At 40.1% G+C, this 140,406-nt stretch overlaps 4 protein-coding genes, 37 non-coding genes and 2 pseudogenes across 41 annotated transcripts; 6 read left to right on the top strand and 37 right to left on the bottom strand.

Annotated features, from left to right (window-relative positions):
- The first annotated feature begins 1,550 nt into the window (after positions 1-1,550).
- Positions 1,551-17,573, top strand: LOC143726051 (uncharacterized). The gene is made up of 12 exons (XM_077219037.1): positions 1,551-1,650; positions 3,208-3,321; positions 6,834-7,721; positions 8,703-8,797; positions 8,986-9,027; positions 9,275-9,626; positions 9,729-9,875; positions 10,161-10,277; positions 14,174-14,301; positions 14,480-14,524; positions 15,530-15,640; positions 17,514-17,573. The coding sequence occupies exons 1-12, from the start codon at positions 1,551-1,553 to the stop codon at positions 17,571-17,573; spliced, it is 2,199 nt and encodes a 732-aa protein (XP_077075152.1).
- A 13,665-nt stretch (positions 17,574-31,238) lies between these two features.
- LOC143726228 (5S ribosomal RNA) lies at positions 31,239-31,357 on the bottom strand. The gene has a single exon (XR_013198481.1). It is a non-coding gene; the product is annotated as a 5S ribosomal RNA (ribosomal RNA).
- Positions 31,358-32,145: 788 nt separating this feature from the next.
- On the bottom strand, positions 32,146-32,264 carry LOC143726227 (5S ribosomal RNA). Its single transcript, XR_013198479.1, has one exon. It is a non-coding gene; the product is annotated as a 5S ribosomal RNA (ribosomal RNA).
- Positions 32,265-32,436: 172 nt separating this feature from the next.
- Positions 32,437-32,555, bottom strand: LOC143726162 (5S ribosomal RNA). The gene has a single exon (XR_013198417.1). It is a non-coding gene; the product is annotated as a 5S ribosomal RNA (ribosomal RNA).
- Positions 32,556-32,915: 360 nt separating this feature from the next.
- Positions 32,916-33,034, bottom strand: LOC143726337 (5S ribosomal RNA). Its single transcript, XR_013198586.1, has one exon. It is a non-coding gene; the product is annotated as a 5S ribosomal RNA (ribosomal RNA).
- Positions 33,035-33,617: 583 nt separating this feature from the next.
- On the bottom strand, positions 33,618-33,736 carry LOC143726226 (5S ribosomal RNA). The gene has a single exon (XR_013198478.1). It is a non-coding gene; the product is annotated as a 5S ribosomal RNA (ribosomal RNA).
- A 788-nt stretch (positions 33,737-34,524) lies between these two features.
- LOC143726225 (5S ribosomal RNA) lies at positions 34,525-34,643 on the bottom strand. Its single transcript, XR_013198477.1, has one exon. It is a non-coding gene; the product is annotated as a 5S ribosomal RNA (ribosomal RNA).
- A 184-nt stretch (positions 34,644-34,827) lies between these two features.
- Positions 34,828-34,946, bottom strand: LOC143726161 (5S ribosomal RNA). Its single transcript, XR_013198416.1, has one exon. It is a non-coding gene; the product is annotated as a 5S ribosomal RNA (ribosomal RNA).
- Positions 34,947-35,306: 360 nt separating this feature from the next.
- On the bottom strand, positions 35,307-35,425 carry LOC143726336 (5S ribosomal RNA). Its single transcript, XR_013198585.1, has one exon. It is a non-coding gene; the product is annotated as a 5S ribosomal RNA (ribosomal RNA).
- Positions 35,426-35,793: 368 nt separating this feature from the next.
- On the bottom strand, positions 35,794-35,912 carry LOC143726438 (5S ribosomal RNA). The gene has a single exon (XR_013198685.1). It is a non-coding gene; the product is annotated as a 5S ribosomal RNA (ribosomal RNA).
- A 584-nt stretch (positions 35,913-36,496) lies between these two features.
- Positions 36,497-36,615, bottom strand: LOC143726224 (5S ribosomal RNA). Its single transcript, XR_013198476.1, has one exon. It is a non-coding gene; the product is annotated as a 5S ribosomal RNA (ribosomal RNA).
- Positions 36,616-36,787: 172 nt separating this feature from the next.
- Positions 36,788-36,906, bottom strand: LOC143726229 (5S ribosomal RNA). The gene has a single exon (XR_013198482.1). It is a non-coding gene; the product is annotated as a 5S ribosomal RNA (ribosomal RNA).
- A 362-nt stretch (positions 36,907-37,268) lies between these two features.
- On the bottom strand, positions 37,269-37,387 carry LOC143726284 (5S ribosomal RNA). Its single transcript, XR_013198536.1, has one exon. It is a non-coding gene; the product is annotated as a 5S ribosomal RNA (ribosomal RNA).
- Positions 37,388-37,756: 369 nt separating this feature from the next.
- Positions 37,757-37,875, bottom strand: LOC143726294 (5S ribosomal RNA). Its single transcript, XR_013198545.1, has one exon. It is a non-coding gene; the product is annotated as a 5S ribosomal RNA (ribosomal RNA).
- Positions 37,876-38,242: 367 nt separating this feature from the next.
- Positions 38,243-38,361, bottom strand: LOC143726283 (5S ribosomal RNA). Its single transcript, XR_013198535.1, has one exon. It is a non-coding gene; the product is annotated as a 5S ribosomal RNA (ribosomal RNA).
- A 579-nt stretch (positions 38,362-38,940) lies between these two features.
- LOC143726326 (5S ribosomal RNA) lies at positions 38,941-39,059 on the bottom strand. The gene has a single exon (XR_013198575.1). It is a non-coding gene; the product is annotated as a 5S ribosomal RNA (ribosomal RNA).
- A 172-nt stretch (positions 39,060-39,231) lies between these two features.
- On the bottom strand, positions 39,232-39,350 carry LOC143726317 (5S ribosomal RNA). The gene has a single exon (XR_013198567.1). It is a non-coding gene; the product is annotated as a 5S ribosomal RNA (ribosomal RNA).
- A 374-nt stretch (positions 39,351-39,724) lies between these two features.
- Positions 39,725-39,843, bottom strand: LOC143726325 (5S ribosomal RNA). The gene has a single exon (XR_013198574.1). It is a non-coding gene; the product is annotated as a 5S ribosomal RNA (ribosomal RNA).
- A 172-nt stretch (positions 39,844-40,015) lies between these two features.
- Positions 40,016-40,134, bottom strand: LOC143726296 (5S ribosomal RNA). Its single transcript, XR_013198547.1, has one exon. It is a non-coding gene; the product is annotated as a 5S ribosomal RNA (ribosomal RNA).
- Positions 40,135-46,527: 6,393 nt separating this feature from the next.
- LOC143726221 (5S ribosomal RNA) lies at positions 46,528-46,646 on the bottom strand. Its single transcript, XR_013198474.1, has one exon. It is a non-coding gene; the product is annotated as a 5S ribosomal RNA (ribosomal RNA).
- A 172-nt stretch (positions 46,647-46,818) lies between these two features.
- On the bottom strand, positions 46,819-46,937 carry LOC143726368 (5S ribosomal RNA). Its single transcript, XR_013198617.1, has one exon. It is a non-coding gene; the product is annotated as a 5S ribosomal RNA (ribosomal RNA).
- A 165-nt stretch (positions 46,938-47,102) lies between these two features.
- LOC143726160 (5S ribosomal RNA) lies at positions 47,103-47,221 on the bottom strand. The gene has a single exon (XR_013198415.1). It is a non-coding gene; the product is annotated as a 5S ribosomal RNA (ribosomal RNA).
- A 6,043-nt stretch (positions 47,222-53,264) lies between these two features.
- Positions 53,265-53,383, bottom strand: LOC143726159 (5S ribosomal RNA). Its single transcript, XR_013198414.1, has one exon. It is a non-coding gene; the product is annotated as a 5S ribosomal RNA (ribosomal RNA).
- A 772-nt stretch (positions 53,384-54,155) lies between these two features.
- On the bottom strand, positions 54,156-54,274 carry LOC143726158 (5S ribosomal RNA). The gene has a single exon (XR_013198413.1). It is a non-coding gene; the product is annotated as a 5S ribosomal RNA (ribosomal RNA).
- Positions 54,275-54,455: 181 nt separating this feature from the next.
- On the bottom strand, positions 54,456-54,574 carry LOC143726409 (5S ribosomal RNA). Its single transcript, XR_013198658.1, has one exon. It is a non-coding gene; the product is annotated as a 5S ribosomal RNA (ribosomal RNA).
- Positions 54,575-54,937: 363 nt separating this feature from the next.
- On the bottom strand, positions 54,938-55,056 carry LOC143726157 (5S ribosomal RNA). Its single transcript, XR_013198412.1, has one exon. It is a non-coding gene; the product is annotated as a 5S ribosomal RNA (ribosomal RNA).
- A 170-nt stretch (positions 55,057-55,226) lies between these two features.
- On the bottom strand, positions 55,227-55,345 carry LOC143726288 (5S ribosomal RNA). The gene has a single exon (XR_013198539.1). It is a non-coding gene; the product is annotated as a 5S ribosomal RNA (ribosomal RNA).
- Positions 55,346-61,852: 6,507 nt separating this feature from the next.
- Positions 61,853-61,971, bottom strand: LOC143726233 (5S ribosomal RNA). The gene has a single exon (XR_013198486.1). It is a non-coding gene; the product is annotated as a 5S ribosomal RNA (ribosomal RNA).
- Positions 61,972-68,353: 6,382 nt separating this feature from the next.
- Positions 68,354-68,472, bottom strand: LOC143726450 (5S ribosomal RNA). The gene has a single exon (XR_013198697.1). It is a non-coding gene; the product is annotated as a 5S ribosomal RNA (ribosomal RNA).
- A 6,079-nt stretch (positions 68,473-74,551) lies between these two features.
- LOC143726342 (5S ribosomal RNA) lies at positions 74,552-74,670 on the bottom strand. Its single transcript, XR_013198591.1, has one exon. It is a non-coding gene; the product is annotated as a 5S ribosomal RNA (ribosomal RNA).
- Positions 74,671-75,284: 614 nt separating this feature from the next.
- On the bottom strand, positions 75,285-75,357 carry trnar-acg (transfer RNA arginine (anticodon ACG)). The gene has a single exon. It is a non-coding gene; the product is annotated as a tRNA-Arg (tRNA).
- Positions 75,358-77,945: 2,588 nt separating this feature from the next.
- On the bottom strand, positions 77,946-78,017 carry trnae-uuc (transfer RNA glutamic acid (anticodon UUC)). Its single transcript has one exon. It is a non-coding gene; the product is annotated as a tRNA-Glu (tRNA).
- Positions 78,018-78,418: 401 nt separating this feature from the next.
- Positions 78,419-78,491, bottom strand: trnar-acg (transfer RNA arginine (anticodon ACG)). Its single transcript has one exon. It is a non-coding gene; the product is annotated as a tRNA-Arg (tRNA).
- A 3,146-nt stretch (positions 78,492-81,637) lies between these two features.
- trnae-cuc (transfer RNA glutamic acid (anticodon CUC)) lies at positions 81,638-81,709 on the top strand. The gene has a single exon. It is a non-coding gene; the product is annotated as a tRNA-Glu (tRNA).
- A 115-nt stretch (positions 81,710-81,824) lies between these two features.
- trnay-gua (transfer RNA tyrosine (anticodon GUA)) lies at positions 81,825-81,911 on the bottom strand. Its single transcript is given in 2 exon segments — positions 81,825-81,860; positions 81,875-81,911. It is a non-coding gene; the product is annotated as a tRNA-Tyr (tRNA).
- A 450-nt stretch (positions 81,912-82,361) lies between these two features.
- On the bottom strand, positions 82,362-82,477 carry LOC143726454 (5S ribosomal RNA; annotated as a pseudogene).
- A 517-nt stretch (positions 82,478-82,994) lies between these two features.
- On the bottom strand, positions 82,995-85,177 carry LOC143726080 (E3 SUMO-protein ligase ZBED1-like). Its single transcript, XM_077219067.1, has 4 exons — positions 84,608-85,177; positions 83,976-84,447; positions 83,650-83,776; positions 82,995-83,519 (listed from the first exon to the last, which is right to left on the bottom strand). The coding sequence occupies exons 1-4, from the start codon at positions 84,952-84,954 to the stop codon at positions 83,143-83,145; spliced, it is 1,323 nt and encodes a 440-aa protein (XP_077075182.1). The 5' UTR covers positions 84,955-85,177; the 3' UTR covers positions 82,995-83,142.
- Positions 85,178-110,461: 25,284 nt separating this feature from the next.
- On the top strand, positions 110,462-110,584 carry LOC143726458 (5S ribosomal RNA; annotated as a pseudogene).
- Positions 110,585-113,151: 2,567 nt separating this feature from the next.
- On the bottom strand, positions 113,152-114,168 carry LOC143725706 (uncharacterized). Its single transcript, XM_077218338.1, has 2 exons — positions 113,704-114,168; positions 113,152-113,518 (listed from the first exon to the last, which is right to left on the bottom strand). Exons 1-2 carry the CDS (start codon positions 114,129-114,131, stop codon positions 113,320-113,322), a joined length of 627 nt encoding a protein of 208 aa, XP_077074453.1. The 5' UTR covers positions 114,132-114,168; the 3' UTR covers positions 113,152-113,319.
- Positions 114,169-114,828: 660 nt separating this feature from the next.
- On the bottom strand, positions 114,829-116,903 carry LOC143726049 (uncharacterized). The gene is made up of 6 exons (XM_077219034.1): positions 116,820-116,903; positions 116,476-116,588; positions 115,968-116,289; positions 115,644-115,787; positions 115,390-115,554; positions 114,829-115,111 (listed from the first exon to the last, which is right to left on the bottom strand). The coding sequence occupies exons 1-5, from the start codon at positions 116,901-116,903 to the stop codon at positions 115,483-115,485; spliced, it is 735 nt and encodes a 244-aa protein (XP_077075149.1). The 3' UTR covers positions 114,829-115,111; positions 115,390-115,482.
- Positions 116,904-120,696: 3,793 nt separating this feature from the next.
- Positions 120,697-120,815, top strand: LOC143726156 (5S ribosomal RNA). Its single transcript, XR_013198411.1, has one exon. It is a non-coding gene; the product is annotated as a 5S ribosomal RNA (ribosomal RNA).
- A 61-nt stretch (positions 120,816-120,876) lies between these two features.
- Positions 120,877-120,995, top strand: LOC143726220 (5S ribosomal RNA). Its single transcript, XR_013198473.1, has one exon. It is a non-coding gene; the product is annotated as a 5S ribosomal RNA (ribosomal RNA).
- Positions 120,996-121,170: 175 nt separating this feature from the next.
- Positions 121,171-121,289, top strand: LOC143726445 (5S ribosomal RNA). The gene has a single exon (XR_013198692.1). It is a non-coding gene; the product is annotated as a 5S ribosomal RNA (ribosomal RNA).
- Positions 121,290-140,406: the final 19,117 nt, after the last annotated feature.

Here is a 140,406-nt window from a genome sequence, read left to right as displayed (position 1 = left end):
TCATGTCAACTCTTAAATGACATCACTGCAGAAATAATGTCATTCAGAGCATGCCCCCTACAGCTAGACAGCATGAGACTATGTTACAGTTACAGATGTAGACTAACATTAGTTAAATAAAAATACGTGTTTGTAATGTTAAGAGAGAAAAACTCAACTGCAAATAAAAAATCCAATTACTGTGTGCACCAGTGGAGTTTTGCTGGCATCCAATGGGGAAAATCTGTTACTGCACCCAAACAAAATACTACCACTCATTTTTTGAGATACCAATCTCACATTTGGAACACAACTTATTTAGATTTATGGCTTTGATTTTCTAGCCGTTTTAGGGTTATACTCGTTTCATTAAATATATATTTTATATAAAATAATGTTCATAAACTTAAACCTATATAACTTTTTTTTTTAATTTACTTAATTTTTTTTACTTTAGCAATAATCTGCCACGGGTCTTCTTTAAAATGAGACCAAACATAAGTCTGTGCTCCCAAGTAGTTTTTTGACACGGACATTTTTGTCCTCTATGTACCCATGTGTAACTTTTTTTTAATTGATACACAAGGGTTAAGTTGTTCAGTTAGAAATGCATTTATCACACAAATGCATTTATCCATTAACGGTATACATAGTTGACTAGCGTTAACTTACTAAACACATTATGAACAATCTTACCTGCAGGTGGGTGTGTCACGTAGTCGTGATCCATCCTTACTGCCTTAGCCACCATGGTGCTATCTTCACCTTCACAGCATAGCTGGACAGACTGACGTTTGAAGGTTCTGTCATATACTGACTCCCTTCTCAAAGGAGCAGTATAATTGTTCCAAGGGAATAGGCTCGGGACAACACCACTCTTCAGGCGACGAACGACGCAGCCACCAACGTAATCATCCGGAGCGAAGTGCCGGCTGCAGACATAGGTGCTACCTCTTTTTATATCAAAACTGTTCCCTTCCTCTCTTCGGATCGCCTGTATCCATTTGGGTTTCAGGTTTGGATCCACAAGGAAAAGAATGAAATGAAAGGTAGGGCTGTTTTTGGGTGGAAGACGAACAGCCTGGAACACAACAGAAACTGCGACTCTTCGACTCTGCCATTTTTCGTATCTGCCGCTACGATAACAGGAAGTTCTAATACACTTCATTGACGTATTTCCGGTCAAAAAATGCGGAAGTGCGTAAAAGGTCTATTATGCGTGCTCGACCGCTAGCAGAGCAGCAGCCGTGACGTCACAGACAGCGCGAGTTCCATGTGACATCACAGACCGCGTTCAATAGCCGTTATCAGACTCAAGATTCACTAACGGACAGAGTGTTACAAACGCAGTTCACCGCTTTAAACAACAGGCACACAGTGTCTACACAGCTCGTTGAGATTCAGAATCTGACAGAATACGGTGTCATTCAATATATATTATACAATATAAATTGAGTTACTTTGACGGAATCTTCAGCTCAGCTCACAGTAGTTCAGTCACTAACGGACGAAGTTTGCAAACGCAGTTCACCGCTATAAACAACAGGCAGAGACAGTGTCAATCCGACATCATGTTGTTCGCAAACTTCCCACTGGATCTGGAGAGCTTGTTCGAGGTGTTCGCTGGGAGACAGCTGAACACAACTGTGGCTTGTGTGGACCACACAACAGGTAACGTTACTGAGTTATACACATCAGAACTGACACACACATAGACATAAATGGCAGGACTTGTGTGTGGCACAGCATTAGTCCTGTCACCCGTCCCGGTTTGTCCAGGATTGTCCTGGGAAATGTGCCTCTCCCGGGACACTGAATGTCCCGGTTTTCGAAAGGCTATGTGAATTTGTCCCGGTTTTCGAAAGTCTTCGTGAATATGTATGTTCAAACAGCGCGCGTGCACGCCAGAGAGGGAGAGAGCGAGAGACCTTGACAACTCTCCCTTTTTATAACTCTATTTTTACTTAAATAATACAAGCAAAATTATACTTGCAAGGATATGTACACAGAGGACATATTTAGCAGAGTGTGTTATTGTGCATGTTTAGGACTGCTGTGGACAGCTGACTCCTGAAGTGTGTGATATTCTTCATACTCTGTGTGTTGGTCAGTTCACAGCAGTGACAGAAATCAGTTTTCCCCAATACGTTTCAATTGATTTTTTACATTTTATGGACAGTTTTACCTTTATAAATGTAAACCTAATTTTAAGCATGCACCACCTTTTGTATGAATTTCATTCATTTAAACAAATTAAATTATAATAATAAGACACAAATAGGACTTTTACCAATAAATTTGCATCAACAAAATCTTTGCAATGGAGAGGAAACTCAGAATCTGCATCTGAAGTGGCATTTAAATGCATTTACACAGACTGTTTAATGACAAATGAAGAACCTGCAGTTATGCATAAATAATGTTTTGATGTTTTAAACATAAAACGTTGAATATTGATATTTGAAATGATGTAAAACATGAAAAGGTACTTTAAATGTAAGATTAAAACCGCCGGTATGAGGCAGCAAGTCACTGTTAATGAGTGAGTCATTGAGATTTAAACTGATTCTTCAAAAAGCTGATTCATTCAGTGAGGAAACGCCTCGCTGTGTTTCTCAGAGACTAATACAGCGCTGTGGCTTCGGTTTCAACTGCTTTAGTTGGCGAAATAGAGCTAAGACAGGCAATATGGTGTCTTAAATGTACTTCACTTAATATTAACTTCTTGTTTATTAAACTTGTATAAAATCAAAATCACATTTTGTTATCATGCTAATATCCGGGGAAAACTGCACTCTTTGTGTGATATTATATTAGATGAACTAGCCTATATTAAATGATATAAACCGACTACATCACGTAGTGTACACTCTATGGGTGTGTGAGGGATATACTTTGGTATTAAACAAGCTGGGTAAATTTTGCTTCACTTTGCTCAGAAACTTACAGAAAACCGCATCACTGGATGCACTGTATCCCAACATGCCGAATCTCTCATACCATCGATATTAACGATACAACGATATTACTGTGAATGGAAATCGGTGCACATTATATGACCTTGAAAGGTTTAACAAAAAAAGAAATACTAGTCTCATGCATTCTTCATTTCAGGACAAAGAGATGGAGAAAGTATTGGTTTGAGTCTGTAACCAACAAAGGGATATAACTCTAATATAATGAGCTCAACGTGATCATATTCTCTGATGATTTCTCCTGTGTTTTCAGGCTCTTCTCTGGATCTGATCATCCCTCTGGTTCTGGTTCTGGATCCTCTGTGTCTGGTCAACACTGGAATATTGTTATGGATTCTCTGTAAGAGCGGTCAAGGTCAGTCTCAAGGTAAAACTCCTTAAATACTTTACATGGAGAAACTCTCCATTTATACCGAGTTTAAAACCAGTAAATTTCTTTGACCTGTTTCCCTCTTTCTGGCACCACCTATAGGCTGCAATGAGACATGAGCAAAATAGATACTTGATGTGTATTTATTTATGCATTTATTTATTTATTTATTTATTATATCGGCAGCTTTGACATTCCATAGTGGAAAACATGTTGATTTAAGTGAAGAATATGTCGTTTTACATACTTGCTGTTATATACGGTTCAAAAAGGACAAACTTGTTGAACATTCAGTTCTACACAAACGCAACTGATGCGCACACACAAGACTAGATTGTTAATTAGATGGTTAGCATAAATGTACAATGTGAAACCGGTTTGATTTTGTAGTGCCAAACATTTTTAAATCACTGAATAAGAGACAGACATGTGCCAATTGTCTTTAGAGATTATTTATTCCCTTGCAAGGAAAGGTCAGCGGCGATCATACAGTCACACAGAGAAGGAGGGCATCCTTTCTTCCTTATAGTTCACTCCCTCTATGCCATCATGAACAACATGTCCCATAACTAACACATTGTTGATCTACTAGCCTTGAGTAAAGGCCCTTTCTCTCAGTCATACATTAGTCACACATTTCTTATTGTCCAGTCACGATTTCTAACATTCTATGAGCATCCATATTTTGTATTACAAACTTGAAAAGTATTAATTTTAGGTACATTTAGAGCAAATAAAAAATGTGCGATTAATCGCGAGTTAACTCATGACAATCATGCGATTAATCAAGATAAAAAATGTAATCGATTGACAGCCCTATTATTTATATTACACTTAGTGTAGTATTCAAGGTTAAAATGGAGAAAAGAGTTTTAAATTAGGTAAATTAGAGTCATTTTGTGGCCAGAAAAATAATTTCCATTTGTAATGCCATTGTTTACCCACTAGGAGCCTGTGTGGCATTAGTCTCGTTGCTCAAAAGAGTATTGCAGGTCATAACTGCTTATTTTTAGGTTTTGCATTTGAATAAATATTCAGACATGATCAAACACTAGATTTTTCAAATGATACATTTAAAAAAATTAATAATTTGTATCCTATTATATTTTAATGATACTCGTATAAGCACACAAAAGTGAATATTAATGAATGCAAGAAAATACTGAATTTAACCCAAGAAAAGTCATAAATAGTGCTAAAAAAGCAAACTGCATTCAACAAAACATGTTTTCCTTATATATGTTCCCCCCACCCAAAAAAAATAATCTCACTCCAACCTATACTTAAAAGTGGGCAACCCTGCATATAGTGTCCTATTATTGTAATTGGATTTATTGATCAGATTTAAGAATTTGAAATGAATGATGAAGCATGCATTTAATAAAGTTACAGGGGAAATGCCCTTTATAAAGGTAGAGAAGTGTATTCTGATAAGAGTGTTTTCCAACAGTGACAATGTTAGTGTGAAGCGTGTAAAGCCTCTGCTATCATCAGTAAATGATGGCCGTTTTACCACCTCCGCCTTCTTTTGAGCCAGGAAAAACCCTGCATGGCCTAACTACTCCTCTATGGCCTTTTATTAGGAGAACATTACTTAAGACGTTTCAAGATGAGGACCCGCCGAGACCACCTGTCATCATAACGTCGTAATATACATCATATACATAATTCACCTGTTGTATGGCTAAAAGTACCCAATTTTTCATATCAACATAAAAATAGTTTTGACTGCAAATGTCACGTCCATAATGCTGGATTTGTCCACCAACACCAATGCTGTATGTTTGACTTTAGTTATAAGTCGTAGTGTTCACAGCGGCTTCGAGATGTTGCTCGACTCCACCTCTGCTATTGTGCAGCCCTTCAGCATGGAGGATCGAGTAACACAGCAAGCCGCTTGCCAGCTTTATTTAAAGGCAAGAAGCTGCAGCAGAAAAGAGAAAAAAGAATATAAAAAATATGCAGAAAATAATTTAAATTAGATAAATAACAGAATTGATGTTTTTGGGTTAACTTACTCATATTGCTCCAACAGTGTCACTTACAAACCTTCTTAAAATAAATTAAAGTAAAAGTAAATGTAAATTTGATAAATAAAAAAATAACAGACGCATGGTAATATCTGTGAAAAATATTTTTGAGTAAATGGATATGAAGTTATTTAATGAGCTTCCTCAGTTCAGCTGTGTTCCCTTTCTTCAGGAGTGCTGAGCTCGTGGAGCTTCTCCTCTGTTGTAGAGGGTTTTGTTGTTGCTGCTGAAATCACAGATCAGATTCTTTCATCCATATTTGTTTACCATTGAGGCTGAGCTAGTTTCAGACAATTTTAGTGCTCCATGTACTAAGTGACGTCACCGATTAACAGCACATATGTTAATGTTGAATAATACATACGTTTATGTTAAATAAATGAGCTCACTTCCAAGCAAAAACCTTTACAAAACTATTAAAAACATCTAATCTACACATAAGATGTGATTAAAAGCCCAAACCTTCATAAACAAAAGCTCAAGCTATATAGTTAGCCGGCCTCTTCTGAAAACGGTTGAGATGCTAATGGATTTTTTCGAAGACAATAAACTATTTCTATAAAGTTAATATTCAACAGAAGCATGTCAATTACAAGCAAGAGAAGCGTCAAGGACATTTGTGTGTATCATTTGTGTGATTTAAGAGACTAAACTCACCTGAAAGCAGTGAAAACACCACGAGAGAGGGAGTTTTTCTACTTGTCAGTCGTTTCCATGGCAACTCTTGCGCCGCGCCAGTGTTTGAAGGCGTTTCAGACGTTCACGCGCATTAAAACACGTCAAGTCACGCACGCAGCATTTACAAACATAAAAAAACTAAAATTAGAACATTACAAGAATAAAAATCTCAATAATATTAAATCATGTAGGCTATTTAAAACTCATTTTGAAGTTCTATAAGCCCTTCATAGGTGCAAGATCCTGCACGTGATAGTGGGACAGTTGTGGCATCTTTATAATTTAATGTGCCTAATGCGCCATTTCTCAACCACAATCGGCCCAGCTCTACACAGCCAAAACCTAGCCAAATCTGGCAACCATTACTGGGCCAGAGCTGCCGAGTGAGCCGGACACTCAGCCGAGTGAGCCGACGCTCAGCCGCGAACGTATCCGCTGGATACCTGGGGCGGGACACGATTACTGGGGGACGTCTAAAAATCAACATGTATCTACTGTACCTAATACGCATCCAAATTGAATCAAGATCGGAATAAAACCACAAGAGCTAACAAGCTAATAAACCATTAAATTGAAATTGTAAAATTTGTATCAAGCAATAATAAAAGTAGTAGCCTATACCAATTATTGCACCATGCTGTGTCACTAAACTTAAAAAAGTATGTTTAGTTAGGCTACCAAATATTTTGACAATCACAATAGCTTACACTTATTGTTTGAGAGTCTCTAGTTATTACCACTCTGATTCATGTCCGTTTCAGCCTGATGTTTCTGATCATGTTAGTTTGAACTTTTCCTTAGGCAACATGCAGAAAGTAAACATCGTGCATGCAACGTTACCTGAGGGAATGGATAGCAGCAGCAGCGACGTGTTCGTGAACCCATACGAGTATTTACCTGAGGGAATGGATATCAGCAGCAGCGACGTGTTCGTGAACCTATACGATTATTTACCTGAGGGAATGGATAGCAGCAGCAGCGACGTGTTCGTGGACTCATACGAGTATTTACCTGAGGGAATGGATATCAGCAGCAGCGACGTGTTCGTGGACTCATACGATTATTTACCTGAGGGAATGGATAGCAGCAGCAGCGACGTGTTCGTGGACTCATACGAGTATTTACCTGAGGGAATGGATATCAGCATCAGCGACGTGTTCGTGGACTCATACGAGTATTTACCTGAGGGAATGGATATCAGCAGCAGCGACATGTTCGTGAACCCATACGATTATTTACCTGAGGGAATGGATAGCAGCAGCAGCGACGTGTTCGTGGACTCATACGAGTATTTACCTGAGGGAATGGATATCAGCAGCAGCGACGTGTTCGTGGACTCATACGAGTATTTACCTGAGGGAATGGATATCAGCAGCAGCGACGTGTTCGTGAACCCATACGATTATTTACCTGAGGGAATGGATAGCAGCAGCAGCGACGTGTTCGTGGACTCATACGAGTATTTACCTGAGGGTATGGATAGCAGCAGTGCTCAACCATCGACCAGCGCTGCTGTGTTATCGCAGGAGCATCCTCAAACTCGGGGACAGGAGCCGACTCCAGCCACAGATGCGCTTGAGACCGAGCCAATGGTGGATTACGCTCAACCATCGACCAGCGCTGCTGTGTTATCTGAGAGAAACCCCAGCAGCAGCCCAACAGATGGACCTGTGAAGATTAACCCAACAGGTAACTGTCTGAGGACATTAATACAAATCAAAACTCACATGTAGTGGTCGACCGATATATCGCCCGATATTTGGCATTTTAAAACATCGGCCGATAAGGTTTTCTGATTGGCCGATGTGTTGGAAGCGGGACTTTTATTTTGACGGGCGGCGCTGAGAACACAAGCGCGTGAGAAGAAAACGGCAGCGCCTGATCACACACTCACATTCTCCGTCTTCATTAGTTTACAATCTCTGTCAGTCATACCTTATACTTTTAGACAGAACTGGTAAACAAAGAAAGTACTTTCTCATCTGCCGTCAACATTCAGCAAATCCACATCTACATCATTTAATCAAATCTCTGAATATCAAATACACATTTAATTTCACAATTCAGTGATATATGCAATTTCGGATCCAGCTGTGATATCTTGTGAAGTGTGCATTTGTAGCCGATATAAACGTGTTCCTGCGAGTGACGGTCGGGCCGTGTGGAGCGAGTGAATGTGAACAGAAGATCAGCTTCACGGGAAACGCCATCTAAAAACTTGAAATCCTTCATTGTAAAATATGCTGTGCTATATCCAGTTGCCCACTGTGTCATATTCATATACTTTTCACTGTGTGCTGTATGTAAAATTAGCATTACCTTGCCTTTATTTGAAGAAATATGATTACCAGTGCGCACAAAATGACCAGATTACTGAGTGCCCTGTTACAGTGTTTACTTCCTTTTTATTCACATACTCATATATTTTTAAACAATTACTTTATTTGTGAAAAATACTATAATAGGATTGCAGATTCAAGAAGTTGCCATCTCAAGTATAAGGAATATGAACTTAAATGCAAAACCTCAATGCTAATTATTCACATGTGTCAATTTCAGCCTGTTTACTGATTTTATTAGTGATCTTCACACCGGTTGGTTCCTCGCCTGTTCTTCACAGGTGTGTTTAGTCATAAGCAGTTCAGTCTCATGCTTTTGTGTGTTTTTCAGGATCCTTTGACTCTTTTTATGAACTGGGAAAGAAACTGGCATCAAAATCCCATGGCATCGTCCATGAAGGAATTCGAAAATCAGATGACAAACAAGTATGTTGCTCTTTCTGGATACACCAAACTTTCTGCCTCTTGTTTCCTTCTGTCTTTCGAGTCCTGACATAAAAATCAGTGTTTACAGTTTTGATCAAAACATGTTTTAAAAAGATTGTAGATTGTCATCTAAACAACTAAAATGTATCAGTTCACTTACGCTTGCACATATTTTCTTTATTTTTTAGGTGATCATCAAATTTGTTAAGAAGCGCCGGTTTGATTTCCACGTAAGTTGACACGATTTTATTCTTGAAAAATTACTATTAAGAACTATTTATTAAATTCTTATTCGGTAATTGATAATTCTGCATGTAGACAGCATAAGATAAAACTGAAATAGACAATCAAAGCCTTGAAGCATCAGTTGTATTGTACATGTACAGTTGGTTGTTTTCTTCTTGAATGTCACTCACTCTTTAGTGAGGAGGTTTGAGGTTAGGAGTCAACTAACCTTTTGTCAATCTCTTCTTTTAGATTGGCCATTCCGAACCTTTGTGTCGAGAGGCAGCTATAATGCGGATAATGAAACACAGCGACCATGTCGTGAAGTTATACGACTGGTTTGACATGGAAGATGACAACATCTTAGTTATGGAGCATCCAGGTACCAGCATCACCTTGTGGGATTTCATCAGAGAAAACGGAGGTCGTCTGACTGAAGCGGTGGCAAAAGACATCATGCAGGAACTCATCGCTGCGTTTCGGCTCTGCAGTGAACGGGGTGTTTATTATAAAGACATAAGCCTGAGAAAAGTACTCATCGACCCTGACACCATGCAGATCAAGATAACCGGCTTTTACAGAGCACTGACCATCATCGAAAGACGTGAGTTTGCTTTCTGAGCACAAATTACTGATTTATTATCCACAGGATATGGAAATAAGGGCGTTTTAAAGTTTTTTAACACTGAAAACGTATTGCTTACAGAAACAGCCAAATTGAAGTCAGTAGCAGAGAGGAGAATTCAGGCTTTAATGGCAACAAATGAAGGCTTATACAGAGTGCTGAAGGGGATGGTCGAAGCAAAATCTCTGAAACTCTGGTTTGGTTGGAAAAATGCACCCTTGTCCAAAGGTGAGACCAAAAACAAGAACGAAATGGAAATAGCATTGCTTGAAAACATGTCAAGCTCTTACACAAGTGACAGTAAAGTTACCTTGATGACAAATAAGCAAAGTGTAAAACACAGCGGACTGACAGTGAAGTTTAGCACTGAATAAATGTTCATGGGCATCCAGAGAATGCCATAGTAACAGCAACAAATGCAGTGTATTTGATATTAACATTACCTTACTTACACAAACGACATATCTCAAAATCAAACCGGACTAATCAGCTCTCTTCTGAAAACTTTTCCAGAATGCCAGGATCTACTTCGGAAACTTCGTGACAGAGAGTCAGAGATCACCTTACAGAACATGTTGGATCATGACTGGTTTAAGAAAACACCAGGCACAGATGCACTCGAGTCAGACGGTGAGTCTCTAGTTATTACCACTCTGATTCATGTCCGCTTCGGCCTGATGTTTCTGATGCTGTTTTAAATTTTTCCTTAGACAACATGCAGTTTTGATCAGTTAGATTAGTTGATTAAGTTAGTTTTGATTGATTCACTTCCGTCAGAACGATCATTAGTTATTGACTTTAGGGGCCGCTCAGACTAAATCGTTTTAACAGGAAACTCTTAGTTCTCTCTACGCAAACTTTAAACGCGAACCTGTGATAGACGCTGATGGCGTTCACATGCGCATTAAGAATTACATACCTGCAAACTAGTCGCTTTTCGGCAAAAATCGCCATTTTGAATGGGAAAATGTCATCCGCGTGAATCGTGTAGATCCGAAGAGTTTTTATTTGGGGGGGGGGGGGGGGGGGGAGGGGGGGGGGGGGTGTTGGCTGGTGTTGGTGTTTTCAGTAAATGCGTTTACTGAAAAATTGTTTATTAATTTCCCATAAACGTGAGTTTCAAAAACCAACTGCGGTCTTCTTCACAAAGAAGTCTTCTTCACTTGGTCATTTGGCCAATCACAGTCAAGATAACGGCAGCGTCGTCTTTGAAAAGCCCCTGGCTGCAGCTTTCCCATGGTTTGAGAAATTCTCTGGTGCTACTTTGGACAGACATTAGTTTTGAGTTAAGTGTTGTTATCTGCCAACAATATAATTGTTTTCTCTAACTTCGTTGTTAGTTAACATGTTTAACACTAACGTTATAATGGAAAGTAAGCTTGTCGGCTAGTCAGCTAACCTCAGATCAGCAAATTGTGTTGTTAGCCTAACGTTACAATGTTAGTTTAATGTGAAGGATTTTGGCAAGGCTATCTCCTCCACTGCATTACAGTGTCAATTTCGTTTGATGAATAATTTTCGTCATTATTTTCATCAAAGACATTTTTCACAGACGAAAACGAGACGATAACTAAATTATAAAAACTAGTTTTGAATGACAAAAAATATGACGCAAATCTATTGACATTTTCGTCAACGAATAAAAACTAGACGAAACTGTTAGATAGTGACGATTTTGGAAGCGTTCCAGTCAGAACTGATGACCTGCGTTTGTGGTAGATGCGCACATTTGTGCTTTAATGTGCTGATCTACCCAGCAGGACACGAGTTGGTCTCATCTTTCTGCGCGCACACACCCGACCCGAAGCGTGCAGCCATAGACACTTATACAGCACGCGAGGACTGAATTGAGCTCTGTTTCGTTTACGACAAATGCATAAAATGTGTCACCTTTTTCAGACCTTCTGAGTTTGCAGGTATGGAATTAAGTCTATAGTTATGTGCGTTTGAATATATGTGCGCAGGTTTGTAATTCCCTATAACCAAGCCTTAAAAAACTACTTGTCTGGCCTTAAAATCTTGATACTGAATTTCATAACTTAGGGGTAGTTACCCGAACCGAATTTCCCACAAGGCTTTATCTGTAGAGTGGTATAGGGATCCTCCATAGGGAGAGGCTAGTTGGCACTTCAGCACTGCATTGTCATCGGGTCCAGGCGCTGGTCCTTCGTCAGATCTGGAAACGGCCTGGATCCGGCAGGCTGCGGGAAAACCTCGGGATAAACAAAGACACTAATATTAGCGTAGACGCCATCCTTCTTATGATGTAACGAGTACATCAGGATTTAAAGGGGTGGTTAACTGCTTTTTTTCTTTGCATGACTGTGTTTATGGGGTGCAATATAACATGTCTTAGTGTTTTTTTTTTTTTTTAAGTCTTATTTTTCATAAATTTCACATTTATTGTAAGCCGCTTTCTCCTCTGTCATTTGAACGACCGGTTGATTCCTGATTCTATGAAACCACTCCCTCAGAAACAGGCAATGGGCTCAGATTGGTTAGTTGGGCCGGTGTGTTGTAATTGGCTAAACTGCGTAGCGCACGTTGTCCGGAAACTTCACGCCCATTACCTTTACAGGCGAAAGCTGCATGTGCTCCGGTCAAATGTAAATAATGGTGTTAATACTGCGTATCAGCTTGAGCCAGAATCAGACCCAGAAAGCGGCAATGAAGAGAGTCAAGCAGAACCTCCCCAAACACGGCTCTTAAAAAACGTTTCTGAATGGTACATTTGTGTATTATTATTATTATTCTATTCTACTATTATTATTATATAAGAATTTCGATATGCTGTTACTTGAAAATGCTACTGCTGCTTGTTAGCTTTAGAGATACGGTTTTCTCCTGATTTAAATGTTTAATATAACTGAATAAATGACTGAGTAATACCGTTTTTTAAAGTTATTGTTTTGTCGATATAATGAACAACCGTTTATCTATTCACAAAACTTAGTTTACTCAGTGTATCGTTTTCTTTAGGTGTACATGTGGCAACTGTGTTAAAATGCCAACAGAACGTGAACACATCTGATAACAGCAGCTGAAGTTTGCTGTTGCGATTGCATATAATTTTTTGAACTTTATACACGTTTGTCTTATACACACAAAATAGCAAAGAACTAACTAGCTACAAACAGCGTTGGCATTGGTTTACGTTCTTGATCAAATCGAAAAATTACGTTATAAAGTATACATGGAAAATACATTTACAAAATTAGTACATAATTACAAATTCAGGTACAAAATGTTTGTACATGTTTGTCATAGACACACGAAATAGCATAACTAAGTGGCTACTAAAGCCAGTGCTGGAATTTGTTTACGTCCTTGATAAAAACTAAAGCATTACGTCTAAAATTATATATGCAAATACATTTAAAATTATTAAGTCTTACTTACTGGTTGTGGCCCAACACCTGCTGCCTCTGGTTTTAAAGTTGGAACTGCTTCATGTTTTAGTAACAGTTTGTTGTTGAATCCGACATTGAATTTGTGGAGATTCTGGAAGCTGTCTTCTGTAAAATGCGCAGCACAGAGAGCTAAATTACGATTGTACAACATAATTTGTAGCCATTGTTGACGAACAACAGCGTCCGTAGGAATCCCGAACACAGAAGACCTGACAGCTGGGTGAAAATAACACACTTTCGATGGCATGGCTACTGCTCTCCACTATAACTCTTCCTCTTCCACAAAGCCGCAGAAATATGGCCATGCCCCCTTTTTTGAATATTGCGGAGGAATATCAGTGCCAGTTCTGTTACATTCACATCAAATGTTAAGGCAGAGGTAGAGTTACACTCACGGGACACTGCCATTCACAAAAGTTCATTATTTGCATGTGATTGAAAGCCTTGCCGGCTAAACATTTCATTCACATACACCCGAAGCTCACAGGCACTAAAAGCCTGTCAAACAGCGCCTTGATACTGGACTAAGTTATCTTTCTAACATGAACTTCAGTGCTAAACCTGCTAATTATTCACGTGGACATCTGGACAGTTTTACATTAATCATTCAGCTGTAATCTGTGCTAATAAATGTTTCTAATCAATATTCTTTGCTTTCTGAAAAACACACTAAAGGGAGGGAAGGCCGTCCTCGTTTGGCTGCTGTAAAGCGTGGCTTCCAGTCCTTTATAAGGAAAGTGTGTCCCTGTGTGCCTGAGCCTTCGCAGGAGCGTCCACAAACTCGCGGACAGGAGCCGAGGCCAGCCGAGCCCACAGACCGTGAGTCTCCAGTCATCATGCAGTGCTGTAGTCTAGAGTAAACTGAGATTTCTGCACCCCTAGTTCTAGAGACAATCCAATATAGCAACAAGCCGCTGCTGCTATAGTTACATTAATGAGAACATATATGCTACTTTTGCTTACAGTAGAGGCATCACGTACCCCTGGATTCATGTCCATTTCAATCTGTTGTTCTGGTTTTGTTTGTAATCTCCACTCTTATACTGGCTCCTGATCTGCACTGGTGTGTTCAGTCTCATGCTGTATGTTAACACTTTTTTGCTGTGTGTTTTTCAGTGACCTTAATGTTTCCTCATGAACCGACACTGCCATGTGAATACTTTCGGTGTCTTTTTGAAGTGGGAAAGAAAGTGGGATATGATGATCGTGTCCATGAAGGAATTAGAAGATCGGACGGCCAGAAAGTATGTTGCTCTTTCTCCAAAAACAAATGTTTTGTCTCTTGTTTCCTTCTGTGAACTTTGAGTCTTGCCATAAACATCAGTGTTGACAGTTTTGATCAAAAAGTGTTTAAAAAATATAGACTGTAGATAATCATGTGCAAGTTTAACTTACGTTTGAAAAAATTGTCTTATTTTTTAGGTTGACATCAAATTTGTTGAGAGATGCAGACTTTGGGAAACATCGGTAAGTTGACAAGACTTTATTCTTCATGAAATTCTCTAGAAAGAATTGGTTTGTTAAATTCGGTAATATAGATAGTATGAGATATCACTGAATTACACAGCCAAAGCCTAGAAGCATCGGTTGTAGAGTTCATGTAAAGTTGTTTTTTTTCATTAGCTGGGTTTCCATCCAAACGTGAAGCAAATCTTTTTCAAATGAGCATCATTAAATGTGAGCAAATGTTTGACTATTCCTTTTAACTCTAATGAAAATAGAGTCAAAGTCAGTTAGAATTATCAAATGTAACAATGTATTAAGTCAGGTATATGTATCATGCCAATTACATAATCAATCCAAAGATAATCGATACAAAACATCAAATGCTCTGGAATAAAGAGAAGAGATCCAAACCCAGCATTTTAAAAGATACATGAGTCTGAGAGTCTCGGACACTCTCAGCCTCACGGCTGATCTGAAGTACAGAAAGGCCCAGAATCCCTCACTGCGGTCCATTAAATAGCCAGAACCTCTTTCACATGGAAACAATGGTAATTTGCATTCACACCTTTTGGGGGTAGGATCATCTTCCTTTGTGTGCCAGTTATCTCTAAACTCTTAAAAACCATATTACCTTTTGTTTTACTTATTTGGAAATGAGACATTTGTTCCCGTCACACTGAGACATTGATTCGAATGATACTGTGATGTGCTTACAATGGTTTTATTTTGAATAGTTCAATATAAATCAAATTCATTTGGCAAATGCGTTTCCATCTCCCAATATTTGCATTAATCCTTTTTCGCACAAGTCAAAAACCACCTCAAGTGAGTGTGTGTGAACTTTTTTACGACTTAAGGGATTTTTTCCTCATTTGCCGTTTTCATCACGTTTCTGATGCGAGACTTTAAAATGTGCATAAAAACAGGGAGATGGAAACATGGCTAATGCTTTCATCTTTCATTTCCCTCACTCTTTAATTAGGAAATATGAATTTAGCCAATGTTTTGTCAATCTCTTTTCTTTAGCCTGAGTTTGTCAAGGAGGGCACTACATTGCTGAAACTGCAAAAGCCTCCAACTTGTGACCATTTCATACGGCTATATGAGCGTTTCTTCTTGAAAGACCAAACCGTCCTGGTAATGGAACATCTTCCTGCCTATGTGACCTTGAGGGAGTTCATCAGAGGAAACGGAGGGTGCCTGACTGACGAGACAGCGAACCGCATCATGAGCCAAATCTATGTTGCACTGCTTCACTGCGTGGATAATGATCTTTTTTACCCATTACTCAAGAGATTTATACTGATCAACCCAAAAACCCTGCATATAAAATATGCACATGTTGCCGAAAAAGAAATCAATAGTGAGTTGACTTTTTGAACACAGATCACTGATGACTGGTGATGTTTTACTAAACACTGGAAATGTATTGCTTGCAGGAATTCTTAAAGAAACTGAAAAAGAAACTGAAGAAGAAACGTTTGGGGAATTGGCCTACGAATTCGCCGCTTTATGGTTTATGGACATCAACAACAACAAAGACCCATTCTGGGGTAAGATCCATAACAAGAACAAAGTGGAACTAATGAATGTTAGCAGTGATTAAATGTTCATGTCATAGTAACAGCAACAAATGCTTTGTATGTCATGGTAACATTCACCTTACGTGTACACGCCTATTACAGAAAGGCCAAACGTGATTAATCCGCTCTCTTCACAGTCATTTCCCCAGAACTTCTGCCTGATGCAAAATACTACTTGACTACAGAGAACATGGCAGATCATCCCTTGTTTGCAGATTTGGATGGAGAATGAAGAAGAGAGAAGCCAAAAAAGTAAGAAAAATACATTTTTTTGTTTTGTTTAATCAAGTCAGGTCTTTAAATCAAAAAGACATTATTTGAGAGGGAACAGACTCGGACCTGCCAACTTGTTCGCATTTTGACCTCAAAGTACGCTGGTACGATTTGTCACTCTAAACTACGCAAAAGCCTGTTGCACGCGCTGTCCTCAAATCAAGCAACAGCAGAAGAAGAAGAAGAGTTCGGCCGATCACAGCGCTGGCTCATTCCCCAAATAGCAAGCCAGGATGATTGACAGATGCGTAAGGCTTATGATAGAAAAGAGACAGCGACACAGAATCCCACTCGATTCCCCCTTTTACTCCCGCCGTGTGACGGGTTTCTTCAGTCGTCTCGGTGCGTCCGGCTCCTCACGCTAAACAGGCTGGGGAGATGTTGAAATGTTGAGTTGAGTTAACTTAATCGCTATGGCTTTATGATAGTGCTCTGACTTGTGGATGACTGACAACTGCGAGTCTGGAGAAACAAGCATTTATTTATTCATTCTCAGTGTTGAGAAATGTAGCATGAAGAATGTGTAATGTTCTTGTGTTAAAAATAACTAAAGTACCTAATTATGTTACGTATTCATTCAGTATGAAAACTAGCGTGTTAATTACTTATGGATTTAAAAGTACTGTTGTCTCAGTGCTGCGCGAGCTCTCTCACAAACGCAACACAGAGAGAAGACAGGCTACTATATATGGCGTTATTTTCCTGTCAAAGGTCGAGAGCGCATTATTGTACCGTGAATCTCTCTCCTCGCGCGCGGAATGTACTGTGCCGAGCGCGAATCTCTCTGCTCGCGCGCGGGAACATTGGGCGCGCTCTCAGATACACTGCTCTTGTAAGAATTTTCTCTGGGCTCGCTCAGAGAATATGCCTGCACTTAAAACGTGTTCAGTGCAATCGCGAATCTCTCCTCTTCGCTTAAAGAATATGGAGGACCAACCCTGCAGAAATTAAAAATGAATAAAATAATAGAAATTAATAAATAAACAAATAAATATATTTGTTTATATTTTTTCAAAATTATATTATATTTTTTCCCCCAAAACATTTTTTAATAGATGAAATTACTGTCACACAACAGCCAGTTCTTCAGTCGAGCAGTTTTAATGATTCTTAATATTTTAAACAATATTTAATTGTGTTACTGTGGCGAGCAGGAAGAGGCGGAGATGAGCACCAGTCTCGAGTGTGTCACGGAGGAGCTACGGGAGCATTAAAGCAGGAGCGACGACAGTGAAGAACAGGAGAGGACCAGGCCTGGACATTCACATTACACTGAATCATTTAGCAGACGCTATGGTGGACACCCAGCTGAATGGAGAGGTTGTGATGAAGTGCTGGGTTGTCGGGGGAGCGGAGGAGTCTCCACCGGGGGCCGGAGCTGCTGCCGTCCGCTTGATGGGGAGGAGCAGTGAATGAGGAGCCCGGAGAAGCCGTCGCTGTCCCGCAGGAGTGTCGAGCGTCACAGGCGAGGAGCGTGTGTGTGAGAGCAGGTCAGTCCAGCAATCATCACAGTTTATGCAAACACAGTAGTGAGATACAGGTTACAAACGCAGTCTATAGACACAGTAGTGAGATACAGTTTACAAACGCAGTCTATAGACACAGTAGTGAGATACAGGTTAGAAACGCAGTCTATAGACACAGTAGTGAGATACAGTTTACAAACGCAGTCTATAGACACAGTAGTGAGATACAGTTTACAAACGCAGTCTATAGACACAGTAGTGAGATACAGTTTACAAACGCAGTCTATAGACACAGTAGTGAGATACAGTTTACAAACGCAGTCTATAGACACAGTAGTGAGATACAGGTTACAAACGCAGTCTATAGACACAGTAGTGAGATACAGTTTACAAACGCAGTCTATAGACACAGTAGTGAGATACAGGTTACAAACGCAGTCTATAGACACAGTAGTGAGATACAGGTTACAAACGCAGTCTATAGACACAGTAGTGAGATACAGGTTACAAACGCAGTCTATAGACACAGTAGTGAGATACAGTTTACAAACGCAGTCTATAGACACAGTAGTGAGATACAGTTTACAAACGCAGTCTATAGACACAGTAGTGAGATACAAGTTACAAACGCAGTCTATAGACACAGTAGTGAGATACAGGTTACAAACGCAGTCTATAGACACAGTAGTGAGATACAGTTTACAAACGCAGTCTATAGACACAGTAGTGAGATACAAGTTACAAACGCAGTCTATAGACACAGTAGTGAGATACAGGTTACAAACGCAGTCTATAGACACAGTAGTGAGATACAGGTTACAAACGCAGTCTATAGACACAGTAGTGAGATACAGTTTACAAACGCAGTCTATCCAGTTGTTAAGTCGTGACGTAACCACTCTCCAATACTACTGTTTCCGGGTCCAAAGGCCGGGTCCTCTCTACCTACTTTCGACTTTCCCTTGTGTTTTTAACCATGCCGCAGTGCTGTGTCCCGTGTTGTTTAAACAGATCAGAGTTAGTCTTGGTTCTGGCTGACCACGGGCACTTGACTTCAATTGCGCTATTTATAATAATACTTATGTAGCTAATGTTAACCCGGGGCTGTCAGATCATACTACTAAATTGACTAGCCTAATTTCACTAACGTTAACCCTCTAAAACCTGGCTGTCACATATTTACCTTCTCATCTTCGTATACTTTTTTTATGTGGACTAGCGGAGCGCTTGGACCCGGAAGACGCTAAACGTCACGCGTGACGTCAGACTTAACAACCGGATAGACACAGTAGTGAGATACAGTTTACAAACGCAGTCTGTAGACACAGTAGTGAGATACAGTTTACAAACGCAGTCTATAGACATAGTAGTGAGATACAGGTTACAAACGCAGTCTATAGACACAGTAGTGAGATACAGTTTACAAACGCAGTCTATAGACACAGTAGTGAGATACAGTTTACAAACGCAGTCTATAGACACAGTAGTGAGATACAGGTTACAAACGCAGTCTATAGACACAGTAGTGAGATACAGGTTACAAACGCAGTCTATAGACACAGTAGTGAGATACAGGTTACAAACGCAGTCTATAGACACAGTAGTGAGATACAAGTTACAAACGCAGTCTATAGACACAGTAGTGAGATACAGTTTACAAACGCAGTCTATAGACACAGTAGTGAGATACAGGTTACAAACACAGTCTATAGACACAGTAGTGAGATACAGTTTACAAACGCAGTCCATAGACACAGTAGTGAGATACAGGTTACAAACGAAGTCTATAGACACAGTAGTGAGATACAGGTTACAAACACAGTCTATAGATACAGTAGTAAGATACAGGTTACAAACGCAGTCTATAGACACAGTAGTGAGATACAGGTTACAAACACAGTCTATAGATACAGTAGTAAGATACAGGTTACAAACGCAGTCTATAGACACAGTAGTGAGATACAGGTTACAAACACAGTCTATAGATACAGTAGTAAGATACAGGTTACAAACGCAGTCTATAGACACAGTAGTGAGATACAGGTTACAAACGCAGTCTATAGACAGTAGTGAGATACAGGTTACAAACGCAGTCTCGAGATTCACACAATAGGCAACATGGAGCCATTGTTGGATTACGCTCAGCCCAGCTGTAACCCAACAGATGCTGTCTGAGGACAATAATACAAGCCAAAACTCACATGTATGCAGAAATAACAGTGGGATACGATTACTGGGGGACTTCACACTCAACTCAAGCTTGCTAACAGTATGAATGAGAACGTAAGAATGCAGATTTGTCATTTTAACTGAAATTAGACTGGTGTTGCTTAAGACATTGTCGGTCAGTGTTTCTGTAAAAAAAAAAAAGAAGAACACTGATAGGATAGCGATTTTAGGACAAGTGGAAAAGAAAATTAGTTGTCCCACTGGACAAGTTAAATTTCAAACAAAATAAAATGGCATGTTACTTCACGTTATGCGTCACTCATTACGTCGATTTTACAGATTTCATTTTACCGATTTGAAACAAACACATTTTTTCCCCCCACAATCAGTCGAACCAGCGTCCAGCTCAGAATGCTTTGATTGGCCAATCAGGAGTTTAAACATTTTTACCTGACTCAAGAACAGTGGTGGAGATTGATGTTTCTTCAGGCTCCGCAGCCCGGCCAAGCGCAAGGAAAAGCTCCAAAAACAAGTCAACTTACACCAACAGCACCATACGAATTAAAACGGGAACGAAAATTTGTAACCAAATGGAAAGATGAATTCGACTGGGATATTTATGAAGACGGAGTTATGCTCTGTGGCGTCTGTCGGGGGCAACCCAACCTGGCTGACAAGCTAAGTGACGTTAGCTAGCTAGCCGTGTACTGTAAACAACCATTAACAGTTGTATTAGGGCTGCACGACATTGGTAAAAAATGATACAGTATATGTAACGTTAAGGGATAATGTAGAGCTTCGCTTCGCGTCGGGGTCATAATCAGCCTGAAGGGGTTGTATTCGCAATAACAAGCGCCTCGCTCTACATTATCCCGCTTATTACATGGCTACCTACCAAATAAATCAATAATTTTACACAAAATATTGATTTAAAAAGGAGTTTATTGATTTAAAAACGATTGTATTGCTTCCGCTAAAGAAAATAGTCCGTTCCGTCTCTACGGTTAGAATCCATGGCAACACTCTGTTTTTCATGGCAACGGTGTGTTAAGTTAGCAGCGGTCTGTTATCAAGAAATAACAGACCACATTCTACATTAGAATTCAACCAAGCCATGTAATAATGCATTATAAAAACAATTTCACCAGATGACTTGAATAGCTCTATTTGGAAAGAATGAATCATTCTAGAATGACTGGGGTGGTTTTGTCATGGAGTAAATCCGCATATAAACTAATATTAATAGAATGTTAAATAATCAGTTAACTAGACTTTAATAAATGGAACCTTATTGTAAAGTGTTTCCGATTCCGATGTCTCTTGAGTTCAGTGTTGGACAGATCAGTTGTTTTAACCATTCATTAAAGTGAGTCGGTTTAAAGGAGTCATTAACGTTAGTTCGTGAATCAGACGTTAACGGACCACGGCACACGTTTTGTGATTATACAGGCAGTTTAGGACATCGCACAAGATTTGTGTCAACACGGAAAACATTTCATCACTGGATAGATTTTTTTTGTTTATTGAAACTGTGGTTTATGTCATCTGAATGTGTGAAACGCTTTTCAGAAGATAAGGCAACGTTATTTTAGCACAATTGACAACCAGTGGTAGTTCAGAAAAAAAAAAACTTCGGTCTTCCGACCTTTTGCCATCGTGTATTCTCCAAGATATTCAGTCAACTCAATTCATTAATATGCGCGAGGGAGGGAGAGAGAGCAAGACAGTTTGAAGACGGTGAGAGTGCACGCGCGCGACCGGGGCTTTCACTCTCTCTGCTCGTTATCTCAGTTAAACAAGCGCAGCAGTCAGTCATCTACACTCATCTACATCACTCACCGGTCAAATAAGGCGATGGCGGGACAAAAATACGGGTTAGAAAGGCTGACAGAAAACAGTGCGCAAGTTCCAGTTTTCTTGCGCTTGATGTTTAAACTGACAGGACTTGCAAATTGATTACCCGGACAAGAGACTTTTGTGCATGGACAAGTGAAACATAAATTTACTTGTCCGAAGTGCCTTAAAAAGTTAATGCCGAGCCCTGGATAATAATACTACTACGAATTCTGCTACTAATAAGAATATAAACCGCACTAAGCATTGATGAGCTGCCGGGTTCGTGAATATTAATCACTGCATTCGCTCAAACTGATTTGCTGAAATCAAAACGATGAGATTGCCGTTTGCGCATTAGTTTCTTGCTCATAAAGGCTTAATAGTTGAAATGAACTACATTATTTTTACAGGACAGTACAAATAATATCGTTCACATGTAGCACATCAATGGACTACTTGCACAACTACTTCCGCGTTCTAGTTAGTGCATATCGGGAGTTCAGCGCACCTCCACACATGCAGATTATTATCAGTTTAATTGCTGCCATTGATTAAAACAGTGAATAATGATCTCTGTGTTAATTATCTTGAGCCTGCTGAAATGTTCCTACAAATATATTTTCTTTCCAACTGTGCATTCTGAATAATAAATTTATTCAGTTTAAAAAATTTAAATTAAAAAAATATAAATTTGAAAAATATTTATCCACTAAGCTGCGGCAGTCCTATATGCTCGTCTTGTCATGAACAGTTTTTTTCTATTTCTGACATGTCATACCTGTTGGGTTTACATTTTTAAATGAAATTGAGTATTAAAAGGATTGCTTGTGTGCGCTGGTGTTTAATCCAGTCTTTTAAAATGGGGTGCCGAGGTGCCTGTAACCATGTTAAATAGGCTAGGCTATTTAATCAATAACGCACACAGCGTAGAGGAGAATGACACTTAACTACTTGGAATATTATTGCATTTTGAGCATAAACATGTAAATAGTGAAAAGATTGACATTGAAAAATGACACAGAATGGTTAAAATATTTAATCCCAATAAACAAATATTGGTGGTTCGCACTGATGTTATTCCTCTGTTCTCACACACTTCAGCGTCGCGGTCGCTAGTTTAGACGAACACTGACATCTCATTGATCACAGTACATTGAAAGTAAACATAACCAGAAATAAGTGAGGCGTACTATATCATTCAAATATTATAAAGTTGTTGTTGTAATTTGTGTCCAGGTGCAGGTCCACCATCTGATCTGGATACGGCCGGGATCCGGCTGACTTCAGCAACAGGGAAGGGACTGCTTGACACTTCAGGACTGCTGTGTTGTCATGTCCAGGCGCAAGATCTTCATCAGATCTGGATCCGGCGGACTGCGGCAAACCGCGGATAATCAGAGAGAGTAGTATTAGCGTAGACGCCATCCTTCTTACGATGTAACGAGTAGATCAGGATTTATGGGGAGTGTTCCCGGTTCCGGCTGACCTAAACTATGCAGCCTAACATTGAATTATACACACACACACTCATTCATTCAATCTCTCACACACACACACACACACACACACACACACACACACACACACACACACACACACACACACACACACACACACACACACACAGTCACACTCAATCTCACAGACACACACTCACTCAATATCTCTCACTCACACATACACACACACACTATATCACTCTCTCTCTCACACACACACACACACACTCAATCTCTCTCACACACACTCCCTCACTCTCTCTCTCACACACACACACTCAATCTCTCTCAAACACACACACACACGCACACACTCACTCACTCAGTTCACGAACAGGCGAACACGCGCACGCACACATCATTTTTAAAGTAAAATTGAAAATTGAGGAGGCAGTGCATGTAATGCGTCGAGATATCGAATTGAACTGAATCGATGACATGATAATTGTAATCGAACCGAGCAGTGAGACCAGTGTAGGTTCACACCCCTAATACTCTGCTGTGTCAGCGAGTTAATAATAATTAACAAACAAATTTATTAAAAAAAGTTATAAGTTCAAAAAGTTAATACAAACAAACAAATTTGTACTTTTTCCCTCACCCAATGAGAATCGATTAGAGAATCGATAAGGAATCGAATCGTTAAGCAATATCAATAATGGAATCGGAATCGTTAAATTCTTATCAATTCCCATCCCTAGTAGCTTCGTATATCTTTCCGTTTTGAATCATTATTTACTATCATTCTCTGTTGTTTATATTGCTAAAATATAACTTACTCAACATCACATATTAACCCGACATCACTAGCTTCAATCTAAATCGTTACTAGTACAACACGCTAGTAATTCGCTAGCCTGTTGGCGTGCCATCCTTGCGCTCTTTATTTGTTTATTTATTTATTTATTTATTTCGCTCATGCCTTTTACAAATCCATCAAAACTGTGGTAAGTAGAATCAGTCAACAAACACGGTAAGTCATGTCTTCTTCTCCTCTTATTGTCACTTGCACTTCATGTAACATGTATAGTATAGCCTTCTCCGTCTGCATAGGATTTACATGTGATAAATGCAGGGAGATAGTCAGGCTGACGGAGAAGATTTCAGAACTAGATACACGCATCCAAACTTAATTGAGGATTGTAAGAGTGCAAGGGCTTTAGATACTGCTTTGGATGTGATTAGCTTAGAGAACACTGTACATTGTTCGGTTCCGGCTGAAGTAGAGCCAGTGCAGCAGGGCAATTAGGTGACGGTGAGCCGCTGTAGTTGCGTGACAAAACACCGCTCTTCCGTTCCGATTACAACATCAAACAGATTCTCCCCTCTCAGTGAAACACCCACTGAGAATCCTGTTGAAAGTGCCCTAGTTATTGGCGATTCTATTACACGGAACGTGAAAATAGAGACACCAGCCACCATAGTCACATGTTTGCCGGGAGCCAGAGCGCTTGACATCAAAGCAAATTTAAAAGTGCTGACTAATGCTAAACGTAAATTCTCTAAGATTATTATTCACGTCGGCACTGATGATGTTCGACTTCGTCAGTCGGAGTAGGGGTGGGCGATATAGCCTCAAAATTCTATCACGATATTTCAAGAATATTTGCGATAATGATATTTATGACGATATAGACATTTTTGTTGTTGTTGAAAATTTTCTTATTATGTTTATCTCGCCTAAATGTTTGCTTACGCATTGCGTTTTTACAATGTGGTAATTTTGTTGTTAAGAGTTTACACAACACAAGGAAGCTTGATTTCAATCTTTGAATTAAATGTTAAATGTGTGTAGGTCTAACACCAGTATTCAGAAATACTACAGAAACATAATAAAGTAATCAAATGTAAAATAGCACATAGTCTTTTAGTTCTGTTTCCTGATTAAATTAAATACATAGGCTAATAATTCTCATTCATTACAATTAAAGCTATCTTTTGTTGTTTTGACGACAGCATTAATGACAGACGCATAGCCTATGGCTGCTGTCACTTTTACAGCTAGTGCACGGATCCATTGCTGTTTTCATTATACTGTCTGTCACACTGTCACATGCGTTTTATACATAACCGACTGTGTTTATGAGTATACTTACCAAGACCGGAAGTTTTACACAATTTTGCGTTTTTCCCCCCATTAAAGCGATATAATCCGCGAAAAATAACTTTAGTTTCTCGCGAGCTGTACTCTATGTATGCACGCAGTGCAACTCTCTCAGAGAGTGTGCGAGTAGCTTACAGGATAGTTTAAAACCGCTTGAATGTTTAAACTGATAAGAATTAAGAAGACTTGAAAATTATAAACTTTAGTTACGATGCACTGATGGCCCGATTGTGCAAGAGACCATTCAGTCATGTCCCGACTCATAAACGCGCGCGAGAGAAGACGCGCGTCGGCAGCCCCGCTGAACACTCAAGCTGTTTGTGAAATTGCTAAATCGTCATCGGAGGCTGACAGGCTGCTCTCGCGCTCAGACAGGTGTTGTTGTTGTGCGTGCTAGGGAACGTAAATGCGCCATACGTCATCGCGTCACTATATCATTGATATCGCGATATGACACTTTTTTATCATGTAAAAATGTATACCGGTATTATCGTGGACGGTATGATATGGCACACCCCTAAGTCGGAGATCACTAAAATTAATGTTAAAGAAGTGTGTGAACTCGCAAGTACGATGTCAGGCACTGTAATTTGCTCTGGCCCCCTTCCTGTTCGCAGGAGTGATGAGATGGTTAGCAGATTGTCATCACTCAATGGCTGGCTGTCTAAGTGGTGTCCGCAAAATAATATAGAATTCATAGACAATTGGAAAAGTTTTTGGGCAGACCTGACCTGTTGAAAAGAGATGGTATTCATCCCTCCTGGGATGGTGCTGCTCTTCTGTCTAGTAATATGGCACATAGTCTTGGAGCTCAAACATGACAATCTGGGGCTCAGGTCAGGAAGCAGACAAACTGGCTAAACCGACCGTCTGCTAGCGGCCTCGCGTCACCAAGGTCAGATAAATCCCATCACATAGAGGCTCTTTCACCAAGATATCATCATATAGAGACTGTGTCTGTTCCCCGAATTAGGAAATACAAAAAACGTTCAAACCCATCTAAGGTTAAAAATTTAATTGATGTTCAACAAATAAAAAACAGATTTAATACAAATGAACAAATGATAAAGCTTGGGTTGCTGAATATCCGATCCCTTACTTCAAAAACACTTATTGTTAATGATATGATTACAGACTATAACCTAGATGTGCTTTGTTTGACAGAAACCAAACAATAACATTACTTTAAATGAGTGCACCCCCCAAGATTACGGTTATAAACATGAACCTCGTCTGAAAGGCAAAGGGGGAGGTGTTGCTGTAATTTATAGTAATACTTTCAAAATTAGTCTAGTTTCAAATATAATTCTTTAGAAGTGTTGGTGCTTCATGTAAAAATATATAATGTAAATGATAAAACCCGTTTGAGATTGTGGTGGCTACTGTATACAGGCCACCAGGGCACCATACAGACTTTATCAAATAATTTGCTGACTTTCTATCAGAGTTAGTACTGGCTGGAGATAAAGTCCTAATTGTTGGTGATTTTAATATACATGTAGATAATGAAAAAGATGCATTGGGATTGGCATTTAAAGACATTCTTAACTCTATTGGAGTTAGACAACACGTGTCAGGACCTACTCATTGTCATAATCATACTTTAGATCTAATATTATCACATGGAATAGATGTTGATGCTGTTGAAATTCTGCAGCAGAGCGATGACATCTCAGATCACTATCTAGTCTTGTGTAAACTTCATTTAGCCAAGGCTGCAAAGCCGACTCCGTGTTACAAATATGTTAGACCTATCACTTCTGCCACTAAAGATTGCTTTATCAATAATCTTCCTGATCAGTTTCATCATCTCAGCATCCCAGATAGCTTAGAAGAACTCGATATTGCGACAGAAACTTTTAACTCTCTCTTTTCCAGCACTTTAGACACAGTTGCTCCGTTGCGCTTAAAGAAGATTAAAGAAAATAGTCCAACGCCGTGGTACAACGAGCACACTCAGGCCCTTAAGAGAGCAGCCAGAAAAATAGAGCGAAACTGGAAGAAAACTAAACTAGAGGTATTTCGGATTTCATTGAAAGAGAGCTCGATTGTATAGAGAGAGGCCTTAAAAACTGCTAGATCTGCTTATTTTTCAACCCTATTAGAAGAAAATAAACAAAACCCTAGGTATTTATGCTAAACAGTGACTAAATATAGAAAATAAAGCTCATTAAAGCTTCATTTTTGTCATTAGGATACATACCAAAAACTTTTAAGCTGGCTATGATTAAACCGCTTGTTATAGAAACGCAACTTGATCCTACAGATTTAGTCAATTACAGACCGACCTCGAATCTACCTTTTCTGACAAAGTTGTGAAAAAACTGCCTTTTCTTGTATCTATGTTCCTTTTTAGTGCTTAGTGCTGCATTTGACACTATCGACCACATTCTTTTAAATATACTCGAACATTATGTTGGCATTAGTGGAATTGCACTAGCATGGTTTAAATCATACTTATCTGACCGTTATCAGTTTGTAGCAGTAAATGAAGAGATGTCTTATCGGTCACAAGTTCAGTATGGCGTACCACAAGGCTCAGTACTAGGACCGTTGATGTTCACTCTGTACATGCTACCATTAGGAGATATTATTAGGAAGCATGGCATTAGTTTTCACTGTTATGCCGACGATACCCAGCTCTATATTTCTTCAAGCCCTGACAAAACTTACCAATTCACCAAATTAACGGAATGCATGGCTGATATAAAAAATTGGATGACTAGTATTTTCCTACTTCTAAATTCTGAAAAAACAGAGATTCTAATTATTGGACAAAAAACTTCTTCACGTAATAACCTAGAACATCTCTTTGGCTTAACATACACATAACACACTATAGACTTCTATAATTCAATGTTAGGCTGCATGGTTTAGATCAGCCGGAACCGGGAACACTCCCCATATTTCCTGATGTACTCGTTACATCATAAGAAGGATGGCGTCTACGCTAATACTAGTCTCTCTGTTTATCTGAGGTTTGCCGCAGTCTGATGAAGGACCTTCGCCTGGAGATGACGACAACGCAGTCCTGAAGTGTCAACCAGTCCCTTCCCTGTTACTGAAGTCAGACGGATCCCGGCCGTATCCAGATCAGATGGTGGAACTGCACCTGGACCCGTCCATGACGTATCCTTCATCAGCCCTGTGAAGGCCTCATCGACACGACAGCCATCGGCACTGATCCTCAACAATCTCGTCTCCATACCGGCGGGATGACTCCGACTTCCAACCAGATGAACTGCATAATATAATGTTCTGATCCAATCTGACCTCTGACCTGTAATGCTGCCTGGATCATAAACAGACACTGTTTGCTCGTTGGCCAGAGGAGAACTGGCCCCCCGACTGAGCCTGGGTTCTCCCAAGGTTTTTTTCTCCATCCTGTCACTGATGGAGTTTTGGTTCCTTGCCACTGTCGCCTTGGCTTTTGGCTTGCTTAGTTGGGAACATTTAATATTCAACAATATTATTGATCCGCCTCACTTAAGGTGGACGATGATGTAGTTTTCTTCTAGAAATAAACTTTGTTGTATTATTTTCACGTTATCATTGTGAAGCTGCATTGATACAATCTATATTGTAATTAAAGCTGCAAGCAGCCTTACGGGGCCAAGCCCTTATGGTTGTTTGGCTTGTTTGGATACATGATTTATTAAGTTGGCTTGTGAGTTACTGAACTTACTGAAATACTATTTAAACTTCTTCTTTTTCTTCTTAACATAAAATGGCTGACTCTAACTCCTCCTTGAGCTTTAACTCTACATACTCCAAACTCGGCTCAGACACTCAGACTGTTCTGACTCGAGTACCCTCCACCTCCTCCACCTCCTCCATCTTCTTTCTCCATTCTTCTTCCCTCCTCCATCAGTCTTGGTCCTTGACTTTTCTTGCTACCACCCCGTCGACCTTCACCATCACCTTTGATTGTCCCTCCATCACCCTCTTCAGCCACCTGCTCCGCTGAGATTTTCACATTTCCCGCTCCCGAACTTGTCTCTTTACCTGGGCCTGATTCTTCTCCCCTCCTTCCTTTCTCTCTCTCTATCCGCACTTGCTCTGTGCCAACATCATCTCGACGGCTCTCTTTCCTAGTGGCATCCTGTTCTGCTGCTGCTTCTCTTTCAATCCAGGCGTCTTCTATTCCCCCTTTCCCAACCGTTGAAGCCCTCTCCTCCTCCTCCTCCTCCTCCTCCTCTTCCTCTTCCTCCTCACCATACAGATCCGATGAACACCCCGCACTTTCCTCTTCATCCATCTCCTCCGGAGTTTTACACACACACAATGCAGTCCTCATCGCACACACGCTGCAGTTTCCCTCGTTGCATTCTCGCACATAATGTCCCTGCTTGCCGCACTTGAAACATTTAAAGCTTGGACAGTCTCTCACGATGTGTCCAGGCTGAATACACAAGCGGCACACCTTCACTTGCCTGTCGTGGATGACCCGAAAATGCTCTGTTCCTCCCATCGTCTCGAACTTTGTTGAGTATGGCAGAGATTTGACAGTGTCTGTTAACCTAACTTTTAGGAATCTTGTTCCGTCTGCAATGTCAGTCTCTGGCCACATTCTCCTTTTAATTGTTGAAACCGCTGTTACTCCCCATTCAGTCAATTTTCTCAATATCTCCTCATCTTGAATATACATAGGAAGGTTTAGGAAAGAAACCACCATCTCAGTATTGCTTACTTCTTTGGCCATGATTCGACTGTTCTTTTTCCTTAGTCCATCCAGTATTTTTTCTTTTCCCTTCTCCTCATTCATTGTCAGTTCATATTCTCTTGGAGTTTTATATCTACATCCAATTACCTCTCCACATTCATCTCTCACCTTCTTCAATAATTCCATCATAGTGATTCTGTCTTCTCCCTCAATCTCTACCAATACTGTTAAGCTCCTCTCATAAGTACGTCTTCTTGGAACATCTTTAACGCCATTCTGTCTCATAATCCGCTTGTCCAGTCCGTTTTCCATCTCCATGTTATCCTTCCTTGTTATTCAGTCTCTCAAAAAATAAATAAATAACACCTCAAACAGCAAAAGCTGTTTGGGGAGTAATAAACCAACAACAAAAAAAACACTTTTTTATCTTGTGTAATATAAAAAACAAAATATCAACTTCTCGTTGAACAAACAAACCTCCACTTGTTCTCTCCACTATTGCCAAGTCACTTCCTGGGACGTACCAACTCAAAGACGTGCCCAAGGTGGTATGGCCGTAAGCGAAAACTGCTGCCAAAATTGGGCTATTTAAAAGGTTAGACCATTAGTGAAGAAAACTAAGAAGAACTTTTGAAAAAACTCAAACTCTTTCATGCTTTCTGAAGAATCTCAGAGACTTTTTAAGGCTTTTTGAAGAAGCTCAGGGACTCTTTTTTTTTTCTTAAAAAAGCTTACAACACCTAGTATTCCCATGCGGCCTCCCATCCAAGTACTAACCAGGACTTATTTAAAAGGTTAGACCATTAGTGAAGAAAACTAAGAAGAACTTTTGAAAAAACTCAAACTCTTTCATGCTTTCTGAAGAATCTCAGAGACTTTTTAAGGCTTTTTGAAGAAGCTCAGGGACTCTTTTTTTTTTTTTTCTTAGAAAAGCTTACAACACCTAGTATTTCCATGCGGCCTCCCATCCAAGTACTAACCATGCCTTATTTAAAAGGTTAGACCATTAGTGAATAAAACTAAGAAGAATTTTTGAAAAAACTCAAACTCTTTCATGCTTTCTGAAGAATCTCAGAGACTGTTTAAGGCTTTTTGAAGCTCAAGCACTCTTTTTTATTTTTTTTATTTTTTTTTTAAAAAAAAGCTCACAGCACCTGGTATTCCCAGGCGGTCTCCCATCCAAGTACTAACCAGGCCCGACCCTGCTTAGCTTCCGAGATCAGACGAGATCGGGCGTGCCCAAGGTGGTATGGCCGTAAGCGAAAACTGCTGCCAAAATTGGGCTATTTAAAAGGTTAGACCATTAGTGAAGAAAACTGAGAAGAACTTTTGAAAAAACTCAAACTCTTTCATGCTTTCTGAAGAATCTCAGAGACTTTTTAAGGCTTTTTGAAGAAGCTCAGTGACTCTTTTTTTTTTTTTCTTAAAAAAGCTTACAGCACCTAGTATTCCCATGCGGCCTCCCATCCAAGTACTAACCAGGCCTTATTTAAAAGGTTAGACCATTAGTGAAGAAAACTAAGAAGAACTTTTGAAAAAACTCAAACTCTTTCATGCTTTCTGAAGAATCTCAGAGACTTTTTAAGGCTTTTTGAAGAAGCTCAGGGACTCTTTTTTTTTTTCTTTCTTAGAAAAGCTTACAACACCTAGTATTCCCATGCGGCCTCCCATCCAAGTACTAACCATGCCTTATTTAAAAGGTTAAACCATTAGTGAATAAAACTAAGAAGAATTTTTGAAAAAACTCAAACTCTTTCATGCTTTCTGAAGAATCTCAGAGACTTTTTAAGGCTTTTTGAAGAAGCTCAGGGACTCTTTTTTTTTTTTTTTCTTAGAAAAGCTTACAACACCTAGTATTCCCATGCGGCCTCCCATCCAAGTACTAACCATGCCTTATTTAAAAGGTTAGACCATTAGTGAATAAAACTAAGAAGAATTTTTGAAAAAACTCAAACTCTTTCATGCTTTCTGAAGAATCTCAGAGACTGTTTAAGGCTTTTTGAAGCTCAAGCACTCTTTTTTATTTTTTTTATTTTTTAAAAAAAAAAAAGCTCACAGCACCTGGTATTCCCAGGCGGTCTCCCATCCAAGTACTAACCAGGCCCGACCCTGCTTAGCTTCCGAGATCAGACGAGATCGGGCGTGCCCAAGGTGGTATGGCCGTAAGCGAAAACTGCTGCCAAAATTGGGCTATTTAAAAGGTTAGACCATTAGTGAAGAAAACTGAGAAGAACTTTTGAAAAAACTCAAACTCTTTCATGCTTTCTGAAGAATCTCAGAGACTTTTTAAGGCTTTTTGAAGCTCAGGGACTCTTTTTTATTTTATTTTATTTTTTAAAAAGCTTACAGCACCTGGTATTCCCAGGCGGTCTCCCATCCAAGTACTAACCAGGCCCGACCCTGCTTAGCTTCCGAGATCAGACGAGATCGGGCGTGCCCAAGGTGGTATGGCCGTAAGCGAAAACTGCTGCCAAAATTGGGCTATTTAAAAGGTTAGACCATTAGTGAAGAAAACTAAGAAGAAGTTTTGAAAAAACTCAAACTCTTACATGCTTTCTGAAGAATCTCAGAGACTTTTTAAGGATTTTTGAAGAAGCTCAGGGTCTCTTTTTTTTTTCTTAAAAAAGCTTACAACACCTAGTATTCCCATGCGGCCTCCCATCCAAGTACTAACCAGGCCTTATTTAAAAGGTTAGACCATTAGTGAAGAAAACTAAGAAGAACTTTTGAAAAAACTCAACCTCTTTCATGCTTTCTGAAGAATCTCAGAGACTTTTTAAGGCTTTTTGAAGCTCAGGCACTCTTTTTTTTTTTTTAAAAGCTTACAGCACCTGGTATTCCCAGGCGGTCTCCCATCCAAGTACTAACCAAGCCCGACCCTGCTTAGCTTCCGAGATCATACGAGATCGGGCGTGCCCAAGGTGGTATGGCTGTAAGCGAAAACTGCTACCAAAATTGGGCTATTTAAAAGGTTAGACCATTAGTGAAGAAAACTAAGAAGAACTTTTGAAAAAACTCAAACTCTTTCATGCTTTCTGAAGAATCTCAGAGACTTTTTAAGGCTTTTTGAAGAAGCTCAGGGACTCTTTTTTTTTTTCTTAAAAAAGCTTACAACACCTATTATTCCCATGCGGCCTCCCATCCAAGTACTAACCAGGACTTATTTAAAAGGTTAGACCATTAGTGAAGAAAACTAAGAAGAACTTTTGAAAAAACTCAAACTCTTTCATGCTTTCTGAAGAATCTCAGAGACTTTTTAAGGCTTTTTGAAGAAGCTCAGGGACTCTTTTTTTTTTTTTTTTCTTAGAAAAGCTTACAACACCTAGTATTCCCATGCGGCCTCCCATCCAAGTACTAACCATGCCTTATTTAAAAGGTTAGACCATTAGTGAATAAAACTAAGAAGAATTTTTGAAAAAACTCAAACTCTTTCATGCTTTCTGAAGAATCTCAGAGACTGTTTAAGGCTTTTTGAAGCTCAAGCACTCTTTTTTATTTTTTTTATTTTTTTTTTAAAAAAAAGCTCACAGCACCTGGTATTCCCAGGCGGTCTCCCATCCAAGTACTAACCAGGCCCGACCCTGCTTAGCTTCCGAGATCAGACGAGATCGGGCGTGCCCAAGGTGGTATGGCCGTAAGCGAAAACTGCTGCCAAAATTGGGCTATTTAAAAGGTTAGACCATTAGTGAAGAAAACTGAGAAGAACTTTTGAAAAAACTCAAACTCTTTCATGCTTTCTGAAGAATCTCAGAGACTTTTTAAGGCTTTTTGAAGAAGCTCAGTGACTCTTTTTTTTTTTTTCTTAAAAAAGCTTACAGCACCTAGTATTCCCATGCGGCCTCCCATCCAAGTACTAACCAGGCCTTATTTAAAAGGTTAGACCATTAGTGAAGAAAACTAAGAAGAACTTTTGAAAAAACTCAAACTCTTTCATGCTTTCTGAAGAATCTCAGAGACTTTTTAAGGCTTTTTGAAGAAGCTCAGGGACTCTTTTTTTTTTTCTTTCTTAGAAAAGCTTACAACACCTAGTATTCCCATGCGGCCTCCCATCCAAGTACTAACCATGCCTTATTTAAAAGGTTAAACCATTAGTGAATAAAACTAAGAAGAATTTTTGAAAAAACTCAAACTCTTTCATGCTTTCTGAAGAATCTCAGAGACTTTTTAAGGCTTTTTGAAGAAGCTCAGGGACTCTTTTTTTTTTTTTTTCTTAGAAAAGCTTACAACACCTAGTATTCCCATGCGGCCTCCCATCCAAGTACTAACCATGCCTTATTTAAAAGGTTAGACCATTAGTGAATAAAACTAAGAAGAATTTTTGAAAAAACTCAAACTCTTTCATGCTTTCTGAAGAATCTCAGAGACTGTTTAAGGCTTTTTGAAGCTCAAGCACTCTTTTTTATTTTTTTTATTTTTAAAAAAAAAAAAAGCTCACAGCACCTGGTATTCCCAGGCGGTCTCCCATCCAAGTACTAACCAGGCCCGACCCTGCTTAGCTTCCGAGATCAGACGAGATCGGGCGTGCCCAAGGTGGTATGGCCGTAAGCGAAAACTGCTGCGAAAACTGCTGCCAAAATTGGGCTATTTAAAAGGTTAGACCATTAGTGAAGAAAACTGAGAAGAACTTTTGAAAAAACTCAAACTCTTTCATGCTTTCTGAAGAATCTCAGAGACTTTTTAAGGCTTTTTGAAGCTCAGGGACTCTTTTTTATTTTATTTTATTTTTTAAAAAGCTTACAGCACCTGGTATTCCCAGGCGGTCTCCCATCCAAGTACTAACCAGGCCCGACCCTGCTTAGCTTCCGAGATCAGACGAGATCGGGCGTGCCCAAGGTGGTATGGCCGTAAGCGAAAACTGCTGCCAAAATTGGGCTATTTAAAAGGTTAGACCATTAGTGAAGAAAACTAAGAAGAAGTTTTGAAAAAACTCAAACTCTTACATGCTTTCTGAAGAATCTCAGAGACTTTTTAAGGCTTTTTGAAGAAGCTCAGGGTCTCTTTTTTTTTTCTTAAAAAAGCTTACAACACCTAGTATTCCCATGCGGCCTCCCATCCAAGTACTAACCAGGCCTTATTTAAAAGGTTAGACCATTAGTGAAGAAAACTAAGAAGAACTTTTGAAAAAACTCAACCTCTTTCATGCTTTCTGAAGAATCTCAGAGACTTTTTAAGGCTTTTTGAAGCTCAGGCACTCTTTTTTTTTTTTTTAAAGCTTACAGCACCTGGTATTCCCAGGCGGTCTCCCATCCAAGTACTAACCAAGCCCGACCCTGCTTAGCTTCCGAGATCATACGAGATCGGGCGTGCCCAAGGTGGTATGGCTGTAAGCGAAAACTGCTACCAAAATTGGGCTATTTAAAAGGTTAGACCATTAGTGAAGAAAACTAAGAAGAACTTTTGAAAAAACTCAAACTCTTTCATGCTTTCTGAAGAATCTCAGAGACTTTTTAAGGCTTTTTGAAGAAGCTCAGTGACTCTTTTTTTTTTTTTCTTAAAAAAGCTTACAACACCTAGTATTCCCATGCGGCCTCCCATCCAAGTACTAACCAGGACTTATTTAAAAGGTTAGACCATTAGTGAAGAAAACTAAGAAGAACTTTTGAAAAAACTCAAACTCTTTCATGCTTTCTGAAGAATCTCAGAGACTGTTTAAGGCTTTTTGAAGCTCAGGCACTCTTTTTTTTTTTTTTTTTTTAAAGTTCACAGCACCTGGTATTCCCAGGCGGTCTCCCATCCAAGTACTAACCAGGCCCGACCCTGCTTAGCTTCCGAGATCAGACAAGATCGGGCGTGCCCAAGGTGGTATGGCCGTAAGCGAAAACTGCTGCCAAAATTGGGCTATTTAAAAGGTTAGACCATTAGTGAAGAAAACTAAGAAGAAGTTTTGAAAAAACTCAAACTCTTACATGCTTTCTGAAGAATCTCAGAGACTTTTTAAGGCTTTTTGAAGAAGCTCAGGGACTCTTTTTTTTTTCTTTCTTAGAAAAGCTTACAACACCTAGTATTCCCATGCGGCCTCCCATCCAAGTACTAACCATGCCTTATTTAAAAGGTTAAACCATTAGTGAATAAAACTAAGAAGAATTTTTGAAAAAACTCAAACTCTTTCATGCTTTCTGAAGAATCTCAGAGACTTTTTAAGGCTTTTTGAAGAAGCTCAGGGACTCTTTTTTTTTTTTTTTCTTAGAAAAGCTTACAACACCTAGTATTCCCATGCGGCCTCCCATCCAAGTACTAACCATGCCTTATTTAAAAGGTTAGACCATTAGTGAATAAAACTAAGAAGAATTTTTGAAAAAACTCAAACTCTTTCATGCTTTCTGAAGAATCTCAGAGACTGTTTAAGGCTTTTTGAAGCTCAAGCACTCTTTTTTATTTTTTTTATTTAAAAAAAAAAAAAAGCTCACAGCACCTGGTATTCCCAGGCGGTCTCCCATCCAAGTACTAACCAGGCCCGACCCTGCTTAGCTTCCGAGATCAGACGAGATCGGGCGTGCCCAAGGTGGTATGGCCGTAAGCGAAAACTGCTGCCAAAATTGGGCTATTTAAAAGGTTAGACCATTAGTGAAGAAAACTGAGAAGAACTTTTGAAAAAACTCAAACTCTTTCATGCTTTCTGAAGAATCTCAGAGACTTTTTAAGGCTTTTTGAAGCTCAGGGACTCTTTTTTATTTTATTTTATTTTTTAAAAAACTTACAGCACCTGGTATTCCCAGGCGGTCTCCCATCCAAGTACTAACCAGGCCCGACCCTGCTTAGCTTCCGAGATCAGACGAGATCGGGCGTGCCCAAGGTGGTATGGCCGTAAGCGAAAACTGCTGCCAAAATTGGGCTATTTAAAAGGTTAGACCATTAGTGAAGAAAACTAAGAAGAAGTTTTGAAAAAACTCAAACTCTTACATGCTTTCTGAAGAATCTCAGAGACTTTTTAAGGCTTTTTGAAGAAGCTCAGGGTCTCTTTTTTTTTTCTTAAAAAAGCTTACAACACCTAGTATTCCCATGCGGCCTCCCATCCAAGTACTAACCAGGCCTTATTTAAAAGGTTAGACCATTAGTGAAGAAAACTAAGAAGAACTTTTGAAAAAACTCAACCTCTTTCATGCTTTCTGAAGAATCTCAGAGACTTTTTAAGGCTTTTTGAAGCTCAGGCACTCTTTTTTTTTTTTTTTTAAAGCTTACAGCACCTGGTATTCCCAGGCGGTCTCCCATCCAAGTACTAACCAAGCCCGACCCTGCTTAGCTTCCGAGATCAGACGAGATCGGGCGTGCCCAAGGTGGTATGGCTGTAAGCGAAAACTGCTACCAAAATTGGGCTATTTAAAAGGTTAGACCATTAGTGAAGAAAACTAACAAGAACTTTTGAAAAAACTCAAACTCTTTCATGCTTTCTGAAGAATCTCAGAGACTTTTTAAGGCTTTTTGAAGAAGCTCAGTGACTCTTTTTTTTTTTTTTCTTAAAAAAGCTTACAACACCTAGTATTCCCATGCGGCCTCCCATCCAAGTACTAACCAGGCCTTATTTAAAAGGTTAGACCATTAGTGAAGAAAACTAAGAAGAACTTTTGAAAAAACTCAAACTCTTTCATGCTTTCTGAAGAATCTCAGAGACTGTTTAAGGCTTTTTGAAGCTCAGGCACTCTTTTTTTTTTTTTTTTTTAAAAACTCACAGCACCTGGTATTCCCAGGCGGTCTCCCATCCAAGTACTAACCAGGCCCAACCCTGCTTAGCTTCCGAGATCAGACGAGATCGGGCGTGCCCAAGGTGGTATGGCCGTAAGCGAAAACTGCTGCCAAAATTTGGCTATTTATAAGGTTAGACCATTAGTGAAGAAAACTAAGAAGAACTTTTGAAAAAACTCAAACTCTTTCATGCTTTCTGAAGAATCTCAGAGACTTTTTAAGGCTTTTTGAAGAAGCTCAGGGACTCTTTTTTTTTTTTCTTTCTTAGAAAACCTTACAACACCTAGTATTCCCATGCGGCCTCCCATCCAAGTACTAACCAGGCCTTATTTAAAAGGTTAGACCATTAGTGAAGAAGACTAAGAAGAACTTTTGAAAAAACTCAACCTCTTTCATGCTTTCTGAAGAATCTCAGAGACTTTTTAAGGCTTTTTGAAGCTCAGGCACTCTTTTTTTTTTTTTTTAAAGCTTACAGCACCTGGTATTCCCAGGCGGTCTCCCATCCAAGTACTAACCAAGCCCGACCCTGCTTAGCTTCCGAGATCAGACGAGATCGGGCGTGCCCAAGGTGGTATGGCTGTAAGCGAAAACTGCTACCAAAATTGGGCTATTTAAAAGGTTAGACCATTAGTGAAGAAAACTAAGAAGAACGTTTGAAAAAACTCAAACTCTTTCATGCTTTCTGAAGAATCTCAGAGACTTTTTAAGGCTTTTTGAAGAAGCTCAGTGACTCTTTTTTTTTTTTTCTTAAAAAAGCTTACAACACCTAGTATTCCCATGCGGCCTCCCATCCAAGTACTAACCAGGCCTTATTTAAAAGGTTAGACCATTAGTGAAGAAAACTAAGAAGAACTTTTGAAAAAACTCAAACTCTTTCATGCTTTCTGAAGAATCTCAGAGACTGTTTAAGGCTCTTTGAAGAAGCTCAGGGACTCTTTTTTTTTTTCTTTCTTAGAAAAGCTTACAACACCTAGTATTCCCATGCGGCCTCCCATCCAAGTACTAACCATGCCTTATTTAAAAGGTTAAACCATTATTGAATAAAACTAAGAAGAATTTTTGAAAAAACTCAAACTCTTTCATGCTTTCTGAAGAATCTCAGAGACTGTTTAAGGCTTTTTGAAGCTCAGGCACTCTTTTTTTTTTTTTTTTTTTTTTTTTAAAAGCTCACAGCACCTGGTATTCCCAGGCGGTCTCCCATCCAAGTACTAACCAAGCCCGACCCTGCTTAGCTTCCGAGATCAGACGAGATCGGGCGTGCCCAAGGTGGTATGGCCGTAAGCGAAAACTGCTGCCAAAATTGGGCTATTTAAAAGGTTGGACCATTAGTGAAGAAAACTAAGAAGAACTTTTGAAAAAACTCAAACTCTTTCATGCTTTCTGAAGAATCTCAGAGACTTTTTAAGGCTTTTTGAAGCTCAGGGACTCTTTTTTATTTTATTTTATTTTTTAAAAAGCTTACAGCACCTGGTATTCCCAGGCGGTCTCCCATCCAAGTACTAACCAGGACCGACCCTGCTTAGCTTCCGAGATCAGACGAGATCGGGCGTGCCCAAGGTGGTATGGCCGTAAGCGAAAACTGCTGCCAAAATTGGGCTATTTAAAAGGTTAGACCATTAGTGAAGAAAACTAAGAAGAACTTTTGAAAAAACTCAAACTCTTTCATGCTTTCTGAAGAATCTCAGAGACTTTTTAAGGCTTTTTGAAGAAGCTCAGTGACTCTTTTTTTTTTTTTTTCTTAAAAAAGCTTACAACACCTAGTATTCCCATGCGGCCTCCCATCCAAGTATTAACCAGGCCTTATTTAAAAGGTTAGACCATTAGTGAAGAAAACTAAGAACTTTTGAAAAAACTCAAACTCTTTCATGCTTTCTGAAGAATCTCAGAGACTGTTTAAGGCTTTTTGAAGCTCAGGCACTCTTTTTTTTTTTTTTTTTTTTTTTTAAAAAGCTCACAGCACCTGGTATTCCCAGGCGGTCTCCCATCCAAGTACTAACCAAGCCCGACCCTGCTTAGCTTCCGAGATCAGACGAGATCGGGCGTGCCCAAGGTGGTATGGCCGTAAGCGAAAACTGCTGCCAAAATTGGGCTATTTAAAAGGTTCGACCATTAGTGAAGAAAACTAAGAAGAACTTTTGAAAAAACTCAAACTCTTTCATGCTTTCTGAAGAATCTCAGAGACTTTTTAAGGCTTTTTGAAGCTCAGGGACTCTTTTTTATTTTATTTTATTTTTTAAAAAGCTTACAGCACCTGGTATTCCCAGGCGGTCTCCCATCCAAGTACTAACCAGGACCGACCCTGCTTAGCTTCCGAGATCGGACGAGATCGGGCGTGCCCAAGGTGGTATGGCCGTAAGCGAAAACTGCTGCCAAAATTGGGCTATTTAAAAGGTTAGACCATTAGTGAAGAAAACTAAGAAGAAGTTTTGAAAAAACTCAAACTCTTACATGCTTTCTGAAGAATCTCAGAGACTTTTTAAGGCTTTTTGAAGAAGCTCAGGGTCTCTTTTTTTTTCTTAAAAAAGCTTACAACACCTAGTATTCCCATGCGGCCTCCCATCCAAGTACTAACCAGGCCTTATTTAAAAGGTTAGACCATTAGTGAAGAAAACTAAGAAGAACCTATTGAAAAAACTCAAACTCTTTCATGCTTTCTGAAGAATCTCAGAGACTGTTTAAGGCTTTTTGAAGCTCAGGCACTCTTTTTTTTTTAAAAGCTCACAGCACCTGGTATTCCCAGGCGGTCTCCCATCCAAGTACTAACCAGGCCCGACCCTGCTTAGCTTCCGAGATCAGACGAGATCGGGCGTGCCTTTTTTTTTTTTTTTTTTTTTTTTTTTTTTTATTAAATTTTTTATCATTGCTTTACATAAAACACATCATTATATATTTATACATTTCCATCTTGTTCAATACTTTGGCAAGTAAAAGTGTTTTTGTTTAAAAACACACATGACATCCTTGTTAAAAATTCCATAAAATTCCCCCATTTTGCTCTCCATTTTAAAATAATTGTACAATATTTCCACATAATCATCTACCATCGGTTTAAAAAGCCCCCATAGATCTAAAACAACATCTCTGTTTTTTGCTATGTTCCTTCTTTTCCATATTGCTTTCTTCGCCAGTAGTAAGCACAAATTCACAAGCTTCTTATTTACATTTTTTTCTGCCATTCCCAACATAAAACATGTATCCCATTCAGCAACCACTTCTTTTCCTCTTAATTCTTTTATAAAATCTTTCAGTTCATTAAAAAAAAAATTAAGCTTTTCACAATATAAAAACAAGTGTAAAATCCCTTCATCTTCCTTCTTACACACTTTACATTGTGCATTACTTTCTTTTTTCATTATACACAATCTCATTTCAGTATATATCACATTTTGTCTAATAAAATAATCCAAACATTCCAAACCTACATCTAACCAACTCCATGCTCTGTTTTTCCAGACATCTTTTTCTTCAATTCCATTCAAATTCCTTAACCAAACCTCATTAGCCCCTGGTTTTTTAAAAACTCTGTTTCTAAAAAACTCATAAAACATTTTCACAGTTCCCATATTAAAATCCACCTTCTTGTCTTTACATTTTAGATACACCGTCATTTTGTTTTCTTTTCCATCATTATTGTTGACCTCCTCTAACCATTGACCTGGGATTGCTTTTTTAACATCTTCATATTGTTTTTTTAAACTGATCACATTATAGTCTTCCTTTTCCTCCTCCATCGCATCCTTTATCACTTGTAGTGGTAAAAATCCCTCCTTCCACTCCCATAAAATATCCCTCACTTTTACAATGCCTGCTTGCATCCATTTCTTAAAATAGATATCACGCTCATTTATCTTTATTTTGTCATTTAAAAACAAAGGTTGATTTAAAATCATTTCCCTCCCTTCTGGATTAAAATCCACCTCTGTCACAAAAAGCCTCCAAGCATTTAAAACCTCTTTATAAAATTGTGGAATTCCCTCCATCATCCCAGCTTTTATCTTCATCCATAAAGTGTTTTCCCCCAGGTTAAAATTCCCACATTTATTTAAATAAAATACCATCAATTCCTTCCAATCAGCTCTATTATTATCATCCAAGTACTTCTTTACCACTTTTACCCTCATGCTTTTCATTTTCAGTTCCACATCCACCAGTCCCATCCCTCCCTCCTCCGGTTTTCCTATGAGCGTATAATACGCTACCCTTGAAGGCTTTTTATCCCATAAATATTCTAAAACAATCGTTTTTATTCTCTTAAAAGCCCAGTTTGGTAATGACATTACTTGCAATTTATACCACATCTTTGATAACATTAAACTGTTTACAGTTAAAATTTTCCCTTTCAAACTTAAAAATCTATTTCTCCAAAAAATCAATCTTCTTTCCATTTCTCCCAATGTCTCTTCCCACATATTATCAATAGCTTCCTTCTCATTTTTTGCTACAATTGCCCCTAAAATCTTCATCTCTTGTACTTCCTTAAATTTAAAAACATCTGTTAAACTCTCTGTCCTTCCAAACTTCATATATATTGTTTTTTCCTAATTTATTTTTGCCCCTGAGCCTTCGCAATAACATTTTATTTTTCTCATCACTTCTTTTATGCTTTCCCTATTTTCCACCACAACTGTCGTATCATTTGCATATTGAAAAATTGGAGTTAATTCTTTTCTTCCTTCAAATTGTATCCCTTTTATCTCTTTGTCTCTATTTATTAAAAGCCCTAAAGGTTCTGCCACCAAAGAATATAACTGTGCGGACAGTGGACATCCTTGTCTGATTGATCTTAAAACTTTAAAAGGTTGCGTTAAAAAAACATTACATTTTACTTTTGTTAAAATATCACTGTATAAAACTGAAATCCATTTGATAAAATTCTCTCCAAACCCAAATTGTTTTAAAATTACCATTAAAAACCCTCGTTCCACTCTGTCAAAAGCCTTCTCAAAGTCCATACTTATTACATATGCGCTCTTTCCTTTTTCTTTTATATATCCCACTATATCTCTTATACTGCTTGTGATATCCGCAATGTCCCTCCCCTTAACTCCGTAAGCCTGGTTAGTTTCAATTATATCCGGCATTATCTCTTTTAATCTGTTTGCTAAAACTTTGGCTAAAATTTTTAAATCTGTGTTTAACATTGTGATAGGCCTATAATTCTTCAATTCCGTTTTGTCTCCTTTTCTCTTATAAATGATTTTCATTAATCCCAGTCCCATTCTTGGGTGTACTCTTTCTTTTTTAAAAATTTCTCCATAGATTTCTTTTAAAATTATGCTAATTTTTTCCTTAAAAATCTTATAAAACTCATTTCCAATTCCATCTATTCCTGGGCTTTTCTTTACTCCTAACTGATTTATGGCCTGTATAATTTCTTCTGTTGTTATTTCTCTTTCACAAACCCCCTTATCTGTCTCACTGACTTTTTTTGTTATCTGTTTAATTAAAAAAATCCTTTTTTCTTCATCTCCTCCTTCTGATTTAAAAAGTTCTTCATAAAACTGGCTTATTTCTTTCAAAATCCCTTCTGTGTTTAAAACCGCTTGTCCTTCTTTAATCTTAATTTCCTTAATTATTTCTGCCCTCCCCTTGCTTTTCTCAAGATTAAAAAAGAATTTGTTACATTTCTCCCCTTGCACCGTACATTTTGCTTTACTTCTTAACATCGCCCCCTTGTATTTCTTCTCTTCTATTTTCTTCAATTTGTCCTCAACTTCAAGTACTCTTTGCACGTTTACTTCATTTTTGTTTAACTCTTTTCTTAGCGTTTCTCTTATTTCTTCCTCCTCTGTTCTTTTCACCTTTTGTAACAACTTACAGTAGTTTATTGTGTATTTCTTAATTTCATATTTCATGTTTTCCCACCATTGTCTTTTATCTTCAATGTACATCAAGTCTTTTTTTCCTTCATCTAAAATGTTTTCTATCCCTTTTTTAAAATGCTCTTCCTTTTAGACATCAGTGTTTAAAATCCAAACCCCTGGTCCCTTCCTTTCTCTTTTAAAATCTAGTCTCATTAATACCATTTTGTGATCACTTAAAGTGGTTTCTTTATAAAAAATCCCATCAATAAAATGTTCTAAATTCCTGGTGTTTAAAAAGGAATCTATTCTGGTTTGACACATAAAATTCCCCACCTGCTGCCTTCTTGTAAATTCCTTCTTTTTTTCATTCCTCTCCCTCCACACGTCCATCATATTTTTTCCTCCCATCAATAACTTTAACTCTTGCTACCCACATCCGACTTAAAAATCATTCCATTCACCATGTCCATTTTACTAAAAACAGTGTTAAAATCTCCCCCAATTATTACCTTCTTCCATTCTTTCATTACTCTAGATATATCATTAAAATACATTTTCTTTTCCATTTGGTCATTTGGAGCATGTACGTTTATCAAAATAAAATCTTCTTCTTCTATCTTAATTTCTACAGCCATGCATTTCCCTTTTATGTCCTTATATATCAATTTTGCCTTAATACCTCTGTCTTTTCTTATTAACACTGCCACTCCACCTCCTTTCCCTTCTTTATTATTAAAAAATAATTCCCCTTCCCATTTTCTTTTAAAATCCTCCATTGCATTATCTTTCCAGTTTGTCTCTTGCAATAAAATTATATCCTCTTCTTTGCACATTTCCTTCACTTTTTCAAATTTCACACAGTTCATTAAACCTCTTGCATTTAAAGTCACAATAGTCAGCACAATAAAATAAAAGATAAAAAAATTAAAAATCCCCATTCTTTCAGTTCATTTCCTCTCCTTCCTTTACATTTTCTCCACAGTCCTGTTTCTCATCACTTTTTTCAAAAGAAACTTTTTTCCTTGCTTTATCTAAATTTGGAATTACCTTACTTGTCCTTCTTCTTTTACTTGTTATTCCCTTTGTACCACCGTCGTCCATGTTTTCACTTCCTTTGTCCCTTTTTTCTTTCTCCGTGACTTGATCTTGCTCCTCTATCTTTTCCAGTTCAGTTTGCAAAGTCCCAGTTACTTCCATTCGTTCCTCCGTTTCCTCATTGTCTATCGTTAGTCCACTCCGTTCCGTTATGCCCTCAACATCCGCGCTTACAATCTCCTCTCTTGGCGTTCCTTCCATGCCCTCGCGTTGCTTCTCTTCTCTGTCTGCCTCATGCATCTGCCCGCTCATCAGTTCTTCCTCCTGTTGTTGGTCTCCGTCGTCGCACTCACACCTGCTCAACACAAGCTTGCAGCCCAGGCACCTCTCCGCTTTGCAGTCCCTCGCGAAGTGGCCCTTTTCCTCGCATTTAAAGCATTTGAATTCCGGACAGTCCTTCATCATATGTTCAGTGCTCATACACAACCTGCAGGTTCTCATCTGCTGGCTATGTATCACTCTGAAATACTGAGGACCCTCTTCCGTTTCCACTTTCATGCTGTAGGGCAAAGAATGCACTTCTTTCGGGAAGCGTACTCTCATGTACCTGGTTCCATCCTCTATGCTGGTGCCTGTGTACAATCTTCTTTTAATCTGTGAAATGGGAGTTACCCCCCATCCTTCCAGCTTTTGCAGGATTACGTCATCCTCCAGATAAGCAGGCAGATGCATGAAAGAGACAACCAAGTCCTTATTATTCAATTTTTTAATTTCACACATCTTTCCTTTTATTATCAGTCCATCATCCAGCTTCTCAATATCTTCCTCTTTCTCAAATGTAATTTCATATTCCTTCATCATTTTTGGTCTTATCGCTAGTATATTCGTCACATCCACCTTCTCCGTCAATGCTTTTATAATATCCTCCGCCTTCCCGTCCTGTACCTCCATCAAATCAATCACAATCGTTGCGTCCTTCCTGTAGTTTCTTCTGTTTCTCTTTTCAGGGTAATCCTTTTCTCGTTGTCCTTTGTCCAGTCCATTTTCCTTTCTCCGACGTGTTTCTCGTGCCAAGTCCTTATCCATAGCCGTTTGTCCGTCCATTTCTCCAAAAAAAAAAAAACTCAATCCCTCCCAATCAGCTAAGCTGTTGGGAGGACAAATACAAAAACTAATACGAAAAACTTAAACAAAAACACTTATTTAACATACACAAAACCGCAAAACAAAACACAAAACTTTTGGGTGAACCTCTTCCACCCCACTGAGACCAAACACTTCCTGGAACGTACCAATCGGGCGTGCCCAAGGTGGTATGGCCGTAAGCGAAAACTGCTGCCAAAATTGGGCTTTTTAAAAGGTTAGACCATTAGTGAAGAAAACTAAGAAGAACTTTTGAAAAAACCCAAACTCTTTCATGCTTTCTGAAGAATCTCAGAGACTTTTTAAGGCTTTTTGAAGAAGCTCAGTGACTCTTTTTTTTTTTTTTTCTTAAAAAAGCTTACAACACCTAGTATTCCCATGCGGCCTCCCATCCAAGTATTAACCAGGCCTTATTTAAAAGGTTAGACCATTAGTGAAGAAAACTAAGAAGAACTTTTGAAAAAACTCAAACTCTTTCATGCTTTCTGAAGAATCTCAGAGACTGTTTAAGGCTTTTTGAAGAAGCTCAGGGACTCTTTTTTTTTTTTTTTCTTAGAAAAGCTTACAACACCTAGTATTCCCATGCGGCCTCCCATCCAAGTACTAACCATGCCTTATTTAAAAGGTTAGACCATTAGTGAATAAAACTAAGAAGAACTTTTGAAAAAACTCAAACTCTTTCATGCTTTCTGAAGAATCTCAGAGACTGTTTAAGGCTTTTTGAAGCTCAAGCACTCTTTTTTATTTTTTTTATTTTTTTAAAAAAAAAAGCTCACAGCACCTGGTATTCCCAGGCGGTCTCCCATCCAAGTACTAACCAGGCCCGACCCTGCTTAGCTTCCGAGATCAGACGAGATCGGGCGTGCCCAAGGTGGTATGGCCGTAAGCGAAAGCTGCTGCCAAAATTGGGCTATTTAAAAGGTTCGACCATTAGTGAAGAAAACTAAGAAGAACTTTTGAAAAAACTCAAACTCTTTCATGCTTTCTGAAGAATCTCAGAGACTTTTTAAGGCTTTTTGAAGCTCAGGGACTCTTTTTTATTTTATTTTATTTTTTAAAAAGCTTACAGCACCTGGTATTCCCAGGCGGTCTCCCATCCAAGTACTAACCAGGACCGACCCTGCTTAACTTCCGAGATCAGACGAGATCGGACGTGCCCAAGGTGGTATGGCCGTAAGCGAAAACTGCTGCCAAAATTGGGCTATTTAAAAGGTTAGACCATTAGTGAAGAAAACTAAGAAGAAGTTTTGAAAAAACTCAACCTCTTTCATGCTTTCTGAAGAATCTCAGAGACTTTTTAAGGCTTTTTGAAGCTCAGGCACTCTTTTTTTTTTTTTTTTTTAAAGCTTACAGCACCTGGTATTCCCAGGCGGTCTCCCATCCAAGTACTAACCAGGCCCGACCCTGCTTAGCTTCCGAGATCAGACGAGATCGGGCGTGCCCAAGGTGGTATGGCCGTAAGCGAAAACTGCTGCAAAAATTGGGCTATTTAAAAGGTTAGACCATTAGTGAAGAAAACTAAGAAAAACTTTTGAAAAAACTCAAACTCTTTCATGCTTTCTGAAGAATCTCAGAGACTTTTTAAGGCTTTTTGAAGCTCAGGCACTCTTTTTTTTTTTTTTTTTTTTTAAAAGCTTACAGCACCTGGTATTCCCAGGCGGTCTCCCATCCAAGTACTAACCAGGCCCGACCCTGCTTAGCTTCCGAGATCAGACGAGATCGGGCGTGCCTTTTTTTTTATTTTTTTTTATTTTTTTTTTTTTATTAAAAATTCTTAAAACAATACAGAACAAAGTGCACAAATACAGACAATTCTCATTAAAAACAACTTGATCTCAGAAATATTTGTTACAGTTTTCCCCAACCAGATCTTAAATTCTTTGCCTCCTTTATATGTCTAGTTCTATTTTATATTTCTTAAATATATTTCCCACTTCATTTGTGTACATTTTAAAAAACACTTCTTCTTTTCCCTCCAATCTCCAATAGTTATAGAGTGTTAACATATAGTCTTTCACCATATTTTTATATAGAATCCACACATCTATCGCAACATCTCTAATTTTAACTATATTCCTTCTTTTCCAAATAGCCTTTCTTGCAAGCATAAATAAAAGATTTATAACCTCTTTGTTTTTACACTTCTCCTCCATTCCTAACATCAAAATTCTTTGCCAATCTCCCTCTTCTGTTTTTTCCCTTAGCTCATTTATCATATTCTTTACCATTTTTAAAAAGGCACTTAATTTTTCACACAGTAAAAACAAATGCAGCAAACCTTCATCTTGTTTTTTACACACCTTACACAATGCATTTAGCTCTTTTTTCATTAAACACAGTCTCATTTCTGAATAAATAACATTATGCCTAATAAAATAATCCAAGCTTTCCAATTCTGTGCTTATTAAAACCCCTCTCATATTTTTCCATATTTCTTTCTCACTCAAACCATTAAAATGTCTCAACCACATCTCATTTGAATTCGGCTTTTTAAAAGCCTCTTCCATAAAAACATGATAAAACATTTTCATATTCCCCAATTTTAACTCCATTCTTTTACCTTGATTTGTAAAAAAACATTTCAATTCTCCCTTCTTTCTTCTCTCCCCACTCTGTATTTTATTCAGCCACTCATTAGGTATTGCATTTTTCATCTCTTCATATTGTTTCTTTACACAACTTATATCATACTCTTCCTTTGCCTCCTCTAACTCATCAATGATCACTTGCATTGGTAAAAATCCGTCCCTTATTTCATACAATATATCTCTTACTCTTGAAATTCCAACCGCCCACCATTTTTTAAAAAACATTTCCTTCCCATTATTCACAATATTTTTTATTAAAAAACAATGGTTGGTTTAAAATCTCTTCTCTCTCCGCTGGCTTAAAATCCACCTTAGAGAGGAAAAAACCCCAAGCTTTTAAAACTTCCTTATAAAATTCTGGTACTCCTTTAAACATCCACTCCTTCATTTTCATCCATAAAACACTATCCCCCAATTTCACCTCCCCACATTTGTTCAAAAAATATTTCATTGTTTCTTTCCATTCCCCCTTTTCCTCTTCATCTATATATTTTTTCACCACTTTGATCCTCATACTTTTCTTCTTTAGTTCTACATCAGCTAACCCCATCCCTCCTTTATCTGTCTGTCCAATCAAAGTGTTATATGCAACTCTTGGGGGTTTTTTCTCCCAAACGAATTCTGTCACGCATCTTTTTAGTCTCATTTCCACCCATCTTGGTGTTGCACTAACAGTTAAAATATACCACATTTTAGATAACATTAATGCATTTACCACTAAAATTTTCCCTTTCAAACTTAACATCCTTCCCCTCCAAAAAATTAATCTCCTCTCCATTTCTCCCACCATCATTTCAAACATTCTTTCTCTTGCCCCCTTCTCATCTTTCCCTAAAGTCACCCCCAAAATTTTTGTTTCTTTTACTTCCTCAAAATGTACAACCCCAACCAAATTTGGTACCCTTCCAAACCTCATGTACACTGTCTTTTCTTCATTCACTCTTGCTCCTGTTCCTTTTCCATATCTCTCTACTTTTCTCATTACTTCCTTCACACTTTCTAAATCTTTTAAAAACAACGTTGTGTCATCTGCATACTGAAATATCCTTTTTTCTTCTTTGCCTTCTTCTATTCTAATACCTTTTATACATTCATCTTTTTTAATCATTAATCCTATAGGTTCTGCTACCAAAGTATACAGCTGTGCAGAAAGTGGACATCCTTGTCTAATAGACCTGGTTATTCTAAAAGGTTCAGTTAAAAACCCATTACACTTTACTCTTGTCATTACATTTTTATATAAAATCTTTATCCAATCATTAAAATTTTTCCCAAACCCAAAATGTTCTAAAATTGAAAATAAAAACCCATGTTCTACCCTATCAAAAGCCTTTTCAAAATCTAAATTAACAACATATCCATCCTCCTGTGTTTCATTTAAATAACTTATTATGTCTCTTATACCACCTGTAATATCTGCAATATCTCTCCCTCTCACCCCATACGCTTGGTTAGTCATTATAACTGTTGGTAAAACATTTTTAAGTCTGTTTGCAAGAACCTTAGCTAGTATTTTCAAATCTGTATTTAACATTGTTATTGGCCTAAAATTATTTAAAATATTTTTACTTCCTTTCCTTTTATAAATCAATTTCATCAATCCCATACTCATCCTCTGGTCAATTTCCCCTTTCTTAAAAATCTCCTGATATACTTCTTGTAAAATTTCACTTATTCTCTCTTTAAAAACTTTATAGAATTCATTTACTATCCCATCCGTGCCTGGGCTTTTCCTTCCTTTTAAACTATTTATAGCTTGTATAATTTCCTCTTTGCTAATTTCTTTTTCACATTCTTCCTTATCCTCTTTACTTACTTTAGCCGTAACACACTCTAGTAATAGGTTTTTCTCTTTTTCATCTATTCCTTTTGTTCCAAAAAGTTCTCCATAATACTCTTTTACTTCTTTTAAAATCCCTTTTATGTCCTTCACTATTTCTCCTTTTTTATTTTGTAATTCTTTTATCATTTCCGCTTTTCTTCTGTTTTTTTCTAAACCAAAGAAAAATTTTGTACATTTCTCTCCTTCAATTGTATATTTTGCCTTACTTCTTAATATTGCTCCTTTACACTTTTCTTCCTCAAATTTCCTTAGCTCTTCTTCCCACCGTATTATCTGTTCTATCTGTACTTTACTTTTATTTGTCTCGTCTCTTAGCTTTGCCCTTATTTTTACCTCTTTTGCTTTTTTGACCCTCTGTACCAGTTTACTGTAATTCATAGAATATTTCTTTATTTCATATTTTACATTTTGCCACCACAATCTTTTATCTTCAAAGTACATTCCATCCTCTTTCTCTTTTTCTAATATTCCTTCAATTCCTATTCTGTAACTTTCATTTGCCAGTATTCCTGAATTTAAAATCCACACACCAGGCCCTTTTTTTTCTCTACTAAAATCAATTTTCCATAAAAGCATCTTATGATCACTCAAGCTGGTATCCTTATAACAAATTTCCTCCAGAAAACATTCCATTTCCCTTACACTCAAAATAAAATCTATTCTTGTCTGACACATGAAATTCCCTACTAATTGTCTTCTGGAAAAGTCTCTTTTTCTTTCATTTTCATCTCTCCAGACATCAATCAAATTTCTCTCCTCCATCATCTCTTTTAACACTTTCCTTCCCACATCTGTTTTAAAAACCATCCCATCCGCCATGTCAATTTTACTAAAAACTGTATTAAAATCCCCAACTAAAATTAAATTATTCCATTTCTTTGTTAAAATCCTAATTCCCTCAAAAAATTCCCTTTTTTCTCCCTCATGCGTAGGTGCATGCAAGTTAATTATCACAAATTCATTATCACCTTGTGTAATTTTAATCCCATTACATTTGCCTTTTTTGTCATTATATACTTCACATGAATTAATTTCAACATTTTCTCTTATTAAAATTGCTACCCCTCTTCCCAACCTTCCATCACCATTATTATAAAATATTTGCCCTTTCCATCTATTTTTCACATCCTCTATCATTTCTTCTTTCCAGTTTGTTTCTTGTAAAATTATCACATCTTGTTTTTTACATAGTTCATTTAACATTTCAAATTTCCTTTTACCGATTAAACCTCTTGCATTCCAACATACCAAATTTAAAACCATACTGTACAAAAATAAATAATTAAAAACGTTCATTCTTGATTATCTTCTCCGTCTTCCCTTCTCAACCCCTCAACCGTATTATCTAATTGTTTAAGTCTTTTTCTTTTTGCCAGTTCTAAATTAGGTGTTACCTTCTGTTGTTTTCTTCGTGGCATTATTCCCAGTTCTCTGTCATTTTGTGCCTCCGTTTGGTTCTTCTTTCCTTCATCTCGTGCCAGTTTTACTTCATTCAGTTCTTCTCCCCTTGATATTGTTTCTTCTGTTGATTCATCTTCCTCCATTCTTTCCTCTTGATCTCCTACTTCCTGTTGCTCCTCATTTTCTTGTTCTTTACTAGTCCCTTGTTTCTCTCCTCCTGTTGTCTCATATTGTTCTTCCTTTTTGTTTGTTTCTTGAGTTTCTGTAGTATCGTTATGCATCTGCCCGTTCACTTGTTGCTCCTCCTCTTCCTCGTTGTTCTGCATCCAGCATTCACATTTGTTTAGTGTTTTAAAACAGTCTGGGCACTTCACTGCATTGCATTCCCGTGCAAAGTGGCCATGCTCCTCACATTTGCGACACTTGAAGTCTGGACAGTCTTTCAGGATATGCTCCGGGCTCATACACAACCGGCAGGTTTTAACCTGCTTATTGTGTATCACCCGAAAATGCTGAGTTCCCTCTGCTGTCTCAAACCGCGTACTGTATGGAAGTGACGCAACCTCTCTTGGGAATTTTGCCTTAATGAACCTTGTGCCATCTTCAATGCCCGTGCCTGGATAGTATCTCCTCTTTACAGTTGAGACGGGGATAACTCCCCACCCCTCCAGTTTTGTTATGATTTCCTCGTCCTCCAGATAAACGGGTAGATGCATAAACGATACTACATACTCCCTGTCTTCCAACTTCTTCACTTCACACATTTGTCCATTAATCTCCAGTCCGTTTAACAGTTCATCACATAAATCCTCATTTTCCATTGTTACCTCATATTGTTTCTGTTGTTTTGGGCGCACTGCCAAAATTCCTTCCACACCGATTTTCTTTGTTATTGCTTTGATGATATTCTCTCCATTGCCATCTCTTGTTTCACTCACATCAATAGTTATTGTTGCCTCCTTCTTGTATAGTCTTTTGGTGTTGCTTATGATCTTTTCTCGTTGTCTTAATTCAGTCCTTTGTTCTTTTGCCATTTCAGTTTCTGCCGCCATTTCCGTGTTGATGCCGAGTAGTCTGTCCGTATCACTCATTCTAACGAAAAAAAACAAAACAAAAACCACTCCCCAGGCAGCACGCAGCTGCTGGTTTGTGGTTTAAAACAAAAAAACAAAACTATACTACAAAAAAACTAACACAAACTTTTAAACAAAAAAAACATAAAACAAACAAAAAATCAGAGAACCTCTTGGTTTTGCAGACACACCACTTCCTGGTTGCTCAACAGTGCCCCAAGGTGGTATGGCCGTAAGCGAAAACTGCTGCCAAAATTGGGCTATTTAAAAGGTTAGACCATTAGTGAAGAAAACTAAGAACAACTTTTGAAAAAACTCAAACTCTTTCATGCTTTCTGAAGAATCTCAGAGACTTTTTAAGGCTTTTTGAAGAAGCTCAGGGACTCTTTTTTTTTTTCTTAAAAAAGCTTACAACACCTAGTATTCCCATGCGGCCTCCCATCCAAGTACTAACCAGGCCTTATTTAAAAGGTTAGACCATTAGTGAAGAAGACTAAGAAGAACTTTTGAAAAAACTCAACCTCTTTCATGCTTTCTGAAGAATCTCAGAGACTTTTTAAGGCTTTTTGAAGCTCAGGCACTCTTTTTTTTTTTTTTCAAAAGCTTACAGCACCTGGTATTCCCAGGCGGTCTCCCATCCAAGTACTAACCAGGCCCGACCCTGCTTAGCTTCCGAGATCAGACGAGATCGGGCGTGCCCAAGGTGGTATGGCCGTAAGCGAAAACTGCTGCCAAAATTGGGCTATTTAAAAGGTTAGACCATTAGTGAAGAAAACTAAGAACAACTTTTGAAAAAACTAAAACTCTTTCATGCTTTCTGAAGAATCTCAGAGACTTTTTAAGGCTTTTTGAAGAAGCTCAGTGACTCTTTTTTTTTTTTTTTCTTAAAAAAGCTTACAACACCTAGTATTCCCATGCGGCCTCCCATCCAAGTATTAACCAGGCCTTATTTAAAAGGTTAGACCATTAGTGAAGAAAACTAAGAAGAACTTTTGAAAAAACTCAAACTCTTTCATGCTTTCTGAAGAATCTCAGAGACTTTTTAAGGCTTTTTGAAGAAGCTCAGGGACTCTTTTTTTTTTTTTTTCTTAGATTAGCTTACAACACCTAGTATTGCCATGCGGCCTCCCATCCAAGTACTAACCATGCCTTATTTAAAAGGTTAGACCATTAGTGAAGAAAACTAAGAAGAACTTTTGAAAAAACTCAAACTCTTTCATGCTTTCTGAAGAATCTCAGAGACTGTTTAAGGCTTTTTGAAGAAGCTCAGGGACTCTTTTTTTTTTTCTTAAAAAAGCTTACAACACCTAGTATTCCCATGCGGCCTCCCATCCAAGTACTAACCAGGCCTTATTTAAAAGGTTAGACCATTAGTGAAGAAGACTAAGAAGAACTTTTGAAAAAACTCAACCTCTTTCATGCTTTCTGAAGAATCTCAGAGACTTTTTAAGGCTTTTTGAAGCTCAGGCACTCTTTTTTTTTTTTTTTCAAAAGCTTACAGCACCTGGTATTCCCAGGCGGTCTCCCATCCAAGTACTAACCAGGCCCGACCCTGCTTAGCTTCCGAGATCAGACGAGATCGGGCGTGCCCAAGGTGGTATGGCCGTAAGCGAAAACTGCTGCCAAAATTGGGCTATTTAAAAGGTTAGACCATTAGTGAAGAAAACTAAGAACAACTTTTGAAAAAACTCAAACTCTTTCATGCTTTCTGAAGAATCTCAGAGACTTTTTAAGGCTTTTTGAAGAAGCTCAGTGACTCTTTTTTTTTTTTTTTTTTTTTTTTTTTTTAAAAAGCTCACAGCACCTGGTATTCCCAGGCGGTCTCCCATCCAAGTACTAACCAAGCCCGACCCTGCTTAGCTTCCGAGATCAGACGAGATCGGGCGTGCCCAAGGTGGTATGGCAGTAAGCGAAAACTGCTGCCAAAATTGGGCTATTTAAAAGGTTAGACCATTAGTGAAGAAAACTAAGAACAACTTTTGAAAAAACTCAAACTCTTTCATGCTTTCTGAAGAATCTCAGAGACTTTTTAAGGCTTTTTGAAGAAGCTCAGGGACTCTTTTTTTTTTTCTTAAAAAAGCTTACAACACCTAGTATTCCCATGCGGCCTCCCATCCAAGTACTAACCAGGCCTTATTTAAAAGGTTAGACCATTAGTGAAGAAGACTAAGAAGAACTTTTGAAAAAACTCAACCTCTTTCATGCTTTCTGAAGAATCTCAGAGACTTTTTAAGGCTTTTTGAAGCTCAGGCACTCTTTTTTTTTTTTTTCAAAAGCTTACAGCACCTGGTATTCCCAGGCGGTCTCCCATCCAAGTACTAACCAGGCCCGACCCTGCTTAGCTTCCGAGATCAGACGAGATCGGGCGTGCCCAAGGTGGTATGGCCGTAAGCGAAAACTGCTGCCAAAATTGGGCTATTTAAAAGGTTAGACCATTAGTGAAGAAAACTAAGAACAACTTTTGAAAAAACTCAAACTCTTTCATGCTTTCTGAAGAATCTCAGAGACTTTTTAAGGCTTTTTGAAGCTCAGGCACTCTTTTTTTTTTTTTTTTTTTTTTTAAAGCTTACAGCACCTGGTATTCCCAGGTAGTCTCCCATCCAAGTACTAACCAGGCCCGACCCTGCTTAGCTTCCGAGATCAGACGAGATCGGGCGTGCCCAAGGTGGTATGGCCGTAAGCGAAAACTGCTGCCAAAATTGGGCTATTTAAAAGGTTAGACCATTAGTGAAGAAAACTAAGAAGAACTTTTGAAAAAACTCAAACTCTTTCATGCTTTCTGAAGAATCTCAGAGACTTTTTAAGGCTTTTTGAAGAAGCTCAGTGACTCTTTTTTTTTTTTTTCTTAAAAAAGCTTACAACACCTAGTATTCCCATGCGGCCTCCCATCCAAGTATTAACCAGGCCTTATTTAAAAGGTTAGACCATTAGTGAAGAAAACTAAGAACTTTTGAAAAAACTCAAACTCTTTCATGCTTTCTGAAGAATCTCAGAGACTTTTTAAGACTTTTTGAGGAAGCTCAGGGACTCTTTTTTTTTTTTTTCTTAGAAAAGCTTACAACACCTAGTATTCCCATGCGGCCTCCCATCCAAGTACTAACCATGCCTTATTTAAAAGGCTAGACCATTAGTGAAGAAAACTAAGAAGAACTTTTGAAAAAACTCAAACTCTTTCATGCTTTCTGAAGAATCTCAGAGACTGTTTAAGGCTTTTTGAAGCTCAGGCACTCTTTTTTTTTTTTTTTTTTTTTTTTTAAAAAGCTCACAGCACCTGGTATTCCCAGGCGGTCTCCCATCCAAGTACTAACCAAGCCCGACCCTGCTTAGCTTCCGAGATCAGACGAGATCGGGCGTGCCTTTTTTTTTTTTTTTTTTTATTTATTTTTTTTTTTATTATAAAATATTTACATTACATTACATTTAAGAACAATCTGAATCACATGCAGGCAATTTTACATTGAAATGAAACCATGTTTTTTCCACAAACGGGTTATTCTGTACAAAATTCTTGTCAAAAACCTCTTCTTTCACTTCCATTTTAAAATAATCATATAATGCTTGAAGAATAAAAAGCATCCTTTGCTTGAAAAGTATACATACTGAAACACTCCCCTTTTTTTCTTTTACTATGTTCCTTCTTTTCCAAACTATTAATCTTGCAACTGCCAATATCATATTTAAAAAGCTAACATTATTGGCTTTACCTTTAAACCCAAACAAAAATAATGTTTCCCAATTCTCATCAATTACTTTGTCTTCTACTCCCAATTTTCTAACCATTACTTTCAATTTTTTAATAAAGCATTTCAACTTTATACATTTAAAAAATAAATGTAATACTCCTTCATCTTCTATTGTACAAACTTTGCATTTTGCATCCATTGCTGCACCAATCTTACACAGTCTCATTTCATTCCACAAACAATTATGTCTTAACAAAAAATCAAAATTCTCTAAAATAGGACTTTTCCACCATGATCTTAGAGTTTGCCATAATTCTTTTGTTTCCAAATTAGGATATAGTCTCTGCCAATACTCTTCTGCTTTTGGCTTCTTAAAAACATCTTTACAAAAACAGGAATAAAAAAAACTTAATTTTAATTCATTAAAAGCATGTTGTTCGTTATTGATTTCAACACTAACCTCCATTCTATCACCTGCACTTGTTCCTGGTTTCCCTTCCAAAACCTTCATCCATTCTTTTGGTATTATCTCTTTCATTTTCCCATATTGATCTTCTAAAACTAAATTACTTTCTTCTTCATAATTTTCTTCAATTGCATCTCTTATCCCTTGTGTCGGCAGAAAACCAGGTACCACTTCATACATGATATCTTTAATTTGTCTCAACCCTGCATTATACCACTTTTTAAAAAATATTGTGTGACCAACTACCTTAAGTGATTTGTTTAAAAACAGTGGTTGTCTTAAAATCTCATCTTTATTCAAAGATGTACAAACAACATGCTTTCCATACTCTCCCCATGCTCTTAAGACTTCTTTATAATATTCTGGAATTCTATTCATCATATGTTCTTTTAATTTCATCCATAAAACATCATCTCCTATTTGTCCACATTGGTTTAAAAAGAAACTCATTACTTCTTTCCAAGCATATTTATCATCATTCCAATATTTTTTAATTAATTTTATTCTTATGCTCTTCATTCTCATTAAAGGATCCAACAGTCCTAGCCCTCCTTCCTCAACTTTCCCAATTAGAGTATCATATGCAATTTTTGCCGGTTTGCTTTCCCATAAGAAATTAAGCATTAAACTTTTTATTTTTTTATATACTTCTAATGGCATGCTTACATATCCCAAAACATACCACATTTTAGATAAAAACAAAGAATTCAAAACCAAAACCTTCCCTTTTAAAAACAATCCTCTTAATCGCCAAAAATTCAACCTTTTTTCCATTCCTTGTATAACCTCCTCCCATACCAACTTCCTTAATACACATTCATTTTCTCCAACTCTTATCCCTAAAATTTTCATACTTTCTTTCTGTTCTTTAAATGGAATTTTGACTGGTAACTCGTTCATTTCCCCAATCCTCATATATGTCGTTTTTTCTTTATTAACTTTTGCCCCGGTTCCCCCACAATATTTCCCAAAAACCTCCATCACTTTTTCTACACTTTTAATGTCTTTAATAAACAACGTTGTATCATCAGCATACTGATATATCTTGTGTTCTGTTTTTTCTCCTTTTATCACTATTCCTTTTATACTTTTTTCCATTTCTATTGCCTGTCCCAAAGTTTCAGACACTATAGTATATAACAATGGCGACATAGGACATCCTTGTCGGATAGATCTCGTTACTTTAAAATCTTCAGTTAAAAACCCATTCACTTTAACACAACTTGTAATGTCTGTATATATACATTTTATCCATTTAATAAAATTCTTACCAAATCCAAACCTCTCCATTGCATGCATCAAATATTTATGCTCCACCCTATCAAACGCTTTTTCCAAATCTACACTTATTATATAACCATTTTCTTTTGCATCCCTCATATACCATATCAAATCTCTTATACTATTAGTTATATCAGAAATATCTCTATTTAAAACAGCATATGCTTGATTAGTTGTGATTATATTAGGCACAACTTTTTTTAATCTATTGGCTAATACTTTCGTTAATATTTTATAATCGGTATTCAACATACTAAGTGGTCTGTAATTTTTTAAATCCCCTCTTTCCCCCTTTCTTTTGTATATTAACTTAACTACTCCCCTCTTCATACTTTGCGTTAATTCACCCTTCTCCATAATATCAATAAATATTTCATTTAATATTGGACATAGGATATTTTTAAAAACCTTATAAAATTCCGCTGATAAACCATCTATTCCTGGAGTTTTACCATTCCTTAACTGATCAATTGCTGTTTCTATTTCCTCCTCCGTAATATTGCTCTCACACATTTCTCTGTCTTCCTTGTTCACTTTACTTTTGATTTTGTCTAATAAGAAACCCTCATCATCTGCACTTACCTCATTTTCCGTAAATAGATCCTTGTAATATCTTTTAATTTCATTTAATATTCCTTCTTTATCTTCCACTGTCCTTCCATCTTGTGTGTTAATATTTTTAATTATGTCTGCTTTCTGCCTATTTTTCTCTAATTCATAAAAATATTTAGTACTTCTTTCTCCTTCTATTATGTTTTTGGCTCTGCTCCTTATTATTGCACCCTTACACTTTTCTCCCTCTATATTCTTCATTTTTTCTTGTAGTTCTATTATCTTATCAATGTTTTTCTCTCCACCAGTTATTTTCCTCATTTCTTCATCCCATTCTTTTTTAACTTTGTTTTCTGTAAATCTTTTAGCTCTCTGTACTTTTTTAGAGTAATGTATCGAAAACCTCTTTATTCTGTTTTTCAAGCAATCCCACCAAAAACGTTTCTCCTTTTCATACATCTCATCGTTTATACTACTTATTATTATACTTTCTATTTCTATTCTGTAAGTTCCCATTTTTAAAAGTTCTGTATTTAACATCCATGTCCCCTTCCCTTTGATAACCTCATTAAAATCCATCGTTATCCATAAAAAATCATGATCACTTTCACTATACATTTTATACACTGCTTTTGATACATTGTATAGGCCTTTTCTCTCGCATAATAATAAATCTATTCTACTTTGCTTTAAGTCTCCCTCAACAATTTGCCTTCGTGAGTAATCCCTTTTAAAACCATTCCTCTCTCTCCACACATCAACCAAATCGTATTTCCTCATCATATTATATAATTCATTTCGCCCTCTATCAGCTCTAAAAACCATTGACTCATCTATATCAATTCTCTGCAGCACTGTATTAAAATCCCCTACCAGGAAAATATTTTCTTGTTTCTCCATTATAATACTTAGTCTTTTATAGAAATCAAACTTTTCACTTTCCTCATTCGGTGCATGAATGTTACACACTTTTATTTCTCTCCCTTTGTATACTAATTTAATCATTATTATTCGACACCTTGTGTCTTTATATTCTATTTTGTTTTCCTCAAATATCCCTCTTTTAATTAATATTGCTACACCCCTCTTCCTCGACAAATCACAATTCATATATATTTCACCATCCCATAATTTCCTCATTTCATTACCTATTTCATCATCCCAATACGTCTCTTGTAAACATAATACATCACACTTTTTGGTCAAAACCATCAAATTCTCCATTTTCTGAATTTTTGTTAAACCCCTTGCATTCAATGATACAAAACATAATGAACTCATTCGCACAAAAAATAATAATAATAAAAAAAAAAAAAAAAAAAATACAAAATAAACAAGAAAATACAAAAATCCAACCAACAATCATTTGTTAACTTCCTCTAGTAATGCAAGTCTTAATTCTCTTTTCTTCTCTTTCTCCTTCTCTATCTTCCCCATTAATTTTTCTCTTCTTATCTTTTGTTTTTTCAGTACCTGTTCAATGTTTATACTTGCATCTTTAAGTTTTGATTTTGTACCTCTGCTCAAGTTTACTTTCCCTTTACTTTTAACTCCATTGCTCCTTTCACCCATTTCTCCTTCTCTTACCTCACTCAATATCTTGGTTTCTTTGTCTTCCGGTCCTTCTTCACTTTGTCCTTTTTTATCATATTGTTCACTGTCCTCCGCATGCTCTCGATTTTCAAGTAAATCCACCTTAGTTAGGTTTTCGTTCTCTGCGTCGGTCTCTTCATCCTGACTTTCATCTTCATCTTCATTTTGTTCAACTTCAACTCTTTTTTCCTGCTCCGACGCTTCATTACTCCCTTCACTTGCAGCGTCTCCACTCTCCTCCTGTATCTCCATTCCTTCTTCTTCACTTCTTTCTTCATCCTTCTCACATGTGCATTTCTTTATTGCCTTTCTGCAGCCTTGGCACCGCGGTGCTTTACAGTCCCGCGCATAATGCCCCTGCTCAAGACAATCTCTGCACGTGTATAAAGTGCAATCCTTCTTCTGGTGTTCCGTGCTTGCACAAATCCTGCACGTCTTTACTTGATGGTCATGTATTACTCTAAAAAACTGTGCTCCTTCCTCTGTCATAAATTTGGTGTTGTACGGTAAAGATGTCACCTCCTTCGGAAACTTAACTTTTAAAAAACGCGTTCCATCTGCTACCGTAGTCCCTGGATAGTACCTTCTTCTTATAGGAAGGATGGGAGTAACACCCCACATGATCAGCTTATTAACGATGTCTTCATCTTCAATATAACTTGGCATATTCAAAAAAGACACCATTCTTTCCATGGCACACAGCTTCCTCACTTCGCATTTTTGTCCATTAATCATCATCCCATCCAGCAAACCTTCACAGTCTCTCTCATCTTCCATGGTCATTTCAAATTCATTGTTTAGTTTTCTCCTTAACCCAATGAGTTTGCCAATTCCAGCTTCATTTTCCACTGCCTTGATTATCATTGCTATTGTTGTAGTTTCAATGTCTTCCAAAATCAGGGTTAATGTCGCTTCTTTCTTATATTGTCTTTGATATCTTACTTGTTTTTTAAGTCTGTTAACCATTTCTTGTCTTTGTGAAATCCTCAATCTGCTTTCCTCTGTTCCTTTTGCACTTTCTGTACCTTTAGTTGATTGCAGATCCGTTGTCCTTTCTAAATTACTAATGTTCCTTTGCTGCTTTCCTCTTGAAACCACTGTTGCCCATGATGTCTCCCCAAAGTCCTCCTTTGTGTTTCTTTCATCCATATTTGTAATCCTATCATCGTCGTCCTTGTCATCCATCTTGACTCGTTTGCCTTGTCCGTGTGTTTGTACCATTAAATCCATCCTTCCCAAAGTCTTAAACCCCAAACAGTAATCACTGTTTGGGGCTTCAGTAAAACTTCTCAGCAAAGGATAATACTACTTCACCACTTTTCCAGTTAAATCAAAATAAATAAAACAAAATAATGCTTGAAGAGCCTCTCTCTTCTACTACCTTGAATCACTTCCTGGACTGTACCAAAATCGGGCGTGCCCAAGGTGGTATGGCCGTAAGCGAAAACTGCTGCCAAAATTGGGCTATTTAAAAGGTTCGACCATTAGTGAAGAAAACTAAGAAGAACTTTTGAAAAAACTCAAACTCTTTCATGCTTTCTGAAGAATCTCAGAGACTTTTTAAGGCTTTTTGAAGCTCAGGGACTCTTTTTTATTTTATTTTATTTTTTAAAAAGCTTACAGCACCTGGTATTCCCAGGCGGTCTCCCATCCAAGTACTAACCAGGACCAACCCTGCTTAGCTTCCGAGATCGGACGAGATCGGGCGTGCCCAAGGTGGTATGGCCGTAAGCGAAAACTGCTGCCAAAATTGGGCTATTTAAAAGGTTAGACCATTAGTGAAGAAAACTAAGAAGAAGTTTTGAAAAAACTCAAACTCTTACATGCTTTCTGAAGAATCTCAGAGACTTTTTAAGGCTTTTTGAAGAAGCTCAGGGTCTCTTTTTTTTTTCTTAAAAAAGCTTACAACACCTAGTATTCCCATGCGGCCTCCCATCCAAGTACTAACCAGGCCTTATTTAAAAGGTTAGACCATTAGTGAAGAAAACTAAGAAGAACTTTTGAAAAAACTCAAACTCTTTCATGCTTTCTGAAGAATCTCAGAGACTGTTTAAGGCTTTTTGAAGCTCAGGCACTCTTTTTTTTTTTTTTTTTAAAAGCTCACAGCACCTGGTATTCCCAGGCGGTCTCCCATCCAAGTACTAACCAGGCCCGACCCTGCTTAGCTTCCGAGATCAGACGAGATCGGGCGTGCCTTTTTTTTATTTTTTTTTTATTAAATTTTTTATCATTGCTTTACATAAAAAACATCATTATATATTTATACATTTCCATCTTGTTCAATACTTTGGCAAGTAAAAGTGTTTTTGTTTAAAAACACACATGACATCCTTGTTAAAAATTCCATAAAATTCCCCCATTTTGCTCTCCATTTTAAAATAATTGTACAATATTTCCACATAATCATCTACCATCGGTTTAAAAAGCCCCCATAGATCTAAAACAACATCTCTGTTTTTTGCTATGTTCCTTCTTTTCCATATTGCTTTCTTCGCCAGTAGTAAGCACAAATTCACAAGCTTCTTATTTACATTTTTTTCTGCCATTCCCAACATAAAACATGTATCCCATTCAGCAACCACTTCTTTTCCTCTTAATTCTTTTATAAAATCTTTCAGTTCATTAAAAAAAAAATTAAGCTTTTCACAATATAAAAACAAGTGTAAAATCCCTTCATCTTCCTTCTTACACACTTTACATTGTGCATTACTTTCTTTTTTCATTATACACAATCTCATTTCAGTATATATCACATTTTGTCTAATAAAATAATCCAAACATTCCAAACCTACATCTAACCAACTCCATGCTCTGTTTTTCCAGACATCTTTTTCTTCAATTCCATTCAAATTCCTTAACCAAACCTCATTAGCCCCTGGTTTTTTAAAAACTCTGTTTCTAAAAAACTCATAAAACATTTTCACAGTTCCCATATTAAAATCCACCTTCTTGTCTTTACATTTTAGATACACCGTCATTTTGTTTTCTTTTCCATCATTATTGTTGACCTCCTCTAACCATTGACCTGGGATTGCTTTTTTAACATCTTCATATTGTTTTTTTAAACTGATCACATTATAGTCTTCCTTTTCCTCCTCCATCGCATCCTTTATCACTTGTAGTGGTAAAAATCCCTCCTTCCACTCCCATAAAATATCCCTCACTTTTACAATGCCTGCTTGCATCCATTTCTTAAAATAGATATCACGCTCATTTATCTTTATTTTGTCATTTAAAAAAAAAGGTTGATTTAAAATCATTTCCCTCCCTTCTGGATTAAAATCCACCTCTGTCAAAAAAAGCCTCCAAGCATTTAAAACCTCTTTATAAAATTGTGGAATTCCCTCCATCATGCCAGCTTTTATCTTCATCCATAAAGTGTTTTCCCCCAGGTTAAAATTCCCACATTTATTTAAATAAAATACCATCAATTCCTTCCAATCAGCTCTATTATTATCATCCAAGTACTTCTTTACCACTTTTACCCTCATGCTTTTCATTTTCAGTTCCACATCCACCAGTCCCATCCCTCCCTCCTCCGGTTTTCCTATGAGCGTATAATACGCTACCCTTGAAGGCTTTTTATCCCATAAATATTCTAAAACAATCGTTTTTATTCTCTTAAAAGCCCAGTTTGGTAATGACATTTCTTGCAATTTATACCACATCTTTGATAACATTAAACTGTTTACAGTTAAAATTTTCCCTTTCAAACTTAAAAATCTATTTCTCCAAAAAATCAATCTTCTTTCCATTTCTCCCAATGTCTCTTCCCACATATTATCAATAGCTTCCTTCTCATTTTTTGCTACAATTGCCCCTAAAATCTTCATCTCTTGTACTTCCTTAAATTTAAAAACATCTGTTAAACTCTCTGTCCTTCCAAACTTCATATATATTGTTTTTTCCTAATTTATTTTTGCCCCTGAGCCTTCGCAATAACATTTTATTTTTCTCATCACTTCTTTTATGCTTTCCCTATTTTCCACCACAACTGTCGTATCATCTGCATATTGAAAAATTGGAGTTAATTCTTTTCTTCCTTCAAATTGTATCCCTTTTATCTCTTTGTCTCTATTTATTAAAAGCCCTAAAGGTTCTGCCACCAAAGAATATAACTGTGCGGACAGTGGACATCCTTGTCTGATTGATCTTAAAACTTTAAAAGGTTGCGTTAAAAAACCATTACATTTTACTTTTGTTAAAATATCACTGTATAAAACTGAAATCCATTTGATAAAATTCTCTCCAAACCCAAATTGTTTTAAAATTCCCATTAAAAACCCTCGTTCCACTCTGTCAAAAGCCTTCTCAAAGTCCATACTTATTACATATGCGCTCTTTCCTTTTTCTTTTATATATCCCACTATATCTCTTATACTGCTTGTGATATCCGCAATGTCCCTCCCCTTAACTCCGTAAGCCTGGTTAGTTTCAATTATATCCGGCATTATCTCTTTTAATCTGTTTGCTAAAACTTTGGCTAAAATTTTTAAATCTGTGTTTAACATTGTGATAGGCCTATAATTCTTCAATTCCGTTTTGTCTCCTTTTCTCTTATAAATGATTTTCATTAATCCCAGTCCCATTCTTGGGTGTACTCTTTCTTTTTTAAAAATTTCTCCATAGATTTCTTTTAAAATTATGCTAATTTTTTCCTTAAAAATCTTATAAAACTCATTTCCAATTCCATCTATTCCTGGGCTTTTCTTTACTCCTAACTGATTTATGGCCTGTATAATTTCTTCTGTTGTTATTTCTCTTTCACAAACCCCCTTATCTGTCTCACTGACTTTTTTTGTTACCTGTTTAATTAAAAAATTCCTTTTTTCTTCATCTCCTCCTTCTGATTTAAAAAGTTCTTCATAAAACTGGCTTATTTCTTTCAAAATCCCTTCTGTGTTTAAAACCGCTTGTCCTTCTTTAATCTTAATTTCCTTAATTATTTCTGCCCTCCCCTTGCTTTTCTCAAGATTAAAAAAGAATTTGTTACATTTCTCCCCTTGCACCGTACATTTTGCTTTACTTCTTAACATCGCCCCCTTGTATTTCTTCTCTTCTATTTTCTTCAATTTGTCCTCAACTTCAAGTACTCTTTGCACGTTTACTTCATTTTTGTTTAACTCTTTTCTTAGCGTTTCTCTTATTTCTTCCTCCTCTGTTCTTTTCACCTTTTGTAACAACTTACAGTAGTTTATTGTGTATTTCTTAATTTCATATTTCATGTTTTCCCACCATTGTCTTTTATCTTCTATGTACATCAAGTCTTTTTTTCCTTCATCTAAAATGTTTTCTATCCCTTTTTTAAAATGCTCTTCCTTTAAGACATCAGTGTTTAAAATCCAAACCCCTGATCCCTTCCTTTCTCTTTTAAAATCTAGTCTCATTAATACCATTTTGTGATCACTTAAAGTGGTTTCTTTATAAAAAATCCCATCAATAAAATGTTCTAAATTCCTGGTGTTTAAAAAGGAATCTATTCTGGTTTGACACATAAAATTCCCCACCAGCTGCCTTCTTGTAAATTCCTTCTTTTTTTCATTCCTCTCCCTCCACACGTCCATCATATTTTTTCCTCCCATCAATAACTTTAACTCTTTCTACCCACATCCGACTTAAAAATCATTCCATTCACCATGTCCATTTTACTAAAAACAGTGTTAAAATCTCCCCCAATTATTACCTTCTTCCATTCTTTCATTACTCTAGATATATCATTAAAATACATTTTCTTTTCCATTTGGTCATTTGGAGCATGTACGTTTATCAAAATAAAATCTTCTTCTTCTATCTTAATTTCTACAGCCATGCATTTCCCTTTTATGTCCTTATATATCAATTTTGCCTTAATACCTCTGTCTTTTCTTATTAACAATGCCACTCCACCTCCTTTCCCTTCTTTATTATTAAAAAATAATTCCCCTTCCCATTTTCTTTTAAAATCCTCCATTGCATTATCTTTCCAGTTTGTCTCTTGCAATAAAATTATATCCTCTTCTTTGCACATTTCCTTCACTTTTTCAAATTTCACACAGTTCATTAAACCTCTTGCATTAAAAGTCACAATAGTCAGCACAATAAAATAAAAGATAAAAAAATTAAAAATCCCCATTCTTTCAGTTCATTTCCTCTCCTTCCTTTACATTTTCTCCACAGTCCTGTTTCTCATCACTTTTTTCAAAAGAAACTTTTTTCCTTGCTTTATCTAAATTTGGAATTACCTTACTTGTCCTTCTTCTTTTACTTGTTATTCCCTTTGTACCACCGTCGTCCATGTTTTCACTTCCTTTGTCCCTTTTTTCTTTCTCCGTGACTTGATCTTGCTCCTCTATCTTTTCCAGTTCAGTTTGCAAAGTCCCAGTTACTTCCATTCGTTCCTCCGTTTCCTCATTGTCTATCGTTAGTCCACTCCGTTCCGTTATGCCCTCAACATCCGCGCTTACAATCTCCTCTCTTGGCGTTCCTTCCATGCCCTCGCGTTGCTTCTCTTCTCTGTCTGCCTCATGCATCTGCCCGCTCATCAGTTCTTCCTCCTGTTGTTGGTCTCCGTCGTCGCACTCACACCTGCTCAACACAAGCTTGCAGCCCAGGCACCTCTCCGCTTTGCAGTCCCTCGCGAAGTGGCCCTTTTCCTCGCATTTAAAGCATTTGAATTCCGGACAGTCCTTCATCATATGTTCAGTGCTCATACACAACCTGCAGGTTCTCATCTGCTGGCTATGTATCACTCTGAAATACTGAGGACCCTCTTCCGTTTCCACTTTCATGCTGTAGGGCAAAGAATGCACTTCTTTCGGGAAGCGTACTCTCATGTACCTGGTTCCATCCTCTATGCTGGTGCCTGTGTACAATCTTCTTTTAATCTGTGAAATGGGAGTTACCCCCCATCCTTCCAGCTTTTGCAGGATTACGTCATCCTCCAGATAAGCAGGCAGATGCATGAAAGAGACAACCAAGTCCTTATTATTCAATTTTTTAATTTCACACATCTTTCCTTTTATTATCAGTCCATCATCCAGCTTCTCAATATCGTCCTCTTTCTCAAATCTAATTTCATATTCCTTCATCATTTTTGGTCTTATCGCTAGTATATTCGTCACATCCACCTTCTCCGTCAATGCTTTTATAATATCCTCCGCCTTCCCGTCCTCTACCTCCATCAAATCAATCACAATCGTTGCGTCCTTCGTGTAGTTTCTTCTGTTTCTCTTTTCAGGGTAATCCTTTTCTCGTTGTCCTTTGTCCAGTCCATTTTCCTTTCTCCGACGTGTTTCTCGTGCCAAGTCCTTATCCATAGCCGTTTGTCCGTCCATTTCTCCAAAAAAAAAAAACTCAATCCCTCCCAATCAGCTAAGCTGTTGGGAGGACAAATACAAAAACTAATACGAAAAACTTAAACAAAAACACTTATTTAACATACACAAAACCGCAAAACAAAACACAAAACTTTTGGGTGAACCTCTTCCACCCCACTGAGACCAAACACTTCCTGGAACGTACCAATCGGGCGTGCCCAAGGTGGTATGGCCGTAAGCGAAAACTGCTGCCAAAATTGGGCTTTTTAAAAGGTTAGACCATTAGTGAAGAAAACTAAGAAGAACTTTTGAAAAAACCCAAACTCTTTCATGCTTTCTGAAGAATCTCAGAGACTTTTTAAGGCTTTTTGAAGAAGCTCAGTGACTCTTTTTTTTTTTTTTTCTTAAAAAAGCTTACAACACCTAGTATTCCCATGCGGCCTCCCATCCAAGTACTAACCAGGCCTTATTTAAAAGGTTAGACCATTAGTGAAGAAAACTAAGAAGAACTTTTGAAAAAACTCAAACTCTTTCATGCTTTCTGAAGAATCTCAGAGACTGTTTAAGGCTTTTTGAAGAAGCTCAGGGACTCTTTTTTTTTTTTTTCTTAGAAAAGCTTACAACACCTAGTATTCCCATGCGGCCTCCCATCCAAGTACTAACCATGCCTTATTTAAAAGGTTAGACCATTAGTGAATAAAACTAAGAAGAATTTTTGAAAAAACTCAAACTCTTTCATGCTTTCTGAAGAATCTCAGAGACTGTTTAAGGCTTTTTGAAGCTCAAGCACTCTTTTTTATTTTTTTTATTTTTTTTAAAAAGCTCACAGCACCTGGTATTGCCAGGCGGTCTCCCATCCAAGTACTAACCAAGCCCAACCCTGCTTAGCTTCCGAGATCAGACGAGATCGGGCGTGCCCAAGGTGGTATGGCCGTAAACGAAAACTGCTGCCAAAATTGGGCTATTTAAAAGGTTAGACCATTAGTGAAGAAAACTAAGAAGAACTTTTGAAAAAACTCAAACTCTTTAATGCTTTCTGAAGAATCTCAGAGACTTTTTAAGGCTTTTTGAAGCTCAGGGACTCTTTTTTATTTTATTTTATTTTTTAAAAAGCTTACAGCACCTGGTATTCCCAGGCGGTCTCCCATCCAAGTACTAACCAGGACCGACCCTGCTTAGCTTCCGAGATCAGACGAGATCGGGCGTGCCTTTTTTTTTTTTTTTTTTTTTTATTATCAAAAAGTACAAAAATAATATTTACATAACTCATATTTCATACCTAACATTCTCAAACTCATTGCATATTCGGTCCATTTTGTATATACATCATAAACTTTGAATTTACGTCATATTACATCATTCAAACAAAACCAAAAAAAACTTTTTACCCAACTAAAATAATCATTTTTTCAAAATTTTAAACTTAAGCCTTCTTTTATACTTATAAATCCACTTTCTTCTACAAATGCTCTTTCAAATTCATCTTTGCTTAGGTATTTCCACATTGTAAACACATTCTTTCTAACAATACTCTTGAAAACATCACTCACATCCACTTTCTTTCTATCAAAGTATGCCATATTCCTCCTCAGCCATATTGCATACCTTGCATTACTCAAAATTAAATTCCATAAATTCACCATCTTATCCTTATAATTTGTACTTTCACCAAATAAAAACAGTTTTTTCCACTCATCCCCTGCTACATCTTTTCCCGTTCCATCTTTTATCAGTCTTTTAATTTTTGCATGGAACTCCTCAAGCTCCTTGCACTCAAAGAAAATATGCATCAGAGTTTCTGGCTCTGTCTCACACATGTCACATTCTCTACTCACATTTTTGTTTATTTGATGAATAACCACTTTCGTGTATATTCTGTTGTGTCTCAGTTTGAAGTCAAAATTCTCACAGTCTAATCCGTTATATTTTACATTTAAGTTTCTCCATATTGTCTTTTCTTTCAGGCCAGGAAAAACTCTAGGCCATACCGCCTCTGATGCAGGCATTTTTATTTCCTTTTTCACCATTATTTTGTATATCGTTTTCACATTTACCTCCCACAATAACTTTTTTCTCTCGTTTTCCACAATATACATTTCAGGCATTCCCCAATCTCCCACTTTGGTAATTTCTCTTTCAATCCCTTCTACCCACTTTTCCGGCAAGCTTTTTTTAATGTTTTCACATTCACCATCCACTTTTGCTTTCTCAATTTCATCATCCCACCCCACCACACAATCAAATATCGCCCTATTCGGCAAAAAACCTTTCACATATTCATATGCTAAGTCTTTTACTTTCCTTACCCCCGCTCTCATGAATAGTCTGTTGTAGAGCATTTTCCCTCCTCTCCTTATTCTTGGGTTCAGGAATATCGGCTGATTGTGTACTTGGTTTATGTTTTCACATTCATATTGTACATTCACCACAAACTCAGCCCATGCAGTAAACACTTCTTGATAAAATAAAGGCAACTTTTCAATCATTGGCTTTTTTAACACCATGAACACACCTTCTTCACCACAACCTCCACCTTCATTTAGATATTTTCTCATATACCCCTTCCATCCATATTCTATTTTGCCACATAAATACTTTTTTATTGTTTTAACTCTTACTGCGTTCCTTTTAACATTTAAATCTATCAACTTCAAACCCCCCTCACTGTAATCTGCTATTAATGTTTTTGCTGATATTTTCACTCCTTTCCCACCCCACACAAAAATATTCACCGCCTCTTTTATTCCATTTAACATCCAGTCCGGTAAGTCAATTGCTTCCATCACATAATTACATTTAGTTAACAATAAAGAATTAACCACCACCACCTTGCCTCTTAGCCATACTTCTCTTAGTCTCCAAAACTGTAACACTTGCTTGATTTTGTTTAGCACTCCCGTCCATGTTGCATCTCTTGCCTCTTTTGCATTCTCTCCTATATTTACCCCTAGAATTTTTATAAAGTCTTTCGTTATTTTAAATGGAACATCTGCCCCTTCAACCATCACTCCTCCTATACTCATTATTTCAGATTTTTCCACATTTATTTTTGCACATGACGCTTTCCCATATTTTTCTATCTGTTTCCTAATTTTATTTATGCTCTCTATGTCCCTAACCGTAAACGTAGTGTCATCTGCATATTGGTGTATTACACTCAATCCCCCATTTGGTATTTGGATACCTTTTATCTCTTCATCTTTTTTGATGAGTGTCGCCAGCGGCTCGGCTGTTATTGAGTACAATAATGCTGACAGCGGACAACCTTGCCTAACTGACCTCTCTAACGGGAAGGGGTCAGTTAATATCCCATTAACTTTAACACAACTTTTAGCATTCTCATATATTAATTTTATCCACTTTTGCATCCTATCCCCAAACCCAAATTTCCCCATTGTCTGTTCTATAAAGCTATGTTCCACCCTGTCAAACGCTTTATTTAAGTCTATAGATAAAATGAATCCCCCTTTTCCATCTTTCCCCATCCCTTCTACTATGTCCCTTATTGTGCAAATTGTATCCGTGATGTCTCTTCCCTTTATACTATAAGCTTGGCTTGGCGAAACTATTGTCCCAACAACCTCTTTTATCCTATTTGCCAATACTTTTGTCAGTATTTTATAATCAGTATTTAAAAGAGTTAATGGTCTATAGTTTTCTAGCTTCATTGGACTTCCTTTATTTTTATATAGTATTGTGATTACTCCTAGCCCCATAGACTCAGGCATTTTCCCTCCCTCTTCCATACTTCTATAAACCTTCCACAATATTGGTGCTACAGTCTCTATTAAGGCCTTATAAAATTTGTGTGTTAATCCGTCTGAGCCTGGGCTTTTATTTTTCTTTGTCTGTTTTATTGCTTCTTTTATTTCTTCGATACCTATGTCTCTATCACATTCGTTTTTCTCCACTTCACTTAGCCTTGCACTCACAGTATTTAAAACTCCCTCTACACATTCCTGTTTTACCCCTTCTTTCTTAAATAGTCCCTTATAAAACGTTTCTACTTCACTTATTATCTCCACATAATCAGTAATCTTATCACCTTTTTCGTTTTCCAATTCTGTTATATGCTTTTTCCTCTGTTTTTTCTTTTCTAAGTTTAAAAAGAACTTTGTGCTTCTTTCTCCCTCTAACGCATACTGCGCTCTACTCCGTATCATTGCACCCTTACTTTTCTCATTCTCATACTCTTCTATTTCTGCTTTTAACTGCATAAAACGCTCTGTATCTTGCTCTGGATTTCTTCCTATTTTTTCTGCTTCCCTCTTCAATTCATTTTCCATTGCCTCAACTTTACTCCTTCTCATAAAATTCCTTTGCTTTGCATATCTAATACTCCTTTTTTTGATTTTCTCTTTCATTTTCTCCCACCACTCACATACATCTTCATCAAATAATGAGTTTTGCATTTCATAATTTATGCATTTTCTGATATTTTCTTTGTATGCCTCTTCTTTTAGCAAGTCAGCATTCAAACACCAGATTCCTCCTCCCCTCTCTTCCCTGATTACACCCATCTTTACCATCATTATAGCATGATCACTTACACCTACAAACTTATATTTTACATTTTTAACATATTTTAACATTTCCCTTTTGGTTAAACATAAATCTATACGGCTTTGTTTCAAAACTCCCATCACCATTTGTCTTCTAGAGAATTCTTTTTTGTAGGGATTCTCTTCCCTCCATACATCAACCACGTCCTCATTTTGCATCCACTCAATTAAATATTTTCTAGAAACATCAGACTTAAAGTTTGCGCTGCATGAAGCGTCCAGTCTCGTGCACCATACATTAAAGTCCCCCACCACTATATAGTTGCCTTTGCACAGCGGCTTCATTTCTTTGAATAGTTCTTTTCTTTCATTTTCTATATTTGGTGCATAAACATTTATCAGCCTGAAAAGTTCATTATGAAACACAAATTCAGTCACTAACACTCTCCCATTACCATCCTTGTATACTTCATTCGCACTATTAACTCTACCTTCTTTTATCAGGGTTGCCACGCCACGGGATTTTGCATTCCCGTGATTGACAAAAATATCACCTTGCCATCTCTTTTTTATATTGACCATTGTGTCATCAGACCAGTGCGTCTCTTGTAGACAGAGTATATCGCCTTTCAGTAATCTCTTCACACTCTCAAACTTATTTTCGTCTCTTAGTCCATTGCTGTTCAAACAGGCAATGTTCATAATCCCCCACATAGCAAATAATATAGTTTTGAAAACATTAACAATCATTTTGATACTTCCAAGCACTTACTTTCTGCATTGTGCTCTTCCCTTTCTTTCTTCTTTCTCTTCTTCTGCACTCTTTTCCCATCACTTGTGTCCATTTCCTCATCATCAACTTTGTCATGACTCTCTGGCACCTCTTTCTTTCCTCCACCTCCTTCCATCTGTGGCTTTTCACCTCGCCTTTTCGCGTTGTCATCCTCCTGACTCTCGCCTCCGCCTTTCGTTGTCTCCCCTTCTCCGTCTTCACACTCCACGTCCTTCGATGCCATCTCCTTACCAGGTTCCGCTTCCCTCTCTTTCTTTTTTTTCTGTCTCTCTCTCCGCAACCGTCCTGGAGCCTCCTCCTCTTGACTGCTCACGCTCTCAGTCACTCTCCAATCCCCACTTCTTTCTTCTCCACTCCATGTGCCCCTTCTCTCTTCTTCTCCAGTCGCCGCACCTTCCTCTACTTCACTCTCCACCTCCTCGCCCACCTCGTACAGATCCGACTCCTTCCCATCGCTGTTTTCCTCATCCATCTCCGCTGGTGTTTCACACACACACAGTCCAGGTCGCATATTGCACACACTGCAGTTCGCCTCCTTGCATTCTCTTGCGTAATGCCCCTGCTTGTCACATTTATAGCATCTGAAGCTCGGGCAGTCTCTAACAATGTGCCCTGGCTGAATGCACAAACGACAGACTTTCACTTGCCTGTTGTGAATGACCCTGAAGTGCTCCGTCCCTCCTAATGTCTCAAATTTTGTAGAATACTGTAGCGATTTTACCTCTTTGTTGAATTTTACTTTTAAAAACCTTGTCCCGTCGGCGATATCTGTCCCCGGCCACATTCTCCTTTTCACCCTTGAGACTGCTTTAACTCCCCAATCCGAGAGCTTTCTCAATATCTCCTCATCCTGTATGTATGTTGGCAGGCCGAGGAACGAGACCACCATCTCCATACAGTCCACCTCTTTTGCCATCACTCGACTTTTCTTTATCCTTAGTCCGTCCAGTAACTTATCCTTTGCTTTTTCTTCTTCCAATGTCAATTCATATTCTTTTGGTGTTTTGTACCTGCACCCGATCACCACTCCGCATTCTTCTCTCACTTTCTTCAACAACTCCATCATTTCCATTCTTTTCTCTAATGCTCCTTTTCTCCAGGCCTCTTCCCACCTCCATTTTGTCACCCAGCGCTGCAGCCATCCCAGCACGTAAAGTATTTATCCACAAACAGCATACGCTGTTTGGGGAGTAAATAACTCCACTGCACACAAGTTCCCCCTTTTTTAAAAGGTTATTTTGAGATAAAGGCTTCTGTTTACAGTTCTCAAACTCACAAAACTCTTTGTTTGCTCTCTCTCTGATATCTGAGCTACTTCCTGCTTCCACAAGGGCGTGACCAAGGTGGCATGGACGTAAGCGAAAACTGCTGCCAAAATTGGGCTATTTAAAAGGTTAGACCATTAGTGAAGAAAACTAAGAAGAACTTTTGAAAAAACTCAAACTCTTACATGCTTTCTGAAGAATCTCAGAGACTTTTTAAGGCTTTTTGAAGAAGCTCAGGGTCTCTTTTTTTTTTCTTAAAAAAGCTTACAACACCTAGTATTCCCATGCGGCCTCCCATCCAAGTACTAACCAGGCCTTATTTAAAAGGTTAGACCATTAGTGAAGAAAACTAAGAAGAACTTTTAAAAAAACTCAAACTCTTTCATGCTTTCTGAAGAATCTCAGAGACTGTTTAAGGCTTTTTGAAGCTCAGGGACTCTTTTTTTTTTTTTTTTTTAAGCTTACAGCACCTGGTATTCCCAGGCGGTCTCCCATCCAAGTACTAACCAAGCCCAACCCTGCTTAGCTTCCGAGATCAGACGAGATCGGGCGTGCCCAAGGTGGTATGGCCGTAAGGGAAAACTGCTGCCAAAATTGGGCTATTTAAAAGGTTAGACCATTAGTGAAGAAAACTAAGAACAACTTTTGAAAAGATGGAGGCCTCACATGTTGGGGATCTCAATTCTCAATTCAAATCTTTAACGTCAATTTAAAAATTTTAATGTACAGGCTTTTTTGCATGATGTATATAATAGTGATTTACAGTTGGTTTCAATTATACCTGATGTGGTTGATGCTTGGGATTATTTCAAATCTATCTTTCTAGAAATTTGTGATTTGACTTTAAGAACATGGGAATGATCCGAAGGGATTGTTTACTGAATTCAATTTCATCAGGCTCAACAGAGGGAGCTCTCATTTGCCTCACGAGGGGTTCAGTTTCCTCCCATTCTTGCGATGGTATAATAGACACTACAAACTGGTCGTAAAGCAAGGTCCTTGTGATAGTACTCATGCAATGCATTTTAAAAGACGCATAGTATTGTATGGTAACCGTTATCCTACTGACAAAGCAGCCTATTGTTGGACTGTCAATTTTTAATATTTCTCAACCAATCCAATAATAATAATAACAAAAACTATGGGATAATAAAACGGCTAAGGGCTGACAGCATAGTGTAAGAGGCAGAGCGAGCCAGCCAGGAGTCGAACCTAGAATCTTCTGATCCGTAGTCAGACGCGTTATCCATTGCGCCACTGGCCCACTGATCAGGTGTCCGTGAGCTTACACGCCACGTGTTGGTGTTCGACTGGGCAGAGGCCTGTGATGACATCTACTTTTTCTCATGCTATTAACAGACCTGGAGCCAACATCAGGAAGGGGTCAGATGAGGGGCCTGCAAAAAAAACCTTCAAGATGGAGGCCTCACATGTTGGGGATCTCAATTCTCAATTCAAATCTTAAACGTCAATTTAAAAATTTTAATGTACAGGCTTTTTTGCATGATGTATATAATAGTGATTTACAGTTGGTTTCAATTATACCTGATGTGGTTGATGCTTGGGATTATTTCAAATCTATCTTTCTAGAAATTTGTGATAAACATGCTCCTTTACGTAGATTTCGGGTGAGAGGTAGAAATAATCCTTGGTTCAATGAATCCGTCTCTAATCTTATTAAGCAAAGAAACGTGGCTTGGTCTAAAGCAAAGAAAACAAATGGTGAGGAGGACTGGTCTCAATATAGATTATTACGAAATAAGTGTACAAAATTAATATAAAGTTCGAAGAGTCAGTATTATTTAAACCTGATTAATGATAACATGAATTGTCCTTCTAAATTTTGGAAATTAACGAAATCTTTTATAGGATCAAATACATCCACTAATCTTCCAAAAGTTTTAAAATTGAATCAAAGATTGATTACAGACAAGGCTGATATTGTTAATACGTTTAATAGTCATTTTATTTCAGCTGGTTTGATAACAGACAATTCGTTGGTCCTTGATGAACAGAGAACTGATGAGTTGACTAATAGTGAATCAGATTTATTTTCTTTTGCCCCTGTATTGCCGTCCCAAGTTCATAAACTACTCCGAAATTTAGACTGTAAGAAATCAGGTGGGTCTGACCAAATTGAACCAATTTTTAAAAAATTGTCAGCAGATATTATTGCCGAACCTATTGCATCGATTTTTAATTTGAGTCTATCCACTAATGTAATTCCGCCATCTTGGAAATCGGCTATGGTTATGCCTTTATTAAAAGGAGGCGATCCTTCCGATTTGAATAATTATCGTCCGATTTCTAAATTACCGGTTTTAGCAAAAGTTTTTGAATCTATTATAAATGATAAAATGAAAGAATATCTACTTAGTCATAACATTTTGAACGCATTTCAGTCAGGATTTAGAGCGGGCCATAGTACGATAACAGCTACTACATTAGTCACTAATGATTTAATTACTGCTCTCGATAATAGACAACATTGTGCGGCCTTATTTTTTGATTTGACAAAAGCGTTTGACTTAGTGGATCATGTTTTACTGTTACGGAGGCTTAAAAGTGTTGGCCTCGATAATTCGGCTGTGAGTTGGTTTAAAAATGATTTATCGGATAGAACTCGATGTGTTGCTGTAGATAATTATACCTCATCCATGGTAATAGTCAGGAAGGGTGTCCCGCAAGGTTCTTTATTGGCACCACTTCTTTTTTCTATTTTTATTAATGAATTGGGGCAGGGAATACAATCGGCAAAGCTACATTTTTATGCTGACGATACAATTATTTACTCCACTGCATCCTCTGTGTCTCAGGCTATTGAAATTCTTAAGGATTCTTTTTATACTTTTCAGCTTACTTTGTTGAAACTAAAATTAGTTTTAAATGTAAATAAAACGAAGTATATTCTTTTTACACGTAGCCGTTCTATGTCTACTGTTATGCCTATTCTGACTATTGAGGGTTTACATATAGAAAGAGTACCAACTTATAAATATTTAGGAATATGGCTCCATGAGAAGTTAGCCTTTGATGTTCACATTAATTACTTGGTGAAAAGGCTTAAACCAAGACTGGGTTTTCTTTTTCGGGAAAAAAAATGTTTTTCCTTTATAGCTAGAAAGAGAATAATACAGAGTACTATTTTACCTATTTTAGACTATGATGATGTTGTTTACATGCATGCGTCTACATATTTATTGAAAAGGCTGGATGGCGTTTATCATGCTGCACTGCGTTTTATAACAAATTCTTGTTCACGTACTCATCATTGTTTGCTGCACAACTATTTGGGTTGGTCCTCTTTATATCAAAGAAGGAAATCCCATATGTTAGAATTTATTGTAAAGACATTGATGGGTAGACTTCCAAATTACATTACTAGTCTTCTATGTTTATGCAGAAAGAACTATAGCACTAGATCATCTAATGGGATTAAATTAGTAGTACCTATGGTACATTCAGAGCATGGTAAATCATCTTTCTCCTACTATGCTCCATGGCTGTGGAATGAATTTCAAGCTACTGTCCAGGAAGCTTTTGCCCACCACCGGCGGTCGTGATTGTAAAATGGCGAACTACGAACTCAAGCGCTGACGCCCTCGTCGAGAAGCAGGGCCAAGGAAATTTTTATGTTTGGAAAAGAACTCCTTCGAGCCAGAGTAGAACCAGCGACCTAAGGATTGCCAACTTGCCACCTACAGTCCTCCGCTCTTCCAGCTGAGCTATAGAGCACACTGATTGGGGACAGAACCTCAACATATCAGGTTGCTGAATCTCCGCCACTGGCTAAAACTGCTACAGACATACATGCTGGTTGTTTCAATTAAGTGATGCAAAGACAACCCGATATTCCCATACTGGGAGTCGAACCCGGGCCGCCTGGGTGAAAACCAGGAATCCTGACCGCTAGACCATATGGGATCTTCCTTCTGCCTGGAGCAGACCCTTTTACTTTTAGTGTGTGACCGTCCCCTTTAAGAACATGGGAATGATCCGAAGGGATTGTTTACTGAATTCAATTTCATCAGGCTCAACAGAGGGAGCTCACATTTGCCTCACGAGGGGTTCAGTTTCCTCCCATTCTTGCGATGGTATAATAGACACTACAAACTGGTCGTAAAGCAAGGTCCTTGTGATAGTACTCATGCAATGCATTTTAAAAGACGCATAGTATTGTATGGTAACCGTTATCCTACTGACAAAGCAGCCTATTGTTGGACTGTCAATTTTTAATATTTCTCAACCAATCCAATAATAATAATAACAAAAACTATGGGATAATAAAACGGCTAAGGGCTGACAGCATAGTGTAAGAGGCAGAGCGAGCCAGCCAGGAGTCGAACCTAGAATCTTCTGATCCGTAGTCAGACGCGTTATCCATTGCGCCACTGGCCCACTGATCAGGTGTCCGTGAGCTTACACGCCACGTGTTGGTGTTCGACTGGGCAGAGGCCTGTGATGACATCTACTTTTTCTCATGCTATTAACAGACCTGGAGCCAACATCAGGAAGGGGTCAGATGAGGGGCCTGCAAAAAAAACCTTCAAGATGGAGGCCTCACATGTTGGGGATCTCAATTCTCAATTCAAATCTTAAACGTCAATTTAAAAATTTTAATGTACAGGCTTTTTTGCATGATGTATATAATAGTGATTTACAGTTGGTTTCAATTATACCTGATGTGGTTGATGCTTGGGATTATTTCAAATCTATCTTTCTAGAAATTTGTGATAAACATGCTCCTTTACGTAGATTTCGGGTGAGAGGTAGAAATAATCCTTGGTTCAATGAATCCGTCTCTAATCTTATTAAGCAAAGAAACGTGGCTTGGTCTAAAGCAAAGAAAACAAATGGTGAGGAGGACTGGTCTCAATATAGATTATTACGAAATAAGTGTACAAAATTAATATAAAGTTCGAAGAGTCAGTATTATTTAAACCTGATTAATGATAACATGAATTGTCCTTCTAAATTTTGGAAATTAACGAAATCTTTTATAGGATCAAATACATCCACTAATCTTCCAAAAGTTTTAAAATTGAATCAAAGATTGATTACAGACAAGGCTGATATTGTTAATACGTTTAATAGTCATTTTATTTCAGCTGGTTTGATAACAGACAATTCGTTGGTCCTTGATGAACAGAGAACTGATGAGTTAACTAATAGTGAATCAGATTTATTTTCTTTTGCCCCTGTATTGCCGTCCCAAGTTCATAAACTACTCCGAAATTTAGACTGTAAGAAATCAGGTGGGTCTGACCAAATTGAACCATTTTTTTAAAAATTGTCAGCAGATATTATTGCCGAACCTATTGCATCGATTTTTAATTTGAGTCTATCCACTAATGTAATTCCGCCATCTTGGAAATCGGCTAGGGTTATGCCTTTATTAAAAGGAGGCGATCCTGCCGATTTGAATAATTATCGTCCGATTTCTAAATTACCGGTTTTAGCAAAAGTTTTTGAATCTATTATAAATGATCAAATGAAAGAATATCTACTTAGTCATAATATTTTGAACGCATTTCAGTCAGGATTTAGAGCGGGCCATAGTACAATAACAGCTAATACATTAGTCACTAATGATTTAATTACTGCTCTCGATAATAGACAACATTGTGCGGCCTTATTTTTTGATTTGACAAAAGCGTTTGACTTAGTGGATCATGTTTTACTGTTACGGAGGCTTAAAAGTGTTGGCCTCGATAATTCGGCTGTGAGTTGGTTTAAAAATTATTTATCGGATAGAACTCAATGTGTTGCTGTAGATAATTACACCTCATCCATGGTAATAGTCAGGAAGGGTGTCCCGCAAGGTTCTTTATTGGCACCACTTCTTTTTTCTATTTTTATTAATGAATTGGGGCAGGGAATACAATCGGCAAAGCTACATTTTTATGCTGACGATACAATTATTTACTCCACTGCATCCTCTGTGTCTCAGGCTATTGAAATTCTTAAGGATTCTTTTTATACTTTTCAGCTTACCTTGTTGAAACTAAAATTAGTTTTAAATGTAAATAAAACGAAGTATATTCTTTTTACACGTAGCCGTTCTATGTCTACTGTTATGCCTATTCTGACTATTGAGGGTTTACATATAGAAAGAGTATCAACTTATAAATATTTAGGAATATGGCTCCATGAGAAGTTAGCCTTTGATGTTCACATTAATTACTTGGTGAAAAGGCTTAAACCAAGACTGGGTTTTCTTTTTCGGGAAAAATTTTTTTTTCCTTTATAGCTAGAAAGAGAATAATACAGAGTACTATTGTTGTTTACATGCATGCGTCTACATATTTATTGAAAAGGCTGGATGGCGTTCATCATGCTGCACTGCGTTTTATAACAAATTCTTGTTCACGTACTCATCATTGTTTGCTGCACAACTATTTGGGTTGGTCCTCTTTATATCAAAGAAGGAAATCCCATATGTTAGAATTTATTGTAAAGACATTGATGGGTAGACTTCCAAATTACATTACTAGTCTTCTATGTTTATGTAGAAAGAACTATAGCACTAGATCATCTAATGGGATTAAATTAGTAGTACCTAGGGTACATTCAGAGCATGGTAAATCATCTTTCTCCTACTATGCTCCATGGCCGTGGAATGAATTTCAAGCTACTGTCCCTCCTGAAACAATTCCTCCTTTGAATGTATTTAAAAGTTTACTGCAGTATACAATGATTGAATCATGCTGTTGTTTTACTTGATTCATGATGAATGTTGTGCTCTGACTTTATGGAATGTTTTATATGTGTTGTGTGTTTGTGTGTGATTTGTAGTGTGGCCATCTTGACCAGGACTCCCTGGAGGAAGAGATTTCTTTTAATCTCAATGGGACCTTCCTGGAAAAATAAAGGAAATAAAAAAAAAAAATGTTAAGTTGTGGTGTTGTTAGGATATTACTACAGAGCCTGTGACAGTTTCTCAGTGGAAGAACTGGGATCCAGGGCCACAGACGTCTGCAAAAAACTGCTTTAAAAACCTTTGAGATGCAGGCCTCACATGTTGGGGATCTTATTGTTTTTGTTTTCATGGCAAGTTGTGGTGTTGTTAGGATATTCCTCCAGAGCCTGTGACAGTTTCTCAGCGGAAAAACTGGGAACTGGGATCCAGGGCCAGAGACGTCTGCAAAAAACTGCTAGAAAAAATCTTAGAGATGGAGGTCTCACATGTTGGGGATCTCAAATTTTTTGTTTTTATGGCAAGTTGTGGTGTTATTAGGATATTCCTACAGAGTCTGTGACAGTTTCTCAGCGGAAGAACCGGGATCCAGGGTAAGAGACGTCTGCAAAAAACTGCGTTAAAATCCTTCGAGATGGAGGCCTCACATGTTGGGGATCTCGGTTGCTTTGTTTTCATGGCAAGTTGTGGTGTTGTTAGGATATTCCTACAGAGTCTGTGACAGTTTGTCAGTTTGCCAGGGTCAGTGACGTCTCCTCTCCTGGAGGAAAATACAAGTATTAGTGGTCTTGCTGCAAAATCTGGTAGAGGCCACAGCCAGGCTTGAGGGCAAGTCATCAGCAGACCTTCCCTGTTGGTCTAGTGGTTAGGATTCGGCGCTCTCACCGCCGCGGCCCGGGTTCGATTCCCGGTCAGGGAATGAGCTTTTGCCCACCACCGGCGGTCGTGATTGTAAAATGGCGAACTACGAACTCAAGCGCTGACGCCCTCGTCGAGAAGCAGGGCCAAGGAAATGTTTATGTGTGAAAAAGAACTCCTTCGAGCCGGAGTTGAACCAGCGACCTAAGGATTGCCAACTTGCCACCTACAGTCCTCCGCTCTTCCAGCTGAGCTATCGAAGGCACACTGATTGGGGACAGAACCTCAACATATCAGGTTGCTGAATCACCATCGCCTCTCTGGAATAAACCTTGGTAGAATCCATTCGTCCGTGTCCAGCTCGTAGTCTTTTTTACGCTCCATTATCCTTTAAATTTCCTCCTTCTTCTGCCGTGTCTATTTCTTTGCCTTTTAATCCGTCCATTGTCCAAATCAAATTAAGAAAACTCACCAGACAGCAAACCGCTGCTGAGAGATGTTTAAACTCAAAAAAACAAACTTGAAAAATCAAAAAGCAAGAAAATAACTAACAGAGAGCACATGGGATAGCCTCTCTCTCCCAACTGCCAACTCACTTCCTGGATCGTACCAACGAGATCGGGCGTGATCAAGGTGGTATGGCTGTAAGCGAAAACTGCTGCCAAAATTGGGCTATTTAAAAGGTTAGACCATTAGTGAAGAAAACAAAAAACTTACAGCACCTGGTATTCCCAGGCGGTCTCCCATCCAAGTACTAACCAGGCCCGACCCTGCTTAGCTTCCGAGATCAGACGAGATCGGGCGTGTCCAAGGTGGTATTAGGGCTGTAGCGATACACTAATCTCACGATACGATACGATACACGATATTCAGCTCACGATACGATATATAACACGATATTCAGCCTACGATACGATTCGATATGATTCGATATAATTCGATACAATTACATCATTTTCTGAAAGATTTAAAGGGGACAGAGTGATTTTGTTGACATCTTGTGAGTGTTTCATTTACTTGGATTAATTGAAATGAAAACTCAAAAACATCAAACAGCTTGCAAAATAAATGCTGGACAAAATTAATCAAAGATGTGTTGAGAAAATTAGTTCCATTTATTGAAACAGTGCAAACTGTAGCTTACAAGACTTTGAAAAGTAAATAAAGTGCAACATTGCAATTTGCAATTAACAATGGAGAGTTAAAGTGCAAGCCGCCAGGTAAGTAAACATAGTAGTACCATGGCTTCTCCAAAACATCAAATAATTCAAGTCAATAAAAACATTTAACTTAAAATTTAGCTGAGTATTTTAAGGCCTGTAAGCCTACACGTATGTGAGGTAGCCAGTCTAGCCAGCAGAAGAAAATAAACCATGGCAGCCAGACAATAATTCAAGTTGAATTTTTTTTTTTACCCATCTTAGCAAAGTAGCTTAAGGCCTTAAGTGAACACTAAACAAACTCTCCTCTCCACATAACTGCAGACCAAGTGATCTACATTGTCTTCAGATTTTTGTTTAGGAAAATAATTTGATCCACATGCTCTGGGAGAAGTGCGCTTCTCTGAGCAGTGATGATATCTCCGGCTGTGGAAAATACCCTCTCAGAGGAAACGCTAGTGCCAGGGATACAGAGGTACCTTTTAGCAAGTTGTGACAAGAGTGGATACTGATACTGGTGCTCCTTCCACCAGACCAGTGGATATTCTTTCACTTCCAGGAGATCTTCCTCCTTGTAGCGGGTCATCTGCTTCTTGGCCTCGTCCTCTTGGGTATTTTTCTTGGTTCGTGCTGCACCACCACCGTATCGTTCACCAAGAAGGGCAGCCAGTGGACAAGAGGGCCTTGGATTCCTGGGTGGAGGACGCTGACCTTCAAATAAATAAACAATAAAAACAAAAAAAAACATTACTTATAGTTAAGCACATTCCATACTTCCTACACAGAAGTTCAGACAACACACAGTGCGCTTCACTGGATAACAATGGGCAATACAACTGACCTTGACTGCTCACTCCTTCCATGAAATGCTCTCCTTCATCCACAGCGTCTTCATCTTCTTTAGATGCCATCCCCTCATCATCAGCATGAGCATTTGCTGTGCCCTCTTCATCCACACTCCAAAGTGACTAAATTAAATAAGTCAACATAAAATGAAATTCATGAGCTTTTATTGTATAAATCTTTTAATTACTATATTAAATATGCCTTTAAACCTGTTAACATTATAGTATTTAATTATGCTTTTAAAACTATTTAATATTTATCTATTTTAAACTGATGTCGGATTTGCCTTTTAAACTAGTAGCAGTACCATCACTGCCTTACCTCTGATGGCTGCATGCTCAGTCTTGCAGCCTCTACAATCAGTCCATCATAAACTTCCTGTCTTTCATCTTCAGTCAGGAAGGGAAGACTTTTGAATCTTGGATCCATCGCTGAACATGGATGGAGAGTTGCCTTGAGGTCAATATGCCTCTTCTGAAGATCCCCAGCCATGGCAGCCTTCATCTCTTTTATGACTGCAGATTCACCTTCGATCGGTTTCAGTCCGTTGATCAGTGTGTCCTGGAGGGGTGCGACGACTGACAGTGTGGGGGTCTTCTCCTTGGACATGTACTGTGTTGCCTCTTTCATAGGCTTCAGAGCGCTGACTACTTCTTCAGCTGTTGTCACGTCTGACTCAGTCAGTGTGCACAGATCTTTCTCTGTCTTCCTGACTTCACTCGAGAGCAGGGTTGCGCAGATGGCCGGTTGTTGCTCCAGGAATCTTTCCAGCATGTCATGCATGTCATTCCATCTGTAGTTAAATAAAATAAATATACTTTATTTATATTTTATTTATAGACAGCATGGATGCTTTACATAAAAGACTAAACAAATTAAATAATAATGTAATTAATAAATGAATAAGTAATAAAAAAACAAAATAAACTATTGAAAAGTAACCACACACTAACCTGGTAACTACATCCGTCATCAACTTGTGCTCTGGTAGTCTGAGAAGCCTCTGTTTCTCTTTCAGCATGTGGTTGGCTGTGGTGCTCCGTCTGAAGAAACTCACAATCCGTCTCACCCTTCCCAGCAGGCGTGCGACTGCTGTGATTTTGAGGGCACGCTGTGCAGCTAGATTTAGTGTATGAGCATAACATTTGACATGAAGTGTGAATGCTGCCTCCTCAGCTGAGATTGTCATATTTGAGGCATTGTCAGTGACGATTACTGGATCCTTTTCTGTGATTCCCCACTCAGCGAAGGCCTTTCTCAGATTTTCTGCCAGGTTGTGTCCGGTGTGGCTCTCGGGCATGTCCTTGGTTTGTAAAACATACGTAACGAGCTCCCATTCCTCGTTGATAAAGTGGGCCGTGATGGTGACATATGCTTCAGTTGTGCGCGAGGTCCAGCCATCGCACGTTAGGGCAACTCTCTCCACGCTGGCCAGGGAGGCTTTAACGTGTGCCCTTGTCTGAGCGTACACCCCGGGAATGGAAACCTTGGTGAGGTGTTGGAATCGGATAGCGGGGCTCCATCGCGTTCACCATGCGCCTAAAGCCGGGGTTTTCCACCAATGAATATGGTCTCAAATCCTGGCAAGTAAAGTAGGCAATGGACTCTGTAATTTTCTGCGACCTTGGTGAAGCAGATGGAAACTTGTGGGAACAACCGCCATCGATGTCCAGCGTAGTTTGTTTTGGGTCACGCGGCCGCTAGTGCTTTGGGTCCTCCGTAAGCATAAACTTGTCCAGGTGGTGACGTTTTAGGTGCGCTCGTAAATTTGTGGTATTGCCGGAAAACTTAACTTTAGTGCCACATAGCTTACAAACCGCGACGCTTTTATCCAATTCGTTGCTTTCCTTCGTTTTTTTAAAACCAAAGTGCTCCCACACATCTGCTTTTAAGCAGGCGGGTGCCGGATTTATATTCGCCGCCATTCTCTGAATATCCTTGATCTGACTTGGTAAACAGGAAGAGGTAGACGTCTGCGTCTGTTTAAATTTTGTACGGGTAACTTGCTCTACAGCAACACTAGCGGCTGGCTGACCAAACCCCTCTTCCTGCAACACGAACGGGGGTAAACACAGGGGATTTGAATGGGACGTATGTATTGATACTCGCGGCAAAAAAATCGATACTCTCTTTGGAAAAAAAATATCGATTTATATCGCAGAATCGATAAAATCGCCCAGCCCTTGGTGGTATGGCCGTAAGCGAAAACTGCTGCCAAAATTGGGCTATTTAAAAGGTTAGACCATTAGTGAAGAAAACTAAGAACAACTTTTGAAAAAACTCAAACTCTTTCATGCTTTCTGAAGAATCTCAGAGACTTTTCAAGGCTTTCTGAAGAAGCTCAGGGAGTCTTTTTTGTTTTGTTTTTTTTATCAAAAAAGCTTACAGCACCTGGTATTCCCAGGCGGTCTCCCATCCAAGTACTAACCAGGCCCGACCCTGCTTAGCTTCCGAGATCAGACGAGATCGGGCGTGTCTTTTTTTTATTTATTTTTTTTATTATAAAAAATATCAAAATAATTTTACATTTCACAAACAAAATACATCATTACAACAATTAGCATGTTACATTAAATACATTGGTAATTGCTCAAAAGTTGATGTTCCTTTTCTTTCCATCATCCACATTTACCAGGTCACAATCCTTTAAAAAATATTCTTCAAAAACATCCTTCTCCAAATACTTCCACATCAGGTAAGCATTTTTCCTCAGTACCTGTTTGAACATTGTACATATTTCCACACTTTTCCCTTCATAAAAAGCTAAGTTCCTCCTTGCCCATACTGCGTATCTTGCATGACTCAATATATAGTTCCAAAGATTCACTTTCTAATCTTTATGACCCACAGAATCTCCAAATAAAAACAGTGTTTTCCACTCATCTTGCCCAACATTTTTCCCCCAGTTCTCCTTTAATATTTCTTTTAACTTTCCATGGAAGTCCTCAAGTTCCCTGCACTCTAAAAAGATATGCATCAGTGTCTCTGTAGCAGATTTACACACATCACAATCCCTATTTATGTTCCTATTTATCTGGTGAAGTACCACTTTCGTGTAAATTCTGTTGTGTCTTAACTTAAAGTCCAAGTTTTCACACTCAAGTCCATTGTATTTCACACACAGATTCTTCCAAATTTCTTTGACATTTAAACCAGGGAACACCTTCTGCCACACAATTTCTGATGCTGGTACTTTTATCTCCTTTTTCAACTTGAACTTTTACATCATATTAGTGGACACTCCTCCCAGTAATTTTTCCCCATCACCTCCATCAAAATACAAAACTGGCAATCCCCACTCCCCAGGTTTAACAGTTTCATTTTCAATTCTCTTTGTCCAGGCTCTTGGCAAGCTCATTTTGATGTTTTCACACATCGAGTCCACTTTTGACATTTCAATATCATCATTCCATCCCGCAACACAATCATATATAGCTCTATTAGGTAAAAACCCTCTTACGTACTCGTATGCTAGATCTTTTACTTGTCTCACTCCTGCTTTTATATACAACTTGTCATAAAACATTCTCTCTTTCATTTTAATTCTTGGATTTAAAAAAATTGGCTGATTTAAAACTTGATTTATATTCTCACATTCAAATTTTATATTTCCTAAAACTTCTGCCCATGCACTAAGCACTTCCTGGTCAAACAGCGGCACTTTGTCATACATTGGCTTTTTTAGCACCATAAAAAGCCCTTCTTCCCCACATCCACTACATTTGTCCAACACCTCCTTCATATAACCCTTCCATCCATACTCCTCTTTCCCACATAAATACCTTTTCACCACTTTCACCCTTATTACCTTATTTTTAACATCTAAATCAATCATTTCTAATCCTGCTCCTTTTTTGCTTGTGATTAATGTTTTCCTTGCCATTTTCACTCCCTTCCCTCCCCACATAAAATCATTCGTTATTTCAGTCACCTCATTCATTACCCATTTTGGCAGATCAACTGCACCTAAAATATAGTTACATTTGGAAAGTAACAAAGAGTTCATCAGCATGACTTTCCCTCTTAACATAAGTTCCCTTAATTTCCAAAATTGGAGTACTTGTTTAATTTTATTTAAAACCCCTGTCCATGTGGCATCCCTTGCATTCTTAGCATTTTCACCAATCTGCACACCTAAAATATTAACATAACCCAATGTAGTTTTAAAAGGTATATCACACCCTCTTAAGTCTACCCCTCCTATGCTTATTATTTCAGACTTTTCTACATTTATTTTTGCTCCTGACGCTTTCCCATACATTTCTATGTGCCCCATTATCTTTTTTATACTCTCTACATCCCTAATCGTAAATGTCGTGTCATCCGCATATTTGTGTATCACACTCTCACAACTGTTTGGAATTTTAATGCCACTTATCTTTTTATCTGCTCGTACCATAATCGCTAACGGTTTCACCGAGATTGAGTATAGCAATGCGGACATGGGACATCCTTGTCTCACTGATCTCTCGAGCGGAAAAGGGTCTGTTAAAACTCCATTTACTTTCACTCAACTTTGCGCTTTACTGTATAATAGACTTATCCATCCCAGCATTCTATTCCCGAACCCAAATCTCCTCATTGTTTGTTCTAAAAAGTCGTGTTCCACTCTATCGAATGCCTTGTTTAGATCTACACATTAAATTATTCCGCCTTCCCCATCCTCCCCCATCCTGCACACAACATCCCTTACTGTGCAAACTGTGTCGGTTATATCCCTCCCTGGGATGCTATAGGCCTGATTTGGTGCTATTATAGTCCCTATTACTTTCTTTAGTCTATTTGCTAAAATCTTTGTTAAAATTTTATACTCTGTGTTTAAAAGACTTAGAGGCCTATAATTTTCTAATTTGAGCGGACTCCCTTTATTTTTATAAAGAGTCGTTATCATCCCTGTACACATAGATTTTGGCACTTCTTTTTTTCATCCATCTTCGTATACATTCTCACCAATATCGGTGCCAAAATTTTCATAAAAGTTTGATAGAATTCATGTGTTAAACCATCTGCTCCTGGGCTTTTATTTGGCTTTGTCTGTCTGATTGCCTCTTCTACCTCTTCTAGAGTTATGTCTCCCTCACACAACTCCCTATCCCCATCCTTAAAATCCCCCATAATAACAATTTCCTTATATTTCCTTAAAAGTTCCCTTAAACTATTAAAATATTCCCTCTTCTTAATCTCTTCCGATGGTGCATGCACATTTACCACAAGTATTTTGTTCTCTTCATATTCCATTTCAAAACCTATACATTTCCCCACTTTATCTTTATATACTAATTTACATTTTATATATCTATTTTCTGTTATTAGTACTCCAACTCCTCTTCCAAATCTATCATCCCCGTTGTTGTATAAAATCTCTCCATTCTATTTTTTTCTTATTTCACTTATATGCAAGTTTTTCCAGTTAGTCTCTTGTAACATTATCACATCTTCTCTTTTACACATTTCCTTAACTTTTTCAAATTTCCTTGTGTCCATTAAACCTCTAGCATTAAGAGTAACCATTCTTAATGTAACCTTTGGTTCGATATAAATATACCCGACTACGCCACCTAGGTTCCGTCTCCACCCAGGAAAGTATAAAGTAATAAAAATAACCCCCCAAAAAAAGACAATTAAACCAAAAAGAATTACAACAAAAGGAAGGACCCTGCTGGTTCGGTTTGCACTGAAGACAGAGACGTGACTTTCCAAAAGTATACCAAATTTATTTATCACAGGGAATAAAATCATCCACATAAAAACATCAAAATAAGTCTCCAATACAGCTTACCAATTAATACCGACAGAAACAAGAGACCACAATTCGACCACTTTAACAGAAGAAAAGAAAACACAGCAAATCAGTGAATAAACAAAACATAAAACACGTGTCACACCAAATAAAAAGAATATCAAAAGAAAACCAATACACTCCAACTTCTGTTAAGCCTCAATATCGCAGTTCTAGCTACCAGCGGGTAGAACTGGCAAATGGATTTAACACAACAACCACGGAAAAGAAAATAATTACAACACTCAGTCACAGTAACATCATATTTCACTTCTCAATTAAGACTTGAGGTTAATATTGTTTGCGCTGCTTGAAATGGACCAGGCTACCAGCATATCAGTGTACTATAACTTAATAGCTCATCAAACATACATTACGTTACGTCAGTCTTTCAACATTTCTTACGAGCAGCTCGTTAAAGAGCTCGATCGTTAGCGGTTCACAACCGCCATATCCGCAGCCGCCAGTTGCACTAGGACCATGAAACAGTGACCAAAAATAAGCTATAGTAACCTTTATGTCCCCTGCACTCGTCACTTCACACACACGCATTCCAGAGAGTCGACGCAACTAGAAATGGGTAGCCGGTTACTTCACCCCGCACAGAGAAGAATAACCATTAACCAACCTTAGACAGGGTTTTTATCACACCACTAGCCATAGACGCGCCCGCCTGATTGCACCGCGCAGGTGTACTCAATATCAACCGTGGCTCAACACCGGTGGGCGTGTCCAGTCATTTGCAATGTGTAGCCCAATTTTCAGGAACACTGAACGTTAGATTATCAACCGGTCACAATCTACCCCCTAGTTTTTAAATTCGGCGACCCGACGATAATCAACGCCAAGGCCTAAAGAGTGTAGTATCATTGCTAATGACAGTTACTTGCGAATTCAAAATACCTCCTCTGCCCCCCATTGTCACTGGCAAATTATGGGCATTGGAATGGTAGCCTGCGGTTTTTCGAGTGGTCCGTCGTAGTGGTGCCCCTTCAGTAATGGAGACACCCCCTGATGTCATTGAGGGATCACTAGAACAATGCTCATGGACCACCGAATGCTCAGGAACTCTACTAGAGGGTATGGAGGCACACTCAGGGATTTGGGTCAGAGGTGGCACCCCATGTGTAGGTGAAGGGACAGCAATGGGTACGGTCACTGGGGGAGGAACTTCTTATTCTGGCAGCACCACTAGCCACGCATCCAGTATATCCTCCTCTCCAGGGTCCACCGATGCTTGATCCGAGTCTGAAGAAAGAGGGCTAACAGGTTCTGCCAGATTCCGGCCAGCTGGTTGGACTCTTAACAACGTACGATGCACATGTCTAACCTTCTCCAAATCTTCTACGGGCGCAATGGTGTACACGGACCCACCAGGTGTCGGGGCTCACAGCACTTTATAGAGGACAGAACTCCAGTGATCTTGGATCTTTGCTCGGCCTCGCACACAAAGGTCCCGCAGGTACACCAATTGACCTTGGCTCAAAGGCTCATCCTGTACCCTCCGATCATGTCGCTCTTTCCTACGGCCCGCTGCAGCCTTCATACGACTTCTAGCTCCATCAAAGGCCACTTGAAGTCTTGCTTGATGGTCAGAAATCCAATCATGGACACTGCCCCGAGTAGGAGTATCGATTCTGCCCAAAAGAAAATCAACCGGCAATTGTGGGTCTTGCCCAAGCATTAAGAAATATGGGGATTCACCTGTAGACTGGTGTGGAGTAGTGTTATAAGAAAATACCACTTGAGGAAGATATGCTGCCCAGTTCTTCTTCTTGCACGAGGGCAGAGTACGCAGCAGATTGTGCAAAGTCCGATTAAATCGCTCGCATTGACCATTTCCAGTAGGATGGGCTGGGGTGGTCCGACTCCGTTCAATGCCATACAACGCACACAACTGTTGAATAAGGATGCTTTAAAAATTCCTCCCCTGGTCCGAGTGGATGCGACTAGGAACGCCAAACTTGTAGAACCACTCATTAACTAATACTTTTGCAACTGTAGATGCTCTCTGGTCCCGGGTAGGCACGGCCTGGGTGTACTTAGAAAACACATCTGTCAGAACTAGAACATTCTCCATTCCATTCTGTGATGGCTCGATCAAAGTAAAGTCGATGGCCAGAATTTGGTTAGGCCTTGAAGCCAACATTTGACCCATATATGTCTGTACTCGAGGGAAGACATCTTTAGCAACAGTACAACGTTCACATTGTTGGCACCAACGTTTCACATCCTCACCCATACCTGGCCAGAAACATCTTTGTCTCACCAGCTCTGTCGTACGCTCCACTCCTTGATGGCCATGCTCATCATGAAGCTGCTGCATCACCATAGTTTTTAAGGATGTTGGGAGCAACAGCTGCAGAAAGGCCTCACCGCCCTGCGGATGGTAACACTGACGGTACATTACGCCATCCTTCATCTGCAATCGCTTCCACTGTTTCAGGAGTTTACCTACATCTGGACACAACCCCTGCCTCTCTCCATGAGAAGGGTATGTCCCTCTTCTCCATAACTTCAGGAATACTCCCAACACTGCATCTGCTTCCTGTAGGCCATGTAAATCTGCAGAAGAATAGCCAGGGAAAGCAGTAATGGATGTTTGCACCCCGTTCATGTGTCCAGTAGAACCGACTTGTTGGAGAGGCTCTGGCAGAGAACTTCCTGGAATCATAGCCTCCAGAACAGGTCCAGCCGGGTGCTGTCGTGAGAGTGCATCAGCATTACGATTACTACGTCCAGAACGATACTTAATACTGAAGTCAAAAGCGGCAAGTCGGGCAGCCCATCTCTGTTCTAAAGCACCGAGCTTAGCGGTGTTGAGGTAGCTCAGAGGGTTATTGTCCGTATATACCTCACACTTGTGTCCCAGTAAATACTCACGGAATTTCTCGGACATTGCCCATTTAAGGGCAAGGAACTCAAGTTTCATGGAACTATAATTGGACATGTTCCTCTCCTTAGGCCTTAACCCACGACTGGCATAGGCTACTGGTCGAACTCGGCCCTCCTGTTCCTGTGACAGGACTGCTCCCAATCCGCTATAACTGGCGTCCACTTCCAAGATGAATGGCAAAGAGAAGTCAGCATACGCCAGCAATGGAGCACTCACCAACCGTTGCTTCAGGGCATCAAAACTCTGCTGACACTCCTCTGTCCAGGCCCCCCTGCAGGACCGGGCTGGGATCTTCCTTTTAGCTCCAGTCAGGTCAGCTACCAGGCGATGAAGTGGAGCAGCCAGTTTAGCAAAAGACTCCCCGAACCTCCTGTAATAGCTTGCGAAGCCCAGAAATGACCAAAGTTCCGAAACCAGCTGGGGAGGCTGCCAATTGGCAACTGCCTCAATTTTCTTCGGATCGGTAGCCACCCCTTGGGCAGTAATCAAATGTCCCAAATAGTTCACCTTGGCTGAAAGAACGAACACTTCTCCAATTTGTCTTTCAAGACTTCTCGTTGTAGACGCTTCAGGACCACATCCAGCCGTTGTAGATGCTCAGACACTGTGGAAGAGAAGACAATAACATCGTCCAGATACAGCAACAATGATTGAAAATGCTGCGAGCCAAACATACGCTCCATCAGTCTCTGAAATGTACTAGGGGCGTTGCACAGGCCGAAGGCCATCCTATTCCACTCATATAACCCAAAAGGTGTGCAGAAAGCAGTCTTCATCTTGTCCTTTTCAGCCACCGGGACCTGATTGTGTCCTGATTAACCTTTATGTCCCCTGCACTCGTCACTTCACGCACACGCATTCCAGAGAGTCGACTCAACTAGAAATGGGTAGCCGGTTACTTCACCCCGCACAGAGAAGAATAACCATTAACCAACCTTAGACAGGGTTTTTATCACACCACTAGTCATAGACGCGCCCGCCTGATTGCACCGCGCAGGTGTACTCAATATCAACCGCGGCTCAACACCGGTGGGCGTGTCCAGTCATTTGCAATGTGTAGCCCTTGTGTAGCCCTTGTAGGTACAAAGCTCTGGCTGCACGATGGCCCAAGAAACAGGATGGAGGGAGCCTGTGGCTGTGCGGGGAGAAAAGGCAGTATGGGTGCTGCCGACACAGGGGGTGGTCCATAGGTAGGCGCAGCAGGCTTTGGCTGGAGGTGGGTGGACGCAGCAGGCTTTGGCCGAGTGGAGGAGGACGACGCCGTGGGCTGAACGGGCCGGTTCACAGGAGGCACAGGCTCTGGCTCTTCAACAAATAATCTGGAAATATACAATACACATGTAATGAGTATTGATATGACGTATGTGCTATTTGCTTTCCACAGCCAACAGGTAAAACAAAGTGCTTATGACAACTTACCTCCGCTTCTCACCACGCCTTTTTCCAGCCTCGTGGTGAACGTGCAGGTACTGGACCTGAGGCCGGTCTGGTGGTGGGAGGGATGTCCGGGAACGGTCCTGCCGACAGCCCTTTCAGGTGAGACGTCACCTTCGGCAGTACCATCGCCCGGTAGTTGGCCTTTTTCTCCTCCCTGGCAGCGAAGGTCGAGATGGACTTGGCGTTCAAGTTGGGCAGTGGAATGGCGAGATCGCCGAGGATGGGGTCGTCTCGGACTCGGTCTGCAATCCTCTTGTACTGTTCCTTCAAAGAAGCCGTGACCTTGCTGGGGGAGGTGAGCTGATTGGCCGGCGCTCGGTTCTTCAGCATCTTGAGGAGGAGGTAGAGCAGGCCACTGTCCTCGGTCACCTGTGCCGCCTGACCGTACCTCATGCAGCCAAACTTGGTCTTCTGGGCTGCTCTGGTCTCGGGAGAGTCCGCCCCAAGGCACCGACCGAACAAGGTGTAGCCCAACCTGGACTCGTACCGCTTGACGAAGCGGGCAGCAGTCTTGTCGTGGTCGTGGAGAGAGCTGGCGGCGGCGGCGGCGATCTTCTGCCCTTTGGTCAGCCGGTACTAGGTGGTGGTCACTGTTGTCGGCCAGTTCTAGGAGGTGCAAGGCCAGTGCCTCCACTTCCTCTATACCTGGCAGATGTTGATGGCTCATCAGCATGTCTTGCAGGGCAGGACTGTCCTCCTCTTCCACCTGTTCTGCCTGGGTGAGGACGATGTGCTTCCCACAGACTCTGTCTATCGGGTCCTCCTCTGTATCAGAAGACATGCCTAGACCCTCGTCTGCCGTCTCGTCATATCCCTGCTCAGCCGACTCCTCCTCCTCCTCACGCGACTGCCCTTCCTCAACTGCAAATATGTAACTGTACTAATCGCAAATGTGTCTACACAACAATAGGTTTTTTTTCACCAGGTTTGTCATCATTGATTAAGTGTGTGATCAAGTACTGTACCTTTCTGCACGTAGTAGTTCCTGGCAGTGAAGCATGGGGACTGGCATATGGCGTACTCTACACCAAGGAGCTCCTCCTCGTTGGGGTGCTTGTACACTTCCGGGACCGGAGTCAGTGTAGCAAAGTTGGGCTCCAGGACGTGCTCCTTGCCGAAGAGAACCTCGGCCTGCTGGTTGACGCGCTGGATCTGCCGTGCGTCCAAGCACGACATCTGCCAGCCATGACCACCAGCAACACGGAGTGATGCCATGCGGTGGTTCCACTGCACAGCAAAGGACACCAAGTATACCTAAAACACATTTCCATTTTGGTGTTATTGTGTACAATGTTTACATGTGATGACTGGAGCTGTGAAATAAAATGTATCATTGAAACTATCATTGACATTTTTTTTTATTATACTGTATGATGTGCTATATGAACATGTGTCTGCAATAAAGTTTTATATATATTATATTTTAATCACTCACTTGGAATGGCATAATCCCACATCGCTGTGAAGGGACGGCGTTGAACAGGTGGGCGTGCAACCCCTACAGAGAGTTGCTGCCTCGCCGGCACTTGTGCTTGTTCAGTTGGACGCCGTTCATCACCACCACCTTCACAGACACATACAGCGGTATGCCAGGGGGATCCTGTAACACACAACATATTGCAAGGTCCTTATTTATGACCTTATTTGGTGTCCTTTTGAAATGTTGCCATATAAAAGTTTGAATGCTTTTGACACACGATGACCGCAAAGACATTAACCCACCTGCATGCAACTGAAGTGCTTGCTCGCAACTGCCCAGTGAGCGTCGACTGCCTCTGGCGACTTGAACAGGTGAATGCCATCGATTTCAAGGCCGGCTAGTCCCGGAACTCAGCAAGGACGGACTCTATCACCAAAGCAGTCTCCTGTAACACATAGGATATATTCTCAGCGTCGAGTGTTTAATCACATTAAACACATTCACACAACACATACATTTATTTTCAAAGCTGGATCTGACCGATACCTTATCGTACATACACATGGCTGGCAGGGGAAGATTCGTGGACGCTCTGATGTAGATCGAATGCTTGGTCTTTTTTAAAACTTTATTTAAAGGGGCCGCAAAGCAAACAAGCATATCGATAGTTATTTTTGCAGAAAATTGATCGATGGAAAGAACTTAACAATTATAGTGACATGTTTGCTAACGAAATAAACAAATTAAAAGCCATTTGTGTTGTGTGGCTTTTGTGTTCATGGTTAAGTGCTATTCTAATTTGCATTCCCGCTGAAAAACAAGCGTTCTAGCGTGAAAATCTTGCCTATAAATAGTGTTGCGCGCCTTATGAAATTCCAATGATCAACCTCTCCTCTATTTTGCTTGGGAACTAATGTGGTCGGAACCAAAGTTACTTGACTGTGTTCTCTGGAATCCTCTCAAACGGAGCACTTCTACATTCCGATTGGTTGCCGCCGTTGCCGCCGAACCGCGTCATATGTCATTAGCATAAAGTTGACCTGATTTCAACTTCTCCTCGCTGCTCTCACGGTCCAAGACGTGCCGCGCCACCCTCGCCGGAGCTCTCATTGAAAATGAATGACTTTCGGCCACTTTGACGCTCTCGCCGGTGGGGGTGTGAATGCACAGTTAGTCCAGTACAGTTGAATCCATATGTGAATATGAAAGCCAAAATTACCACAACCCCATGGGTAATGGTACCTTACATATGACCTGATCTGATGAGGCTTGAGGAAGGCCATCATCTCCTCATAAGAGTACCTGCTGTAGAGCCCTGGGTTACCGTTCCTGACTGCCTGCACCAGGAGCATCATGTCTGCCTTGTTGTAGGCAAACACAGTCCCAGCAGTGCAGACAGTGGCGGATGTCCAGCCTGATGACGGTACCCCTCTTCACCCAGTCACCAAACAGATTCTCCAAGAACGACGAACCACTGTCACTGAAAATGATATCATGACATTTTGTGTAGGTGTTTTACATGTTGGATTATCCATTTCATCATAGGTTTCTACTGCTATTGAACTCACAGACAGCAGTTGTTGTCCGCATACACCACCTTTGGAGCAGGAACTTTGGCACGGCGAAAGCGGGCGACCAGACCTCTTGCCATGCGTGCGTAGCACCCTTCGGACTCGGACGCCACCACCACTGTGGTCAAGAACTGACCCCACTCATTCATTCAGCACGCTGGTGACGTACTGCATGGTGCCCTGGCCGTCGCCGTAGATCTTCTTGAGAATCTGTAAAAACAAAGCAGAACATTCATTGCGTAGTGTTTATCAACAGTCAGTCTGTTCCATATGATCACAAGTACTTTATGATGTACATACCTCCTCGTGCCGTCGATGCACAAGATTTCCCCAGTATTGCTGAGGATTTGGTCCCTGTACACGGGCATCTTATCCATCTCCAGGATCAGGTGCGCACGCCTCAGGACCCGAGCAGACGGAAGGGGAGACGGGGCGATGGAGGGGTGTAAGTGCCGGCTGCTCTGGCAAACGACAGGATGCCTCGCTGAGACGAAGACAATCCAGCCGCCGATGTGTGGGCATCATACAGGAGAGTCTGGTACAGGTCCCGACGCTCTACGTACCACTCGTCGTGGCCCTGCTGCAGCAGCCTCTGCATCTTGCTCATTGAGACAGCGTTGAGTCGGGCGTTCATCAGGGTGACCACACTCCTGTCCACAGCTCTTCTTGCTGCAGATTATGGCAGGGAACATGCTTCTGACGGCCGGGGCGAGATTCATCAGAATTTTCGGACTGTACGCCAGCCAGGTGTACTGCTGCTGGGCACGGTGGGTGCCGTCCTTCTTGTCGTCGTAGTCGTCGCTGTTGTCCACGCCTGGCTCGGCTCCTTTCTCAGCTTGAGACAGTGTTTGCACATCAACCTCTCGGTCAGCAGGGTGTAATGGAAGTTCATGCCACACACTTGCCTGGCTTAGCTGCCGTACCCTCTCTTCTCCAGGTAGTACTCTGGCAGTGCGGGGCAGTTGGTGTTGGGGCAGCTGATCAATGCCTTCATCACGCCGACTGGGTGCCAGAAGAAGCCAGGGGTGGTGAAGAAGGAGAGCATGTTGGGCACAGCTCCCTTGATGGCCATAGGAGGTGGGGGCGGGTGGAACTCCATCTTCTCCTTAAAGAGCTTCCTCTCGGCCATCTCTCCCCTGACATTCTTGTACTTGGACGCCCTCTCGAACAGCCCGTAGGTCTCGTTGGTCTACAGCCACTTGATGTTCGCGGGGGCTATAACAAGGGCTTGGTCGGATTCAGGCGACCGCTCCCAGAACTTCTGCCAGCCCTCCAGCACGACGCCACCAGGTTCCGAGGTCTCTATGAGGGACGAGGGTCCGGGCCTGTCGTCCTGGCACACAGAGCTGGCGAGGTCTCCCCAGGTGGTCAGCTGCGTGCTGACCGACACCTCTGACCTGTCCAGGACACTCTCTGAAGAGGAGAACACCACAAAAATGTATCCACTGCAGATGAGAATAAATCTGAATTGCTCGCGGTGCAGTCTGCATTAGAAGCTGTAGAAAAGCAGATCCGTGACCTTCTAGAGAGACAAGCTGAGCTGAGAGACCGGCGTTTAGCTCTTGAAACATCACGCGCTGATGCACACGGATCAGTGATTAACGTTAGTAACCCGCTGACGCTGACCTCGTCTACTCCGTGCGTTTCTCAGCATTGGTCCCGAGCGTCCAGGTCACGATCAGCCATGGTTTCATTCACTCCGGCTCCAACACACCACCACGAAGCCTGGGTGGTTCCGCGGAAGCCGCGAGCCAGGACAAGAATCTTTTCGCCCCTCCCGGTTTTCGAGATCTCCACTCAGAACCGATTCTCCCCTCTTCGTGAAACGGAACGCGATGCTGTGATCATCGGCTATTCCACCGTCCGACACGTCCACGCTACGTTCGGTAAAAGTAAGGTGCACAGTCACTGCTTTCCTGGTGCTCGTGTTCTCGATATCACTGCGCGGGTAACTGAGATCTTGAATGGTGACGAGCGCGTCGGAGCTGTTGTGCTGCACGTGGGAGCTAACGACATTAGGCTGCGACAGACGGAGGTTCTGAAGAAAGACTTCAGGAGTCTTATCGATACGGTACGCAGCACATCGCCTGAAACATCGATTATTGTGTCTGGACCGCTTCCTACGTACCGACGAGGGCATGAAAAGTTCAGTAGATTATTCGCGCTAAATGAATGGTTATTGTCATGGTGCAATGAGCAGAAACTGATTTTTGTAAATAATTGGAATCTGTTTTGGGAGCGACCAAGGCTCTTCCGCGCTGATGGCTTACACCCAAGTAGAATCGGGGCAGATCTTCTGTCGGATAACATCTCCAAGATGTTAAATACCGTTTGACTAGTAACCAAAAATCCAAATCACAGTCTCTACTGCACCAATTTAATTGATATTAATACTAGTGTAGAACATTGCATGGAAACTGTGTCTATTCCTCGTTTACTAAGATCAAATAATAAATCTACTGCGGGATCTAGAAAAAATCTAATTGTTATTAAAACAAAAAATCTCGCTAGTAGTGAACAAAAACAATTTCTAAAGCTAGGTCTCCTAAACATTAGATCGCTCACACCTAAGGCGGTTATTGTAAATGAAATGGTCACAGATAATAATTTCGATGTTCTGTGCCTTACTGAAACCTGGCTTAAACCAAATGATTATTTCGGTCTAAATGAGTCTACTCCGCCAGGATACTGTAATAAGTATGAGCCCCGTCTGATCGGTCGTGGCGGCGGTGTTGCAACAATTTACAGAGATACCCTTAATGTTACTCAGAAAACTCGTCATAGGTTTAATTCGTTTGAAGTGCTTGTGCTAAATGTTACGCTCTTAGATGTAAGAAAAAAAAAACACATTATCTCTAGCATTGGCTACCGTATATAGACCTCCAGGGCCTTACGCCAATTTCCTAAAAGAGTTTGCTGACTTTCTATCAGATCTTTTGGTCAACGTCGATAAAGCATTAATTGTTGGAGATTTTAACATACACGTAGATAATTTAAATGATGCGTTAGGGGTTGCGTTTACAGATTTATTAAACTCCTTCGGGGTCAAGCAAAACGTCACCGGACCAACTCATCATCTTAATCATACACTCGATTTAATTATTCGTACATTCAGTGTACTTCATCTGTAGCCGGAGCAATCGGTCCTGAATGGTGGAGACTAAAATGAGACAAAGTTGTTACTGGTCCTAAAATACGCTAATCAAAATGTCACCTCTATCGTTTAAGGTCTGTATTATTATTTTAAAGACTTCTTTAAAGTCATTCAGTTTTACTTAAATCCATTTACAAATACAAATTGCCCTCTGAACGGCAATGATTTCTTTTAACCTCTCCATGTCTATGATTTTCAACTTAAACACTGTGCTTTACTATCAATAGCTTATTATCACTTATGACACAGGCTCAGATAACAGCTTTTAGCTGACATTGAATCAGAGAGAGACTCTGAGGCATTCAGGACTGGTACACTGCATTTTCATAAAACTTTTAACATCAGACTTTATCTACCATATTTTAACTCTAGCCCAGCTTAAGGCATCTTTGCCAGAAATTACATGTGTTTTCAAATAAACATAGTTTTACAGTTGTCTTTTGCCCACGTCAGGAAATCTAGACATTACAAATTTCCATTCAGATTGAGTCTCTGTCGCCCTGGCACTTTCAGCCACAGCACACACCAGATTCAGATAAGCGAACTGTTTCAGCCAAATCACAAGCTTATCTTTTAAAAGCAAAGCATCAGCTTCTAGCTCTTTCATGGTCAACTTTTCAAGCTGTTTGTTTAATCAGATGCCTTTCAACACATTTTACATTTAGCAACTGTTAATTCGGTAGCCTACTACTTCTGCTTATTTGTTCTTACATAAAAATAATTATTCTAGTTCTCAATAACGTTACACATTTCTCAATCTCCAATTAGGATTTACTTTTTGACGAGGCAAGCACTCTCTGCTTGTGATACTTTTGCAGTTATTGTAAATCATCTGTGAGATTAGTCTCTCTATATACTCTAAAATCCTTTTTTGAATGTTTAATTACAACACAATCATCCTGTTAGTTACTTTGATATATTTTGCTACTCACATTTGTTGGAGTCATTAATTTTACATCAACCTGTATTCATCAATTCACTTTTAAAAATTACTATTATAGATCTTTTCTTTAAAAGGATTCACTTTAATACTTCAATCTCTTGACCTTGTTTTTATCTCTTACTCTTTCTCAGACGAAAACTTTAATATCGTTATATAAACACTGATCTACTTTCCAACCCACATTATTACCAGAAATGTGTCACTATATTACACTTTGTTTTTTTACACCTTCTCGGTGGGCATTTACAGTTACGTGTTAAATTGTCCTGCTGACCACAATCAAGACACTCTCTGTCATCTAGTGGGTTCATGTGTCAGCCTCAACTACAGCATCAGACACCTGTCCTTTACTATAGTTTGATCACTGTGAGCTTGCAAACGGCTCCAACTTACTGCACACCCTTGAAGCAGTGTGTGTCCCATTCAGGAATGTAAACAGAGCCACTGATTAAGCAGTTCTCTGTATTCTTTTACAGTCCACCAGTGGCGGATTTAATCACAATAGCCAAATCATAATCTTCATCATTATCATTGGCCGCACATTAATTTTAATAAGCTGCATCGAAATGCTCAAAATATTCTAAGTTGTTTTCACAAAGTTTTCGTTTAACTTTAGTCATACTTGTCCAAGGAAATTATCCTGACCCATAATTTCATTTATAAAACAGACAATATCTTTTGCTTCAATGACTTAATATCAACAAATATCCACCATTATACATTATTGATTTCCAGAATTTTTTGTCAAAGTTGTCTTTACATTTTACTAATTTGGTATTATCATCAACAACCCTAATTACAGAACAAGTACTTTTATCTAACATTCGGAAACCGAGGTGAATAAGCAAACCCTGTTTCTGTACCCCCAGCATAGCTGGACCCTAGGTTCAAAACACAATGGTTATCAAACTAAAACTAAACCTAATTTTAATCATTATTTTACCATTAAAATATAGATTTTTTCCCCATTTTGCTTAATGAAACATTCCTTATCTTTATATCACATTAATCCTTGTTAATCATACTCAATGCCTTATTTTTATTCTGAAACTCATTTTTCATACCATTTAAACAGTTAATTTGACTTCCATAAATTCTGTCAGACATTTTATTTTCATCACATATAGTTTTCTACTATATTTCTTCCATCTTTCCCTACATGCCAGTTCCTTCTGCATCCTCTGTTCTACATGCTAATTGTTTCTTTTCTCTACATGCCAGTTCCTTCATTATCTAACCAGTACATGATTGTTTGCACAATCCCCACACAAACATATCTCACACACCAACCTTCTTGTTTTTTTTCGTTTTTTTCACTTCCTTCTTCCATCAAGTCTCTCACCCGTCATATTGACACTTGAATTTCCAATCTTTCCCTTGTTTTGATAACAATCCCCTATTTCACACAGACAGCCTTATTGCTGCTTGCAACTTCAATCCTTATCATATAAATTTAAGTTCTCTAGACATCTAATGTCATGCATCCATTTACTGGATGAAGAAGTAAAACCCTATTTCTCTCGACAGTTCTTTTTAGCTGCCCCTTTAAGACAACAATCCATTGTTTGTCCACATTGCTTACACATGTTGAACACAGCCATAACTACCTTTTTTGTTTCTCACTGCCCTGTTCAACTGATTCTCGCACTACTTTCAGTCTAGTTGTGCTCAGTGTTCCCTCCCTTGGGAAATAATGGTATTTTCTCAGTTTTTTCGATATCTAAAACATAAATTTTCCCCCATAATTTTCTCATTTGATAGAAAAACCGGTGTATCAAATTTGCATGCTTACCTTGGGACTTCCCCATATTGGCTGCTTCTCTGTTCTCTGTGGATTTCTCTTCAACGCGCGTTTTCCTGATCTGTTAGGCGTCCCCAACAGACCCGATTTTTCCTTTTAACCCAAATCGGTCGGGTTGCACTATTAGTGCCCTCCTAATTAAGGTTTACCAAAAACTGTTCTGGTTCCCCCTAATTAGCCTCAGTACCTAAAAACAATTTGCTCCGTGGCGGAACAACTCATTTTCAGGTTACCTATCTGTTTGAAATCTCTTGATCTGTTACAGACCTCAATTAATCTCAGATAATTTCCTCTCGTATCTGTTTGAAACCTCTTGATCTATATATAGATCTCAATTAATCTCAGATTACGTACCACAGAAACAGCCCTCAGCCAATATGGTTCGCTCACATTTCATACCCGAAACAAAATACTTTTCCCCAAAAGAAAATATTTTAGACGTCTCTTACCAGAGATATGTTGGTTGCCACGGGTTTGCTTTCTTTTGATTCCAGTGGAGCCCCTCCCGGACCCGATAGCGGTCGGCCCCTCTCTCTCAAGCTTACGAGGTAGAGCTGGAACTGCTCAGTCCAGGTGGCCAAACACCGGAATCCCACTCTGACACCAAAATTGTTGTGGCAAAAATTCTGTTAAACATCATCACTGCGTAAGAGACACTCAGAGTCAAATTAATAAAATGATAAGTATTTATTCTTGCAAGAATAGGTTCAGTCTAGTACACAGAAGTTAAGCTGTGCAAGAGAGTGACACCCAACAGGAAGATATGAGACAGCCTTTATACTGTTTTCAAGGTTCCTCCTCACCCGCTGTACCTTTCACCCACTCAGATAAGGTCCTTACTGCTGTTCAGTTTCTACTTAAAGACACAAACTGGTACTGAAATAAACTGGCCAAAACTGACCATCCCTAAGGTCAGAGGTCCTGTCCCATATGTTCCTGAAAAGTCACGCACAAGCACGTACACACATATACTTTTATACATTGAATAGGTTCTTTCTCTTATGATACCTGTTTGGGATCAAAGACTATTAAAATTTCCACAACAGGACCTAGAAATACAACCCGATCTGGGGTGAAGAAATACTACCACCAACCAGGTGCAAATCCAAGTACGTGCAGGCCTCAGCCTCATGTACCACGGAGAAGACGAAATTAAGGATCTCTCCTCAGAGATAGCCCAGCAAAGAAACATTCATTACAGAAATCAAGTACTGTACCAACAGGGCAGAAACGAGATTAGAAGGCGTTCTCTGCACCAGGCAGAGAACAGCATATTAGTCTTCTCGTGGAGGGAGCTCTAGACTGGAGTATGGTCTCCACGACCTCGGTCGAGAAACCTGAATCTATGAGCTGGGCCCCCTCAGAGGCCGAGCCCACATTATCCACAACTCCAGAGCTCCCAGGAGCAAAGATATCGGGAAAAGCGTATAGGTGTAGTGGCTACCACACCTATTACATTACATCCAGTCCAAGCGGAGCTGGATGCGTGAGGGAGAACCACAAGGGCAATGCATTGTACAAGCGATGCGAAAGGTCGACTTGTAGTTTGACCGAAGTTCTCCCTAAGAAGCTCCACCACCTCGGGGTGAAGTCTCCATTCCCCGTGCCACAGCCCCTGCCTCAACAGGATATCTGCTCTGATATACGAGACCATCAGTGTGTTGTCCGGACCCTTCGCCGACCAACCACTCATGATTGCCCCCGACTTGTGAGGGAAACATCCGTCGATAGCATTATGCATCGACAAGAAGCCCCCAACACTGGGCCTGGGCGAGGAACCAAGGTTCTTCCACATGACCGAGGCACGAAGGCATAGCCGCGTGACCTTGATCATGCGAAAACGGATTTCCCCTCGGAGAAAACCCCTTGGTCCCGAGCCACCACTGCAGGGGTCTCATGTACAGAAGGCCAAAAGTAACTACGTTGGACGCAACTGCCATGAGCCCCAGCCAAAGACCTTTCACCGAGCGGCTACTCATGACCGCCCCCCATCCTGTGAGGGAAGCATCCGTCGATAGCGTGACGCGTCGACAAGAAGCACCCAGCACTGGGCCCTGGGCGAGGAACCAAGGTTTCTTCCACATGACCGAGGCACGAAGGCAAAGCCGCGTGACCTTGATCATGCGAAAACGGATTTCCCCTCTGAGAAAACCCCTTGGTCCCGAGCCACCACTGCAGGGGTCTCATGTACAGAAGGCCAAAAGTACTACGTTGGACGCAACTGCCATGAGCCCCAGCCAAAGACCTTTCACCGAGCGGCCACTCATGACCGCCCCCCATCCTGTGAGGGAAGCATCCGTCGATAGCGTGACGCGTCGACAAGAAGCACCCAGCACTGGGCCCTGGGCGAGGAACCAAGGTTTCTTCCACATGACCGAGGCACGAAGGCATAGCCGCGTGACCTTGATCATGCGAAAACGGATTTCCCCTCGGAGAAAACCCCTTGGTCCCGAGCCACCACTGCAGGGGTCTCATGTACAGAAGGCCAAAAGTAACTACGTTAGACGCAACTACCATGAGCCCCAACAGTCTCAGAGACTGTTTGCAGTGAGTGACTGACCTAGTTTTACATTCTTTACGGCTGTGAGAATCGCAGACATACGTGCAGGAGACAGACGTGCTTGCATTGTTGTCGAATCCCATAATACACCTAGAAAGTGGTCCTCTGAGCTGGGAGGAGTACACTCTTTTTGGTGTTGAGCCGCAACCCCAACCTCCTTATGTGGGACAGAACGACATCTCGATGTTGAACTGCCAAAAGCTCGGACTGAGCTAAAATCAACCAATCGTCGATATAATTTAATACGCGAATGCCCTGGAATCTCAGAGGAGCCAGAGCTGCATTCACGCATATTGTAAAAGGTGTGGGGTGATAACCTAGGCCGAATGGAAGAACCCGATACTGGTATGCTTCACCCCTGAAAGCAAACCTCAGGAACCTCCTGTGATGAGGATGGATAGATAAGTAAGCGTCCTTTAAGTCTATTGTGACAAACCAGTCCTCGGACTGAATCTGTGACACAATCATATTTAGCGTAAGCATACTTTGAACTTAAGATTCTGAAACCTGCTGTTTAATTGACGCAGGTCTAGAGTAGGACGCAACCCCTCATCCTCTTTCGGAACAATGAAGTAATGGCAGTAAAACCCTGACTGTCTGCCGGGAGGAGGAACCCCTTCTACTGCTCCTTTTGCAGAAGTGTCAGTACTTCCTGCTCCATAACCAAAGCCTGCTCAGGGTCCACCACAGTGGGGTGGACCCCTAGAAATCTGGGCGGACAAGAACCGAATTCTGAACCCTTTTCTATAGTGTGCAGGACCCACCGAGAAATATGTGGCAGTAGTTTCCACGCTGCCAGAAATTCTACTAGGGGAACCAGTCTCTCAAGACTGGCCTCTGGATTTGGTTGAACAGTCAGTACGGTGCCCTGAAGCGGCGAACCGGCAGGGAACAACCGAACTGACCGTTCTACGACCCTCCTCGGAGGATCGTATGGGGAGGCTGACACCTCGGTGCCCTGAACGGTGAGCCGGCAGGGAACAACCAAACTGGCAGCGCTGCGACCCTCCTCAGAGAGTCGCACCCCAGAGGGCACCGAGGAGAAACGATTTCTCAAAACCGTCCCTGCCCCGGAGGAGCCCTCAGAAGCTTTATTAGAGATGACGACAGTCCTTAGATCTTGCCTCCCTTTAAATAACTTAGTTCCAACGACCCTCCTCGGAGGATCATTGGAAAAAGCAGGCACCTCAGCACCCTGAAACGGCGAACCGGCAGGGAAACCGAACTGACTGCTCTACGACCCCCCTCGGAGGATCGTTTGGGGACACTGACACCTTGGTGTCCTGAACGGCGAAGCGGCAGGAAAACCGAACTGGCAGCGCTGCGACCCTCCTCAGAGAGTCGCAGCCCAGAGGGCGCCGAGGAGAAACGATTTTCTCAAAACCATCCCTACCCCGGAGGGGACCACCCTTTAGAAGCCTGATAGCCTCGGCGTCAGGGCTTCCTATTGTCCAAGCTTTTTTTAGAGATAAAATAGTCCTCAGATCTTGCATATCTCTAACTGGCTAGACTGCTACCGCCACCCAAGTCCCCTTCGATTGTGGAGGAGCCCAAATGGCGATGCTCGTTCTTGCACTCTGTGCTGCGGGAGCTTAGTAGACTGAGACTGCTCCGCCCAGCAGTCTCGGGAACATTAGATTGGTGAGGAAGAAACCTCTGGAACGCCGCTGAACGGTTTATTCTTAGTTTTGTTTTGTTTTGTTTTGTTTTTGAAAGCGGAGCGTCCAGAAGAACGGACATAATTTTATCTTATTTTTCTTTATTTTTAAATCAGAAAAACGTATATATATATATACATATATATATATATATATATATATATATATATATATATATATCACTCCGTCGCCACCAGCAGGAAAAACAACCGAACTGGCCGTGCTGCTACCCTCCTCAGAGAGTCGCCACCCAGAGGACGCAGAGGAGAAACGATTTCTCGAAACCGTCCCTCCCCAGAATAGTTTATCTGTTTTTGCACGACGCAATTCTCAAATAGCGTCAGTGCTGACAACCTCACATTCATCCATGTCTTTATAATTTACCCACCAGCGTTGCCTAATAAATTTTTTTTATTTAGATGGCTGGTGGGTAACGTCGGGGTTAAAAATGATGACGCCGACTCGGGAGAGAGAAAGCTAGCAAGCGTCTCTTTAACCCGAGGCACTGTCATACCATGATACTTAATACCCATAGCATTACTATAGTTAGACGTTGGGCATTAAACACATAAAATAGAAACCGACTTATTCCACGATCTCGACACCTCAGTGTGGTGTGGAGATAGGGAAAAAACGGCAGTCCCCGACGAGGAGGCTGAGATACAGAGTTTTTCTGTTTTTAGATTTATTTCATCTAATAAACTCTTTTTATTTTCACTCTCATAATGTTCAGCTGGCCAGAAAATATTTAACTAGCAACAGCACTAGATAAACCTCCTTTTAAAGCTCCTCTTTATTCAACAGAGTTATGAGCTGACTTATTTATTCATTTATTGAAAACTCAAACATCTGCCTTTTCTTAATATCTTTATTTGTTTAGTTCTCTTTTTCTAAACAAAACACTAACGATACCAATTCCTCGGGACTGGAAATCGCCAGCACTGGATCTGGCAGGTGAAAGCTGAGATAGGGCGGGGCCCGTCCCAACCCCCGCTGTCAGATCCGTTTGCGAACCCCAAAATGCGAGTCGCCGCCGTGCATCGGCAACAGCGGGACCCGCGCGGGGTGCGCGAACCGAACCGTCCTCCTCGAAGAACGCCCGGCGGGAGCGGAGCGTCCTCACGGACAGCTTCTCGCAATGCTCACAGTCAGCCCCCTCGAGAACTGACTGTGGCATGCTCCACTCCCAAATAGTAACAAAAAGCTGATGTGTGTGTCCCCACCCGTGATATAACGTGGGCAGGGAACAACCCAAAAGCTGCTTGCTCTCATTTGCCATAGTAAATATATATATTGCAACTTGACAGACAACAATAAATATGACAAGGACAGAATACACAGATCGCTTGCTGAAGGCAACAGAAGCTGTCGCGGTCTGTTTTCTGGTGTGCTTTATAGCTTCCTGGTCTATGACGTCACCGCCTATGACGTCTCGCTCTTCCATTGGACTGATTATACACGTGCTTCACGACGCAATCACGCAGAGCGTTCCCACCGCGTCTCAACGCAGCTCGAGTTCCCTTGAAAGGGAACACCGATTTTATCATCACTTCATTGGTTACCTAGTAAGTTCCGTATTAAATACAAGATATTGCTTTTGACTTATAAAGCTCTAAATGGTTTAGCTCCAGTTTATTTAACGGATCTTCTATCGCCTTACAATCCATCGCGCTCTTTAAGATCACTAGATTCGAGGCTTCTGGTCATTCCTAGGATATCCAGATCCACCAAAGGAGGCAGAGCATTTTCACATTTAGCTCCGAAGCTCTGGAATAGCCTTCCTGATATTGTTCGTAGCTCAGACTCTCTCTCCCAGTTTAAAACTAGACTGAAGACGCATCTATTTAGCCAGGCATTTATATAAATTTTTATCTTACAGTTACTGTAAATTCGGCCTCTAGTTCATAAACGCCAGAGGAGAACTGGCCCCCGACTGAGCCTGGGTTCTCCCAAGGTTTTTTTTTCTCCATTGGGTCATTTGATGGGGTGTTAGGACACCATTAGGTCACTGGATGGAGTTTTTCGGTTCCTTGCCACTGTTGCCTTTGGCTTGCTCAGTTGGGGATATTCAAATTAATTAACCAATCATACCATTGATTAGCTCTACCAAACTTGGATGTCTTTTTTTTCCCAGTAATAAACAAACATTGTTAAGTTGTTTTGATTGATACTGTGAAGCGGCTTTGATACAATCTGTATTGTGAAAAGCGCTATATAAATATATTTGACTTGACTTGACGACTTGATTTGGTGGTCAAGCTCTTCCTGCAGACATCACAGTCAAAGGTTTTCCTGGCGAAGGTATGGATCTTCAGATGCCTTGTCAGGTTGGACTTTTCAGTGAAAGTCTTGTCGCACATGCTGCACCGATGTCTAGGGTTCTCCATGTTTCATCTGGTACAGTAAAACATGAATAAATGAGTAAAACTAAAAGCAGATGAGGGCTTAAATACATTTTTAAGTATACATAAAATGTGTATATATCTATATATTTATTTATACATATATTTAAACATATTTATGAATTCATACATAAATAAATTTTTAGAGACCCTGCAGCCCTCGTAAAAGTAGTAACCAAAAACAGCCCATTCATTCATCACTTTGTTTTTAGCATCCAAATCACGGTTGACATGTTTACACTTCTATAGCATATTTACACATCGAATTTCAACTCCACACTGTTGTAACACCATCTCTATGGTCTTAAGAAGTGAGCTAGAGTGTCTGATCACGTTTTTGAAGTATTTCCAGGGATCGTCAGGTCATTACAGCGGCGATTGGTAGCTCATTCATTCATTCATTCATTTTCAATGCATTTAGCATGTTAATCGCGGCTGATATTCTAATGCATCTAAAGCATATTTAAGCTTTACATTTCGAGCCCACACAGTAGTAGTACATTCTTCAAGATTTCAACATGTAAAATCACTAGTCTGGTCGCATTTTAAACGCATTTCAGAGAGATCACACCTAGCTATTTTAATGTAAACAAGCAAATTATCCAAAAATATATCGAGTTTCATTCATTACTTAGCACATAATTATACCAAACGTACCTGAGAGTAAGAAAAAACAGTAATAACACCAACCACAATAAATTAGAGATGGCCGCCAGTATTTTTGTAAAACAGCGCGCACAGCGAGATGGCGGTTTCCGATCCTCGCTCAATGATTGGTCTGTTGAAAAAAAAAAGACTCCCTGAGCTTCTTCAGAAAGCCTTAAAAAGTCTCTGAGATTCTTCAGAAAGCATGAAAGAGTTTTAGTTTTTTCAAAGTTGTTCTTAGTTTTCTTGCCTAATGGTCTAACCCAGCAAACAAATTTAGGTTCTGGGAACGTTCTGGGAACGTTAGTTTTTGGTTCCCAGAACGTTCCTAGAACTTTCCCTTAACGTTAGGGGAACGTTCCCGGAACGTTTTCCTTACGTTATAAAAATGGAACCTAAAAATAACCTATAGGGAACGTTCCTATAACGTTCTTGTTTGGTTCCCAAAAAAATAACCTCATGGGACCATTCGGGAACGTTAGGGGAACGTTCTGTGTTTGCTGGGAACCTTTTAAATAGCCCAATTTTGGCAGCAGTTTTCGCTTATGGCCATACCACCTTGGACACGCCCGATCTCGCCTGATCTCGGAAGCTAAGCAGGGTCGGGCCTGGTTAGTACTTGGATGGGAGACCGCCTAGGAATGGCCCATGACCACTCCAAGTCCTTATCCTGGGTCCTGATCACCTTGGATACAAAGTAAACAGATCAGCAGGAGGGAGGAGAGATGAGAGAGGGTAGGGGCCAAATGGAAAGAGAGATCAGGACATCAATATCTTAAGTCTTGTTTACCTCTAAAATGGTTTACTGTTCTTTTTTTAATCTTTTTTATGTTTTTGTGAATTAGATAATTAAACATTCAAGTCAGAGATTCTGGTCTTCATTAAGTATAATATGATGTCTGTCACATAATGTAATAAACATAATGCTTCAATTAAAACAATAAAAAACAAGTAATAAAATAAATGTGTTTGCTCACATCTGTTTGAAGTATAAATGGATGCACTTACAAATAAACCTGAGACTTTTAGTTACAATGTTTGCAAGATCACTGAAATATTAATTAACACTGCTAATTAACTATATTAGGTTACTTGAACAAATTGTAATTTGCTCATGATATTATCCACTCTATAGGCCCTATTCGCCCTGTAAGGGAGCATGTAATGAAGATAGTTTGCAGTTTCATCAGCAGAAGTCAGCTTCAATACTCGCACAGGAGTTCGTAGGCCGCCCCGCTTACAGTTACAAAGATCACAGCAGTTATACCATTTCCAAGGTCTAAGCTACGTCATTGCTTACAGGTTGAATGATTCTCATTGGCTAAGAAACATTAAGAGCCTAAACAATTTAACACATGTGAGGAGATAGGGGTGCTTATCGCCATTAGTCAAGATAGTTGTCGTCCACTCATTAAATTTAGGTCTGTGGTGGCCTCGCAGGTTAGAGAAGGGCGCCGGGGTGTCTGGTCCGAACGTCCAGAACCTACATAGAATGTCATACGCACACACACACACACATAACAGACACTAGCAAATAACAGCTCCCATCAAGGCTGAAGAGAGTCTGAGCTCCTTATTATCAGTTAAGTATACCAAAACATAATGCTAAAACATTCCCTCATTTGGGAGAAAAACAGATCACTGGCATTTACTCCGAAGGAAGGAAATATACTAAAGAATATTTTTTAATACAACAATTAAAGTTCGATATAGTAACGCTTAATATAGCTTGACCATATGTCCAGCGAAGAATCATATGTGTCCACGCTGCCTTTAGGACCCTCTACTTATACCAGAGAAAGAGACAAACGGCCTTGTGGGTTACGTGGCCTTTGTGTCCTGCGTGTACTGCGTGCAATCTCAAAGTAAGATTGGAATGCACCTAAAAGAAACTGGTTACTTACATCACATGCATTTAAGACAATATAATTTCACAAGCACAAAGAATATAAAAATTATTATGTGATAATGAATATATTTGATTATTGATTTTTATAAAGGAAGTATATACATTCAAAAGGATATGATTATAGATGTATTTGAAGAGGCAAGGGATTTTGACCAACCCTTCAGTAAAATGTACTCATAAAAGGGCCTTAATGGATTTTAAGACTTTACCTTTTCCTATCTTTAGCTATTGGACAAATGGGGAAACAGCAGTGAGAGGAATCATATATTTGGAAACATTCTTTTTTTTATTTGGTCAACAATATATATCTACATATCAGAAATAAATAAACAACTCAACAATAATAACAATAACACAGGTAACAAGGAAGACAGAATAGAATTAACATTAAGTAATTTAGCAGAAAATATAGCAAAATAGGTACTAATAAGTTATAATTTACAGGATTTGTTCAACAATATTTATCTACATATCAGAAATAAATAAACAACAACAATAATAACAATAACAGGTAACAAGGTAAAACGAAAGGAATTAACATTAATTATTAAGTAATTTAGCAGAAATTATAGCAAAATAGGTACCAAGTTATTATTTACAGGATTTGTTCAACAATATATATCTACATATCAGAAATAAATAAACAACACAACCATAATAACAATAACATAGGTAACAAGGTAAACAGAATAGAATTAACATAAATTATTAAGTAATTTAGCAGAAAATATAGCAAAAAAGGTACTAATAAGTTATTATTTACAGGATTTGTATATATATTTACAAGGTAATTCTGACTAACCCACACCATGTCTAAACCAGGACCAAATTACAACCCCAATTCCAATTAAGTTGGGACATTGTGTAAAACATAAATAAAACCAGAATACATTCATTTGGAAATCCTTTTCAACCTGTATTCAATTTAATACATTACAAAGACAAGATACAGCTTTTTTGGAACGTGTTGCAGGCATCAAATTCAAAGTGAGTGAGTATTTGCAAAAAACAATAAAGTTTATCAGCTTGGCATTAAATATCTTGTCTTTGTGGTGTATTCAATTGAACATAGGTTGAAAAGGATTTGCAAATCATTGTATTCTGGTTTTATTTACGTTCTACACAATGTCCCAACTTCATTGGAATAGAGGTTGTAGGTAAGTACAACTGGGATTAAACCAGGTCTAAATCATGGCCAAACTAGGGCAAAATATAAACTAGGTCTAATCCAGGTCTGAATCAGGTCCAAACCATATTTTTCTTCTTTTTAAGTTCCTCATCTACTACACTTTTGAAGTGTTCAAAACTGTTGAACACAAAACCTGAAGTGGTGGACTTCCTAGTTGCTGGGCAATAGGTAAATATTTTTTGCCTACTTTCAGCAGCCTTGTCTTTGGAGGGCGTGTACCTCTTACGCTGCCCACCACACTGGGGTACTTGGCAGGCCCCACAAGGCTTCATGGATTTATGAGGCTTGGTTGGTCTGGATGTCAGCGGTGCGGAGGCGGTGCGAGAGGTATGAAGCCTTGACTGCTGGATGCCCCACAGAGCATCATGGATGGTCCCTGTGGCTGAGCAGGAACCACTACCAGGACAGGTGCTGCTGACGCTCTGGGTGGGATGTTCGTGGCCACAGGGGGTTTAGGTTGAATGGGCCGCTTCACAAGCTCCGGCTCTTCCACATCTACCCTGCAAAAAAAAAAAAAATCATACATGCGATGATGAGTATAATTCATGAGAAATAATGTGTATGATTATCAATTCACATGGTTTGTTGTGTTTAAGTTTAATCCATTCCGCTGCTAAATTCAGAAATGTTCACATATTGTAGTAGTAAAGTCACATACTTAACAACTTACAACTGAACAACTTACCTCCCCTTCTGACCATGCCTTTTCCCAGCTGCATGACGTAGGCTCTGGTACTGAACCTGAGGTCGATCTGGAGCTGGTAGGGATTCTGGCAGAGTAGGAGCTGCTGGCATTGGTTCTTCTGACAGCACTCTTTGGTGGGGTTTCACATTTGGGATTACTGTTGCCCTGTAGTTAGCCTTCTTCTCTTCCCGTGCCATGAATGTAGAGATGGACTTGGCATTCAGATTGGGCAGAGGAATGGAGAGACCGCTGAGGATGGGATCGTCTCTGACTCTGTCTACAATCCTTTTATACTGGCCCTTGATTGCATTGGTGATTTTAGTGGGGGAGGTGAGACGACTGGCTGGTGGCCGGTTTTTCAGCATCTTAATAATGAGGTACAACAGACGACTATCCTCAGTCACCTGGGCTGCCTGAGGGTACCTCATCCAGGAAAACTTTGTCTTCTGTGCTGCTCTGGTCTCAGGTGTGTCAGCTCCCAAGCATCTGCCAAACAGGGTGTAACCCCACCTAGACTCATACCTTTTTACAAAGTTGGCTGCAGACCTGTCATGCTCATGCAGAGCACCAACTGCAGTGCCAATCTTCAGCCTTAGGTCAGCTGCCACTAGGTGACGGTCACTGTTGTCTGCCAGTTCTAAAAGGAGCAGGGCCAAGGCTTCCACTTCCTCCAGCCCACGAAGATGCAGATGGCTCTTTGTCATCAGCACATCCTGCAGAGCAGGACTGTCCTCCTCCTCCACCTGTTCTGATTGAGTGAGGCTGACATGTTTGTCACTGACAGTGTACATAGGATCCTCCTCTGACTCTGCACCCACGTCCACACCCTCATCTGCCAGCATGTCCTCACTTTGTTCAGCCGTCTCCTCTTCTTCACGGGACTGCTCTTCCTCAACTGCAGATATGTAATGTACTAATCACCAGTGTGTCTAGGCAGTTACAACAACTAACAGTAGACAAATTAATACAACATGGCTATACTGCAGTTCATTTGTTTCATATTATGTAAAATAAAAATAAACTATATCATACATACCTGTCATGGATAGAACATGCTTGATATTTTAGGTATTTGACCACTTAGTATGATGTTTATTGTTATAATGCAAGATTGTGTACCTTGCTGGGCATAGTAATCCCTTGCAGTGAAGCTGGTTGACTGGCACATGGCATACTCTACTCCAAGGAGCTCCTCCTCATCTGGGTCCTTGTATACAGCAGGGTAGGGCTTCGAAACGGCAATGTTGGGCTCAAGGACATGCTCTTTACCAAAGAGCACCTCAGCCTGCTGATTCAGGCGCTGAATCTGCCGCGGGTCCATACACCACGTCTGCCTGCCATGACCACCAGCAACCCGGAGTGATTCCATGCGGCTGTTCCACTGCATAGCAAATGCAATCAGATACACCTGAAAGACATGACCATTGCATTATTGTACATCAGAAACTAATTTTGATTACAAAGTGGGCATCGCCCAGCAGCATGACATACAATTTGTCTTCTGTCTGCAATAGGCTATTTTGTGTGTGTGCATTCATACACCCAGTTGATGCTACGCGAACAGCATAGAGCTCACACGCACAGGAGGAGAGGGTAGTACAAAAGCAGGGAGGATACATAAAATATAACTATGAACAATGATGTGAAATCAATATATTTTTTTATATTAAAGCTGTTTATACTTACTTGGAATGGCATAACTCCACATCTCTGTGAGGGAATGGCATTGTACAGGTGTGAGTGCAATCCCTCCAAGGAGTTACTGCCTTGCCGACACCTCTACTTGTTCAGGCGGACACCATTCAGCACCACCACCTTCACTGACACATACAGCTGCATGCCAGGGGGGTCCTATAAACATAAGTTGCTAATTTATTATGGTGTCTGTGAGTTTGAGTTTGTATGATTTTACAATGATTAGTTCAAAAATGTTTACCCACCTGCATACAACTAAGATGCTTGCTTGCAGTTGCCCAGTGAGAATCCACTGCCTGTGCTAATTTGAACAGGTGGATTCCATCAATGTTAAGGCCTGCACGTCCCTTGAACTCCGTAATGATGGACTCGATTGCTGAAGCTGTCTCCTGTAACAATCATTTACATTTATTTTATACAGTTGTATCGCTTAAAATGTGAAATTATTTCAATAATTGGAAGTATTTTCAAAATGAAATATAGTAGTGTGACAACTTAGTTAATTTTAGTGAAGTATGTTTTGAGCTTCTTATACATTAAGATTATACATGGATTAATATTACACTTACCTCAACCCCACGGGTGATCCGTCTGACACAGGACCTGATCTGGTGAGGTTTGAGGAAGGCTATCATGTCCTCGTCTGAAAGACCGGCGTACATCTCCTGGTTGCCCTTCCTGACTGCCTGGATTAGGAGCATCATATCGTCCTTGTTGTAGGCCAGCACTGCACCTGCCAGGGCACTCATGAACACCCCATACTTGGCATGGCTCTGTTTGATGACAACAGCATCCCAGCGGTGCAGCCAGTGTCGGATGTCCAGTCTGACCACAGTGCCCTTCTGCACCCAGTCCCCGAACAGATTCTCCAGGAAGGACACACCACTGTCACTGAAACAATATAAATTCAGCATGTGTTCTTTGTTTTTTTTAACATTAAATTAATGACAAATCTAATCAGGGTATATGGATGTGTTATTACCTACCGACAACAGTTGTTATCTGCATATATGGCAGTTGGTGCAGGAGCCCTAGCTCGTTCAAAGCGGGCCATCAGAGGCCATACGTCTGTAGCACCCCTCAGACTCAACTGCCACCACCACTGTGGTCAAGAACTGGCCCAACTCGTTCAGCACACTGGTGATATACTGCATGGTGCCCTGGCCATCACCATATATCTTCTTAAGGACCTGGAAAACACAAAGCAGAACATTCATTTGATAGTTTCTATCAATAACCTGTCAGTCCAATATAATTTATTTGAATTACAATGCATGTACATTTTGTATCCATCACATTTGAACGCTGAACAGTGAGGTCAAAGTCCCTTATTCAAAACAATAAGCTGGCTCAAGTGACTTTAAAGTGACTAAGTAAATATTAAGTCTGCTTAACTTCAAGAATTGATACAATACACATACCTTTTTTGTACCATCAATGCAGAGGATTTCCCCAGTTACACTGAGGATTGAGGCTCTGTACACAGGCATCTTCTCCATCTCCATGATCATGTGTGCACGCCTCAGCACACGGGCTGAAGGAAGGAAGGGGAGTCCGGGGCAGAGGAGGGGTGTAAGTACAAACAGCTTTGACAAAGGACAGGATGCTCTTCTGAGACGATGCAGATCCAGCTGTGTGGGCTTCGTACAGGAGAATCTGGTACAGGTCACGGCGCTCAACATACCACCCATCATGTCCCTGCTGCAGCAGTCTCTGGACTTTGTTCATGGACACACTGTTGACCCTGTCATTCAGAAGAGTAACCACGCCTTTGTCAATAGCACGCTTCCCACACAGTTGGCAGGATACATGCTTCTGATGGCCGGGGCCAGGTTCATCACAATCTTGGGACTGTGTGCCAGCCAAATGTACTGCTGAACATGATGACTGTCCTCATCTTCACTGTCTGCGTCACTATGTGTCTTACTCACTGCCCGCCTCATCTTTTCACAATGTGAACACTTCAGCTTTCCGTCAACAGGGTGTAATTGTACTTCATCCCACACACTTGCCTGGCATAAATATCAAAGCCTTTCTTCTCAAGGTATTCACCTGGTTGTGCAGGGCAGTTGGAGCTGGGGCAGCGGATCTTGGCTTGCATCACACAAACTGGGCGCCAAAAGAAGGCAGGGGTTGTGAAAAAGGCCATCATGTTGGGCAGTCCTCCCTTGACAGAAGTAGGAATTGGGGTTGGGTGGAACTCCATCTTCTGCTTTAAAAGCCTTCTCTCCACAATCTCTCCTTTGGCATTCTTGTACTTGGAAGGCCTTTTAAACAGACCATACATCTCATCACATTTCAGCCACGTGATGTTAGGAGGAGCTATACCATTGGCTTGTGTAGATGGAGGTGGATGCTCCCAGTATTTCTGCCAGCCCTCCAGCAAGATGTCACCGGTTTCTGAGGCAGAGGTGTCTACAGGGGAAGAAGGTCTTCCCTGAGATGTGCTGAGGCTGTGGGAAGAGTCCTGTCTCACAACCGGTGTGAGCTCTCCCCAGGTGGTCAGCCGTGTGGAGACCGCTACCTCAGAATCTTCAAGGACTGTCTCTGTAGAAAAAATCAGACAAAATGTATTGAGCACATTGCTTAAGATGTGAATATAATGACAAACACTAGCATTATCACAATAAACAAATTTTGTTTCTTTTTTCCATGTTATCAGATCTTATTTTAGAGAACACAAATTATATTTGATACAAACATTTTAGTATAGACCTGCTACAAAAAATATAGGCAATAGTTTAAAACAAATCCAACATATCACATCTACAAATTAAATTTATTTTTGTATGCGTTATCTAAATGCCAACAAATAATTTAGACATTAATCTGTTACACTGAAAAAGGGCAGCTAGCTTGATAATATCCCTCTCACCCTGCTGAAAATTAAAGTGAAATACTAAACCTATTGTTGTCATTATCAGTGCCATAAAATGTGTGATATTTCTGTAGTGTATTTAGTCAGATGTTTGAAATACATCAGTAAGAAAATGTTATATGAACTTTAAAATAGAGTCATGGCGTGTTAAATGTTATATGAATTTTAAAATAGAGTTATGGCGAGTTAAATGTTAAATACCTGCAGCTGCCAACAATTCAGCATCACTGGCATAGTCAGGATTCTGCTGGAACTTGGAAAGGGTAGATTCAGCCTTCTTTCCTTTGTCTTTCCTTGATTCCTGTTCATGCAGAAAATAAAAAAAATTGTATAAAAACACATACAAAGTTGTATTGTACCACATAAACACAAGTACTTACACTGTTACCACTTCCTATGTCTAAAGCACAAGCTTTTGTGCAGAGTAAACATTGATGATTTTACTATTGAAGGTGCATTACATGTGCCTAACTGATTTACACATGCACTACATTGTTTTTATAAACAAAACAGTAAATATAATTTAATCTCAGTTAAAGGGTTAAAGTTACCTCCAAGCGTTTGTCAAGATGAAAGGTAACAGGCGGGAACTCTCTGGCATACTGCAGCAATCGCTCCTTTTGCCACTTTAGGAGATCGTTCTTCTCACCCTTCTGGCAATATTCAGACAGCACCCATATGACCCATCCCACATCATTTTCAAGCAGCCACCTGAAAGACAGTCCTTCATATTTGCCGAATGTTACAACTAGCTGGCCTTTCCACATTTCCCCTCCAGCTTTCTTTGCAGCAGCCTCTGCCTTTTCAGAATCCAGACAGCTGGGGTCTACTGCTTTGCTGGGGGCCATTGCCACACTCTTAGCTGCATCCGTACACTGCAGCTTGGCCTCTCCCTGCCTGTACAGACGGATGTATGGGTACAGGTGCTGTTTTTGGTGGCTGCTCAACTGCTGTTTCAGTGAGAAGCTTTTCCCACACACTTCACACATGTTCCTTGAAGCTGCATGTGCCGCGTCAGGTTGGACTTCACAGAGAAACTCCTGTCACATACACTGCACTTGTGTCCCTCCAAATCCATGCTTTTTATCTGATGCAATAAAACAGAAACAGATTCAGATTAGCACTTCTTTTCAAACTGTACAGGGGACTAAACACTGGAAGACCAGGAGAGGCTATACTAATAACACAGTACTGCTATTACTATTACTTAAAATAGAAGTAAAAAGGTATTTTGTAAAATAATAATAATTAAAAAAAATACTACACAAGTACTGAGCATTCGTTATGGATGTTATCTGATTTCAAAAGATAATGGTTTTATAATTTTAGACTATATTTTTGCTTGCCTTGTGTTTTCAGTGTTTTAACATGTTATTATGTTAACATGTTAATGGATTATCAGTTACTATAAGACAAAATAGTTTAAATAAGTGGAGATAGCCTGGCAAAACAGGCCTAAACTATTTAAATGTACAGTAAGTTTTTTTTTTTTTTTTTTTTATTTTATTTGATAGGGACCATGCATATTCATGAACATTGTTGTACAATAATACACCATGTAAATGTGCCAGAATTAGTAAAATATACTACTTTTCATCTGCAGTCCCTAGGCCGGTAACATAAAAACCAATAAAAAGACAACCAACAATCACAAAAAACAACCACAACAACATGGTAAAAAAAACATTATACATTCACCACTATTCTAACGTTACATTTAATATAAGTTAAATGTAGTATAGTCAGTCAATTCCAGTCAATTAGTATGTAGTCAGTCAATTCCAACAGGACAAACTGGCAAGTGACAGTAGTGTTACTAGCCATGAGTAAAATCTACCTGTATTTGGATAGTAGGTTAGTTCTAATGTCCAGCCCTGACTGTGTTTGGGTATTTCCAAAGTATTTAAAGCATTACAAAGACTATCAAGAATTACTGCAGTTTACGATTCATGTTAGTAACGTTAGTTAACGTTAGATGGGCGATTATATATCCCCTATTAATGCTTTTAAAACTTTAACAGTGAATAACGTTACTTAAGTTATTAATTATGGCGTCTCAACGATCGCTCGGTAGGCTAAAAACATATAAAATCACAGCGAATATACTGGATTTACCTCTTGTTTGTTGTCACCGATCTCAGTCCACTGATGATAGTAGTGTTGTTTACGCTTGTCACTCTAATGATGCGCTTGACACGGTCAATGGGGCCATCTGATTGGTGGGTTTAGGAAGCTGCCTGCTCAACAGAGCTCAGTGATTAGTTGATTGAGCTGTTCAACTTGCTCAACGGCGCTCAATGATTGGTCAGTATAGGGACTTAGAGGAGAGTGCGCCTGGGAATACCAGGTGGTGTAAGCTTTTTTGTTTTCTTCACTAATGGTCTAACCTTTTAAATAGACCAATTTTAGCAGCAGTTTTCGCTTACGGCCATACCACCTTGGGCACGCCCGATCTCGTCTGATCTCGGAAGCTAAGCAGGGTCGGGCCTGGTTAGTACTTGGATGGGAGACCGCCTGGGAATACCAGGTGCTGTAAGCTTTTTTGTTTTCTTCACTAATGGTCTAACCTTTTAAATAGCCCAATTTTGGCAGCAGTTTTCGCTTACGGCCATACCACCTTGCACACGCCCGATCTCGTCTGATCTCGGAAGCTAAGCAGGGTTGGGCCTGGTTAGTACTTGGATGGGAGACCGCCTGGGAATAGCAGGTGCTGTAAGCTTTTTTGATTAAAAAAAAGAAAAAAAAAGAGTCCCTTAGTTTCTTCAGAAAGCCTGAAAAAGTCTCTGAGATTTTTCAGAAAGCCTGAAAGAGTGTGAGTTGTTTCAAAAATTCTTCTTAGTTTTCTTCACTAATGGTCTAACCTTTTAAATAGCCCAATTTTGGCAGCAGTTTTTGCTTACGGCCATTCCACCTTGGTCACGCCCGATCTCGTCTGATCTCGGAAGCTAAGCAGGGTCGGGCCTGGTTAGTACTTGGATTGGAGACCGCCTGGGAATACCAGGTGTTGTAAGCTTTTTTATGAAGAAAAAGAGTCCTTGAGCTTCTTCAAAAAGCCTTAAAATGTGTCTGAGATTCTTCAGAAAGCATGACAGAGTTTGAGTTTTTTCAAAAGTTCTTCTTAGTTTTCTTCACTAATGGTCTTACCTTTTAAATAAGGCCTGGTTAGTACTTGGATGGGAGACTGCATGGGAATACTAGGTGTTGTAAGCTTTTTTATGAAAAAAAAGAGTCCCTGAGCTTCTTCAGAAAGCCTTAAAAAGTCTCTGAGATTCTTCAGAAAGCATGAAAGAGTTTGAGTTTTTTCAAAAATTCTTTTTAGTTTTCTTCCCTAATGGTCTAACCTTTTAAATAGCCCAATTTTGGCAGCAATTTTCGCTTACGGCCATACCACCTTGGACACGCATAGTGGTACAGTCCAGAGTGTGAGGCGACAAAGAAAAAGCTAAGCAGTGTTTGTTTAAAAATTATTATTTTCTGGTTATTTTAAATATTTGATTTTTAGTATTGTAGTTTGAAAATTGTTTTGGAAAGTCAGGTTTAATCCTGATAACTGCCCCCAACAGCTTAAGCTGTTTGGGGGACCTTTTGGTTTTGATTGTCCCATGCTGGAGAAGAACCTCATGGCTTCAAACAAAGAAAAAGAGCAAACAATGAGGAGTAAAATTACCAGCAGGAAGATAGAAGAGAGAGAGAAAATGAAACGAGAAGACAAAGAGATCCAAAAACAGCAAGAGGCAAGTAAAGCTACAACAGATGCGCGGAAAGAAAGAGAAGAAAACAACAGAGAAATGCACAGAGATTTGAGAGAGAAATACAGCAAGGAGCTAACTGTGGAGGTGGAGGTTGAAGGAACGGAGAAAATCTCTATGATGTATTTATCATCACTTTATTGGGAGTGATGGTGCATACCAGAGATATTGTCAACAATGATATGGTGGTTTCCTTCATCAACTTGTATTTAGAGGACGAGAAGATACTCTCCAAACTGCAAGAGTGGGGTGTAAAGCCGCTTTCTTCAATAAAACGACGCGTTTGGCCTGGAACTGATACTGTGGATGGAACGCGATTCCTGAAAGTTCGCTTTACGGAGCAGGTATGTTCGCTTCCATACTCCACAAAGTTTGAAACTCTGAGGGGCACAGAACATTTTAGAGTCATCCAGGACAGGCAAATACGCGTTTGCAGACTTTGCATCAAGCCAGGGCACATATTTAGAGTGTGCCCAGAATTGAAATGCTTTAAGTGTGGTGAGAGTGGACATTACGCAAGGGATTGTAAAGACCGAATGGAAATAAGAAGAGTGCGGATGGATGGACAAGAAGAAAGTGAAATAAGAAACAATATTCTGACGGAGGAACAAGTAGAAACGATAACGGAGGACGTGGAAATGCAAGGGACTGATGGAGCTGTGGGAGGTGGAGAAAGGAACAAAATGGAATGGCGAGATAAAGCTGAAAGTTCCAGTGAAGAGGATGATGTTGAGGAAAAGATGGAGCAATCGGGAGAGAGCGAGGAGAAAGAAGAGGAAGAAGAAGAAGAAGAGGAAGAGGAGGAGGAGGAAAAAGAAATGTACATTGGAAAATGTATTATAGTGGGAGACTTCAATATAAAATGCAGTAGATTAGATGTTGGGAAAGGGGTAAAATTCAGGTGGGAGAAATCGAGAGGAATGCTGATGGAGATAATAAGAGACAATGGGATTGATAGATGTGTGGAGATATGAAAATCCAGAAAAAAGAGAGTTCTCTAGGAGACAGCTAAAGGAAGGGATATTGAAACAGAGTAGAATAGATCCAGTGTTAGCAAAGGAAGAAATACTTAAGTATATAGATGGAACAAGACATATAGAAAATAGTTTAAGTGATCACGATGGTGTCAGGTTCAAAATCAAGATAGGGAATGAAGAGGTAGGAGGAGGGATGTGGATATTGAATGCGGGATATATAGAGGAGGGAGAATATGAAATGCAGATGAAGGATTTATTAAATAGAGAACGTGAGACGATAGATGAGTATAAAAGGAATGGTGAGTTAGATAATGGAATAGGAGACAGATGGGAGACAATGAAAGACCAAATCAAATCAATTAGTGTAAAATATAGTAAGAAAAGAAGAAGGAAAAAGATAAAGGAAGAAAGGGTGTTGAGAGAAAGATTGAGAGAAGAGCTAGTGAGGGCAGAGGATGAAGAAGGATATAGTATGGAAAAATATATAGAAGTTAAAACGGCACTAGATAAATATGAGATGGAGAAAGAGAGGAGCGATTTTAAGGAGCAAGGCAAAATATGCATTAGAAGGTGAAAAATGTACAGGGTATTTTTTAGGTCTAGAGAAAAGGAGACAAAGTGAAAAATACATTAACAAAATAAATACAAAAGAGGGTAAGACAACAAAAGATTATGTAGAAATTTTGGAGAGAGTGCAGGGATTTTATGAAGAGTTATATAAAAGGGGAGGAATTGATGAGAAAAGTATAGATGAGGTACTAGATAGCGTAGAGAATGTCCTAAGTAAGGAAGATGGAGACTGGTGTGATAAGGAGATAGAGGAGGCAGAAGTGATAGAGGCAATAGGAGGCTTAAGGAGCGGAAAAAGTCTGGGAAGTGATGGGATAGGTATAGAGTGGTATAAAGTATATAAGAAAGAGGTAGCACCAATATTAGTAGAAGTATTTAAAGGGATAGAAAGAACAGGGATAGTACAAAACAGGATGGTAGAGGGAGTGATTGCCTTAGTTTATAAAAAAGGGAGCAGGTTAGATATAAGGAATTATAGACCTATCAGTTTGCTCAATGTTGATTATAAAATATTGACAAAAGTTTTAGCTAATAGAGTGAAAAGAGGGATTGGGAGTATAGTGCAACCAACACAGAGTTACAGCATACCGGGAAGGGATATAGCAGACACAATAGCAACAGTAAGAGATGCAATAGAGTACATGAAACTGAATGGGAAAGGAGGAATAGTAATAGGGATAGATTGGAACAAAGCATTTGATAGGGTAGAACATAAATACCTGTTTAGAGTGTTAGAGAAATTTGGATTTGGAGTTAAAATGGTGGGATGTGTGAGGAAACTATATGGGAGTGCAAAGAGTTGTGTAAAAATAAATGGGGTTTTAACAGATAAGTTTGAAGTAGAGAGGTCAGTGAGACAGGGATGTCCCCTGTCTGCATTACTGTATGCCATCTCAGTAGAGCCTCTAACCGTATTAGTTAAGAAAGATAAAAAGATAATTGGGATTGATTTGCCGTATGGTTGAACGTGTATCATAAATCAATATGCGGATGACACCACAATTACAGTGAGGGGGGGAAACAGTGTAAAAAAGAGTCCTAGAGATAGTGGAGAAGTATGGGAAGGCATCGGGGGCAAAAATAAATAGGGAGAAATCAGAGTTAATGTATATAGGGGAGGTTGAGAGAGTGGAGGTAGGGGTAAAAGTAGAGGAAAAATATATAAAGAAACTGGGAGTATATTTAGGGGTGGAAAGCAAAGAGGCAAGGGATGTGACTTGGACCGGGGTGATTAACAAAATAAGAATAGTATGCGCAGCATGGAAAGGGAGGAAATTAAAATTAAACGGGAAAGTAATTGTTGTAAATAGTTTGTTGTTATCGGTATGTGTGCATGTAATGAGTGTAATTGAAATGCCAGGGTGGGTGATGAATGAGTTGAATAAAATTGTGTGTGATTTTATATGGGAGGGAAAAGGGGTGAAAATAGCACAGAAAACATTGGTGGGAAAGAGATGGGAAGGAGAATTAAACTTGATGGACCTAGAAATAAAAAGAAATGCAATGAGAATAAAAACGGTGATAAAATATATGACAGGTAGATGGGATTACGGGTGGAAGGAATTCTTAAGAAAATATATTGATGATGTAGGAGGAATAGGGGGAAATGGTTGGTACATGGGTTTTAAGCAATCTATGACAGGAGGAATACCAGAAATGTATCGGGAGGTATTAGAGGCGTTGTTACAGCCAGTCAGGAACAAGACGGAGAATGAATCCAATCGCAAGCACATTTAATAAACAGGAAATCCAGGGAACTCAGAACAAGGTACAGAAGTAACATAAACAACAACCGACAGAAAACAACTGAAACACAGGGGTTTAAATACACAGACAAACAAGCTAAACAAGATAACAAGGGGGCGTGGTTAATGAGAAACACCTGGGGAGACTAATAAACATGGACGAGGAACACCTGTGGACACTGAGCAACAACAAACAAAAGACAAGACACATGGCAGGATCACATGACAAACAAGGGATCACGTGATATACAAGACACAACAAAAACCCACACGTAACAGGCATGGAGGCAGTTTCTACCTAAGATAGAGTATGAGTGTGAAGATATACATATGATTAAAAATCTACCCCTGTTTCTAAATGAAAAGTTTAAACATAAAAATAAAACGTTTTATGAACCTAGATTTATAGAAGGAGGCATAAAACAGGTAAAATACATTATATATGAAGTCATTCCAGGATTCCTCAGAAGCAACTGCATTTATGACTCTGTGTGTGATTTGGAGGGAATGTTGAACAGAGAGAAAGTGAAAAAAATATATGAAAAGATTAAATCAAGTATACCCACACAATGGACAAATATGATTGAAAATGAATGTATATCCAAAACAGAACAATGTATGCCAGAGATGTATATAGAAGATGATGAAAAGAAATATCAAATCAAAACCTTGAGTGTTAAAAATGTATACAGGAGGCTAATTGTTGATGTTAGAAAACAGCCAGCAGCAGAGAAAGTGTGGAAGAGGGTATTTGAAAATTTGGATGTGGAAAAATATGGTCGAATCTAAATGTAAAATATAACAGTATAGAGTGTGAAAATAATGATTTTTGATAAGACATAATAGAATCTACACAACTTTGGTGTTAAATAAAATTAACAATGAGGTAAATGTGATGTGTGATGTGTGTAATAATGGCCATGAGAGTTTTTACATTATTTTTTGAGATGTGAGGCATTGGTTGATTTTTTTTGACTTTCTGAGAAAATTGTTATTAGAAAACTGGGGTGTGGAAGTCGAATCAGAAGAGGAATGGGATAAAATGTTTTTGTTTGGGATCTTAGAAAAAAAGAAAAAGTAGTAGGTCTGAGAAGAAACTACGCACATTTTGAGCCGAGGAAGGTAATGAAAGATTTATTTAAATCAATAACAAAAAGAGATGCTGAGTTGATTTGTAAATATGGTGAGAAAGAGGTGAAAGAATTTTTTGTAAATACAAGCAAGCTAATATGTCAAGAGCCAGGGGAAGACATATGTTTTAATTGGTAAAAATGAAAACTATTTGGTTGAGATTGGTTGTTGCAAACTGTGTAAATAGCAACATAATTGTGTGAATTTTTTTTTTTTCCTTTCCATTTTTTTGTTCATGGGACATGTAAAAGAAATGAAATATGTGTATATAAATCTGATGAAATAATGTAATTGAAAATCTGTGAATTGAAAGGAAAAAAAAAGAAAAAAAAAAGGACACGCCCAATCTCATCTGATCTCGGAAGCTAAGCAGGGTCGGGCCTGGTTAGTACTTGGATGGGAGACCGCCTGGGAATACCAGGTGCTGTAAGCTTTTTTGATAAAAAAAACAAAACAAAAAAGAGTCCCTGAGTTTCTTCAGAAAGCCTTAAAAAGTACATTAGATTCTTCAGAAAGCATGAAAGAGTTTGAGTTTTTTCAAAAGTTGTTCTTAGTTTTCTTCACTAATAGTCTAACCTTTTAAATAGGCCAATTTTGGCAGCAGTTTTCGCTTACGGCCATACCACCTTGGTAGCGCTAGCGAGCTGAACAGGAAGTCCATAGATTCAGTGCGGGAAAGTCCAGAAAGTTTGTTTGGAGAAATCCTTTCTTTTTTTCTTCTTCCTTTTTTCTGATTTGGGACTGGAAAATAATTTAAGAAATTTATAAGTTGGTGTGGGGTTTCTCCCCAAGCAGCGCGCTGCTGTTTGGGGTGATTCTTGTTTGTAAAGTTACACGCGAGGAGCTACGGGCAAGATGGAGGCAAACAAAGAGAAAGACAAGGGGCCGTTGAGGAGAATGGAAGATGGAAACAAAGAAACAGGTCGAAGTTATGAGAAGAAACTTACACTGATGGTAGAGATTGTTGGAAATGAAAGAATTACGATGATGGAATTATTGCGGAAAGTAAAAGAAGAGTGTGGTGAAGTCATTGGTTGCAGATACAAAAATCCCAAGGAGTACGAATTGACCATGAAGGAGGAGAAAGGAAAGAAGAAGTTGCTTGATGGAATAAAAATCCGAAGTGGGAGCATACTGGCAAAGGAGATAAATAACTGTGAGACTGTGGTTTCTTTTTTGAACCTACCCACGTACATCACGGACGAGGAGATAATGAAGAAGCTAATAGACTGGGGAGTTACACCGGCGTCTACAGTTAAAAGGAGGATGTGGCCAGGGACTGGAATTGCTGATGGGACGAGGTTCCTGAAAGTCAAATTTACGGAGAAGGTAAAATCGCTTCCGTACTCGACAAAATTTGAAACAGTGGGAGGAACAGAGCACTTTCGAGTATTGCACGGCAGGCAAGTAAGGGTGTGTCGCCTGTGCATAAAGCCAGGACACATTGTCAAAGAGTGTCCGAATTTCAAGTGCTATAAGTGCGGTGGACAAAGGCATTATGCACGGGAGTGCAACGAATGGAACTGCACTGTGTGCTGGAAGAAGAACGACCTGTGTGTGTGTAACAGTGAAGAAGTTCACGACAGAGAGGAGGCTGGAGACTCTATTGACCTGTATGGTGAAGTGGGAGAGACCCAAATATCAAGTGGTGAGGATGGAGGTGAGGAGTGGAGCGAGCTGGAAGGCATTCTGGAAGCAGGAGGATCTGGAAAAAGTAGCGGAGAGCGGAATAACGCAAGAGCTCGGATGGATAACGAAATGTCCACCAGCGGTGGTGGGAGAGACAAGAAGGATGAGAGCAAAAGCCAACGTGAAAGAGGATTGAGAAAAGAAGGAGCGTCGGCGGGAGTACAAGGAGGAACAGGAGAAGGAGAAGGGGAAGAAGAGATGATTGTACAGGAGGCTATCTTGGTGGACATAATGGACACAACAGGGACAAAAGAAACGGTCTCAAATGTGCTTAAGAGGAAAAGGGGGAAGGTGGAGAAGGCAACGCCAAAAAGTAAGACGTTAATTTAATCAAGAGACATATTTATGTTTATGTTATTATTTTCTATTATTTTCATAATGACTGAAGTATTAAGCATTGCATGCTTGAACTGTAATGGTTTGAGGGATATGGACAAGTTTAAAGTCCCTGTAAAGTCAAAATGAAGTATGTGTTCTGAGTTTGTCATATCACAGAAAAATGTGTTATTAGACACCCAGCCAAATTTGAATGATAAAAAAGCCGGCAAGTACATAAAATAAGCTATCAAAATCTTGAAAAAATGAGCAGCAGTCTCTGCTTTCAATCGCTGGGGGCGTGTCCGCTGGCTGCACTGAAACCACGCCCACTCGTGGTAAAGGTGCCGTTGCCACAATCAACTGTCACCCGCTGCAGCCGGAATGGATGCTCCTAGCAGCTTATTAGGTTAATTATAACATAAGAGCACAAGGCAACTTACACTCATTGGTGGGCACGCACTGCCGATGATGTCACCAGTTGTCGGCGCGACAGGATGAAGGCCGAGGCGGGAGATAGTCGTTCGGCCCCATTCACCAGTAACAGCGGATTATCAGTGAATCCCAGTTGTCTCCGACAAAAGTTTATAAAACTATCCCGTGTAAAATGATCACTACAGAGGCGGGTTTTGGTGGTGATCCTCAGCTCTCCATCAAGGTGGCTCTTCACAAAATGAATCCACCTCTTCTTGATTTGATTGCATTTAGGAAATTTAAATAAGGAGACCGATCTGTTTTGTACGTGATTGCATCTAGGTAGTACGCATTTCCGTGACGAAGACATAGCTAACTAGCAAACTGTAAGCTGTAGTAACTAATAATACTGACAGTAACTCGCAATTGAGCGGCAAACTGACTGATGCGAATGTGCTCTATTTATATTGTTAGGGGAGCGGCCAGCCTTAGGGGCTCCAGTGCGTCATCAGGTAGGGGCCGTAAAATATTAATGGTGAAAAACTGTTTAGCGATCTAACTCCACAATTCAGTACTTCACAGTTCACAGTCTTTGTAATGTGTTTTAGCAATACATTTCTAACATTTATATTGTGTTTAGAATTTTTTTTTTTAAATTGCCTTTACAGGGACTTTAAACAAGTGATGAGTGTATTGAATGCACAAGTAGTATGTCTGCCAGAGACGCACTGGACAGGTGATATAATGGGCGATATAAAGAGGATTTGGGACGAAGAAATATATGTTAATCATGGCACACAAAAAGCCAGTGGAGTAGCGGTGTTGATTAGAGAAGGGTGGATGTGCAATATAAAACAAATACAAAATGATGGTGAGGGGAGGGTATTAGGGATTGATTTTACACTTCAAAATGATAAATATAGACTAGTTAACGCGTATGCTCCAAATGTGGAAACGGAAAGAAAAGAGGTTTTTATGATGTTGAAGCCTTTATGTATTGGGAATTGTATAATGGTGGGTGATTTTAATGTGATATGTACTAGATTAGACATGGCTAAAAATATGGTGTTTAAAGAAGATACTTCTAGGAAATGTTTAAAAGGTTTAATGCAGAGTAAAGATATGGTAGATGCCTGGAGGGAGGAAAACCCTTTTAAGAGAGAATTTTCAAGGAGGCAAATGGTGATGGGTGAATTAAAGCAAAGTAGAATTGATCTATGTCTGGTTAAAAGGGACATTTTACAAAATATAAAGAGTGTATGTTATAATTTTAAAGGTATAAGTGACCATGCAGTAATGACAGTCAAATTAGGGGGAAACTCAAAATAAAAGGTGGGGGTACGTGGTGTCTAAATTCTGCCTTATTAAGGGAAGATGCGTACAGAAGAAGAATAGAGAAATGTATTAAAGATGAAATGGAGAACTACTTATACGAAGAAAATATATGTAAATGGTGGGGTATATTAAAAAAGGAAATAAAAAGAGTAAGTATTAGATACTCTAAACAGAGGAATCACATGAGAAAATGTAAACTAGACAATATGTATAGGTTATTAGAGGAAGAAGCCGGGAAAATTGAAAATAATCCTGAATATACAAAGGAACATTATTGTCAGATAAAAGCAGAAATTGAGGTGTGTGAAAAAGAAAAATGTGAAGGTGCAAAAATAAGAAGTAGGGCACAATATGTTTTAGAAGGAGAGAGATGTACAACATTTTTATGAATTTAGAGAAGAAAAAACAGGGGAGGAAGTTCATTACGGAGTTGGAAAATGGAGAGGGGGGTAAAGTTACGGATTATGTAGAAATAATAGATGGGGTTGAAGAGTTTTATAGTAATTTATTTAAGAAAGGGAATGTAAAACAAGAGGATATAGATAAGGTATTAGATCATGTAAATATAAGTCATAAGATGTCAAGAGCTGCAAGGAGGGAAAAGGACAAGCTGGCACCGATCCGAGAGATGTGGGAACACTGGGTAGAAAGACTTCCTCTCATGTACCGTCCAGATATCAACATAACAGTTGATGAGAGCCTGGTGGGTTTCAGGGGCCGATGCCCTTTCAAACAGTATATGCCAAAAAAACCCGCCAAATATGGCATTAAAATATGGGCAGCCTGCGATGCAAAAACGAACTACTGTTTTAACATGCAGGTGTACACCGGAAAACCTACAGGGATTGCACACGAGAGAAAGTTGGGAAAGAGAATCGTCCTCGAAATGTCGAATGACCTTCAAGGCCATATTGTCACTTGTGACAACTTTTTTACTTCGTATGCCCTCGGCACTGAGCTACTAATGAAGAAAATAAGAATGATAGGAACGATCCGTAGGAACAAGACAGAGCTGCCGAGTGCACTGTCTAATTCAAGAGGCCGGGCTCAGTTCTCATTCATGTTCGCCTACACAGAGACACACGCCATCGTGTCCTACTGTCTAAAGAAAAAGAAAAACGTTCTTCTCATGAGCACGGTGCACCAAGAGCCAGCAGTGAGTGAAAGAGAAGACAGGAAACCAGAAATGATATTGTACTACAACAGGACCAAAGGTGGAGTGGACAATCTTGACAAGGTATTTGCTACTTTGTAATTTTTTATTGAAATAAATATATATTATAAAATAAATGATGATGATAATAATAATAAATATTTTATTTATTTATATTTTTTGATATACATCTATATATATATAATTTTTATAAATGTATATATAAATATTTGTATTTATAATTGTTTATCTTTTTATTTTAAAAAACTATATATATATATATATATATATATATATATATATATATATAATTGCATAAATTGCATAAAATATATTTTTTTTAATTCTAAGCTAAATGGCATGTAAAGAGAAATGAACTATCACTGGATGTCAGCAGTAATACCAAAATGTTGGTGTATGCTTTTTTGTGATATTCCAGATTGTGGCAACATATACCTGTCGGAGAAAGACGGCTCGCTGGCCCATGGCAGTATTCTTCAATATGATTGATGTATCGGCCTACAATGCCTTTGTCATCTGGAGGGAAATAAATCCCAGTTGGAGACAGGGGGATAGCTACAAGAGGAGGCATTTTCTGGAGGAACTAGGAAAAGCGCTCGTGTTCCCCTTCATTCAAACAAGGCAGCACATTCCTCGCACCCAAGCCTCTCTGGATCTTATGAGGAAAGTGCAGGAATGTGACGAGGAAGCTGGTCCCTCCCAAGCCGGTCCCTCCCAAGCTGGTCCCTACCGAGCTGGTCCCTCCCGAGCTGGCCCCTCCCAAGCTGGTCCCTCCCGAGCTGGTCCCTCCCGAGCTGGTCCCTCCCAAGCTGGTCCCTCCCGAGCTGGTCCCTCCCGAGCTGGTCCCTCCCAAGCAGGTCCCTCCCGAGCTGGTCCCTCCCGAGCTGGTCCCTCCCAAGCTGGTCCCTCCCGAGCTGGTCCCTCCCGAGCTGGTCCCTCCCGAGCTGGTCCCTCCCAAGCTGGTCCCTCCTCCTCCGGCAACAGAAAAAGATGTCAAAGGTGCCTTCCAAAAGATATCAAAACAACCATAATTTGCTCAAGGTGCAAAAGTGCAATTTGTAAGAGACACTCTGTTATTATCTGTGACAGCTGTGATATGTAAATCACAGATCTGTAAATGTAAATAATATGTAAATATAGTTTTTTTTTTATTTCTCTATTTTCCATTTACTATTTGATAATTATTATACCTTTCCTGTTATTTTAGTTTTTTGTTCATAATTACTGTTGCCTTTTGAATAAGAGTTCCTGTTCACTGAATATGTAAATAATATGCACATATGTACATATAGTTAGATATTTATTTGATGATATTTAAAACACTTTTTTTATTTCTCTATCTTCCATTTACTATTTGATAAATACTTTTGCTGTTATTTTAGTTTTTTTGTTCATAGTTGCCGTTGCCTTTTGAATAAGTTACTGTTCATTGAATAAAAGAAATGTTTTTTTTACAAATATAGAATTTTACTGAAAATGTTTATTATAAAGGGTTAATAAAAAAAATTATGACTGAAAGAATTGCATTTTTATTTAGTTAGAAGTAAAACAATGGGTAACAAAATGCTTTCCATTTGTTCTCTTTCTAATGCAATGTTCAGGTTTGACTGTATTATAATTTGTAATAATTGTAATAATATTGTAATAATTTAAACCAACTCATTACCATTTAATTACCTTTTAAACCAACCAAACAAACAAAAAACTTGACAAAATAGTCTTTGAGAATCTCTTATTATATATTAAAATCCACAACCTGAAAAAAATAGGCAAATATGTTCAAAACAACTAGAATTGCGAAGCCTTTCTACAGAGAGCTGTAAATCCATCTAGTTGTTACAATATGATATTACATGATAATTATGCTCACTACTTCCAACAGATGGCTCCAATCTGCTGTCAACGTTTCTTTTCTATAGGCCTAATCTCTAATTTAACCTGAAATACAGCATTAATTAAAAAATAATATATGTATATATACATTTTCTATTATATTCAATGGGGGAAAATGGATCATAATTATTGCATAAATATTAATTATTATCATAAAATTCTCAAAAACCTTGACAAAAATAGTCTTTGAGAATCTCTTATTATATATTAAAATCCACAACCTGAAAAAAATAAGCAAATATGTTCAAAACAACTAGAATTCAGAAGCCTTTCTACAGAGAGCTGTAAATCCATCTAGTTGTTACAATATGATATTGCATGATAATTATGCTCACTACTTTCACCAGATGGCACCAATCTGATTTAAAAAAAAATAATTCTATAGGCCTAGTCTCTAATTTAACCTGAAATACAGCATTAAAAAAAAAAAAAATGTAAAAAAAAAAAAAAAAAAAAAAATATATATATATATATATATATATATATATACATTTTCTATTATATCCAATGGGGAAAATGGATCATAATTATTGCATAAATGTTAATTATTATCATAAAATTCTAAAAAAAACTTGACAAAAATAGTCTTTGAGAATCTCTTATTATTTATTAAAATTCACAACCTGAAAAAAATAGGCAAATCTTTTCAAAACAACTAGAATTCACAAGCTTTTCTACAGAGAGCTGTAAATCCATCTAGTGGTTACAATATGATATTGCATGATAATTATGCTCACTACTTCCAACAGAGGGCTCCAATCTGCTTTCAACATTTTTTTCTATAGGCCTAGTCTCTAATTTAACCTGAAATACAGCATTAATTTAAAAATAAAAATATATTGTATTGAATTATATTCAATGGGAAAAAATTGATAATAATTATGGCATAAATATTAATTATTATCATAGAATTCTCTCAAAACACCAAAGAAAAAAAGAAAAAATATTATTGAACAAAAATACATTGCATTGATTTTACTGGAAAAATAAAAAATTTGATTTTAGGGGTCCGGTCACTCATGACCGTGAAGGTCCTATGTGTGACTGGTTGACGAAGAACCCCAGAGGGTTAATGTTGTTTTTAGTAAACTGGACATGGCTGAAGGAATGGCTTTGAGACAGATACAAGAAGAAAAGAGTTCAAAGGGATGATGGAAGAAAATGAATTGATTGATGTATGGAGGGAAAGAAATGAAAATAGAAAAGAATTTTCAAGAAGACAAATTGTGGGGAATTTTATTTGTAAAACGAGAATTGATTTTATTTTATGTACACGGAATATGGAAAGCTTTTTATTAAAAATAAGATATGAAGAAACAAGTTTAAGTAATCACAAACCTATTTTTATGCAAATTGATTGGGATACAGTGAAAAGAGGGCCGGGAGTATGGGTTTTAAACACAGGGATTTTAAAGAACGAAGACTGTTTTAAGTGTACAAGAAATTATAACAAAGGAGAAAGAAAACGAAATGCATGGAGAATACAAAAGGATTTAGTGGGAAAATGTAAAGTATTTAATCAAAAATGTTAGCATAAAATATTGTGGGATAATTCAGAGATGTAAAAAGGGTAAGGAAAGAGAAAAACGAGAACAACTAGAAAAGGAATTGAACATGAATAAAAAAGATATACACAAAATAAAGGAAATAGAGGAAAACTGAAAGAAATAGAAGAGAAGAAATATAATGGGGCACGATTAAGAAGTAAAGCAAAGTATAGAGTGGAAGGAGAGAGATGTACTAAGTATTTTTTGACTTGGAAAGAAGGGGAATTTCACAAACAATTAAAAGAATACAAAGGAAAGATGGAGAGATAGTGGAAATAAATGAAGAGATACTAAAAGCAATAAAAGCATATTATGGAAAGCTATTTAAAGCAGAAGGAGTAAAGGAGGAAGAAAAACGTCTCGGTTACATATGTAACCCTCGTTCCCTGAGTAGGGAACGGAGACGTTACGTCGGATGACGACGAATGGGGGTTTCGCCTAGAAAGCCAATCATCTTCGTGTATTATAAAACGAGCCAATGGCGATGAAATGCCATGGGTCTGCGGAATTTGCATAGCGTAACTCCGCCCCACCTCGTGGGTATAAAAGGAGGACGCTCGGCAACATGCAGATATGTCTTCGCTGAGGAGCCGAGACTGAACTCAGGCGTCTACCCAGCGGTACAGCGGAAGTGGCAGGGAGACGTAACGTCTCCGTTCCCTACTCAGGGAACGAGGGTTACATATGTAACCGAGACGTTCCCTTTCGTAGTCACTCCGAGTTACGTCGGATGACGACGAATGGGGGTCCCCGTGAAATCACGCCACCTTCACAGCTGTCTTCCAGTGCCCTGCGAAAGTCTGATCCCCCTGTCGTGATACTGGCACAGACGAAGGAGTCCTACTTAACACAGGAATACCAAGGTACACTGGGAAGCATATCTCAGAGGAGATATGCTGCAGCATGCCTACCCATAGGGAGGACTTAAGATACACATATGGCCGGAGGGCTACATATGGAGGAACACTGGAGTGACCAGCCCGAGGGGTGGCAACTTTCAACTCCAGGAGGGCAAGATGGCTTGCCAAGGGAAAGACACATGCTCAAGGAGGCTTACAGTGGAAATACACATGTGGGGGTTACTCAGGGAGGAACCATGCACACGGAGGCACCTAGCCGACGCCCAGGCAATAGACACTGGCGCCAGCATCAACAGTGCTGGAGGAACTCAGGGCTTCAGAGAGGAAGGCTCACCTGAGGAATAATCGCACGTATCCAGTCCGTGGAGTGGAAAGGCGAGCAAGCGAAGACACCTGAGCGGGTCCAGTACTAGCTGACTGAAGCGAGTACACGAGAGGACACAGGCTCCACTCGGAGATTATAGAATCTGGCGAATGTGTTGGGTGTCGCCCAGCCTGCAGCTCTACAAATGTCTGCCAGCGAGGCGCCATGCGCTAGAGCCCAAGAGGAAGCCACACTCCGGGTGGAGTGGGCTGTCACACCAAGGGGGCACGGTCGGCCTTGCTGTTGGTAAGCCAAAGCAATGGCGTCCACTATCCAGTGAGACAACCTCTGCTTTGAGAGAGCCTTTCCCTTCAGTCTCCCACCATAACAGACAAAGAGCTGGTCTGAGGTCCTGAAACACTGCGTTCTGTCGACGTAAGCGCGGAGAGCGCGTACTGGACAGAGCAGTGCCAAGGCTGGGTCTGCCTCCTCCCGGGGCAGCGCTTGCAGGTTCACCACCTGGTCCCGGAAGGGAGTGGTGGGAACCTTGGGCACATATCCAGGCCGGGGTCTCAGGATCACGTGAGAGTAACCGGGCCCGAATTCCAGGCACGCTTCGTCAACGGAGAATGCGTGCAGGTCCCCTACCCTCTTGATGGAGGCCAATGCAACCAGGAGCGCTGTCTTCATAGACAGGAACTTAAGCTCCACTGATTGCAGAGGCTCAAAGGGAGCCCTCTGCAGGGCATTTAAGACCACTGAGAGGTCCCAAGAGGGAACGAGAGGAGGACCCGGAGGATTTAGTCTCCTCGCTCCTCTCAGGAACCTGACGATCAGGTCGTGCTTCCCCAGAGACTTACCTTGAACTGCTTCGTGATATGCGGCGATAGCGGCCACATACACCTTCAGGGTGGAGGGAGACAGCCTTCGCTCCAACCCCTCTTGCAGGAAGGAAAGCACGACAGAGATCAAGCATTTCCTGGGGTCTTCTCGACGAGAAGAGCACCAGTTGACGAAGAGGTTCCACTTCAACGCATAGACATGTCTCGTGGACGATGCTCTAGCGGAAGTGATGGTAGCCGCCACCGCTGGTGGCAGGGTACTCAAACCTGCCTCGTCCCGTCCAGGAGCCACACGTGGAGCCTCCAGAGATCGGGTCGAGGGTGCCAAAGGGTGCCCCGTCTCTGAGAAAGGAGATCCTTCCTCAGAGGAATTGGCCAAGGAGGTGCTGTCGCGAGGAGCACCAGTTCGGAGAACCAGGTCCGGGTGGGCCAATACGGCGCAACCAGAATGAGCTGCTCCTCGTCCTCCTTGATCTTGCACAAGGTCTGTGCGAGAAGGCTCACTGGGGGAAACGCATACTTGCGTAGGCCCCGCGGCCAGCTGTGCGCCAGTGCATCCGTGCCGAGAGAGCCCTCGGTCAGGGAATAGAACAGGGCGCAATGGGTCGAGTCGTGAGAGGCAAACAGATCTATCTGTGCGTCCCCGAACTGGTCCCAAATCAGCTGAACCGACTGGGGATGGAGTCTCCATTCGCCGGAGATGGGCCGAAACCGAGACAGCTCGTCGGCTGCAAAGTTCCGATCTCCCGGAATGTAGATAGCACGAAGGGACCTCAGGTGCTTCTGACTCCATAAGAGGAGGTGGCGTGCGAGTTGCGACATACGGCGGGAGCGTAGACCACCCTGACGGTTGATGTACGCTACAGTCGCGGTATTGTCTGAACGGACTAGTACGTGTTGACCCCTGAGCAACGTGAGGAAACGGTGCAGGGCAAGGCGTACTGCCAGCAACTTGAGGCAATTGACGTGCAAAAGGCGCTGGGGTCCTGTCCAGGAGCCCGCGGCAGCATGTCCGTTGCACATGGCGCCCCAACCCGTGGAAGAGGCATCTGTGGAGACAACAACATGCCTGGAAACTCGTTCTAGGGGAACTCCGGCCCGTAGAAAGCTGAGGTTCCTCCACGGAGTGAAGGACTGACGGCAGGTCGGAGTCACTGGGACTCGGAACGTGCCGTGATGCCATGCCCACCTCGGGACTCGATCGCGAAGCAACAGCTGAAGCGGTCTCATATGAAGCAATCCGAGCGGCGTTGCTGCGGCTGCGGATGCCATATGCCCCAGGAGCCTCTGAAACAATTTCAGTGGGACCGCACTCTTGCCATCGAACTGTCGAAGGCAAGTCAGCAGTGAGTGAGCGCGCTTCGTGAAGACGCGAGGAGACAGGGCTAGCCCGAAGGGGAGAACCGCGTACTGGTATGCCTGCCCCTCGAAAGCAAACCGTAGGAACGGTCTGTGTCGAGGTAAGATGGAGACATGAAAGTAGGCGTCCTTCAGGTCTATGGCTGCAAACCAATCCCGTGGCCGCACACATTCGAAAATGCGTTTGGCCGTGAGCATCTTGAACGGCAGCCTGTGAAGGGAGCGGTTCAAGACGCGCAGATCCAGGATCGGCCGTAACCCACCGGACTTCTTGGGGACAATGAAGTACGGGCTGTAAAACCCTGACCTCATCTCGGCTGGAGGGACAGTCTCGATTGCACCCTTCGCCAGCAGGGTAGCAACCTCCGCTCTCATGATAGGGGCATTGCCACCGACCATAGTGAAGCGAACTCCCCTGAAGCGGGGAGGAGACCGTGCGAACTGAATCGCATAGCCGAGCCTGATAGTTCTGGCGACCCAGCGAGAAAGGCTGGGAAGCTCCAACCAAGCTGTCAGATACTGAACCAGCGGGGTCATACGAACCACAGGCGTCCCCCCGGAGGGGCAGCGAAGCGGAGTGACCAGCCCAGGCGAGGGTGGCAAAGCGGCCCGGAGCGGGGGCGCGGTCATGCTACGCGTCCTGACAGAGGAGACCAGGGAAGGACCAGCGTTCCACGGGGGTCTGCTCTGCCAGGGGTCTGGCGATAGAGGGGGACGAGAGTGGTGAGGTCCGGAGACGGCACACACTGTCGCCCGCACCCTCCGGGACAGAGGGGGACGGGAGTGGCGAGGCCCGGAGGCGGCACACACTGCGGTCCGAGAACTCTGTGACAGAGGGGGATGAGAGCGGCGAGGCCCGGGGGCGTCGCGCACTGTCAACCGGCTCTGTGTGCTCAGTGATGGGTGTATTGATTCTTTCTTTGACCATAATAGGGTACTGCCCACCCGTGGGTGGGCAGCGGGAGAACAAAAGATTCTCCCCCGGCCCTCCGCCGGGGGAAGGAGGGGGCCTGCAACCACCTCCTGGGAAAAAACCGACACCATCACTGAGCAGCCCGTCTCAGGAGCGCCGCTTAGCCTGGCGTTTAGCGGGGCGCGGGGCTGGAGAGGGCTGTGGCGCCTTCCTGCGGCCTCCTCCACGACGCGGCCCGGGTGAAGGCTGCTGCTGGGGCCGTGCGGGAGGGGAGGGAGCCACAGGAGGGCGCCCTCGGCGGCGAGCAGTCTGAGGTGTCTGTACCGACGGCTGGGTGGAGGCAGCAGCAGGCCGTCGGGGCAGAATATGTTTAATCGCCTCAGACTGCTTCTGTGCGGTTGAGAACTGCTGGGCAAAGTCCTCAACCGCTCCGCCGAAGAGGCCGGCCTGGGATATGGGGGCGTCGAGCAGACGGGTACGCTCGGCGTCCCGCATATCAGCCAGGTTCAGCCATAGGTGACGCTCCTGGACCACAGAGGTGGCCATCACCTGACCCAGGGAGCGTGAGGCCACTTTCGTCGCTCGGAGAGCGAGGTCAGTGGCGGCACGCAGCTCATTGAAGAGCCCTGGGTCAGTCCCCGCCTCGTGCATATCTCTGAGCAGCTGGGCCTGGTAGACCTGCAAGGTGCTCATCGCATGCAGAGCGGCAGCCGCCTGTCCTGCAGCTCTGTGAGACCTCGCCACTAAGGTGGACGAGAATCTACAGGCCTTGGACGGGTGCTTAGGATTACCACGAGATGAAGCACTCTGAGGACATAGTTGCATGGCAACAGAGCGTTCAACCGGGGGAATCCCAGTGTACCCATGGGCGGCTGCCCCATCGAGGGGAGGAAAAGCGGAGAAAGCTGACGAACGTACACGGGAGGTCAAGGGAGCCTTCCATGATTTCGTCAACTCCTCATGCACCTCCGGGAAGAATGGCATTGGGGTTGGCTGTGGCCGTGAGGCGGCAGCCGCACCCAAAAACCAATCATCCAACCGCGAGCGCTCAGGGCAGGGCGGAGGGTTCCACTCAAGCCCGATGCTCGCGGCGGCCCGGGAGAGCATGGCCGTCATCTCGGGATCTGATACGGGCAACGCTGGAGCTCCAGAAGGAGGCAACGCAGCCGCATCGTCACTTCCCGATGACTCTTGCCCGCCTTGTGATGCCGCGATCGACATCGAGTCTTCCTCTGGAGCGCCGAATGAAACACGCGGGGCATCGAAGGATGAACCCGGTAGAATCACCGCGGCACTCGCGGGTTGCAACACTG

Source organism: Siphateles boraxobius, unplaced genomic scaffold (assembly GCF_051911475.1).
Source record: "Siphateles boraxobius isolate OS27281-9 unplaced genomic scaffold, OSU_SipBor_1 77, whole genome shotgun sequence".
Lineage (NCBI taxonomy): Eukaryota > Metazoa > Chordata > Actinopteri > Cypriniformes > Leuciscidae > Siphateles > Siphateles boraxobius.
Note: the sequence above shows the minus strand (reverse complement) of the source record. Positions and strands in the feature narration are given on the sequence as shown.

Bases quoted from the DNA above. Each gene is read 5' to 3' on its own strand.
- LOC143726080 (XM_077219067.1), bottom strand. From the start codon at position 84,954: ATGCCCGAGAGCCACACCGGACACAACCTGGCAGAAAATCTGAGAAAG. The intron at 83,777-83,975 runs GTAAGGCAGTGA...TATTTAATTTAG, and splicing joins TGAGCATGCAGCCATCAGAG to TCACTTTGGAGTGTGGATGA. The intron at 83,520-83,649 runs GTCAGTTGTATT...ATTTATTTGAAG, and splicing joins GGAAGGAGTGAGCAGTCAAG to GTCAGCGTCCTCCACCCAGG.
- LOC143726051 (XM_077219037.1), top strand. From the start codon at position 1,551: ATGTTGTTCGCAAACTTCCCACTGGATCTGGAGAGCTTGTTCGAGGTG. The intron at 1,651-3,207 runs GTAACGTTACTG...CTGTGTTTTCAG, and splicing joins TTGTGTGGACCACACAACAG to GCTCTTCTCTGGATCTGATC. The intron at 9,028-9,274 runs GTAAGTTGACAC...CTCTTCTTTTAG, and splicing joins AGCGCCGGTTTGATTTCCAC to ATTGGCCATTCCGAACCTTT.
- LOC143726049 (XM_077219034.1), bottom strand. From the start codon at position 116,903: ATGGAGATGGAGAAGATGCCTGTGTACAGAGCCTCAATCCTCAGTGTA. The intron at 116,589-116,819 runs GTATGTGTATTG...TGTGTTTTCCAG, and splicing joins GCATTGATGGTACAAAAAAG to GTCCTTAAGAAGATATATGG. The intron at 115,555-115,643 runs GTGGGTAAACAT...TTATGTTTATAG, and splicing joins AGCATCTTAGTTGTATGCAG to GACCCCCCTGGCATGCAGCT.
- LOC143725706 (XM_077218338.1), bottom strand. From the start codon at position 114,131: ATGAGGTACCCTCAGGCAGCCCAGGTGACTGAGGATAGTCGTCTGTTG. The intron at 113,519-113,703 runs GTAAGTTGTTCA...TTTTTTTTGCAG, and splicing joins AGGCATGGTCAGAAGGGGAG to GGTAGATGTGGAAGAGCCGG.